This window comes from Zootoca vivipara, chromosome 8 (assembly GCF_965207765.1).
Source record: "Zootoca vivipara chromosome 8, rZooViv2.hap1.1, whole genome shotgun sequence".
In the NCBI taxonomy this organism is placed as follows: Eukaryota; Metazoa; Chordata; class Lepidosauria; order Squamata; family Lacertidae; genus Zootoca; species Zootoca vivipara.
Genome location: NC_142591.1, coordinates 33,081,392 through 33,184,886, shown reverse-complemented (window position 1 = coordinate 33,184,886; position 103,495 = coordinate 33,081,392). Strand labels below are relative to the sequence as shown.

At 40.7% G+C, this 103,495-nt stretch overlaps 1 protein-coding gene and 1 long non-coding RNA gene across 4 annotated transcripts; both read left to right on the top strand.

The window, feature by feature from the left end:
* The first annotated feature begins 33,880 nt into the window (after positions 1–33,880).
* On the top strand, positions 33,881–37,698 carry LOC148684803 (uncharacterized). Its single transcript, XR_015951689.1, has 2 exons — positions 33,881–33,984; positions 36,513–37,698. It is a non-coding gene; the product is annotated as an uncharacterized LOC148684803 (long non-coding RNA).
* A 17,620-nt stretch (positions 37,699–55,318) lies between these two features.
* Positions 55,319–100,969, top strand: ZNF236 (zinc finger protein 236). 3 transcript variants are annotated; one of them, XM_035125257.3, is made up of 33 exons: positions 55,319–55,589; positions 59,159–59,301; positions 60,398–60,562; positions 60,831–61,009; positions 62,418–62,542; positions 65,655–65,827; positions 67,452–67,598; positions 69,506–69,577; positions 70,341–70,505; positions 71,480–71,693; positions 73,113–73,385; positions 74,635–74,838; positions 76,028–76,172; positions 77,128–77,388; positions 78,033–78,283; positions 78,744–78,845; positions 82,037–82,188; positions 82,606–82,706; positions 83,016–83,167; positions 83,758–83,970; positions 84,112–84,382; positions 85,155–85,258; positions 88,386–88,751; positions 89,376–89,521; positions 89,885–90,128; positions 90,919–91,098; positions 91,717–91,875; positions 93,533–93,711; positions 94,112–94,243; positions 95,355–95,552; positions 96,753–96,882; positions 97,778–97,954; positions 99,351–100,969. In XM_035125257.3, the coding sequence occupies exons 2-33, from the start codon at positions 59,275–59,277 to the stop codon at positions 99,473–99,475; spliced, it is 5,532 nt and encodes a 1,843-aa protein (XP_034981148.1). In that variant the 5' UTR covers positions 55,319–55,589; positions 59,159–59,274; the 3' UTR covers positions 99,476–100,969. The 3 variants fall into 3 exon arrangements, with proteins under 3 accessions (XP_034981148.1, XP_034981147.1, XP_034981149.1); XM_035125256.3 differs by having other exon boundaries at positions 55,324–55,470; XM_035125258.3 differs by lacking the exon at positions 55,319–55,589 and adding an exon at positions 56,974–57,101.
* Positions 100,970–103,495: the final 2,526 nt, after the last annotated feature.

The following is a 103,495-nucleotide window of genomic DNA, read 5'->3' as shown; positions in this document are numbered from 1 at the left end:
ACGTGAAACATTTTCAAAGGCTGGGAAACAAACTGTAATTTCACCTATGGCACATGTGTGTTCCATGAAGCATATCTAGAACATGCAGTTGTTTTAGTTTCCATGCTATGTAACAGGATGTTAGTTAATACTGAAAAAATTAATCCCCTCCCCCGCCCCGAGTAAGAATTTGAATATAGACATAAGTGCAACTAAACAAGATTATCCAGGGCCTTTGAAGCACAATACTTACTGCTAAGTAAGTATGCATAAGATTGCAGCTGCAACTTTGCAGAGACCAAATATAAATATATACCAATGGGAAAGAAAATATACAAAAATTACATTTATACAAAAATTGGACATTTTCTGAAGGAAATGTCCAATTTTTGTATAAATGTAATTTTTGTATAAATGTAATTTTTGTATAAATGTAATTTTTGTATATTTTCTTTCCCATTGGTATATATTTATTATTACTTTATTTCACTGTTCCCCATTCTGGGACTGAAAGACTCCACTCAAAATACTTAGAAATGGATAAAAATAGCACCTGCAGTTTACAGCTATAAAACACAGACAACATCACTGTCACATGCAAAGTTTAATTGCCACAAGAAGGGTGGTTTTGATACAAACTACACATGCAAATTCCAGTCCGTTTGTGCATAAAGCTGGCTAAAAGTCTGCTCAAAAAGTAATGTTCACAGCTGTCAGCAAGATGAATTTTACTCCGCTACAAAGAAGCCTCTTACTCAACACTGTCTGTGCCGCAAAAATCTGAACATTCTTTTGTAGTTATGAGGTGCCAGAACTATTCTAAAGCGAGCATAAGGGCAATCCCTTCATTTTTGTCCAGCATCGATTTACATACTGATGTTCCATGCGACTACAAGCTCTAGGGTCAAGCTGTTGTGCCTTGTCAAGCATAAATCCAGCCAATGTGAAACAATGCCTTTTTTTCCATTGGGGGAAAAAATATGAAGTACGTTTTAAACCTTGTTAGATTTCCAGCCTGTTATGCAACTCTTGCTTTTGGCAACAAGATAGTATTTCAGGAGTTTATAAAGAGCCTTATATCCTGATAGTGCTTCCATTAGATGGGATGTCTTACTGCCTTAAAGAGAATTTGCAGAAGAAGGGGACTCTGGCATGCTGTTATTATTGAGATGGGGCTAAATTTTGCCTGATAGCAGAAAAAAAATCAAGTGAATGTAGACATAATGAATATTTCATTTCCCTTGCAAATGCTTCACTGGTTAAATTGTCTCTCTCACACCTTTCCTTTCTGGCCAAGTTGATGGTTATTTTAACAAAGTTCCTGAAGGATGCTTTAACATAACTTTAATATACGGTAAGGAGTTTTCCTGTAACTTCTTTCTCCTTTCTTCTTTCAGTTTTTAAAAACTGTTCAGTTGTGATTCACTTTATTTGTATATTATATATTTTATTTATTTGCAAATATTTCTCTCCTCCAAAGATTAAAAAATTCAAGGTGGTGATCATAATAAAAACAACAATAACATTACACTAATAAAAAGAAATAGTGAAAAGAAATGAATGAATTATCCCTCAGGAAAGCCTGAGAAGGCAAAAGTAGGCACCTAAATGCCAATTCAGTAGGTGCCTGCCTGTTACTACCGTAGGAGTGCTTCCCAAGGGCAGGTGCCATAGCACTAAAAGTCCTGTTTTGTTTTGTTTTTATAGATAAAAAGTGAACCATGACCCTGCAGCACAGCTGAGAAGTGTCTCTCCTGAGGAACACAGCACCAAGGCTGGGGTATATAAGGTAATGCAGTCCTGAAGATAATTACAGGCAATGTCCTGTAATTTGTGCAGGGGTTACATTCCCGAATCCTGTGTGTGTCGGCGGAGTGCACATAAGCCAGCTGTGCCCCGTTCCTTTCTGAATGCAACTTTCTGAGGGGCATGTGCCAAGGGTCAGCAGAGATCCAGGGGGCTGCATTCAGCTCTCAAGTCTGAGGTCCCCTATCACTGTGCTAGGAGATGGTTAAAATTTAAGTGCATTATAAAATGTGGGGCACAGAGACAGAGAGAAACACGAGGGCATTTTTCTCTGCATTCAGTTAAACATAAAACCAAAAGACTATTTCATGATGGGAATTCCACTGGTGGCCTTGCATTCAAAAGTGCTTTTGATCCACTGGATGCCTCTGCTAACAGAAGGGGAGGGGAGATGTTTCTCCAATTCCACTTTTCCCTGCAGTCCCTGTGCCACCTTTCCATGCTGTTCTGAGTATTCTGCAACACTCTGGAGCTGATTTTCTGGAAGAGCTAATATACAAATATATAAATGTCTGCCCTGTCTTCATGTTAGCAGAGGTGTCCACTGGATCAAAAACCGTTCCGTGTTGAATCTACCCAATAATCCAAGAGTACTATTATACAATAGGGAAAAAAATGAATGGTTGTAGAATAAATATTGCTTTATAAAAATCATTACATATGGAAGTTTTTAAAAAAAGTTTCTGTAGAAGTCAAACATGCTTACCCATACGCGCTTTTAGATACTATATCATGGATTCACAGTGGGTAGAAAACCTATGAAACCTGTTCTTAATTTCAGCCTCAGCTGAAAGAATCTCAGCAGCAGCTGGTTTCAAAACAATTCCGATAGAATGCCACATATGTGGTCCATCACACCCTTAGTAATAAGAATGAAGCCGCCAAACAGAATGATTTTTAAAGAGAGACAAATTGAATAAAGAGTTCTACACTGAAACATATCCTAACTTTCTCATGGCACATTTTGGCCAACTGTTTATTTTCCTTTCACATCGACGGTTAACTGTTGAACTCTAATATACTAATTGCTTGGCAGCCTGAGATTGGCCCACGGATGCACTTTACGCAAGGTTCACTGTACAAAAAGAGAGAAATAAATGCTTGTTGCGATGTTTTAGCAATGTCAAGAGTGAGCTTAAAAACAGGGCCTTCCTCTAGCACAATTTATTTGCTGCGCAAGGTTGGAATAATTCTGCACACCGTCCTTTGAAGTTGCCTTATACCGAGCCTGGTGTTGGCCCAACATTGCCTACTCAAGTGCTTCTGCACTCTACATTGAAAGTACCGGTAGTATCATGCCACTGTGTGGCCATGGGCCTTTGAGCTACAGTTCCCAGAGTTCCCCGGGAAGAGGGAAAGATTGTTAAACCACTTTGGGAACTGTAGCTCTGTGAGGAGTATAGAGGCCTCCCAACAGTGCTCAGCTCTCTTAAACTCTCACATTTAATCCCTGAAAGTCCTTCACCAGAAGAAGGAATCCACTATCTTCAGTAAGTTTCATCCTCACCTTGCTCAAATTCTATCCACTGCAAGTTTTGTTCATTGACGTTCCTGGTTTGATACGTTCTAGTCTCAGCTCTAAATAACTGTTAGGCTCTTTATTTAGTGTGTGTGATTTGAAAATAGCCTAGCCTGTTGGTTGGCTTCCTGTCATTTAATATATAACCCATTTGCATCCGGTAGGTTGTTTGCATTCATGGCCAGGGGTTACTACAGCTCTGTGTGTGATTTAGCCAAGGTTCCAGCCCTTAATGCAGATTCCGCAACTATTTGGATAAGGATAGCGCACAACTGTATCTTCCCCATTGGGCACAATGTTGGCACATCGTTCCCAGAGCATAGGCCGTCAAGGTGGATTTCTTTGCTGTGTGCGTGTTATTTAACTTTCTGAGATTACTTGGATTAAGATTTAGAGGAAGTATGCTGAATACTGAGTATGTATGTATACTGAGGAAGTATGCTGAGTTTGACCAAACTGCGGGAGGCAGTGGAAGACAGGAGTGCCTGGTGTGCTATGGTCCATGGGGTTACGAAGAGTCGGACACGACTAAACGACTAAACAACAACAACAACAACATGCTGAATACATTTGCATTATAAATTAGTTGTCATCCCTAGCAATCTCAGTCCATGAATATGTGCATATTTATAGTCGGAAACTGAAACATTTGAAAATCATCCACTTACTCCTTTTGCTTTAAAGTTTAATGATTAAATAGATTGCCGGTTTCCTCTATCAATATTCCTTACACCATCCATGTTTTATAGACATTCCCAGGAAGCTGGAAGCTATTGAAAAGGAGCTGAAACAAATAACTTGTATGATAGTCTGTCAAATATTTGGATCGAGACACTATTATTGTAAATACAGCTCATGATCCCACCCAACAGTAGTGTTCATTTACGTTTAAAAGCCAACGTGGGTTATTATGGGCTGCAAAATTTGAGAACAGTTTGCTGCTTTCCCCCTGTTAAAACTCCAAAACTAATAAACCTTGAGCATTCTGTAACAAGCAAAGTACTCATATCAACAAAGGCCTTACTTAGAGGCTGCAGGACCTTAAGAAACTTGTGGTGAGAACTCGAAGATATTTTAGTCATATGCCACATATACAGAAGCTAAACATGCTCTTTGGTTTCTCTCTCTCCTAAATTTACAATTTAATCCCCTTTTCTTTCTTTACAGTATGCCTTTCAAACCTGTACAGAAAAGGTGTATTATACTGTGAGTAACTCCACGGGGCAGCTGGCTATTAAAGCACAAACGTTTTCCCAAAGGGCGGGGGTAGCCCCTGAGAACTTCCTAAGTAACCTCGTAAGTCTATAGAAAGTCAGTGATTAACCTGCCTTTCGCTCATGATATCCTTAAGTGTGCTTAAGGACAGTGTGATGGTTGATATGACTATTGGGAGCAACAGAGGAAGCTGCAACATTCTGGATAGCAAATGGAAGTGGAATAATGAGATATAAGTGGGAGGGGAAAGCACTGGATGCTTTTGCTGTTATGGATTGTTATTCTTCATTGTGGATTTTTTTGTTTTGTTTTGTTGGGGGGAACCATACACATATAGGCAGTCGCCAAATAAAATGTTTTTGCAACTTGTGATGTGATTTCCATGCACAATGTCTCTCACACACACAAGGCAACAATGGCTTCTTCATTTCAGTGAAGACTTGCTAAAGAAAAAGAGGGTTGTGCATAATGAAATGACCTTTGCTTCAGCTGCTGTCCAAAGCAATCTTCTCCTAGATTAAGATGGACAACTATCACTTGGCAAAGTCAGAGTATACAAAGTGTTTTCTCCTTTAGCCCCCTGAATTGAAAGGCATAACCATATATTGATTCAGGAGGCTCCAGGAAAAATTAACCAGGATATCTTAATACGTAAAAACTCAGGTCCAATATATACATTACTGCCATCTCCCACTCCTGACTCCGACACAGACACACCTTGCAGTCAAGGTTCCAAGGTACAGCCTTAAAGTGGAAATTATGTGGTTCTCCTGGAATGCTTGATTATTTCCAGGCCAACATTAATATTTCAATTGGGGTGTGTGTGTGTGTGTGTGTGTGTGTGTGTGTGTGTGTGTGCTATTGCCATGAGAGTAAACTACACAGCACAAGTGACCTGCATGATTGCAGCTATGAAGTGATGCGCCAACCATACAGAACCATGTTGCTCTGTTCATATCAGGAGTTGGGAATTTGTGGTCCTTCAAATGTTGCTGGACTAGTCACTAGACTAGAGCATCCTTAAACCTTGACCATTGGCCAGGCTATTTGAAGTTGATAGGAGATGGAGTCCAATAACATCTGGAGGGTTGCCCAGTCCTGCCTCCCTGATTTGGCTGATACCAAAGAAGAGTGACTAGAGCAATGGGCTTGGGGAAAGGAAGGTCCAGGAGAATGAAAGGTTCAGTGCCTCTTCCCACATCCTTTCCCCCCAAAAAACTGAAATAAGACCAATCTACTCCTTTGTATGTAAACAGGGAATTTGTGAAAAAATGTCTACCACTATTGTGTCTAGTTTGGCCCACAGATCTAAGACAGACATATTCCAGAATTCACAATACAATGTTCAGTATTCAGAGGTGGTTTTAGGGTAGCGCGACCAGTGAGGTTGCAGTGGAGTGCCACCCTGCAGGGGGCGCCGTAGTAATGGTCCAGAATGGAGCACAGGGACAGGGGGTGCCAAATTTTACCATCGCACAGGGCAATGCTGAAATTTGAGAACTCAGAGTCGGCCACTGAAGTACTGATAGTAGGTTGCTGATCCTGCTTAGACATGGTAACGACTTGGTAACCTCTTTGTAATGAGCAAGGACACCATTTTCATATGACAGCAACCCAGTGAGTGATGGCTAAGGAATCTGAATGAACTATTTAGCATGGATTTCAAAGGGCTGCATTCAGAGAGACTTAGGCACACATTTCCATCTTAAGAAGTGTGCATGCACACGAAAGCTCATACCAAAATATAAACTTAGTTGGTCTTTAAGGTGCTACTGAAGGAATTTTTTTTATTTTGCTTCGACTCAGACCAACACGGCTACCTACCTGTAACTATTTCCATCTTAAGTTAGTCATGACTCAATCTTCATATGAGTTTGAGTGTGAGTTTTCTAACCCAGAGTTGTATCCAATGCCAGTCCTAATCAGAATAATAATAATAATAATAATAATAATAATAATAATAATAATATATTATTTATACCCCACCCATCTGGCCGGGTTCCCCCAGCCACTCTGGGCGGCTTCCCACAAAACATTAAAATACAGGAATCCATCAAACATTAAAAGCTTCCCTAAACAGGGCTGCCTTAAGATGCCTTCTAAAGGTCTGGTAATTGTTGTTCTCTTTGACCTCTGGTGGGAGGGCATTCCACAGGGTGGGCGCCACTACCGAGAAGGCCCTCTGCCTGGTTCCCTGTAACTTGGCTTCTCGTAGCGAGGGAACCGCCAGAAGGCCCTCGGCGCTAGATCTCAGTGTCCGGGCAGAACGATGGGGGAGGAGACGCTCCTTCAGGTATACTGGACCAAGGCCATTTAGGGCTTTAAAGGTAAGCACCAACACTTTGAATTGTGCTCGGAAACGTACTGGGAGCCAATGAAGGTCTTTCAGGACCGGTGTTATGTGGTCTCGGCAGCCACTCCCAGTCACCAGTCTAGCTGCCACATTCTGGATTAATTGCAGTTTCCGGGTCACCTTCAAAGGTAGCCCCACGTAGAGCGCATTACAGTAGTCCAAACGGGAGATAACCAGAGCATGCACTACTCTGGTGAGACAGTCCGCGGGCAGGTAGGGTCTCAGCCTGCGTAGCAGATGGAGCTGATAGACAGCTGCCCTGGACACAGAATTGACCTGCGCCTCCATGGACAGCTGTGAGTCCAAAATGACTCCCAGGCTGCGCACCTGGTCCTTCAGGGGCACAGTTACCCCATTCAGGACCAGGGAGTCCTCCACGCCTGCCCACCTCCTATCCCCCAAGAACAGAGTAGACCTATTGAAATGAATGGACATAAGTTAGTCAGGTTCATTAATATCAATGGGTCTAGTCACACACAAACAGCTTTACTGTGGCCAATAGACCCCAAATACACAGTGCAGCGATGGTCAATGGTCTACTCTGAATAGGACTACCATGGAATAAATCCCTAGCCTGGATCCAACAGGATTGGTTGCTGCTGCTGCTATTAATAGTTGTTGTTTAGTGATTTGTTATGAGGAGGTACGTTTCTCTTTGAAGCAATCCAACCCACCCACCCACCCCCCAATTTCATGTATTTGATTTTGTTGTAAGCTGCCCTGTGGCTTAGGCAAATGGTGCTATACAAATAAACAAAATAGATAATCAAACCAGTGCAATATATTTTCACATCTGGGCGGTTCAATCCTATGGACCAGTTTGCACTACACAGCAATGCACCCTTTCAAATTAGAGTATGTGATCCTACACCTGAGGAACAGCATAGGGTAATATCCTTGTGTTCTGCTTCCCAAGAAATGCCTGTTTTCCCCCTTCTTAAAAGAAATGGTGGAGACCAAACATGCACACAGGGTGCAATTCAAAGGGTCAGCAGAGGCCCTGTTCCTGCCTTCTCAGTCCTGAGAGGAATGCTCTCAACGAAAGCAAGTAATGCAATATTGCTTCTCATTTTAAGCAAATATGTAGCCGTTTTAGGATCTAACCTCCATTTGAGATGTAGAAAGAGCTGTCTCCGTGCCTGCTACAGTAATTGGAGCTTGTAACTAGTCAGATAACTGATCTTTTGCCTTTCCTGTTGCATTCCTTGCTTTCTGCTACCAGGGAAACACTTTTTCCAGACATGGATGAGCAGTCTGCTTAATGGGCCGTCGGGTTCTTTTAAATATAAGACCACAACAAGAGCCCTAATGGATCTAAAGGCCTATCTAGTCCAGCATCTTCAGTCCCACCCTGGTCAATCAAATGCCTACAGGAAGCCCACACACAGGGCGGGAGCACAATAGCAGTATCCCAGGCAAACATTTTGAGGTGGTGAAGCAGGGCTGGTGCAGTGTGTAGCCTTGGGAGAAATTTGACAGAAAGGGTCATGAACCTGAAGTAAGGTTTCCTTCTTCAGGGAACGAGGTTGAGGACTGTGAACCAAAAGGGGTCCTGTCCCAGGAGCATTCCCACCAGACAATCCTGTAGGCCCAAGGATGTCCACAAAATCGGAAGACTCCACTGCAAAAGACTCAGAGAAACCACAGCCCCCACCCCACCCCTACTCTGTCACAGTAAGATGCAACTGAAACAGAATAGGCCCCTTTAATGGAAGGAACATCTTCCAGTGCGGGCGGGGATTGCGTTTGGGAGTCAGTTGTTGTTGGTGTTAATACTTTATATGCCAACCATCTGATTGGGTTGCCCCAGCCACTGTGGGCAGCTTCCAACAAATTATAAAACCACAGTAAAATGTCAAACATCAAAAGCTTCCCTATACAGGGTTGCCTATACAGTGGTGCCTTGCAAGACGAATTTAATTCATTCCGCAAGCCAATTCGCTTTGCGAAAAATTCGTCTTGTGAATCGCAGTTTCCCATAGGAATGCATTGAAATTTAATTAATGCGTTCCTATGGGCAAAAAAAGAAATTTCAATGCATTCCTATGGGAAACTGCGATTCGCAAGACGATTTTTTTGCAAAACGAATTGGCTTGCGGAACGAATTAAATTTCTTTTTTTTTGCCCATAGGAACGCATTAATTAAATTTAAATGCATTCCTATGGGAAACCGCGATTTGCAAGGTGAATTTTTTGCAAAACGAATTCGTCTTGCGCGTCACCATCAGATGCATCTTGCGAAAAATTCGTCTTGCAGGGCACTCGTCTTGCGAGGTACCACTGTATAGGACTCTGTCTCTGTTCATTTGTTGCTGAAGCAATGCCGGGGCTCTGCATTGCTAGAGCCTGAGTTTGGCCACAGAGTAGGACAGTGAGGCCTGGGGAGCAGAATTTGGCCCCTGGAGCTGAGGCTCCTCACCCCACCGACACCCTTGCTCACCGACCAATATGAAGTAATGAGCATTAAGGCCCCAATTCTAAGATGGAGGGATAGGACAACCAAAAGAAGTTCATCTGCCTGATCCAGTCCTTTGCCAGGCTCCAGCTCGAGGGGCATTGTGCTCTTCCATCCTTCCCCAGATGTTGGTTCATTATCATCTGATTTTACTCTGATTGGAAATGGTATAGTTTTCTCCCCGGTTGGGGCGTATGCGCTGGGGGACTGATGTGGCCTAGGACATTTCCTTCCCCCACTGCAGACTGCCCTATCCTGACCAGGGCTGGATTTAGGTTTGATGAGGCCCTAAACTACTGAAGGTAATGGGGCCCAGCTGTCCTTTGTCAACAATAAATTGTTGCTGCTTTTTGTGTTGAATATATGCTATATGGTAATTTATCGACCTAATAGGTATCTAAAGCCATTTGCACATAACAAAATATGGATTTTATCAAAGTAATTTGTTTTTTTATCTTATCTTTTGGAAATGTACATCCAGTGTTTTTTTTCCCTTTAATTTTTTTGGGGGGCCCCACTCCTAAACTATAGCTTGTTTAGCTTATACACTGATCCTGACACTGGAGCTCTGATGTTAGAAGTGAAGTAGCCCAAGAAGTTTCCCTGGCAGCAGGGAATCCAATATAAAATCTGCCTCTTTGAAATCAGAGCTTTTTCTCCGGTGCCATCAGAAAAGAAGAGCCAACGCTTCCTATGGCCCTGGGCCATTCTTCAAGGAACAACGGGACTGCATGTCCAAAGAGCTGAAATTTTAAGGGGAAACTGTTTGGAAAATTTCAACAACACCCCACAAAACGCGCCATTCCCCCCCCCCCCGTTTTGTTGCCCATGAACAGTCATGGAGGATTTTTGGAGGCCATTTTCACTCAGCTCTAAATTGTTTACCCCAGATTAACCCATTTACCTGAGAGTAAGCCCTATTAGACTTACTTCTGAGTAGACATGGTTAGGATTGCAGTTTGAATGCTTTAAAACAACTCCAAGCCATAACGGTTCTGTGCATGAAGGTGCCAGCTTTCAAACCCATGAGCGTCCATATATTTTACAGCCCCACCATAGATTAAATACTTCCATAAACCCATATCAGTGTTGCAGCAGCTTGTAAGGGTAAAATGGATGTATTTATTTTTAGATGAAAAGCTTTTCAAATAGGAATTTAAAAATCGTTCAGATTAAGGAGATCCCTTAATGGTGACTGAGCCTGACAATTGCTTCATTTTTTAATTTTGTTTTCCTTTATTTTCAGCCTCCCCAATTTGTTACTGCTGAGATATTAAAACCCCAAAGACTACATTAGCAACGGAAATGGTGATAAGACTTCCCTGTGTAGCATGACTAGTGCTTGCCACTATGTAAAAGTTTTTCTTTAGCAGCATAGTAAAACAGTTAATAAACAGTAAATCTGATGTTAATCACTTGGGCTTGTTTAATTAAGGAGTGACCTTGTGGTTACTAATTATTTCTGAAAGCGACTTTCCTCATAAAAGTGAGTGTTTAATCAGAGACTATATATTTGTGATCAACAGTAGTAAGCTAGGTCTTTTGCCTCATTCCTCTGTTGTCCTTGTAATTTAAATATCCTGTTGTGTAAGTATAAAGACAGGAAGTGAGTTATACAAAACCTTACAATAACAGTATTAAGTTTCCAGTAAGCAGATGTGCTCCACTTGGTTTCTGGGTTTTTTCCCCCCCTTCCAGAGGTAGTATACATTTTCCAAATGCTACCAGGGATATTTTTCTTTTCTTTGTTAGGATTTTTTTTGTCTTAAAAAAAAGAGAAAAATCTTCCACTATCTGAAACACACAAATAGTTTCCAGATAATGACAAATTACATTGTCCCTTAATGCCAGGCTTTAATTATTTAGCTTCATGCTTTATTTGTTCCATGAAACCAAAAACTCCCTTTCAAGCAGACAAGAGGCTGGGTGGCAAAAAAAATTCTTTTACCTATACAGCCTTTCATTGGCCAAAGCTGTTTTTATGCAAATCCACACCACTGGCAGAACAGAGTTGGCAAAGATATTCTAAAAATTTCATGCATATCACAGTTGGTTTTCCTGACGCAACTGCAACTGAATAATTTCCATCAACTGCGATTGCAACCTGCTCTTCTGCACAGGGTAAAAAAGAAAAGAAAAAAAGTTATGCTTCTTTGAGAGCCAGAGGAACAAACGCTGATGTGTATCAACTTTATGCTGTTTATAATCTTCAAACATTTTGGCCTTTGAAGCATTTCTTCTCTTTCTCTTCTTTTGTTGCTGTGGCTGCAGTAGTGACATTCAGATATATTTTTAATGCACCAAAACACTTTCACAATTATAATGGGCACTTATGATTGCAAAGTATACACAATCCATTCCCTGCCATTGAGGCCAGTAACAAAAGTAGAGCACTATTTGTGAACCTATTTTCCTCTAATAAGATTATGGGTACGATTATCCTGTTCCCACTGTTCAGCCAAACCCAGCCAGTTTTGTCTGTGAATGCACAGAGGGGGTGTGGGTAATTGCACATACAATGACTAAATCCTTGCTTCACTGATATAAATGAAGTTTTGTCACTGATTTCAGCACAGCCAGAGTTTTGCTATCTTTCCACTCAGCTGCCCGCATACCGTAATGATAGTGAAACAAGAACAGGAAACAAATATCAGGCAGGAGGCATTCAAAACCAGCATAAGGTTGTTTTTTTCCACTGGCACCACACCGGTGTAAAAGGTCATAGTGCTTTTCAAGGGATGGAGCTGAATCTGATGCAAGTTATAATGCAATAGCTTGCATTATTTGTGCTGTGACTTCACCCACTGCTAATCCAGCATTACTTAGAGTAACAGCTAAGCACAGGAGAGAGGACAATTACATCACCAGCCTCCTGCCGTCAGTCACCCTTTGCTGCCTGAGTGACTCTGGGTACAAATAGCAAGAGGAGAGAAAACATATGAAATAAACTTGCAGTGATTTCATGCTCTTTATTGCAGCTTATAAAACAGGGATTGAATTCCCCCCCCCCAAAACCTCAGGCTTTTATATACATTATTTACACAATGAGTCCCGTCTGATTGGCTGATTCTGCTTCCCTCCTGGAGCCTGATTGGTCTTCTCCTGCAGGCCAATCAGTTGTTGCATTCTACACTCCTCCCTGCCTATTGTTCTAGGACCCAATAGGCATAACATACATATAACACAACGACAACAACAACAACAACAAACAACAACAACAATCTTTATTACGGTCCATAGACCTATCAATTCGTTACAAAGCGATTCCCAATAAGGACATCCTGCTTTCAGGTTTCAGAAGCATTTTGTTCAAACTTAGAGTTGGGATCATTGATTCTTGCAACCAATAACATAACAACTTATAAGTGCGCAGCAATGCAATTTATTAGTCCCAGTGCCTTTCAGCAAACACCTTTGTTGGGACACAAAATACTCTGTATTAAGTCCAAAGTGATATGCTCAAATTATACATACATATTTAAACCACACAACTAATGATGCACAAGTGACCTTTTGGTGCATGGTTAACCATGAATAAGACGCATCACCAGATGGGTGGCTGGCCATTCTTTTCCTTGGATGCAAATCCTTTTGACTTTAACCAAACAAATGCATCTAGAACCAAAGTCTTGGATGTATTTCAGACCTCAGCTAACATTCAGCATAAATCCAGGACCTGTATTTTGATTTATGTGTCTTTTAATGTGACATTACTAGATGCCAGCTTTAAAGTCTAATGAGCTTAGATAAAAGTCAGTAGGATGTCCTGTTGCATATATATATATATATATATATATATATATATATATATATATATATATAATATCCCACCAGTTTATTGCAGGTTTTTTTTTAAAAAAAAGCTGTGGTTGAGTTGCATTTATTTTGCTTGCTGACTTCCCTCAAAGGGAAGTTATAAAACAGTCACCTCTCCCATTGATTTGCCCTGGAGTATCTTGAAAACATAATTCTGATCACAATATTTCAGCACTTTCTCAGCTCAATACATGTGCAGCCAAAACACATCAAGGAGGGAAGGGGGGAATCAATGGAAGTGTTAAGTTTTAAAACACATTTTCTTCCATCTTTACATCTTCTTAATTGCATCCTCTCCCCGCCCCCACTCCCTGCACGTCTTCTATGAGTTACATTTCCTGTTTTGCTGGAATCTGTCCCACATTTCACATCCCTCACCTTTAATTTAGCTGCAAATTGATTCAGTATCACATTTAACAGCCTTTGGGGTTTGCTGTACAAACTGTCCTGCTGCCTATTCATAGAACCTTATAATGGGACTAAGCTCCAGTTTATCCATGGAACTGTCAGGCTCTCGGGGAAATAATAGCTGTTGACAATTGTAGAGTTAAAATACAGGATTAATTATCAGCTTTTAATGTGCAAATAAGGCATTCAGCATTCTTCTTACCCACTTATTTAACACAAATTCAATGCTCAAACAGGTAGTCTGAGTTGATTCTTCAGTCAAAAACAGCTTGAGTGAGCCAGAAGATTTAAACAATCCCAGATCTTGAATTTTACACACACACACACACACACACACACACACACACACACAGAGAGAGAGAGAGAGAGAGAGAGAGAGAGAGAGAGAGAGAGAGACCCTCTCTTTGTATGCAGCTTGCAGTATGCTGCTTCTCACCCAGTCTCTTGTCTTCGTTTAGCAAATACCAGGGGGATTTCCTGAATCAAGGCTGCATAATGCCAACCTGGTTATGTAGGCAAGGTCCAGATTATGGGCGCTTCTACATGGCAATTTATTTTGGATTTGGTAGTCCATATGCATGGGAAAAAATGCAGCATCCACACGAGGTCGTCCTCATCAAATGCCATCCCTTCTCCCCAGTATAATCTAGATTTATAATTTCCCTGGTGTTTTTTATTTGTTTGTTTGCCAGAGAGGAGGGGAGAGACTTATTTGATTCTTTGTGTGGAAGAGAGCCAGTGTGTTGTAGTGGTTAGAGTGTGAGGACTAAGACCTGGGAGACCAAGGTTCAAATCCTTTCTCAACTATGAAGCTCAATGGGTGGGTGACCTTGGGTTTGTTGCTCAGCCTACGCCACCTCACAGGATTGATGTGAGGAGAAAATTGAGGAGAGGGAGAATGGTGTATGCTACCTTGAGGTCCTGGGAGAAAAGATGGGATATAAATGTAAGAATAATAAATCCAGATTGGATGGGGGATTTAAATGAGATGCTATTGTGATGAGGTTGGTGTGTGAGATGCTGCACAGATTACAAAGAATATAAAGTTCTACCCCTTTGGGTCATTGTAATGGGCATTATTACAATGCTTTTATTCCTGAATACGGTCATTCCCCGTGCAAAAGAGTCCTTCTCTTAGCCATCGAAGAGGAACAGACTGGTAATTAGATGCTCAGTATAGCTTTACTATTAAATACAGAAATAAACACAGCAGAGAGTTTTCTTAAATGGCCTTCAACCCTACAAAACAAGCAGGATCCTATTTTTAATACAAGCGAAGCAAGGGCAATTTCTGTTGTAATATATAGCTCGGCTTTCATGTTTTTATTAAAAGTTTAATAATGGGCCTGCACCGATGTGCTTGAAAAATTATATGGTAATTTCCAATTGTAAAATTCCATTAAAAACTTGCTTATGTATACAGAATTACACCATTTGTTAAAGAAAGGTTATATACACTTATAATTGGAAAATATGTTTTAAGCTACAGTGTAGCAGGAAGCATTAGTCACTTTGTAATGATGGGTAACTCCTGGGAAGAGGGTGTTATGTGAAGATACTCTGAGTGATATGACATTACAACATATAGCGGGGGGGGGGGAGCGAGAGAGCTGAAACCAAAAGAGTAATTTGGAAGGCAGGCTGCTCTATGCATTCTCAATAATCTTCCATTTGTATCCTTGATTCTTGCATTTCTGAGGCTAAGAGACAAAATGTACATATGCAGCTGTTTGGTTGGGAATCAGATCCATCTACAGTAGTTCTGCCTTGCCTACACTGACTGACAGCATTTCTCAAGTGTTTGGTTGTTGTTGTTTTTAATCAATACTGGATTTCCTTACCTGGAAGTCTCAGGTGTTGAACTTGGGACCTTTTTACATTCAAAGCATACGCTTTTTCCACTGAGCTGCAGGCCTCTTCTATCAAAGAATGTTGAATGAGTGCAAATGATTCTCACACAGACCTAAAAGTACATACAACTAAAATCCCACTTTGACCCTCCCAAAACCACATAGATGCACCCCCAAACAGTATGGAAATCTTTGCTAAACCACCATGGGGCATGTGCAATGGTGCAATCCTACATGGAATCCTAAATTAATGATTGCGTCAACATTCTGGACTACTCTAACTTTCTTGATGAGGGGGGCTTTTAAATACTGCTCAGCAACGTTGACTACTTCACAACTTGCTCAGTAAAGACCAGACCTAGGACTCAGCTACATTTGTAAAGATAAAGTGCTTTAAAGTACAGTGGTACCTCGGTTTACGAACTTAATCTGCTCCAGAAGTCTGTTCTTAAACCAAAACTGTTCTTAAACTGGGGCATGCTTTCCCTAATGAGGCCTCCCGCCACCGGTGCCCTTCCACCATTCGGATTCTGTTCTTAGACTGAGAGAAAGTTCTCAAACCAACACACTATTTCCGGTTTTGCGGAGTTTGTAAACCAAATCCTTCTTAAACGGGGTTATTCTTAAACCAAGGTACCACTGTATATGCGTTGTAACACTGACACCAGATGGCTGTGGAGTGCCGTTTTTCTTCCCTGTATGAAGTTAACAATGTGTTGAACTGAATCGCTTCTTTGATGTGAATTGATCTGAATTTTGCAAGGCAGTGTGCCAGCCAAGGAATGTGTACTAAGATGCATATAATTTCATATATTGGTGAAAATAACATAGAAAAAATGCAGTATATTAAGGAACGTTGCTTTGCAAAAATGTTTCTGTTAGGCAAAATTGCACACAGAAATGCGTACATTAGGAGAATATTGCACTAAAATGCTGATGAATTTTCATGTAGACAACCACACACACACACACACAGAGAGAGAGAGAGAGAGAGAGAGAGAGAGAGAGAGAGAGAGTATATATTTATCACAAACTGATATGGATATGTGGAGAATTGAGCTGAAGACTGGAAAAAGAAAGAAGAGATGCTGAGTGAAACTGAAATGGGCAGATTTGCCTATCCCTACCTCCAGGTCAGCTTTGTGCAAGGAAAACAATATGAATTCTCAATAAATAGATAATCTAGAAGAGCCCAAGGGCAGTGCTTAAAAGAATCAGTATCGGCCAAGGGATGGGATCCATCAAAGGTCAGAGAAGTGAAAGCATCAGCCGCGATCACCTGTCGATTGCGTTTGACCAGTTGGACACCCCTGTTCTATAACAACCCAGCTATAGCAATGTGGAGGGAGCCTTAATAGACCTTTTACAAGTGAATCTGGCATTTTTATTTCCAAAATCTACACTGACAACTGAAGACATAATGCACAAGTCAGGTTATTGGTGCACCTGATGTAATACAGCTCAACATTGTGCATTAAAAAATTAAACCTCTCTGAGGCTGTTGTGGGGAACTAGGTCAGCTGGTATTTCATAATTCACCTTCTAGCTGATATTTAAAGCTGATGATCATCAGATCATGGGATAAGATAGAAAGCTGAGTGAAATTGTTTTTTATGAACTTCCCTTGCTGTACAAAGAAAAGGCATTGGCATTCTGTCATGGGCCATACAAATGGAAGCAGAAATCTCTGGTAAAACAGCAAGACCAAGCATGTTCTTTCTGCAGTCCAGTACCCCTGAATACTCTTAGCGAAACACTTAACATTATTATTTTAAAGGATTATGGAAATGTTACATCAATTTATGATTTTGAAAAACCATTATTCTTGAAAAAGCTATTGACTTTCCACTGATAATGCTCTTGCAACTGTTTGTAAAATAGTGTTTTTTTGCAGTCTCCCAAGGAATATAATCAGTGTGCTTTTTAACAATAATATAAACTATTTTGCTCTTTTAAAAAATGCAAATAAGCAAACTTTTTTGAAATCTCTTGATCTAATCTTCTTTGCTCCAAGAATTAATAAGTTGAGTGGGACATTTATTTCATTTCATGAACCTGGAGGGGAAAATTGTGTTTTTTAAGTGAGTAGGTTCTTGATTTCATTTCTAGAACTCTAAAAGGAATGGTATGTGATGTTTATTATTATTATTATTATTATTATTATTATTATTATTATTAAGAACATATCCCTTCTTCCGATGTATGTTGTCCTATTCCTGAAGGGTCAGGTGGTATGAATTGCACACAGGACAATATGCAGAGTGTTTTCAAGCTAAAAGAACCCAACAGTGATTCATTGCTTGTGCTGGCTCTTTGATTGTTTGATGTCCCATTTCTTCATTAACAATACAACAGTTACCAAAAGTTCAGGGCAGGGTGATTGTCCTTAAAGTGCTAAATCAACCCTATTTTCTTTAGCAGGGACTGGAGCACTACCGGTATATGAGCTGAACAAAATATCTTTTTCTTCTTCTGTAACATTGACATCATTAGGTAGATAGTATCTCCTAATATACCAACTCACATTTTTTCCTGTTTGTACTTGAATTGGAAGGGGGGGGAGCATAGCTGCCAAGTTATCCCTTTTTTTCAGGGATTTTCCATTATGCTGAATAGGCTTCCTCGTGAGAAAAGGGAAAACTTGGCAGCTATGGGGGGTAGAGGGATGTAATCCTGTATACAATTAGGCTGCTTATTGATTTCAATGAGATTTAGGCAATCTAACAATAGGGTGATAGTCAAAAGCTATAGTGAGATGCGCAAACGTCTTAAATATTCCATGCTGGGACTGTATCTTTAAGATTATTTGTGTAGCTGTACTTCAGTCTTTTAACATTTTTTTGCTGGTCTAGGTTGCCATTTACCACAGCAATTGAAAAACAGGATGATGTAAATTTAGAAAGCCGGTGATATATCAAAGCTGCTTCATTCTTCTGGCTGCTTTATCTGTAGAATATAAGAGACGTTTTCATGGATAGATCAGCAAGGCTAAAAAGAAGTCTTAGACTTTAACATCGCTGCTTCACAACAATACGTAGAAGCAAGCAGTAGGCTTTCTCCTACAGCAGTTTTCCAGAACCAGTCCTACCATTGGACAAAGTGATGCAGCTGTATCCAAGGCCAACCCAATCCATTATGGCACCTGAGGCGGACCCCAAAATGGCACCCTCCCTGCCAGGGAAGATGTACATCAAGAACAAGAAGAGTGGAAAGACTGACATTGGGATCTGCTGCTCTGATGGATCCTGTCACCTTGCCTCATAAGTGGGCCAGCCCTCTTATAGGACCCCTGTGAAAACTGGTCCTTCATGCTAGCCTGCTACCCTCTGATGCAGCAGAACAACGGTTGCCAATATGGCACTCACAGCCACCAATGTGCCTGGCAGCACCTCCTATGATGCCTGTGAAAGGTCTTGTTAAGTATTCCCTCAAAAATCCACAAAACACAAGGGACGATTTGTTCCTCCTGCTCAGTTCCTGTTTGCACTTCCTCTGCCTCTCCTACTTGCTTCTCTCTGTGAGTAAGTGCAGTGTTGCTGATGTAGGTGCATCTCCCCCCATTGTTTATGAGTGCTTTTGGCAGTCCTCTCTATCTCTGCTCTTTTAATGTGGCAGCCATTTTGGATTATGCCTTACCTCCACGGCAGCCATTTTGTAACTGGCACCTCTGACACTTTCTCTAAATTCCAAATGCCCCACTAGCCCCAGATGCTTGGTGACCCTTGCAGCAGAGGGTGCTGCCCCGTTGCCAAACAACCTGCCTTCTGTTCATATAAATACTGTAGCAAGATGTTATATTGTCCTTCACTTCAGGCAGCAAAATTTCCTGGGCTTGCCTTGTTTTACAGCGGTGGAGGAAGCTGTTCGGGCACCTGGGGCGGTGTGCCCAGGGGCGGGGTGAGCCATAGGGCTGCCTGCACCCACCGCACCCCCTTCTCCGCCCCTGCTTGTTTATAGATCAGTCCTAAAAAGTGGCATTGCTGCAGTTAAGTGCCAACTGAGAAATAATACTGCTGTAATCCTCTTTTACTTCTGCTGTTACAAGTTGCTACCTTTGAAAATATACGCATTGAACTAGGAATCATATTGAACAGGGGTCAGCAAACTTTTTCAGCAGCAGGCCAGTCCACTGTCCCTCAGACCTTGTGGGGGGCCGGACTATATTTTCGGGGGTTGGGGTGGGGGGTGAATGAATTCCTATGCCCCACAAAAACCCAGAGATGCATTTTAAATAAAAGGACACATTCTACTCATGTAAAAACACGCTGATTCCTGGACCGTCCGTGGGCCATATTTAGAAGGCGATTGGGCTGGATCCAGTCCCCGGGCCTTAGTTTGCCTACCCATGATATTAAGCATAGACCTGTTCTGCACAGAGGACTTAACATTTTAAAAAAATGTTAGCCCATGTTATTTATGTGAAACTTTCTTATCCTAACTCTTTGGGGCAGAAAAATGACTCTAGCCTTAATTTAAATGGTAGCAGGATTAGACCAAACTCAGGCAATTGGACTTTTTTTAAAAAAAAATTGTCAAAAGCTCTGATAACTCCCTTGCACATATAAGATATGGTGCCAGGCATGGTTGGGCTTTGGGAGGAGATCAAAAGACCAAAGAAGTGTTGAGAAATTTTCATTTAGAAGGCAAACTGCTTCTGCCATCCCTGATTTGGTAGTGATTACCTGTTCCTCCCTCTAACCTTAATGATAGCTTCAAGGTTATAATTCAATACGCAAGGAAACAATGATTATATCCTGCAACTACATGACGGTGTATGATTTAGCTGTGGGAAAACATTACAGGATTAACTTTGAGTGAAAGAAAGGATTGAGTCCCGTGTGTCTTCTGCAAGCAGCCCCACTGAATGAAGTGACTAATGCAGTGTGCAAACCACATGTAGATCATTAGGAGGGTGCAGTAGTGTAGGGACTTGTCTACCATAGCTGCCAAGTTATCCCTTTTTTAAAGGGATTTTCCCTTATGCTGAATAGGCTTCCTCGCGAGAAAAGGGAAAACTTGGCAGCTATGTTGTCTACACCTTTTAGTTGAGCAGGGGTCAATGCTTAGTTGTAGATGATTTCATGCACAGCTGATCAGCAAGTCTCCACTGAAAATGCCTGGGAATTTGTGTAAGCACTGTAGGAAACTGTCTTTCGAAATTAGTCCGCTTTTAAGAGAGGCACATTTCCCCGCTGCATCTCACATGGATACTAAAAATCACAACATGTGGATGGAAACCTTGCATTAACCTTTAGCTCCCTAATCAGTTGTGTGGGTTTTTCCATCTCTCCTCCCCAGCCTTGCCTCTCCCCCTCTCTCTTTTGTGTGTTTTCCAACTGATATATAAATCTAGATTGAACAAACTACCCATCTGGTTTGTGCCAACACCTGCACATCTCCCTCGCCCCACCACCCTTCTTTATGGCTGTTTGTGCAGTTGCTCAGACAGCGCCATGAGCAAGGCTGAGCGAGTGTGTGTCGTAATTCTGTGATTACACTGCGCAAGCAGGGAATGTAGCATTGGAGGCAAGTCAGCTTCCAGAGTATCTCTTTGCTTTTTAAAAAACAATAACAGAAAATGAAAATCTCCCATTCGTGAGACGAGAAGGGGCATTTCAAGAGAGGACCTCTAATTGGCTTCTACAGGTGAAGCCAATACATGGAGAGGAAGGGAGACTGTGCCTGCTGGCTGCACCCCCAAAAATTTGTGCACTCCATTTTCCAAGCGTGGAACAGGTAGACTGCAAAATGTTAAGGAGCATGCGTCTGCTCTTCCCATGTGAATGCATGGAGAGGGTCATTTAGACACTTGGCATGTGCAGCCAAGAAGCCAGAAGGAATATTTTATTAAATTAGCAAATAAGCAGACATGTAATGAAGCAGTAACTGCAACAAGGAGATCCATGGCTTTGCACAGCCTGAATATATAAGGCTGGCCAGCTTGTCTCAAGACGAGGATTGGATTGGCATGTTTAGGGGAGCTTTACATTTACAGCTTCCTTGGCGCAGTGTTCCCAGGTCACAGCTTGGGTATGTATGATCCCCGCTGTGCCTCTTCTTATTGACTTCAGCAGTATTTGACCTTGTAAAACAGAGGTCGTCACCTCCAAACATTCCTTGTTGAGGCTTGATTATAAGGTTAAAGTTCAAGGCAGATTAACCGAGAGATTCAATTCAGATTTATCAGCCTTTCAAGTAAATTATAACAATTCAATAATAAATCAGTACAGATTCATGAAATATATTTAGGGGTTTTCCTATGATTTAATGAGCAGCAGGAAACCATTCCTAGTCCTTTGGGTTGTTGCATTGTGCTGGTAACTGACTTGGCTGGGATCTTCTGACGTGTTAAGGAAGTGTGGGGGCACCTCCTCTTTCAACAAAACAAAACACAAGGAAAGAGAAGAGATCTTGTTTGAACAAACTCCCCCATGAAAATGCAAGCTTTGACGCAGGCCGCCATCTCATTTTTTCACTATCTTCTTTATAAACTATACCTTACTTCCATTCGTGCCCATCATTCTGCATCATAGAAGGAGATGAGTTTAGTGGAGATTTAATATATATATATATATATATATATATATATATATATATATATATATATATAAACCACTTCATTTGGTTTAACATGGCTATTTTAGGTCCTGTTTTAAAACCAAGAATGCCCATAAATATAAATGCAATTATTCTAGTTTTAAACTATACTTATCTCAAGGGGCCCAAAATCCACAAAGCAGCATCTCCAAATTTTAAATTTCTTATGTATGCCAGGAGGTGCCGTTTTTTTCAATGTAATGCTTTTTGGACCTCTTGAGTTCCTGTAGTTTCTTTCTTCTTTCTTTCTTTCTTTCTTTCTTTCTTTCTTTCTTTCTTTCTTTCGCTCTTTCGCTCTTTCTGTTATGTAGCAATAAAGGGCAGTTGTTGAGAGGCCGGCTCCTGCCTGATTTGACTTCCTCCTACTTGAACACAACAAAATAAGTAGCAGCCTTGTAGCTTGCATTGTGTGTGGGGATTCTAAGAAACCAATAAATAAATCAATAAAATCAGTGCCGCTTTGAAATCGGAGGTTTAAAATCAGTATTGGTTTGAAAAGTTCACTCTGCCATCTTGAGTTAAAGATGGCATTCAATTGTATTCAGACATAGACAAAAGCCTGCTCTCCTTGATCTCATGCAAAATATGGTTATGATATCTTAAGAGGCATCCAAAAGCAAAGCAACCAGGCAACTCTCCAAAATATATAGCTGATTCAGCTGTTTTAACTTCACTTGTCGTTTCAGTTGCTCAGAACTGTGGGAAATGAAAGGGCGTTAATCTACTCCCATTCTCATATAGGCAGCTCAGCCCTGACCATGTGGCCTCTTTTAAATGAAATATCTTCCCATTGTCTCTTTCTGAAAAAAACTTCAGTCATCACAACTACTGCCACTCTGACTGTTTATGTTCTATTTCTTTTACAGTATTCTCCATTTACAATATAACACACATTTAAGCAAGAAAAGGGAAATATAAAGCAGGATGGAGTAGATAGATACAAGAAATAGAAAATAAAACAGGAGACCAATGAGAGCGCCACACATCAATGGGGGGGGGAGAGACTTTTGCGTGGTCATGCGCAGCCCCCTGATCCCAGAGGCGACTCCCTGGTAGTTTGGGGCTGGCACCGCCTTCCCAGGTAGGATGCCAGGGGTCTCCGCCTACCCAAGCCTAGCGTCCAATCCTGCCTGGGGAGGTGTTGCCAAGGGATGGCCAGGTAAGGGGAGGGACTGTCCGGCTCACACAATAGAATTTGAATCTTACCTCCAAGCACCAGTTGCTTGCCACCTGATCCATATTTCAATTAAATGTACTGTTCCTTTTGAAGTTAATAAGGATAATTTAATACAGCCTTCCCCAACCTGGTGCTCTCCAGATGTTTTGTTTGTGATTTCATGGGAAGTAATTTCATGGGAGTGTTTGTTTAAAGGTGGACGAGGGCAGACGTAAAATCTAAGTTTTACTGTGCTTGGAGCAGTCACCCTTGATCAAATTCTGCTATGAGAGAGTAAGAATCTCTCTTCCAAACACCGCTCTCTCCAACATAGACTTGCCAGGAGTGCTGAATTGGCCCCAGTGGTGTGTTTGCACCATGTTGAATTTGCTGCTTCCTCTCCCTTCTCCCTCTGTACAATTAAGCTGCAATTGTAATGCAAATAAAATGAATTCTAATCCAATGATCAAGCCTTTTGCACTGGGATAAAAAGCAAAAAGTGAGGGGAAGTATTGGGTAAGTTAGGTCCTGGAAGTTCATAGAAGGAAAGGTTTCTGCTCCCTTTCTTCTCTCTGCAGCAACCCCACCCACCGCCCAACCTGCTGTGAATGGTCAGGGGATCTCCTGGACAATATTTGGCAGGATGCAGAGGCTACTAGAGCAGGCAAACCAGCTTGAACTAGGCAGAGATTCATCCAATTTTTGGTGATCCTCCTATCCCCGAAAGCTCCTTCCACACCATCTCATTTTGGTCAGGAGAGCCCCCGATCCCCTAGGGTTGTGCCAGGAGAGGAGGCAACAAGGAATGTTCTTTCCATGAAATTCCTTACTTTAAACTGATCTTAATATTCAAGTCAAACCTTCTATGTCCTAGCAGAAAGCATCGAACATGCCTTCCTTCCTGAGTAAGAGGCTTAATCTAGGACGACACATACTATCGATAGTACTTATGGTTTGTTTGTTTTATTTTGAAAAATCTATTTGTATTTAAAACCTGCTACTTCTTCCTTTTACTCCAGCATCTTCATAAACTTCCCCCTTTCTTCAAACTTAATGCAATCAAACATCTAATTAATTAATCTAACTATTTGAATGATTAAATATGGTAGCCCTGCTAGTGCGGACTGCAGCTGGCATACTGGGTCACAATTTCCAAAGTTGGATTTAGCCAAACTCAAACTATAGTCATTATAATTGTAATGGTGTTTTTAACAAACACTTCTTAGTTTCAAAGAGTTGCCTAGATATTTTCCCGACCTTTTGAATCATTTCACTAAAAGACGGTTTATAATTTTATAACTTTTTTATTTGTACAGTTTTATTTTGTGATGGGTTGTTCAGCTTAAAAAAAAAAAGCTTTATTGCATTGATCCAGAAAGGAGGAAGCTATTTTTTTCCCTGCTGAATACATTGCTCTAGTACTCAAATAATATGGCAATTAATTTCCTCTTAAATTTGAGTGTGTGTGTGTGTGTGTGTGTGTGTGTGCTTTAAGGAAGCGAAACACCAAACATTGTTCATCAATCCAGCTTTGGTTTTTTGTTCATATGTTGGATCTTGTCTAATGGTTCTTTCAAAAACTAGAGCAGATTGAAAGAACTATGTAAAACACAGGAGGGCGAAAAACACACAACAACTTGATCTAACAACTTGAAACACTGCTTAGTATTCAAGAAACTTTCCCTAGCCTAGAAACCAGGCTTGGTATCATATTGCAAAAAGGCCGTGCGGCTTCATTGCACTCCCTCGGTGTAACATATTTACTTTTGTTTCTGTGTAGCAGCAATTGTATTATATCCTTCCTGCAGGACACCAAAGAAAAACAGAGGGTTAAGTATAAAAGGAGGGAGAGAGGCAGGAGGAGAGGGTGGGGGAAGCAATGAGGAGAAGCAAGAGGGAAGATGATATTTGCTGGAGAAGGAGTGGTGTGCAAGAATGAGATTAGAAAGACGATGGAATGGGAGAAGAATAACAATTTCGGGGGAAACAAATGCAGACCTGGTGTGCGTGGGGAAGTGGAATATAAGTGCAACTTTGCTTGCTTTGCCAATGTTGCAGATTGGGAGAACATGTAATAAAAGCTGACCAGAGGATAGGAGGAGGTAACTGAGAGCACCTTTTGATCAGCCAGCAGCTCCCAAACACCTCTTTGAAAAAGAAGACTTTTCCCAGTGCAGCCGTTAAAACAAGGAAGCAGCAGGCATGACCTGTGCTCGCATGCTGGAATACGGTACATTGGTGAAAGCAATCTGGAGATGTGCTGAACAGTTGACCTCCAGGCGAATTGGCTGTTAATTTCATTCATGTCAAAAAGGCTGTTCTCTCTCCCTCTCTCTCCACTGCAGCACCACATGTCTAATGATTTTCTCCCATTGCAATGCATCAGCTCGTCTAAGTCAACTACCCTGTGACAATCTGCATGTAGTAGCGACGGGGAACCTGTGGCCCTTCAGACATCACCAACCCAAGAGGTTTTGCTGCTTAAGGCAAAGCAGCAGATTTCCCCTCCCTGTTTTGCATACAGAAGCTGAACGGATTGGCAGCTGAATTTGATTTTGACACTGGCAACTGGGCAGCATTCCACAGGGGGAAGCAGAGCAGGCCATATGGAACCCTCAGCTTGGTTGTCAAGCAGAAGGGAATGGCTGGTGGCTCAGGAGGAACGGCCGGGATGGCATCTGCTGCCTGATGCAGTTGTATCACATTGCCAAATGATAGGGCTGGCCCTGCATTCAGATGTTCATAGAATTGTAGAGCTGGAAGGGATCCATCTAGTTCACCCACTACAATGCAGGGATCTAAACTAAAGCATCCACAACAGATGTTGGGCTAAAGTTACCATCGTAGTTCACCATTGGCCATGCTAGGTGGGGTTGATGGGAACTGGAATCCAGTAACATATGGAAGTCACCAGATTCTCCATCCCTGATCTGTAGGTTAAGAAGGTGCCTGCCCACACCCATAGCTGCCAAGTTTCCCGCTGAAAAATGCGGGGTCAGCAGTGGTGCGGCACCGGAAGTCGCTTCTACGCGACCCATGTATGGGCACCGGAAATCGGGCGGCGCCGGCACCGGAAGTCACTTCTACGCATGTCCAGACATGCGTAGAAGCAACTTTCGGTGCCATTCTATCCGATTTTCAGTGCCTAGGCATGGGCGGAGCTGCACCGGAAGTCGCTTCTACACATGTCCGGACATGCGTAGAAGCGACTTCTGGTGCCGCGCTACCCATGTCTGGGCACCGGAAATCGCCAGGACCCAAAATGGAGCCTCCCTGGCAGGTAGGAAATCCGGGGGATTTACGTGATTTTTCCCAATCCGGGCTGCTAGCAGGAAACGGTTTAAAATACAGGGGTTTCCCGCGAAAAACGGGAGACTTGGCAGCTATGCCCAGCACCTCGCTTTGCCTATATTTTCATGAATAAGGTAAAACAGCATTTGGTGCCTCCATGAGGGATATTCAGGATGCCTTTTTCTGATCCTGTTCACACGTTTTTTTCTATATATTGGCCATACCTTCTCCTATAAAGAAGATATCCCATTGCATTGCATAAAGTAAGGATGGGCGACCAGTGGCTCTCTAGATCTGATGGACCATGAAATCCCTGACCATTGGCTATGCTGGGCGCAGATGGGAGTTGTGGCCCAATGATACCAGTTCCAACCCTAGTATAATTGCCAAAAAGGTTAATTAGAATAAGCCACTTTCCCAGGGCTCATTCAAGGGACACCTTACCCCTGAATGCGAGGAATTCATGGCAGGAAATTCAGGCATTTTTCTCATTGGGATTTCTCTCAACCCAGCCTGGTAAGGCAGCATTGTGGACTTAACAGTCATCTTGAATCCAGGAAAGGATTCTTGTCTACTATGAGGGCCAGCAGGGATCCTTGTAAGATACAGGATTAGAAAGCTGAGATCAAAAATGGTTTTAAAAAGCACCTGACTCATATGGGAGTGACGCAAAGGGAAGACAGATGAAAAGCAAAGTAGAAAGAAGACATATAATTCTATCAAAATGAAATGGTAATTAATTTGGTTTTTATGCTGAAGCATTACCTTCCAATTGTGCCAGAACTGAATAAATTCTTGTGAAGTAAATTGGCAAGCCTCAACTTGTTGCTAGTATGCCAGTCTCGAAGCACCTCTATAAATGCTGTGCACATGCACATGACGGGTGCTTCAATCCTGAGAGGTTTTGGTGATGCAACATTCTCAATTCTTCCACAATCTGTATAATAGATGTATCCACTGTGTATAAGCTGCAGTCTTCAGTTATGGATAAATAATAATAACAACAACAACAACAACAACAACAACAACAACAATTTATTATTTATACCCCGCCCATCTGGCTGGGTTTCCCCAGCCACTCTGGGCGGCTTACAACAGAAAAATGAAATAAAACAATCTATTAAACATTAAAAGCCTCCCTAAACAGGGCTGCCTTCAGATGTCTTCTAAAAATCTGGTAGCTGTTTATTAAATGCTGGGCAGAATCCGCAAGAGTAACCTGGCCTGAAAGAAAAGTGTGTTTGCATGTAATGGGTCATTTGTGTGTGGGTGACTATACAAAATGCAGCAGTCAAGGGGAGGGATCATAAATGAAAGGAGGAGGTTGTTGAGCTTTATTCTTGGACTTTTGTTGAACCTCAAAAGCAATGGCACAGGTGAGAGATGTGTTATTCAGTTCATACTTTTTAGAGAATGCAGACACCCCTTATTGGCTCCCATGAATATTGCTGGAGCCTATTACAACTCACAAACATAGAGCCCTCCCATACTCCTGGGCATTTCTTTCTTCTCTTTGTGTGCACATGCATTATTACTTAGAGTTGCATTTAGAAGCCTACACAGATCCTCAGAATGGGGAATTTGACAGCAGTTAATGCAGAAGCATGTTTTATTCAAGCTTCACACTCGTACTCTATCAACATGAAGATTGTTCAATGCATCCCCATATTTTGAGGATATAATAACTATCTGCTGAGTAGCTAAGAGTGTGTGAATATCTTTCCTCCTTTGCTGACCTCTGCTTATGTTCTTCCCATGCACACATTGCTATCGTATGAGATTTGAATGAGTAATGCTTGAAAAATCCTTTTTTTGGTAGGGACTAGTAATGTTCGGATATGAACTGAGAAACTGAGTGTAAAGAAAACTGTCCAAAAACCTGAATTTGCTTCTGGCTCTCAAAGAGGTAATATTATTTTGAAGATGTATATGCTCAAATGTTTCCTGGCAATGATTCTGGACTACTGTATTTATATGTATTACAGGGAGGAATGCTTGGAAGCAGCCAAAAATTGAACTAATCGGTTTATTTGGGAAAACTCCAAAGAACTTTCCCCTCCCAAAGGGACTGACTGTTGAATATCTTTCAGAAGAGCATCTTTAAGTTGAATCAACACTATACCTAACATTCATTGCTAGGACCTTTTATCCTTGAATATGGGTTGGAGAGCTAAAGGGTGGAATTTGGTTAGGTAATTTGTTAGGCAAACTATCACTATGAAACATGGTCAAGTACGCTAGCAAATGTACTGGAGGCAATGTTGTAAACAGATTCGGGTTTTCCCCAATAATGGACACTGTAGGTATCTCACCAGATTTCCACCAAATTCAGAGCTGCACTGCCCCAGACGCGGAGTAATGGGGCCCAACAGAGATTCTTAACAAAAGGTACTGATATGAAGCGAGAACCTTTATGGAAGCATGGGGTCTTGATACAAATCGGAGGGAGAAAAGACATGGTCCGTTTTAGTTGCTACCTTCACATTGTAGCCGGCATCATGACAACATCACAATATTCCAGCAGACAAGCTGGGTGATAGTTTGCTATTTGATGGGGCACTGGGCAGCACAGTTAGGGGAACCACCCACCCACGAAATATCTCGTGAGTGCATTCCTGATTACTGCCGTCAGCAAAGGAATTTGCTTTATATCCTTCAGGCGGTACTTAAAATCCCCAAACCAGGATTCCAAAAGATAACTGTAAACTTTTACGTTATAAATGTTTACCCCACTAGGAAAATGTAAGTAGGCTGGAGAAACTTAAGCTCTGTCAGATGACACGTTAAAATGCCAAGAGAGGCCAGCAGCAAGAAGGGAAAAGGCTTCGCTTCGGTCCTGCTGATTCAGATCTCAGGCAGCCACAGAAGCTGAGCTGCAGCACTCACTGCTGACAGGTAAAGACAGCTCAGCTCATCTAACAAAGATGACACCCCTACAACACTTTTTAAAATGCTCTTACAAGAGTAACTTGCATTTGTTTGCTACTTGAAATAATAACTACAGTGGTACCTCGGGTTACGAACTTAATTCATTCTGGAGAAGCGCTCTTAACCTGAAACCGTTCTTAACCTGAGGTACCACTTTAGTTAATGGGGCCTCTTGCTGCCGCCATGCCGCCGGTGCACGATTTCTGTTCTCATCCTGAGGTAAAGTTCTTAACGCGAGGTACTATTTCTGGCTTAGCGGAGTCTGTAACCCGAAGTGTTTGTAACCCAAGGAACCACCGTATTATTATTTCCCCCCTTCCCATCAAAAGGACATAGGGGATAGGCTTAAACACTTTATGATGTGTGTTATATTTACAGACAACCAAATAAATTATTATGATTTATGGACTACTTGAAATGAGGCTGCATTTTAAATTTTAATATTGTATTTTAATCTGTATTTTAGTTAATTGTTTTCTTTTCTTTTATGTCTTATTGTAATTTTTTTGGTGTTAGCCGCCCTGAGCCCGGTTTTGACTGGGGAGGGCGGGGTATAAATAAAAATTTATTTATTATTTTATTACTACAGTATTTTTATTCTCTATTTGAAGTGTTCTGACTGTGAGTGCCATTCATTTCTTAGCAAAAATATTGAACTAAATGGCATAGCTGCCAAGTTTTCCCTTTTCTCGTGAGGAAGCCTATTCAGCATAAGGGAATTTCCCTTTAAAAAAGGGAGAACTTGGCAGCTATGCTAAATGGACCAATGACCTGACTCTGTATAAGGCACCTTCTTACATTCCTGTTACTGGGGTGGGGTGCAGATCAAGCAGGCTAACCCCCTGGCCTCCATTCTCCTGCCATTTTTTCCTCAACTGACAAGCCAAGGTCCCACAGGTCTTCTTATGTTATTCTTATGTTCATACATCATATTTGGTCCCCCCCTTCAATTTTCATTTAATTTACAAACTAATAATAATAATAATAATAATAATAATAATAATAATAATTATTTGTACCCCGCCCATCTGGCTGAGTTTCCCCAGCCACTCTGGGCGGCTTCCAACAAAAATTTAAAACACATTAAAATGTCACACATTAAAAACTTCCCTGAACAGGGCTGCCTTCAGATGTCTTCTAAATGTAAGGTAGTTATTTATCTCTTTGACATCTGATGGGAGGGCGTTCCACAGGGCGGGTGCCACTACCAAGAAGGCCCTCTGCCTGGTTCCCTATAGTTTTGCTTCTCGCAGTGAGGGAACCACCAGAAGGCCTTCGGCGCTGGACCTCAGTGTCTGGGCAGAACGATGGGGGAGAAGACGCTCCTTCAGGTATACTGGGACGAGGCCGTTCAGGGCTTTAAAGGTCAACACCAGCACTTTGAATTGTGCTCGGAAACAGAAATACATTTCTGTTCACATGAGGAGTCCTCCGAGTTTGTAGAAAGCATTCCCTAAGTCGATCCCATTTCACTTCCAAATGGAAAGTTGTGAAAACACCAAGTTCAGTGTTAGTTAGAATAAATGGCAACCTTTGGGAAGTGAGAGATGCCCAAAGGATTTTAGCATATTTGTGATGGGGCAGCACCCAAATAAAAGGTAGCAGCAAAGACAGGAATTCCTTTCTTTGGCTGTTAGTGTAAACATGGAAGTTCCATCTCTAGACAAAGGGGATGACATCACCCTAAAATTTATCTCCAGGAGCCATAAATATTCCACAACTCTTGGAAGTCCCCAAGTCCTTGTCAATGGATTTTTAGGGTTTTCTATCTCTTTTGAATTATAAGCTTACATTTTTCTGCATATCCAGGGGATCCCCCAAGTAGGTAGAAGCTAGTACCCAATTTTTGGGTGGGCCTGTTTTGCTTCCCAGTGGAAAGGCACTCAGCCACCCAAGTTCGCTATTAGAGGAAATGATTAATAGTATATATGAGATCTTCATTAACTGTCTCTGCGTGTTGGCACAAGTCATTGGGACAAGATCTCTTCCTGAATTGCCACGCTGTGTTTTCAAGTATGGTTGTGGTGTCCATGACAACCAAATAACTCACCAAAAAAATGCCTTTTTTTTAAAAAAAGAAGATCTTCCCAGACAAGTACGCCATGAAATCACAAATGCAAAACAGATGCTAGGCCATCTTCACTGAAGATTGCAATCTGCAAACGCATAGGAGTTTGTGCCCTTGATTTAGTGGTTTAAAATGCAGCAAAGCTGTTTATATTCACTGTCAAAATATTTGCACTGCATATGCTCACAGTCCCTGTGGTGGAAATGTATTCCCCCCCCCAACTCCCCGCCAACTAGCATGGCAGAACAAGCACCAAACAAAGACGCATGGCTCCTGTCAAGTGCTGGCACAGGGTAGTTTTGCCTCTGCTAAGACATTTTTTAATGAATCATCAAAGTATACTGCTTGTCCCCTTTACCCTGAATAAGCTTCCTGAGCAATTACACTGTATGCATGCTTTCTAACTGCCTGCAACCAGAAAACCAGATGCACAGTCCATCTTGGGTTTGCTGATTTATGGTGCTGATTAATCCCTGCTAAGGGCTGGCACAAACCAATTAAAGGGGCTTGGGTAAATTAATTCATCAGTGCATTAACATTACAATCATTATAGCATCACAATGTTTAATGAAGGTATATCAGTCAACAAAGTATTGATATTTGGGTGGGTGTGGAAAAAAAATGATCTCCTACATATATTCATTCATAGGAGTCTGGAATCAGGGGGAACGGCAAGGTACATTGGGTACCAAACTATTTAGGGTGAAGAAAACCAGCTATGATCCAATGATTTACTTTATGGGAAGCAAATTTTCTCTGAAATAGTGGGCAGGAGTCTTTTGGGGGGGCATCAGGGTCGGCCCTACGGCAAGGCTGGGTGGCGCAGAGTGCCAGGGTGCAGGCCGCCAGGGGTGCGCCGCGCTGCTGCACCTGCGACAGCTGTGCTGCACCCGCCAGACAGCTGCGCTGGGAAACGGGGCGGGGGGGGGCGCCGGAGGGATCTTCACACCACGGTGCCAGGGCACCAGATATGCTTAAGACGGCCTTGCTCTCTGCTTAACATCTACCTCCTCAAATGTGCTGTCCTGTTCTCCTCTGCTTGGATGTAAGGCCCACTGAGTTCAGTGGAACTTCTAGGAATAAAAAACTGCAGCATCTATGGTTATTAGGCATGCTATCCAGATGGAGGCAGTGTATCTCTGCATATGAGCTCCTGAGTTACACACAGTGAGATGGCTTTTGTATCTGGCTGGCTGGTGTTGGAATGTTCACCTGATTCAGCAGGCAGGTTTCTAAGAGCAGCTGATCAGATGCCTCTTAGACGTTTGCAAGCAGATCTTGAAAGAATTTGCCATTTCCTGCTGCTCATTACCAGCATCTGGTGATGAAAGCTGCACTGATCCTTATATCCTGTTTTTATATATCAAGGGCTAATCAGCGTTGGTAAATCTGTGCTTCCTACACTGAGTGTGAAGAAGTTCTTTTTGTCTGTCATCGGTCTACTGTGAATCAATTTCTGCTCAGATGTTCCTGAGCATTGCGTGGACAGGCGGAGCCCCCCCCCCAAACCCCAGGTGACCCCTGAGGGGAATAATGACTCAAGACAACGTGCTATGGGATTAAAATTGGCCACAACTTTATTAAGTTTCAGATGTAGGGAGACCTTGGCTCAGACATTAGGCGTTTATCCTTCCCAGTCCCCAGTCCGGGATCTGTGAGACTTTGCGGTTATCCAGAATGTGTGGGGATTGGGCTGGCTCTGGAGAACATATGTTCAAGCAGAGAGCCCACCCCCCATTTTGCCACTGTTGGACCTTCTGTTGTGTGGGCAGGACAGTCCCTCCCCTTACCTGGCCAATCCCCTAGCAACGCCTCCCAAGGTGGGATTGGACAATTGGCTGAGGTAGGCGGAGACCTCCAGGTATCCAGCCTGGGGAGGATGAGGCCAGCCCGAACTACCAGGAGTCGCATTGGGATCCGGGGGGCTGTGCGCAACCATGCAAAAGGCGCCCCCCCTATTTGATGTAGGGAGCGGTCATTGTTAAATGGATCTCCATTATAGATTTGCGTAGTCATACTTGTTACTTTATTTTCAATTGCTAATTTACTAATTTCAAAACCCAAAGCCACTTCTGCCAGTAATTTGAGGATTTCCATTCACTTTACCGGGAGATAAATTTGAGTTCAGGTCCTGCTCCTCTATGTCACCACCATGGATCATGACATATATATGCTGAGAAGGAATTAAAAACTTGTCATTGAAATAATGTATGTCAAGAAAACCTTAATTCCAGAAGGAGAAGGAGAAGAAATGCTTCATCTATCCACACACCAAACTTCTCAGGTTGAAGATCCATTAGTACACCTCAGGAGCTGAATCTCAGTCTTACTGTCCTTTGGTTATGGTAGTGAATCCATTTTATTAGCTATTTTTAAGTTCTCCTAAAAGTGAATTGCCACCTACTGTATATTGCTCATTTTGTGATGTATTATCTTGACAGGACATCAGATTTAACTTGATTTAATAAGAAGAGCAAAAAGAACCATGGGGGCAGCTCAAAGGAATGCATTTGGTGTGATTCCTGCAGAAGCCAAAGAAATATGTGAGTTTCCATGGCAATGACAATACTTTTTTTTGAGGGGTGGGGCATTAACAGAAAATGAGGTGTTCAAGTAAGCTCCTCCACATAATCAGCATGCAAGTTACTTATGGCCTCAGCTTTTTTTAAAAAAATATTATTTTAAAAAATAATAATTAATGAACACATTTTTATGTGTAAATCCACTGCAACCTTCCTTAGGAGTTATGCTCTCAAGCTCCAGAACGGGAGCCAGAGTTTTGTTTCAGCTCTGTAGTAAGGAAAATATTATAGCAAGTCAGGGAAAAATATAAACTGTTGAAGAAAAGTGTTTTGTTGTTTCTGTGGGATTTTCATGGAACTTTTTAATGTGGCATGATGAGCTTGAGCAAATGTCATGGAACTGCAGCCATGCTGTTTATTGGCTCTGAATACATTACAAATAAGCAGAGAAATGATTCAAAAAGAAAATCACAGCAGCACCTAGCCACAAAACTGTATGACATTATCAGCACTGACCAGTGCTTTCCCCCCTTAAAAATGTTTAGGGGTACTCTCATTTCCCTACTCATATTGAAATACTGCCCCCCATGAGTCCAAACTTAGATTCACAAAATGTTTAGGGGTATGTGTACCCCCAGCAAACAAAAAACACTGGCAATGACACTCAAGAGGGAAACTGGCCCCACATTACAATGTGGGTGGGGATTTGACCAATATACTAAATCTAACTTTGAGCTACTATTGTGGAGCTTTTCAAACTGCATATAACTGAGGCACTTTTGGGGTGGCAGGAATGCTATGTAGAAAGACAAGTCGCTTCTGATATACCAGGGTGGGGAACTGGATCCAGCCAAAATGCTGAACCCTGCATTCCCCATCTGTTGGTGGGCCCTTTCATCAGGGCCAGTCTGTCATCTGAAGTTGCTGTGTTGGACAATTCATTTTTCTTTGCAGCATAGCAAACCCCAGTACAAAGGAAAACCCAAGCCCAGGCAGAGTTTAGAGCTACCACCAATTAGCTAAAAAAATTCCTTCAGTAGCACCTTAAAGACCAACTAAGTTTTTATTTTGGTATGAGCTTTCGTGTGCATGCACACTTCTTCAGATACCAATTAGCTGATAGCTGTTGACTTCAAGCTCCGCTTTCCAGGGGGCAGCTGCACTACTGAATTCCCCCATGGGGAACTCTACAGCGCAGTTTCAGGGAGTTTGGAGTCAGTGCCTATCAGCCGACCTCAAGCTCTGTTTTCTGCTGGGATCAGTTGCAAAGCCCATCCCAACTGACTTGCTCTCAACTGCCAGTCAGCTGATTGGTGGAGACAGCAACCTCCCTTGCCAATGCCCAATAGAGCACATTTCAAGGCTCCTGGTTGTGCATTGGCAGCCACATCCCCTCACCTGACATTACAGACGATATCAGGTGTGAGGCAGGTGATTGCGGCCTGAGAAAAATGGCCTTGTGGTCTAAAGTGGGACCCATGTCAGTCCTCATTAGGTCAATGGCCTGGAAGTTCTCCATGCCTCTAAGCTGTGACATAGCGTTTAGCCTGGCACCACTCTGACAACTTGAATAAATTTAGTTTTCACATGAAATGCTGTCTGATACCTTTATGAATGGTGGTTTTATGAGTTCAAGTCAGTAGAACAAGCAACAGTTGCCAACAAAGTAGCATTTTGTATAAGTCTAGCAGTTTTAATACCAAAGGACAGAGAAGCGCCTATAGAGCCGTTCTCTCCCTGGTAGAATCAGCTGGGTGTGTTGTCGTATTCTCATTTCCTTTTTGCAACCAAAGGCAATTTCTGCTGGAGTGAAAAATACCTAGATTTTTCTTTCTCTCTGCCTGCAGCTATATTTCACCTACTCATGTCAAAGTAATGCACATGAAAGCAAGCTCTTGAAAACAATGGCTTGGAAAAGAAGAGAGATTTTTAAGGCAACACTGTGCTAATCGTAGCTCTCAAGTAGGAATTTAGGACTCGCCGCATCTTTAAGTGTGCATAAAAATTCTCCAAGTCGGTTCTACAAAGGGAAATTCTCCGTGGAGGAATTTGGCACTCTTGCTGTCGAAAACTTTGCTCACGGTTGCACAGTCACGGAACAGAATGCTGAAGTTGTATATTTTGGACCCTTTGAAAGAAAACTGCTTTGAACCAATTGTGTTAATAGAAATTTTGGAACGTAAAGGGTCAGTGGGACTTGAAGTGAATTTTTTTAATAATACCTACATCTATTTCTAGACTGCTAGCATTCCCTACCACGCAATTCTTTGGAAGGCAAGCTTTCCAGAAGTGCTTGCATTGCCTTGATTTCTTTTTGTTTACGTGCTGTTCCTTGAGTTCCTACAGTTCAAAAGTACAATACAGCAGTTCCAAAGTCTTCTGGTTGTTTTCTTTCCATATGAGTTCTAGTGAATCCCAAACCTCCTAGGCTCAAACTCCAACTTTTCACAAGCTTCAGAAGTCCAAGGGTTCCTGGGATTGTGCTTGCAAAGGCTCGTGGGATTACTAGGTGCTTTTTTCACCTTTTTTTTTTTTTTTTGCTTCTTTAGGGCAAAAGAAATTCAGTGGAGACACAGGAGACTGAACTTGGAACCTTCTGCGTGCCCTTCCACTGATCTATGGCACTTCCCCCCAACGTATAATTTCCATACAAATGTGTAATATATTATTAGATTTGAGTGCTTCACGATCATTTGAGTGGGATTGTGTTTCAAATATTTCCTGGAAGATAAACAGCAGAAAACTTATACTGTGCAATATCAAAATAAACTATGCTAAAGTAAGAGAGTGACCCAAACTAAGTGGGAAGGACTCTCCTCCCTTCCATAGGGGAGGGATTGCGCGCAGGGCCTGCCTCCTGCGTCTGCAGGGGGGCATGATTGGCCCCCTGCACCAGGCCCTCCCTGCCGCATCATACCCCTCTGCCAGCCAATAGGGCTCATGGGGGGGGGTGGATTCCAGCCCCGTTTAAATGACTGCTGTGGCGGGAGATTTTTCTCTTTGCATTCCTGCCCTCATCGGATCAAGAAGGACTTTATCAAGAAGGACTTAGATGAACTTTTGCTCCTATTTCCTGACTCAACTTTGTGCTGGTCCTATCTCCTAGTGGGGCAGTCATTCCACAGTGGCTGTTGACAAAACCAGGAAACTCCTTAACCGTGTGGTGGCTTGCAAGCTATGTTTTCAAAATGGCCTCGTGTTTGAGCATGCTGACATCAGGTTCAATGACATTGCTCTGTTTCGTAAGGATGGCGTCCACCTCTCTGATCTCATTCATCTTTCCGATTAAGGAAATGATATATGGTTGGCTGATATCACCAAGAGCATTAGGGATTGGTTGCAGCTGTGAGGGTATTAGCGGTGAGACACTTTGGGCTTGGGTGGCGGTTAGGCATTGGATTATTCAATATGTGATGTATCTGTGTTGTGTGTTGGAGGTCAGGTTAAGACCATCACCTACCTCCTAGGGGTATCCCGTTAAGGGGATCCGGTGGTCATGGATCCCGTCCGATGCCCTACTTGGGTTAGGGCCATGGCACGACCCCCGGTGACGTCAGGGGAAGCTTCCAGTTATATTTGCATCAACAAGCTCCTCCCACTGTTCGTTAACCTTTAAGTGTCTCCACACCGGGAGGGTGGAGTCACGTGTTGCGTTCCCGTCCAATGCCTAAGCCAATACCACTCACACGCTTTAACCAATAAAGTTGTGGCCTTTAGTTACCTATTAATCTAAAATCACGTGTCCTTGTGTCTTATTTACTCCACACGGGTGATGGGTCATCGACGTGCAATTTTAATTATGGAGAGAGAGAAAAGGTCTGTCAGCTGTGACACAATGCATGACAGATAAGATCCCCTACCACCCTTAACAAGACGACAAATTAATTCATTATTTCTGCCCCATACAAAGATTTGAGCTTGGGACCAGGAAAGCAAACGTTTCTTCTCAAGATTCCACCAACCATTTCTGAAAACGAGGCTGACCCACCCATTGGGCAAATGGGGCATTTGTCCTGTTAAGAAAAGAATGCGTCCCAGGGCATGATCTCAGGGCACATTAGGCAGGCACCTTGCTGAAGCAAGGGCTGTCTCAGTCTTGTTAAATGCTGTCCTGGGCCAAGGCAGGAGATGACTTGGGAACCCATGCATAAAGCAGTGTCACATTATTTGCTTCAAGAAATATAAAATGCTGAGTTAGCATGTAAAATCAGGATATTTTGGTTTCTAATCTTCTGGCAATAGGTAATGAAGAACGGTAAGCATCAGACTGAGTATGCATAAGGAATGCTTCTTGGTGTGGGCACCTGCATTGCTAGGGTGGGGACGCAAACCAGGGGCTCATGTGGCCCTGGACTGGCCCTGTTTAAAAGTCCTAAGTAAAGCAACATCTTTCTGCATGCACTCAAATAATTCTTTTCTCTCTCTATTTCTGCACACACTCTCTCTTTGGCGATCACTCATAGCTGAGTAATCACACGCACACACACACAAACACACACACACACACACACACACACTAGCCCAAAGGAAAAGTGAAAATTTGTGTATGCAGAAGACAACCTTCTCTGTTAAATGATTTTTTTAAAAAAGTTACAAATATATAACCCAGCTTATATTATTAGTGCATGGCTTCACAGCAATAAAATATGGTTATGCTTTTGTTGGGGGGGGGGGGATGTAGATACATTTTCTATCTGGCTGAGGGTGGGAGGGCAGGCTTTCAGCTCAGCACAGTGATTTAAGAACGCTGCTGAGATGTTTAAATGTCAGTATTTATAATGTAAAAGCCACCAGCCCTCCTAGCACCACTGTATTATAAATTAATGAAATGGTGCACGCCTCACTCATTTTTAAGGGGGGGGGTTTGAGAATACCCCTTCCTGTTATTTGTCCTATTGATATTTTGCTGTCTAGAACCCTGGATTTCATGCTGATACAAGCAGTTCATTCCAGAAGCAAGGTTTCATCAAGTAACCCTTTAATGAATAGCCCTAAAGCAGCAGAGCATCCCATTTGTGTTTACTTGTTAGCCAAGCTGGCATTGCTAAATGCACCCTGCACTGAGCTATGCTGCTATATTTCAGTCACTTCCACTCTGTGGGAAAATGGATGAACTTGTGAAAGATAAGGAGGGAGGGAGAGAAGCTCCAGGAAGCTGATGGTTAAGACAGTGAACGGTGAAGCAATCTGCTTTAAAAACTGTGAACAGGATCTTCTCTTAATACTTCCAGACACAACTTCAGGAGCCAGAAAAAAGCACCTCCACATGTAAGAGAAAATTCCTTTGAAATATAGATGTTGTTTCCCAATAAGAAAGGAACACAAGAAAGAGCTGTTGTGTTTTTAAGGCCAATGTTCACTCTTCGTTTTCTTTGTGCTGAAGATTGTGGCTATGACTACAAATAGAAGAAGAAGAAGAAGAAGAAGAAGAAGAAGAAGAAGAAGAAGAAGAAGAAGAAGAAGAAGAAGAAGGAGAGGAGGAGGAGGAGGAGGAGGAGGAGGAGGAGGAGGAGGAGGAGGAGGAGGAGTTTGGACTTGATATCCCGCCTTTCACTCCCCTTAAGGAGTCTCAAAGCGGCTAACAATCTCCTTTCCCTTCCTCCCCCACAACAAAAGAGCGGGGAAGCGAACCCGGTTCACCAGATTACGAGTCCACCGCTTTTAACCACTACACCACACTGTCCCTTTGGGAGGTAACCCCGATGCTTTCTCATTTGAGAGAGACCATCTAGCCAAGAGCCCTAAATGACTTGGCCTCTGATCCTCTGCCTGGTCAACTTCCATCTAGCCTGGAAGGGCAGGGGAGGGCCCTAAACTGACAGGAAAACAATTTCAAGTGGGGTCAGAGAGGAGCATCTTCCCAAGCCCTCACCAGGGTGGGATGCTGGGTGTCTGTGCAGACCCTCCAAGCATCCCTATTTTCCAGGGACAGCGCTGGATTTACATTTTGTCACTTGCGGAGAACATTTCTGTACACTGTCATGACATTTACTTCTGAGTTGGCAGTTTAAGAATAACCTAAGTATAAAATGAATAAAGAAGAGGCCAGTGCTGGTGATTGTCCAGGCATTCATTGACTCCCCCGCCCCTTTCCCTTTCATACACAGTGTCCTGCTGCTGTTATTACCTGCTACTGCCACGATCTGATACATTTCGTATGTCCACTCGGGAATTTGATCTGACTGGAGCGAACGTGAGCGCAGAGCAGTCGTCTTCAGCCGTTACCTGGGGTTTTGTTTTGTTTTTTGGACTTGTGCTTGGTGGGTCTGTTGTGGTCTCCACGCTGTCCTTTACAACGGCCTCCTTCGCACTCATTGTATTGAACATAATGGAACAAAGGAAGGCTGAGAGTTCAGACTGGGAAGCATGCTGTCAAGAGGCTCTAGGATTTATTTAGCAGTCTCCTTTGAGTGGTTATATTGCATCTGCCAAGTGGTGGCCCGAAGGCTAAACTGAAATGAACTGTGACTAAGAGCTGGTGACATTGCCCATTCCCTTCTGTGTGCAGATTCATAGATTCTACATGCAATTTGTAGCCAGGTACCCCCCCCCCCCGGGAAAGTCTTTCCAGATTCCAGAGCTGAGCTCAGAACTTGTATAGTAGGAGAGAAATACATTTTGTTTTAATGGCACTTGAGATGCGGTCCTGGGATATACCTGTGCTCAGACACCATATTTTTGTTTGATGCCCTACAAGTTCGCCTCAAGGGAAACAGTAACACACCTTTAGTAGGTAGCTGTGTTTGTGTGCTCATATGTATCCTTACAGTGCAGAACTTGCTCTGTTTTCTTATTTCCTTTTTCAAATTTACCTGAAAAGTTTTCTAACTGCTTTTAGGGATCCACGGTTCATTCTTCATTTAAAAATAATGTTAAAAGTTTGGCTAGCTTCATGAAATGGCCGTATTACCAAGCAACTAGTGAGTGGTTAGGGGCTTAATATACAATGTTTTGAACCTCCCTGTTATCTTCAGATGAAGGGAGCTACACAAATTTAATAATAAAAAATAAAAATACCCAGTGATCATATACTGGGTATACATGTATATGTAATGGTTCCAGAGGACCTGAGTGTGATCAACACTGAGGCTCCATCTGCACGATACTGCTTTAAATGTATCGTACCAATTTAAACCGTCATGGTTTCCCACTAAGAATCCGGGGAAGTGTAGTTTGTTAAGGGTGCTGAGAGTTATTAGAAGACTCCTATTCCCATCAGAGCAGCAGTTTCCAGAGTGGTTTAACAGCCAGTCCCTCTTCCCAGGGATCCCTGTGTGTTGCCTTTTGGAAAACAGCCTTGACAAGTGCATTTCTCTTCGCACCCACTTTTACATTGCCTAGGGGTCAATGTGGCCATCAGCCTGAGAAAAAGCTAGCTTTCCCTGCTATAAACCATGGGTAATCTGAGTCATTCTCCCCTTAAACCTACTGTTTTTTAGGTGGTTGTACCGGATGAAGTAATAATTAATAACCAATCTCTACAAAACAGCAGGTGAGGTTTTCTTAATGGAGAATGCCACAGTGAATTGCTGTCAACTGTTTCAGATCTTGCTGTGTGTTTTTATATTCCTGTGGTACTTTTTTTTTCAAAGTATTTAAGAAAATACTTTGAAGCCTTCTTCCTGTTGCATCATTACTCTCTGCTTGCCAAGGCTACAGAGCACTGCCTGGCTTATACCTAAAGAGAGCACAGAAATTGGGAAAAGCCATCCTAATAGAGAGTCGACACAATTAGAACAAGATTTGGACTATTTCCCTTCCCTTCCCCATGGTAGCAGTTATAGTGAGTGTAGAACAGAAATGCTTGCAATAAAAACAACTCCTTTTTCTTTTCTTTTTTGAAAACTCAGCAGAAACACATGGTTAAACTACAAAATGCTAAGCTTTATCCCTTGGGAGTAACTTGGTCATCTGTATTATCCTGTCACTGAACTCTCTCCCACCCATCAGATATTTGGCAGAATGTGTTGTAAAGTAATAACATCTATCAGTTAATTGTATACGCCAATCATCTGGACTGAATCTTCCTTATGTTCAAATATTCCTTATTGGATAGCCATTGATTTGTTCAACACTGCTAATAAACTAGTTAACTGAAACGTTCAGACAGTTTACATATAGACTAAGGTTGTATGAAGACAGGAAAACAAATTGTGCAAAACAGATTTTGAAATGCAAAGTTAAACCATTTAGGTTGGTACATGAAAAAAAAACACCTCTGAAAAACTTTTAACTACTTTATGACAACCATGTTTTATTTGTTGCCTCATAGTCCATAGGCTCAACCAAAGACCCACAGTTTTCAAAGCATAATTTTAGTGAATGGATAAAAAAATAGTGAAGCATATCTGAGCTAAAAAATAAAAAATCTAAACTTGATACTGTATACCATAGTTATTTTTCCTAATAGTTGAAAATGAAAATAACCCCATTGCCATTCCGTTTTTCTGTTGTTTGTCCATTCTTGCTGATAATCATTAATGTAAAATATTCTGACACCTGAAGATTTATATTAAAAAAGAAAAGTTTTCTTTTCAATGGTGAATTTGCATATTTCCTTCAAACTTTTACCCTTGTGGAAGTTACAAGACATCTCTGGAATGGAAATTTTTCTAGAATTTGGTTGCCATCTCCTGGAAGGCAAAGAAATTGCATGTTCTTTAGATAATAAATTGGCTCGCAAGTTCTTTTCCTGTATGAAGTTAAAAAAAAAAAGTCTAGGCAGTTAGACTTCTGTTTATGGTCAAGGACAGTTTTGAAAGATTTAAGTTGCATTAAATATTTTTAATAGGTTTTACTATAACAAAACTGTCATGGTTTTCTGTTTTTTCAACATTTGAGAAGAAAATAAGTATGCTACGGTAATTTTATTTGTTAAGAGCTCACATAAAGAGTTTCAGGGCAAAGCATCCTGATAAGAATCTGGCCTGTGAAGCCAAAAACGTTCCCCGTCCTTGCTATACTTTGACTCAAATGTAACTTCCATTGAGTTTAATGGAGCTTATTCATAGGGACAGACAAATTTGACAATTTGAGTTTCTCTCAGATTTAGCGTTGCCATATTCACCAAAAGGAAAATCAGGACAAAGATTGTTTAGCTATTTAAAGGAACATCTCTCCCCAAAAAGTAGTTTGGGGGCTTCTTTTGGATTTTTAAAGCATTTAAAAAACAAAAACAAAACCATATGTCCGGGTTTCCCAAACATCGTGCAGATTCAGCAAAAATCCACGCGGACGCCATTTTTGCAGCCTGATTCCCAGATATCTCCAGGAAAACACAGACGTATGGCAGCCTTAGTCGGTTTCTCATTTTCCCATTCTCAATATTACTTCACTACACACACACACACACACACACACACACACACACACAGTTGGAGGACTGCATTGCAAAATTTGGAGAGATGCAAATTTTGAAGGATAACCAAAGCCATAGAAAGCGAAGTCTGTGATCTTATACCCACTTGCCTTCAGATTTAGTATAAATGGTGGGGCAGAATTCAGTCTGATTCACATTTTAATGTGAACCTACCTAATTTTCAACTGTGCAGTATATATTACAGCATCGCATTGTAGCACTCTAGTGGTGCAGTTATTTTGTGCTACGGGCCTTATACAAATAAGAAGGCCATCTAAAAGAGACTTTAATACACTGTGGACTTTCTGCCCACCCTGAGCTACAATGATGATGCTTTTCTTCAGGAACATATAGCCATGCCTGGCACATAAACCAAACTCACACTGTTCTATCAACAAGGCAATATTCTCCATGGCATTCTGGATGTTGCCTGCTCAAAGTGGAAGCACTTGGTGCTCACAGAATGCTAAACCAATAAATTGTCTATATTTGGAGAATGGCAAAGAGAACAACAGCAAACCGAAAGTACTTTACAATTTGCTTTTGAATTAAAATATTCCTACGAGTCCTCTAAATGTGTAACTGCATTGTAAACAGACAGGACTCAGAAGTTATGTGGTTCAGTTGAAATCCTATAATAAGTTGTTTGTACAAAGAGGACTTATGGGGCTGAAATGGGGCTGTCTATGGGGCTGAAATCATGCAACTGTTCAATTTCAGACTCGCCCATACTGCATTTTTCTTACATATTAATACACTCATTTTAATTAGCTCTCGTCCCCCTGTGAGCAGAGCTGGCTGAGAAACTTCCTTCAGCAAGGCAGCTACTGGGAAATTCTTGTGTTTGTGCAGAAAGACTTTGACACAAGGACTTTGCATGTGTTCCTGAGCATATTTACCTGGAGATGGATCCTACAAATATTCAGTGGGATTTTCTTTTGAGCAAGGAAACTCAAAATCAAACAGCCCAGCCGTCTGGATCAGCCACAGCTACATCAATGCCATCAACAGCAGGCTTTCTCAACCTTGGCCCTCCAGATGCTTTTGGCCTACAGCTCCCATGATCCCTAGCTAGCAGGACCAGTGGTCAGGGATGATGGGAACTGTAGTCTCAAAACATCTGGAGGGCCGAGGTTGAGGAAGCCTGATCAACAGTGTGTCACTGCAGCAAAAGCAAAACCCAGTCCTCAAAATCAAGGAAGAGTCATCTTGTGGGATTCTTCGGCTCTTAGATTCAGGACAAGTCCACAAAACATTGCACAAGGGGTTCAGAACGCATCTGTCTGTAATCTCATTGGCACAACAGCTCTAGCATATTAAGATATAGGCAGGAGACAGGGGTGATTCCTACAACAGCTGTTGGGATGGGATGAGGAGAACTTTATGGCAGTTGACAGTCAGGGAAGTGCCAACTCAGAAGACCTTTGGAGCTAAGGACTGTTGGTAGACACCAATAAAATTCCCTCTAAGCCCAAAATAGCTCACTTGTCCTGCTCTGTTTAATACTTGCCATTGCCAAACAGACAACCAGGTAGGGGCCAGGGGAAAGAGAAGAGGACTCAAAGGCTGTGTTCATAGCATCCATTTCATTTCACCTCACCTTTTTGGTCTCACTTTGTATAGAAAAAGTTGGAACTATGTACCTACGAGCTGCACTTACAAAAAAAAACATTACACAAGCTAGGTGGAATAGGATACAAAATAAATTAAAAGGGAGGGGGAAAGAGGATATTGTCAAAAATAAGGGAAGAACCAAGTGACGGAAAAGCACGGGATATTGGCTAAAAAGAAAGATGGCGCACGGTGGCACTTACACAACTTGCTTCTTTTAAGAAAACAATGGAGGTTATTACAACACTTCATGGCAGGTGATATTATGAGGAAATATAATGAAAGGCTTGAAATAAAGGCAAATTATGCACAGAATACTCTTCACTGGGGGGGGGGGAGCCTCTGAAATTATCCTTAATCAATAGTGGTGTTTGGTTTGCTCAGTAGTAAACATACTTGAGAGGGGATGACCTGATTAAAAGCAATATTTAAAATGGAAAATAAAATAAAACCGGCAATGGAAAACAAAATCGACAATGTAGTGTATAATTGAATTGATTTCATAAATCAATCCATTTTTAGGCTAACCCTTTGTGAAAATCTAAAACAACATCATTAAGAGCACCAACAAGCAAACCTCATACCCTTTGTTAAGTAGGATATCTTCTTCTTTTTCTTCTTTGGGGATCACTCGTAGCCGAGTAAGATTGTCTTCCATAAACACGGTTTTAACAATGGGTCCGTAAGTGACTGTGGAGGCCAATTCTGGATCCACACATCCTTCCACAGTGGGGACATTGGTTTCCAGGCGGGAGTTGATCACGGTGTGGATTTGCCAAGTGTGCCTTCCTCTTAGCCCGTTTCTCCCTTGCGTCCTGAGATCGAGTTTCTTCAAAGCCCATGACACCTTTGTCCAACTGGAGCGCTCGCAGGCCAGTGTTTCCCAGTTGTCAGTGTTTATACTATATTTTTTAAGATTTGCCTTGAGACAGTCTTTAAACCTCTTTTGTTGACCATCAGCATTACGCTTTCCATTTTAAAGTTCAGAATAGAATAGTTGCTTTGGAAGACGATCATCAGGCATCCACACAACTTGACCAGTCCAACGAAGTTGATGTTGAAGAATCATTGCTTCAACACTGGTGATCTTTGCTTCTTCCAGTACACTGATATTAGTTCGCCTGTCTTCCCAAGTAATGTGTAAAAATTTTCAGAGACACTGTTGATAGAATCTTTCGAGCAGTTGGAGATGGCGTTTATAAGTGGTCCATGATGGAAAGCTCTTCAATCTGAGCAGGCAGAAAGCAAAAGTAGGATATATCCAGCAGTCTGCTATTGCTTGTTTGCAGGTAAATATTCTGGTATTATTCAAAGAATATGTCCTTTGTAATTTATAAAAGTAATAAAGTTCACTTCTGTAGAGTTTTTGGAGATAAAGATTTTAGAGACTGGCTCAAGTTTGAGTTTTTGATGAGTTGGAAAAACACCAGGAGCAAATTGCTTACTTGGAGTATTGTCAGAGTCACCTGGGTACTTCAGAACTTGCTGTCATCAATCTGCATCATGTTCTCTAAGGTGTAGGATTTTCTGATAGGGAACATGTCTTTTTTGCTAATAAAAGCCAAAACCCACCAGGGATTCTACAGCTTACATTTCGAACTACATCTGCAGGAAAAAGGTTTGTAAGTAAAAGTAATAAGTGAAGGTTACTGGACTCAGGACTGAAACAATTTACCTCAAGGATACACATACATACTCCCCCTTTTGGGACATGGCACATTCCTTAAGTATTATAAACTATTGGATATTTACTTTTGAATGGTTGCAAGGCTCCAGTTTCTCCCGTTGTTGATCTATGGATTAGGTCGGAGTTCAGAAACATTTAAGATGCTATTACTAAATTATGGCTGTAAGAATCCACACGCAAGGGGTTTCTAAGCTAGTTTTTCTTCTTCATACTTCCATTCATTTTCTAGATAATGACAGGAGAAAGGGGAATGCAGAGGACAAGCCACCTAGGAGTAAATATGTATATTTCTGTATCAGAATCCCACTATGTTTCAAAACACTTGAATCAGAACCTAGTGAATTTAGGATACGGATTATGGGAGTTGCAGTCAAACAACATACGAACAGCAATCCACTCACTGTACATACTAGAGCTATCTATCTGCCAGCCTCCTCAGATGTAAATATTAAGAAAGGCATGCTCACATCGGAAAAAGGCTTCATTACCAATTACAATGGTACCTTGGGTCTCAAACTTAATCCATTCCGGAAATCCATTCCAAGCCAAAGCGTTCCAAAACCAAGACACGCTTTCCCATAGAAAGTAATGCAAAATGGATTAATCCATTCCAGACTTTTAAAAACAACTCCTAAAACAGCAATTTAACATGATTTTACTATCTAACGAGACCATTAAATGAAAGCAATAAACAATGTTCTGCAGTCACACAATCAATCAATAGCTGAACTGGGTTCCACACAGCCACAAAAACAAAACAAAAAAGAGCTGCAGAAACAAAAACGCAAAATAAATAGCGAAACCAGACAGACCTCAAAACGGAAGTGTGGCACTCAAATTGGAAGCATAACACTCAAAACGGAGCACGTTCAGCTTCTGAAAATTGTTCGCACTTACTTCCGGGTTTGGGTTCCATGTTGTTTGAGTGCCAAGGCGTTTGAGAACCAAGGTGCCACTGTACCGCATTTTCAATCTGCTTTTCGTTGCTAGGACCAGGCTTCCGCCATTATGGTGCAAAGCAGTTACCTTATGAAGCAGAATTCTGCTCTTTCTGTTAGGAAGATATATCATAGCATCATAGAATTGTAGAGTTGGAAAGGACCCCAAGGGGTCCAACCCCTTGCAATGCAGGAATCTCAGCTTAAGCATCCATGACAGGATGGCTATCCAACCTCTGCTTAAAAACCCCAAGGAAGGGGAGTCCACAACCTCCCGAGGGAGACTGTTCCACTGTTGAACAGCTCTTACTGGGAGAAAGTTTTCCCTGATGTTTAGCCAGAATCCCCTTCTTGTGACTTGAAGTCATTGGTTTGAGTCCTACGCTCCAGAGCAGGAGGCTGCACCCAGCTAACTGACAGAGCAGGATGAAGGATAAGGGTCTCTGTATCATGAGGAAAGCCATAATATTCACATTCAGTACTGTATCAGAATCCCACTATGTTTCAAAACACTTGAATCAGAACCTAGTGAACTTAGGATACGGGTTATGGGAGTTGCAGTCAAACAACATACGAACGGCACTCCATTGGCAGCCACAGATATGGAGTGAGGCAGCAGGTGTTGTGTTTGTCCATCTGATATTTTGGGGATCCATCCCCCAGCTGGTTTCTTTCCCTCTCCTTTTTTGGGTCAGCAGAAGAAGAACCTGGAAGATGACATCAGCTACACTGACGATTATATGCTTATTATTCTGAGGAAATTGCTTCCATTGCCATAGCAGTCTGTAATTACATTTGCGTGAGCTTTGAAATGAGCTATTCCTCTTTAGGCCCCTGGCTGATAACAGGTTATTGATGACATTGCTGGCTTCATGCATGTATGCTTTGGTCTCTAGCTGTCAGATGAGGTTCCCAAGAATGGGATGTTTTGGTGGTCTCCCACACACTCCAGGTTTAGTCAGTCTCTAACTAGGAAAGAGCCTTTAGTGTAGTGAGCCCTGTCTTGTGGAATTCTCTGCCAGAGAGGAAGTGCAGCAGAAATCAGCCCTGCTTTCTTTAAGACATCTTTCACCAACTTACAGGCCTTTGGAACATGGTAAAAATTCAAAAACAAATCAATTTTTGTGGTAGTATACAGTTTTCATGTTGTAAATAAACTTGTTCTACTGTTCTGAAAGTGCAGCTTATGAATATTCTGAATAAATAAAATACATGAATAAATAAATATGGAAACTGCTGGTTTGAATTAGTCTGTTTCAAAAGTGCTTTGAGTATCTCTATCACAAGGAATTAATTTTGGGTCCTGTTACAAACAGCCTGGCTGTAAAGTGACAGACACCAATATTCCTGATAACCAAGGCAATCTGAATTGTGTTTCCTGAAAGATTCCACCCAATTTACATTTACTAGAAATGGAGGCTTGACCCAGAGGTGCACCAGGATCCATAACAGTGATAAAATCTTGTAAGAACATAAGACAAGCCCTGCTAGATTGAACCAAATCTGGTCTAGTCTAGCATTCTGTCTATGGGAAGCCCACAAACAGATCATGAGCGCAATAGCACTCTCCCACTAGTATTTTCCAGAAACTGGTATTGCCATATTAATAGCCACAGGTAGCCTTTTCCTCCATCCATGTGTCTAATCTCCTTTTAAATCTCCTTTATTTTTAATATTCATGAATTAGGTTTATATACTACTGCCCTTCATCAAAAGATCTCAGGGCTGTTCACAAGATAAAGTGAGCCAAGTTTGCATGCTCTATTCCGAACTTTAAAATGGAATGCTGGTGGTCAACAAAAGAGGTTCAAAGACTCTCGGAAGGCAAATCTTAAAAAAGTAGTATAAACACAGACAACTGGGAAACACTGGCCTGCGAGTGCTCCAATTGGAGAACAGCCTTTAGCAAAGGTGTCATAGGTTTTGAAGACACTCAAACTCAGGACAAAAGGGAGAAGTGTGCTAAGAGGAAGGCACGTTTGGCAAATTTTCACCATGACCAACTCCTGCCCAAAAACCTATGTCCCCACTGTGGAAGGACATGTGGATCTAGAATTGGCCTCCAAAATCGCTTGCGGACTCACTGTTAAAACCGTGTTTTTGGAAGACAATCTTACTTGGTTATGAGTGAGAAGAAGAAGAAGAGGAGGAGGAGGAGGAGGAGGAGGAGGAGGAGGAGGACACCAGAAAATTCCACATTCTGATGTCTCATTTTAGATGAGCTACATGAACAAAATTGCAGGAGGTAACTATTTCTATTTTTTTAAACACACTGGCTGAATCTGCAGTGGGGAACAGGCTGGATGAAAGCTAATTAACTGAACCTCAATCCAAGCAAAAGGGTGTCCAAGAAGATAGTGTTCATCCCTTCCTAGATGTAGATGTACTAGATGCAGATGAGGCTCTCAGAGTAGGCCTGCTATTAGATCTGTTATTGTCTTTGGACATCCAGCTGGCATCCCTGGCCTGAAACAGTCTTTCACCAATTTGGTCAGTGTCCTACCTATTGCCTCTCCTTAATAAAGAAATATAGATAGCCTTCCCACAGTTATCCATGGTCTGGTAACTTTGAGGTTAGGTTACTACATGGCTTGAGGTTAGGTACTGTGGCTACGGCTACGATTGATACAGATCAGAACAGAATGTGCTGAGGATCACATTTATTTTTGCTCATTCATAAATGTCTGCAATAACAATTAAGAATGGCGTGTTGATGTGCTCTGGGAGTTCTCCAGCGCTTAGCCTATTTACAGCTTTAGACAACTTGGATAGACTGTACATGGAAGTTTCCTGATTTGTTAACATCACCATTTGGCTAAAGAGGGACACTTAGGAGAATCGTGCCTTGAAAATTCCACTGTGCCTTGTCTCAGTCAATACAGTATTGTAAAGGGTGCAATAATGTACAAAGTGACAACATGGAAGTGGTAGGTCGAGCATGTCTAGGCATATGGCTGGAGTTCAGCACCAAGGAGAATGTGAAGGTGGGCTCTCTAGTCCCCTATAATACCTGGGAGAAACTCACCGTCATAATGCAGGCTAGCATTGGGCTGAAAGGTGGCACTGTGGAAACATACAACTGGAGGCAACTGACATGGGGAGTAGGAAGAAGCACAGTACTTCCAGAAGCCAAGCAGCTGCACAAGAGTTCTTATAAGGCATGGGTCTGGCTGATAAATGGCCATGTGCTTTGAGTGGAACCATCATTTTCAAGACCTTTGTCACAAGCCTGGCAAATCTGGAACTATACTTGATGATCTGATAAAGTTAACAGTCTTTACTTGGCCTGGATCATTTTTTAAAAAAATAAAAAACACATTAAAAAACATCAGGAAAATGTGTTGTAAAGCTCATAATGGGCTTTGCTGAAGAATCGAACTCTACAGCACCATCTGGTGTCGCAGCATTTAATTTTTATTTTACTAATGTAGCTGAGTCCCAGGGCTCATGTGCAACTATTTGCCTGTTTTATAGTTTTGTTTTTCATGTTTAAATTTTTGTTTGCTGTTATAATTGTTTTATATACACTATAAAATGAAATAATAAAAAGCTTTTTCTTAAAAAAAAGAAATCAGTGCCTCCGAACCATGTGCTTTCCCCTCAGTAACAATATTCTGCCTCACATAAGGAGGTTTCAAAAGTATGATTTTAAGGGAAGTTGGAGTTGTTGGTAATGTTTTCAAAAGTGAATACTGCACGAACCCATAAAAATAAAAGTTTTCTTACTGGTAACTCAGAGCCTTCATTGCCTTTGCAAAGAAAATAAAAAATCCACAGAAGAGGAAATCATGAAAAGAAACCTTTGAGATAATATATGAAGAATACAATGAAAAAGCTCTTTATTATCATGGAGGAAGGTAAACACCTAGTACAAAGAGCAGTATGTATGAAAATGGGAAGCCCTATTGTTTATTCAGAGGTATGAAAAGAAATAGGTCAGTTAGTTTGTTTCCATGGTGACTATTATTGAAATAAGACAAACTGACATCAAAGCTGATTTATTTTACTACTTGTTACCTTCTCTTAAAATCATTTTTATCCGAGATCTCAACTGGATATAAAAACACTCTTTGGAAGAGCTTTAACAAGATGATTTTGTCATTGTTTATTAACGGGGAGAACGTACGGTGTAGAATATCCCATCAAAACAGCTCAGTTTTATGGAGCAATAATAATCCCAGCCTACTCCAAAATTGTCAATACTGCACAAAAGTCAAAGCCCTGAATGCTTCCTTTGTTTACTTGTAGATTAAGGGCACAATTTTGGATCAGCTGATGTCACATGCATTTGTTTATTTTAATAAAACAAGAATTGCATTCTATGATTGTGGAGTTATTCATTCTGACCATTAAACACTAGATCCCATTGATGAGAGGGGAAAATCTTAATCCCATATTACACTAATGATCTGAATATTAGCTTACACTGCACTTAACAAAAAAGAAAAAACCACTTTCAAGGCAGCAAACCCCAAAAAGAACTGTTCTATTTTTCTACTGGTTTTTCCGTCATAGAAAATTTTGGTGTCAATATGTACACAACTTTTTTCCCCTGTAAGTATGCATATTTCTATAGACACACTGGCAGATCAAACCTGCAGTGAGTTAAACTGGCTGAGTAGCTGTAGGATTTTTATTTTTTAACACAATTTAAATATGCCTTAATCATCTACAACCTGTAAGCAGAATATAAAATGTAAAAAAAAAGTCTAGCAGAGCTCATTTTAATTTCTCCGATGCCCTCAATGTAGTGTTGCTCTGGAGTGCATTGTAAGGTTTTAAGACATGCAGTTCTTAAAGATTTCAATTAATGTTCTGCATTTTAATGAAGTTGTACACTGCCCTGGGAGGATGTTCTAGAAATACAATAAATAAATATGAAAAATTTAAATGGTGGCTATATCCAGAATTTTTAAACTATTACTTTCAATTATAACATCTCTTTTAGCTACACAACAATTATTACAGGACCATTAAACAAAATTGACAGTTGAAAACTCTGAACTTGCCTACAATTTACTGTACAAATTTTTACAGGCAAGACCCCCCACAAACATACTCCTGCAGTTTCTCCTCAATCTGGCTTAGTTTATGGTTTGAAACTACCGGAAGGTTGCTTCTATTCCCCACTTTCCGAGTAGGTTTTTTACTGAGCTGCCTGTTATGTTCATTGTCTAGCAGCATGCAGGGGGGGGGGGAATTAAAGGTTTTAAAACTTCTTTAATACTTTTGAATGTTGCAGTTGCTGTGCATTCATGCTGTATATTTGTGCTCTTGAGAATCTATAAATAACTCCAGCAGTGTTTCCTCTGAGATCATTTTGCCCTGCTGAGCTCCAAGGTCTTTTTCTATTCATCGGTTGCTCCGTCTATGCACTTGTGGCTGATGACATCAGCAGAGTCCCATTAAGTGAATTACAGCCTTGTATTCTCTCTAGAGAACATCCCTAATGCTGTGCCCTAAGTTTCCCCGAGTTCAATGGACTAACATAAGACACGGGTTGCTGCATATGTTCTCTCAAGTTTGTGCTGTGGTTGGTTTGCCTCCTTACACCTTGTATTCCTGTTCTTTTTAGGTAAGCTAATAATGGAGAAGGTTGTGGTGGGGCAACAGCAGGCATTTTTGGAATATAATCATTATCTATACCCATCTGAGCCTGGGAATGAACTGGACTTGGTTACTCTTGTGGATGAGTTTTATCCAGAACTGGATAAAGAGAGTGCAACTTTGCTCCTCCTTTCTTAATCTCTTTGTGGCTTTTGATACTATCTGGCCACGGTCTCCTCCTGGACCATCTTCGTGGTTATTTAGGGTCGCAGTGTTACAGTGGTTCTTGCCCTACCTAAGGGGCTGAGTCCAGACAACTGTGTTGTCAGTTGTCTTTAGCAGACATGCTGATGGTTCTAAAACCACTTTATTTGTTTCTCCAATTGATCCCAACACCATTCTCCAGTCTTTAACCACTCTCTTGCCCACAAAGCCAAGAAACGCCTGTGTTCCTGGCATACCCAACACTTTGCTTGCTGTATTTTCCCATGAAGTGAGGTACCACTGTTCACTCTCCTGTTGCATGGCTACCGCCTTTCCAATGCCGCTGAAACTGTAGCTGAATGAGCATAATAGTGGTAAGAATATTGTAATAAAGATGAATTCAGTGGGAGGCACATGAATCAGAACTGAAGCCTGTTGCTCAAACTGCAGGCCTAGTTAAATGGGTCTAAATCAGTAGCCACCAACAGTGCAACCCTAACCACGTCTGCTCAAAGCAAGTCCTGCTAAATTCAATGGGACTTACTCCTATATTGGAATGTACGGGTGTCAGGGGAGGAGTTGTACCTCTGGTGGGGGACACGTCATGGTCCTTCTGGAGTAGTTTGCCCCCCTTTAGTCCCCACCCCCTACTCAGCTCTCACCTGTGGCTCCTAGAAGCTGTCAGCATGCAACAGTGGCCACATCCAAGGTATGGCTTTGACTAGCGGGCTAAACCAAGTGAGGGTAGCTGATGGGTCTCAAACCCTCAGCGAGTTAGGGACTTACCCTGCATGCAAAGACAGGCTCCAGCAGAATTAGCGGACAAGACAAATAGTGGGTCCAGTTTCTGTACATGTTGTATAATGAAGTGAGGGGCAGATGGTGCTTGCCAGCCTGGTAAGGTAGCCCTTCTAGGAGAAGGAAAACTTTGATTCTAAACCTCTACAGGTTTGTGGGACATAAGGTTAAGGAGCAAACCCTCCACGAATTTAGTGTGGTCACTAAATGCCTTTTCTGGCAAAGCTGGTGCCAAACATATTGCTCTGCTTTCCTTTGGCCCACATCAGCAGAGGTAAGGTAAAGGACCCCTGGACAGTTAAGTTCAGTCAAAGGTGACTATGGGGGTGCAGACCTCATCTCGCTTTCAAACCAAGGGAGCCGGCGTTTGTCCGCAGACAGCTTTCCAGGTCATGTGGCCAGCATGACTAAACTCCTTCTGGCGCAACAGAAAACCGTGACAAAAACCAGAGCGCACATGCTGCAGTGATACATATATATTTACTTGCATTGGCATGCTTTCAAACTGCTAGGTTGGCAACAGGAGCTCACCCTGTCATGGTGATTTGAACCAACGACCTTCTGATCAGCAAGCCGGAGAGGCTCAGTGGTTCAAACCACAGCGCCACCTGCATCCAATCAGCAAATGGGGTCTGTTGTCTGGGCAGCCCAGGACCTCCATTACAGTGCTCCCAGGCTTGCTTCCCAGGAGGTCGCTTTGGTGCTGCTAATGCAGCAGTTTGATTTCACCGCTTGGCTCCATTGTCTCTCGATGGATGCCTTACTGAGTATGTTTAAAGTCTGCAGCACAAAGCCTGTTCGGTTATTCAGAATTCAAAAAGGGAAAGTTTCCCATCTGAATATGATTCCTTCTAGTTCACTGGGATTAGTACTGCTGCCTGCCTCTGCACTGGGGCCACAAGATCTCCGTACCCACCTCATCGCCAACACACGTTACAGTAACTTAAACTGCCACCCTTCTTCGTGTTGCCGACCGCATGCTATTTATTGAGGGCAAGACGCATGCGCTTATTTCTCCACCGCCGCCTCCCGAGTCGCGCGTGCGCGCTAGCACCAGCCCTCTTTCACATCCGTGTTTTCCTGCCCCTCGCTCGCCTGTATGTGATCGCGCGCGGCCGCTTCATAGGCGCGTTCTGGCTTTTCACCCCCTCCCTCCCTCCCTCCCCTCCCCTCAAGAGTTCGAACCGCCCAACCGCCTCTCCTTCCGCCATCATTGCGTGAGGGGTGTGCGCGCGCGCGCACGCGCGCGCGACGGACCAAGGCACAGGGGAGGGGGGAGGGAAAGGGGGAGGGGGCAATCATGCCGCGGGGGCGGCCTCCAAAACCCGGCGGTAGAGAAAACACCAAAGCAGCCACCGAGTCAGGTAAAAAATAAAAAAATAAAACAGGAGGAGGCGCGGACGGGCTCAGCAAAAGAAAAAAGCAAGAGCAAAACAAAACGTCTCCGGGCGCCGGGCTGAATCCCTCACATCGCTCGCGCAGGGTGAGAAAGGCACCGCGAAACAATCCGCCGGGCCTCGCATATAGTCCCCGGATATGGAGGAAGGCGAAGGAGGAAGGCCGGGCCTATTGTGCGAGGGACTTAGTGTGCGGCCGGCCCTGTGCGGAATGATACCGAGCTAACTCCGCGCAGCCGGAGGCGGAGGAGCGCATGTTGCTACCGCCGCGCGCGCTTATAAATCTATATATAGAGGGAGGGAAGGCGAGATTCTGTCAGAACGGGCGAGGGAAGGGAAGCGGGAGAAGAGTGGGACGGGGAGCAAGGAGGAGGAGGGCGGCGTCGGCGGTGTTGGGCGTCGGGCGGCGTCGTCTCCTCTTCTCCCCGTTTGAGGCGCCCTTTCGAAGGCTATCGCTGGCGCGGGGGAAATGGGGGGTTCCCATAGCGGAGTGGTTTTTCATCCTGGGGCGAGCGATGCGCTCTCGAGGCGTCCGTGTGAAGGGCCGTGCTTTCCCGCAGCCTCGAGAGGAATGCGGGCGGCGCCACCTTTGCGGGCGCTCTGCTGCAGCAGCGGCGGCGGTTCCTCTCTCTGGAGCCTTGCTAGAGCAACACCCTGCCTTCACCCTCCGGTGCTCGGCGACCATGTCGGAAGGCAGGAAGGCTGTGTGTAGTAGTGGTGCGGGGTCTGCTTTGTGTTCTTCCCAGAGCCCCGAGACCCACCAAGGTGCAAAAAGGACAGGCTCTGAAAATGGGAGAATTCTGAGCCAGGGATTACCAGAACTCGGATGAAGTCTTAACTCTCACACAAACCACTCCCTTCCTGGATTCCCTAAATTGACTTCATTTCAACAGCGTAGGTAGAGAGGGAAATCCATTTCGTCCATGCAGTTCCTAGACAATTGGGGGTCAAATCCTTGCTGACTGCCCACCTCTGCTTTCAAATCCGTGGAACTTTTTGAGGCCCTCTTTGTACTCCAGTCCTGAGCGGCCCTATCCAAAAAAGCAAGATTAGGGCATCATAGGGGACCGTTGCTCTTCTATTCCAGGTGTAGATGGTTTAGGGTTTTTTGTACAGTACTTCCAGAGCAGAGGAGTGGGTACTGTTGATGTTGTGCTTTGGGGCCCAGCCACAGCGATGTCCTGTTTTACTTATCCTATGGAAGTACCAGAGATGATGAACCAGGCTGGTGAACCTGTGGCCCTCCTGATGTTGTTGGACCACAACTCCCATCCATTGTGGCAGCATGGCTAATGGTCAGAGATAATGGGAGTTGTACTGCAGAACATCTGGAGAGCCACAGATTCACCAGCCTTTGCCTATCCATCCTTTGTCCTGAACTTGGTGGAACTTTTTTCTGAGTAGGCATGATTAGGATTACATTGAAGTATTACATTTAGGTAGACTTTGGATATAAAAGACAGGGAAACTAAATAAAATATTTTCTTGCATCTATTTTCCTCCCCACCCCTGCATCTCAAGCATAATTGGCTTTTGTTCTGCCCATCTTGCCCCAGTTCTCAAACCAGTAAAAAAACAACAAACACACTACTTGAAAGGTAAATACCAAAAACCTCACCCATTACATGGCTTGCTGGGCACAATCCCAGCTGGTGAAACAACAGAAAGTGGTGGCAGCAATTTTCTCAGATTTTGTGTTGTTTCCTGCTTCAACCCATTGTTCTAAATCGGGTCTCCAAACTTACCCGGCTTTGGGCCTGCAGCGCCGATTGTGCAGAGAGCGGGGGAGTGCGCACCCATAGGCGTGCACACACACTATTTCCAGCGCACTTCCTGGTCGCAGGATCACCGGAAATAGCTTGTGCACATCTGCAAGGGCCTCCTGCGACCCGGAAGTGTGCCGGAAATGATGCTTGCGCATGTGTGCAAGCTATTTCCGGCGCTCCTGCGACCCAGAAGTGGGCAGCCACACCACGCCACACCGGTAAGAGCAGGCGGCAGCGGGGGGCACTGCGGGGCGGATAAATGAGCCCTTTGTGCCGCATCCAGCCCGCAAGGCGTAGTCTGGGGATTGCTGTTCTAAATGCCTGATGTGAAAGTTGGAGGAGCCCAAATCCAACTGGAGAAATAGCAGTTGGTGATGGTTTAGTTAGTATAGGCATGTCCAACTCCCAAGAGACTGATCTACTCCCAGTATTAAAAAAACTGGCAGTGATCTACCCATTGTCATTGGAGGGAGGAGGAGCGTGGGTGGATTGCCCAGAGTTGTTGCGTTTTTTTTGGGGGGGGGGGAGGATTGCACAGAGTTGTTGAGCTTTCCCCCACACAACTTTTTGTACACAATAAGAATCCCGCAATCTACAAGTATCAGCTGTGGATCTACCACTAGATAGCGATTTACTGGTTGGACATCCCTGGTAGTAGTTGTATACCCACATCTGTCTACTGCTGCTCTAAATTGTTCACTTTCTTCCACATTCAGTATTTGACACCTTCCACAGGTGGGTCCCCAAAAGAATCATGTTGTGAAGGGACCAAGAATAAACAAACCAATGGGCTTATGAGATCGGAGATCGGGGTTCAAGTCCCCACTAGCCATGAAGCTCACTGGGTGACCTTGGGCCAGTTACTGTCTCTCAGCTTAACCTTCCTCAGGGTTGTTCTTAGGATAAAATGGGGATGGGGGAACCATGTAGATTGAGCTCCTTTGAGAAAAAAGGTGGGCTAGAGATACAAAGAATGAATTTATATTAGTACCTAGCAGCTCTGCTCTTCTGTACTTCAAGGGAGACTGCAAAGTTGGTTACACTTCCTTTGGCGGGAAGGCTCCAACCACAAAACAAGTCAGTATCTTGTTTCAAAAGCTATGTGAAAGAAGCCTATATTCACATTTTACTTACTGTACTGTCTTGGGAGGCAGTTACAGTTTCCTTTTTGAGTATCTTACCCTATTTTAAGAATTAGTATTGGTTACAAAACACAGGATGGACAAAGTGTAATATGTACAGGTGCTGAAGTAAACAAAGTGAACAATGCATTTTTTAAAAATCAGAACTAAGTTAATATCTGTGGGTACAATCTTGACACCACAACTTAGCCCATTGATTTCACTGGGTTTTTGTATGCCTAATTCCACAAAGGATCACACCGTTAAGAATCCCTCAACACAATAAAACATAATAAACATGCAGATAGTTCTACAAATTTAGCTTATTTTTAATAGTATTGTAGTTAGCATTCTGTTGTGTATTTGGGGTTTTGAGAACGGGATACAAGTGCAGAGTTGAAAGTACACCATTCTATTTAGATTGTTCACTGCGTCTGCAGTCGTTTATTATATTTTATATAACTTCTGAAATCACTGTGATTATACAAGAATAAATAAGAGGATTGCAACCTATGTAACCTGAAAAGTTTGTTACAAGTTAAAGGGGAAAGTGTAAAGGTTAGCTTGCATTTTTAATATATGCTGTTGAGAGCTTTAGGCAATGAAAGAATTTATTTTCAAATTATGCATATTTTTTACAATAACAAAACTAGAAAAAAAAACATACAAAACTTTGCAACTGGTAAAGAACATTTTTGAGCAGCTGTAAGATAAGCAATCAGATCAAGTAGCATAGTTTCATTTTAAAAAAGTTTGTTTGTTTTGTAGATGGTGTTCTAACACTGAATACAGAGAACAATAATTATACCCAGCAAGTACCAAACATCCGTAAGTGTGAGATCTGCTTTCTGTCTTTTTCGAAAGACACACAATTCCAGCGCCATATGAGGGATCATGAGCAAAATGACAAGGTGAGTATCTCAATAAATCTGAGTAGCTCTTGTGACAAAATGACTGATGTGGAATAGGTGCACAAATCTCCATTTAATTTCCTCATGAATCAAATTCCAGGGTTCTTTGTAAACCTAATTTTGAGGAAGCTTAATAACATGGAGCTTTCCTACCTCTTGGCATATGCATATCCAGGAAGATATAAGACATATCACATTTTGAAAGACACGAGGGCCTTCTGACGGTTCCCTCGTTGCGAGAAGCCAAATTGCAGGGAACCAGGCAGAGGGCCTTCTCGGTGGTGGCGCCTGCCCTGTGGAACGCCCTCCCATCAGATGTCAAAGAGAAAAACAGCTACCAGATTTTTAGAAGACATCTGAAGGCAGACCTGTTTAGGGAGGCTTTTAATGTTTAATTATTTTATTCCATTTTTCTGTTGTAAGCCGCCCAGAGTGGGTGGGGAAACTCAGCCAGATGGGTGGGGTATAAATAAATTATTATTATTATTATTATTATTATTATTACTATTACTATTACTATTACTACTGAATATATAAATCTATTAATAATCTATGAAACAACAATATAAAAATTGAAGCTTTATCAAAATTCCATCCTGTTTTGTAATGCCACTGTTTTAGGCAATGCAAAATATCTTAATATATTTAAAATTCTATTGCACAAATTAAAAATCTAGGATCATAATAAGGGAAGATGTAAAGGAACAGTCATTTTCCAGTGAAATGTTTCAGGTTTGTTTTCCTCTCTTAAAGCTGAAATGTGTAAAGCTCAGTTATCACTCCAAAAGTGCATGATCTGGAGAAGGTTTTAAGGTGTGTTGACATAAAGATGGTTTTATAAAGACAGGAAATAAATGCTTTAATAAGGTGTGGAAAAGGAAAGGAAGGCCATTGCAGAGATTTGAAGTTTTACTGTTTTGGCAATTGGCACAAATTCATTTGGCCTTCGTTACTTACTTAAGGAGTTTATATACTAAACCAGTGGTGTTTTCGTGGTGGTTTACAATCATAATGATGTGACATCTGTCTTTTATATTTTCTCATCTTTGGAATTATGAAGCTTAAATATTGCCTTGATTTTGTTTTCCACAAACAGCCTCATCGATGTGACCAGTGTCCGATGTCGTTTAATGTTGAGTTCAACCTTACACTGCATAAATGTACCCACAATGGAGAAGATCCTACTTGTCCTGTGTGCAACAAAAAATTCTCCAGAGTGGCTAGTCTTAAAGCTCATATTATGCTTCATGAAAAGGAAGAGGTGACTATTATCTTCATTTTGGAAGCACATACAGAATACAAAGATGTAGAGGGGAGTAGGGAACTTTTTTTGGTTGCAAATGGTGTCATGCTTAATAAATTCCACCCAGGATTTTTTGACGTATGTGTGACCCTGATCTCAGATTGTTATAGTCAATTTTTCTACCAGCAGAGGATTGAAAATGCTTTAAGTGCGGAAATGTTATTTTAAATTAACGTATTTTTATGCTGTTTTAGAAAAGAATCAAACCAGTTTACTATCTTTACAGAATCTTATATGTTCAGAGTGTGGAGATGAGTTTACTTTGCAGAGCCAGCTGGCCCTACACATGGAAGAACACCGTCAAGAATTGTCTGGAAGCAAAACCCATATCTGTAAAACCTGTAAGAAAGAGGTTGAAACGTCTTCCCAACTAAAGGAGCACATGAAAACTCATTACAAAATAAGGTGAGAATACCTAAGTATTTAAATGTGTTTGTAAGTAGGTTGAAAGCTCAGTAACTTCTCAGGAAACTCTAGGATGAACACCCATAAGCAAAGTTAGACCAACCAGATTTCACACTGATATCTTAACTCGGGTAGCTATTACCATGAAACATCATCCTTATGCCTAGGTGAAGTCCCATGAGAACCACAACAGTTAGTAAAGCTGACAGGGTTTTGTTATGCATACTTCCTTAGTTAATTCAAGTGACCTTTTGTATTGTTGCTTAAACTCTGCTAAACATGTCAGGAATATTTTATTTCAAGCAGATAATTCAGGCCTTTTGATCAGCAAGAATACTGTGGAGGAAGATAAATGAGCAAAAGTAAAATTTATGTAGGAAAGCAGAAAATCAATTCAGTAACAGGGAGCTGTTTATAACTAATACTCTTGATTTAATTTTAGATGTTAAGCCACTTAGTGCTGCCCACTCAATCCCACTTGTGGAAATTCTGTACATACATTTCTGCTGTGCCTAAGATGTAGGATTATGAAAGAGTGTGTGTGTGTGTACTTTTGAAACAAGAAGTACACATTTGCATTTTTTATACTGTGCACATGACCACACATAATCCATGTGTGAGATGGCAAGCACCCATCTTAAGTTTTTATAAGCACTTGTATTCATGGTATTTGTTTACCATACAGTATTTCATAAAATTTATACACCTCTTGATTGTAAAAAACCTCAAAGCAGTTTATAAAAGATAAAATAGTAAAACCAAAAAAAAATAGCACCAAACTTTTAAAACATAGAAAAGTTAAAATCCTAAAACAGATTAAAATAACCTCAGCTTTCTAAGCATGTGGGTGGACTTGCCTAAACAAGAATGTGTTTAGCTGTCACTGAAAAAAGTACAGTGAAAGGCGCCTGCATGATCTCAATAGGCAAGGAGTTCCAACGTTTAGGCGCTGCCACTCGTAATGATCAATGCGGAACAGGTATTATGTGGCTTCTGTAACAGTGCCAATGCTGCCAGTCAGAGGTGGTTGATGGGCACATGTGGGGTAAGGCAATCTCATAGGTAAATCGTTCCCAAGTTGTTTAATTTAAAAGTTCACGGCTTCATTAATCAGGAGATAGCTGCAGTGTGTTTGACAGTAATCAAGTGCCTACTGGGTTTCTTTTGTTGTCTGTGTTTGAAACGGATTCAGCATGGAAAGTTTGTAATGAAGCCATAATTATGGTTTGCCCTGTATTGTTACCAGTAAAGCATCTACTATACTGTATACCTGACCTTCATTTCTAATTCCAATTCTCTGTAGAACCAGAATTAGTTGGGATAATGATGGTAATCTGTTTACCTTTCAAATGAGGTGATAACATTGCAATTGAATTCACCATAATATTTAACTGCTTAATGTCTACAGGGTATCAAACAGCAGGTCATACAACAGAAATATTGACAGAAGTGGGTTTACATATTCATGTCCACACTGTGGAAAGACTTTCCAGAAACCAAGTCAGTTAACACGGCATGTTCGAATACACACAGGTAAGGTGAATAAATCTACAGAGATATGTATTTGAAAATGTGTATAGACTTCAGATAGCCTAATGAACACACACTGCTTTCTTTTGCTTCCCTATATAAACTTTTTAGTTAAATAGGAGAATTGAATTCCTTACAACTATTGATGCTATTTCACAAAAGATCTCCAGCTGAGTTGGGAGGTTCAGAACACAGCTCAAGCTATGCCAACTTAACTCCCTCATCTTCGGCTCAGCTGGGATCCAGGGGACTGAGCCCTAGCCGGGCAGATCTTAAGCTGGTGTAAGCCCTAAAAAAGGGACCTGAATTATGCTGGATGTTAAGCAGGTTCAGCTCAGTCACAGGACTTGGCAACCTGGTGTAAGTTTAAAAGGGTGGTTTAACTCGAACACTACTTTGAAGGCTTGCTTTCTCGCTACCAGGCGTAAGCTGGCTCAATTGTCCGGTGGATCATTACACTAGTTTAACTTACACTGGCTTGTTTTATGACAGCTTTTGTGTATAGGATGGCTCCCTCAGTGTGAAATGGGATTTAGGAGCATAAATTGCTATACTGTATGGATATACAAATTGTATGAATGGGGTCTGCTTGTAGTAGGTGCCAGTTTTCATTGAAGTTTTCTTTGGAAAGGGAGCAATGCACAAAATATTAGATGTTTAAGGTTCAGTGTTGTCCTGTGCTGTGTGTATCACCTGTACAACCTGAGCCATGTGAACTGACTCAAGTACATCAATTTGCTTGTGTCAAGTTTTACTGAAATTAACCTTGCAGTTTCCCACTCACGTTATTGAATGGAACAATGAACAGCTGTTTCCAGGTGAACAGCTTGCTCCTGCCTCTTCAAGTTTTGTTGACCTTTTAACTTAAATTTTCATCCTCTTTCCCTTGGCGTTTATTCGCTCAAGCTGGCTTCTGATGCACATTGGCAGGCAAGCTAATGCAATCATTTTAGACCGTATGGCATGTATATATTGAAATTCTGTGCAGATAAGCTTTAATTAGTATTCTGATACTTGGTATGGCTCCAACTATCAAACATTTTGCCCATTAATGTGTATTAAATAATTTTAATGAAAGTAAATTTAATTCTCAGACATATGGAATAATAGTTTCACAAGGATCCCCTTGTTATATATGAAATGTAGAAAATGGCCACAAGAGGTCAGCCTTGGCCCTAATTTAAGAATTAACTATTTCAGTCCCTCCACTACCACCCCATGAAATATATTTGATTTTCAGGACTTACGTGTATATTGAGGAGTTAGATGTTTAAATCAATGTAAGAGAGATGCAAGCTCCTACAGCTCACTCTAGATTGGTTTGAAAATGACCCCACATATTTTGTTGGTTATGGCTTTTCAAAGCAGTCCCTATGCAAATAGTTAGCAATAGTCTTCTCTATCAATTAGCAGAGGAGCTAATTGAAAAGGTTCTCCTAGGAAAGTTGCTTCTGGGAGATAAAAATCTACATCCTGCAAGGCACTCTAGGGGTCATTGAGTGCCCTGTGAGGTATAAGGGTTTGTCCCCCAGCCCAACTTTGAAGAAGGGCAGTTCTTTAAGGGTGGAATAGGTTTGGTAGGCTTTAGCTCAGATTTTAATCTTCAAATCTTGTTTCTGGAGCTGAACCTAGAGAACTTTGGTGCTATCTCTAATTCAACACTTGTTATCATTCCATAAACTGAAAGGTTTTCTTGTTAAGTCTCTGTTGTACATTGAATCATTGTGCTTAAATATGGTTTGTTTATAGCTGGGGTTCCCAGTTTTTTTTTGGATACAGGAGCACCTTTGGTAATCTGAGAAACTTTCCTGGGCACCACTATAAAACAAGTTTGTGCCTAGGCACAAAATAGCTGCTGGGGTGTCCTGTCTTGTCACACAGGACAAATAACTTCACAAGTAACAATGCAAAAGAGACGTTTCGTTTGGTTCTCAAATCTCATACTGCATATTTGCCTCCACAAAGCACAAGAAAGTACAGAACCTGAGAGAAACGCATCTGCCCCCAAAAGTCACAAAAAACAGGCAGAACCCTCCCAGCCCCAAAGCATTAAAAAGCCCCAGCGCACCCAAATGACAAATAGGCAAGATCCCCGTTGTCTACCCTAAAAGTCACAAACAGGGAAAACTTGCTGATCCATGCCAAAGTCCACACTAACAGGAAAAAATGCCTCTCAAAAAGCTACAAACTAATATCATCCTTTAAGAAACAAGCAAAACATCTCCTCAAAAGGCAAAAACCACATTCACCTCCCCAAATCATCCCTGTTCACCAAAAAAACAAGCACCAAACAGGCAGAACATTCCTCCCATTCGCCAAACTCATAAAGTAGCAACGAGGTCATTCCAGCTGCCCTGCTCTCTTCCTTTATTTGCTGAGAGGAATGTCTCGGGGACCAAATGGAGCCTTGATATATGCTCAGTTTGTTTATTTGCCTTGGAGAGTTCCATTTTTAGTCATTTAAGTACTTGGTAAAATTATGGAAATGTAATCAAGTATTTCTTAGTTGTGGTTTAATAGAAGCATGAGCCTCTCATTTACTCGGTTCTCCACAGGATTGTGAGTTATGTGATTAACCCTTCCCATCCTCATGATCTTGTTACAGCCCTGCTCCATACAAAGTCCAGCTACAGCCAGTCTGTGTGCATTGAGTAATGGAGCTTCATGCTGTACTGGAGTGTATGGAGGACCTCCCATTGCTACTTCAAGTCCACCTTTACAGTAGTATGGTGTGTGCATATGCAGGTTCTGAAAGCTGATATAAGTGTGTTTTGGAAGTCTCCAGGACTGTTCATGCAGAAAAAGTTGGTGGGACCATACTCTAAATAAGAACTTTTTATTGTTGGGCTAATAAGTATACAAAGCAATATGATACTTATTTATGTATAGTTGAGAAGGATGATCAAACAGAAAATTACAATGTTTAGGGGGATATTTTATCTATGAATGTTTGCTAGAGGGAAAAAAAATACGATTTCCCAGTAGAATATTGTAATCATTGCTCTGTTTTACTATACTGTACTGTTTTACGCCAAATGCATTTAGAAATTGTTACCAATGAAAACTCATATTTCTGTTTTATGTGTGTGTATAAATAAAATTTTATTTTTGATAGGTGAAAGGCCATTTAAATGTAGTGAATGTGGAAAAGCATTTAATCAGAAGGGGGCATTGCAAACCCATATGATTAAACACACCGGTGAAAAACCCCATGCCTGTGCCTTTTGTCCTGCAGCCTTTTCTCAGAAAGGCAATCTTCAATCACATATTCAGAGAGTTCATTCAGAGGTAAATAGCACAGCTCATTTCTGTTATTGGCAACACACTTTAAATGGCAACAGGTCCTGAATTAACATCTTCATCTATATTCAATGCCTGCAATTTCTGAAGCATTCACTATATGGTCTAATACTAGATGGAAGAAAAACATTTGGTTTCTTTTGTTTTTGATGCATCTATAGATTTTCATGGAATTGTAGTAGATAATTTTCAGTCAGGTTTTTGACTTCTTTCATGAGAAGTTTTTGCTTTCTGGGGAAGGGAGGAAATGTTTTCCCCTTTACATTGTTTTTACACCTTCCCCTTCCCCCCTTTTGCTCCTTCAGTGCAGCCACTAACAGCCATCATTACTTGCCCCCTTGTCTGTTAGATTCCATATTGTCTTCACAGTCACCCTATTTTCATCAACCTCTTCCAGTTCTTCCAACTGTAACCAGACAGGAGAGGAGAAGGACTTGCTCTGTCTGATTGCTGAGCAGCCTACTGGGGGTATTGTCATTATAGAAACATTGGTGGATGATAATAGTGAAGTAGCAGTGAAAAAACATCTGTGAAATGTCACTGGTAATAGTGCTTGATATCAGCTGTAGCAGAAAAATTTAAATAGCTCCTTCTGGAGCACATAAAAGCAGTTGTTCACTAAACTAATACTCCCCTGATGAAGAGCTATTTTAGGGCAAAAGTAGAGATGCTAGCAATGTTTTCCATTCTTGGCCTGGATATAAGCTTCTGAAGTTTGTAGTTTTTGTCTCAAAGAAGAGCTGAGCATTGCAAGGTTCCAAAATCATTCTCCTTACACTAATAACCAAGTTAGAAAGAATTCCTAACTTACATAGTCACACCTGAACCCTTCTCCCCTTTGAAATTTAAACAATACTTGACTGTCCGGGGTAGCAGTGTTGGAGCACTCTAGAGCAGGAGTGAGAAAGTGGAAGATCCAACCTGTTCCCTCTCTCCCTCTCCCATGAAGTAGGTTTCCTGTGGTCCTTCAAAATGTGGTTCTGGCTTCAAAGTTGTATTGGCTTTGAAAAGAAGCTGAGCTGTTTCCAGTTGTGGCAATTAAGTAATTCAGCTTACTTTCTGAGCCACTCTGACACAAGCTGGATGGAAGTCTCTCATCACTATTTAAACTTAATAGGTTTTATAGAATGTCGAGTCATCTTTTTTGTCCTATTTTGCTTTGAGCTGCCACCCTCTTTGTGCTACACTTCCCTGCTCCTACCTCCCAGGTGGCTCCATCTCCAATCTGACACTTTTCTGCTTATATTTTATGATCCCCCCCCCCAATTTTAATCACAGCATTTGTATGAGGTACTAATTAATTTACTTAATTTCAGCTATCAGACAAGCAAGCCCATTGACATTGTTATTCATGGTTCAATGAGTTTTCCATTTTGGGGGTGGAAGATTGTGTTCATTTGGTGAGTGGGAATAATTATGACATGCACAGTGCTTAATAATATGTCTGGGCTTTTTCAGATCTTTAATGCCTTGAGTTCATCTGTAATGCAAATTCTACTGCTCTGTTAGCTGGGGAATAAAACAGGTCTAAAGAGATACTGGCTATAGTTTGTTGTAGTTGTAATTGCAAAGTTTTAAGACTGAGCATTCCTCTCTTCTTTTGTTCCTAAAGGTGAAGAATGGCCCTACATATAACTGTACAGAATGTAGTTGTATTTTCAAAAGTTTAGGCAGCTTAAATACTCATATCAGCAAGATGCATATGAGTAGCACACAGAATACAACGAGTTCTACTACAGAAACATCTCACTTGACAACGGTAACCTTTACATTCTCATCTCTTTTGGTAAAGGGAAGCGGGCTCCCAATGTCTTTGCTCTTTGAGATAAATATAATGTTTGTGTATGTGTGAGATATGTCATCACACTTGCTTCTAGTGAGGCAAAATCCAGCAAGAATTCTTTCCTTTAGGTCTTCTGAAATTAATGGTTTCGCAACACCACAGTTCTCTTGGGCAATGTCTATTCATTTCAATGAGGCGTGCCTGCAGAATTGCCTAGTGAACTGTGCCATTGCTTTGATTTTTCTTTTTTTTAAACAGGCAAGTGATAGATTCTTGACAAGTAATTCATTAATTCATTGCCTGGTGTCCATGTATTGGGGATGTGCACTTTCGATCATTTAATATTGCCTTGTAAAGCTTGCTTCCCCTTCCTCTAGATTCATCTGTGTATAGAAGATCCAGTACCTTAAGTGGTCTGCTTTGTGCATCTGATGAAGTAGGCTCTTGACTGTGAAAGCTCACAGTGTTAGCCTTTAGGGAGCTGCAGGAGTCGTTGTCATTTTGATACAACAGATTTAACACAGTTGCTCTTTTAAAACAACTTCAATAATATTTTTTTTTTAAGGACTGGTTTGACTTTCAGGTATTGCTGTTTTTCATTATTGGAGAAATGTTGGTTTTGTTTGGACTTCACCCTCAACCATATTTAAAATTAAACTATGGTTTAAACATGAACAAGTTGCATACTGGAGCATGCTGTTCAGTTGTCACCCCTGTGGTCCTCTACTCCTCCTTTTGTGTGCCAAGGAAAGAACAGACTGGAGGTTGGCTTCATGATGTACAAACATAGCACTTGTGGCTTGTTTCTTGCAAACAAACTAAGTGGTAAGCCCCAAACAAACTGATTTCTGCTTGTGGTTTGGTTTGGTGAGAAGCAAACCATGAGCATTGTTTCTCATATAACACAAAGCCAGACGGTGGTTTGTTTCCCCTACCTTCCGGTGCGCTAAAGGAAGGAACAGTGGAGGAGTGCAGTGGGGACTTTTGAGTACCATACATCATAGCTGCTTGTTCATGTTAAATCATAGCTGTGATTCATTACAGTGCTCAGACTATTGTGTTAAAGTCACACATTGCCTTTCCCTTTAATATTCATGCCAGATGCAGAATATTTCTTCCTTTCTAGCTAAAATGCACTTAGGGAGAAATCCTGTGCACTAAAAGCTGGCCCCCCAAACCAAGCCAGTGCAAAGTTACACCAGATCCAAACCCTATTCAGCAGCGAGGGTACTGCTTTGGCTGTACTGAAGCCTGGCAGTGGGAAATCAATCCTTTAAACTAGTGTTCTATGCTGGTTTGCCAGGTCACGTGGCTGATCTTAATGGGCTTAGGATGCAGCCTAACCCTTCTCTCTGGTCCTGCCCCTGCCACACCCCTTTTAGGGCCTGGTTGAGTCTGAGATCTGCTGCATCTTAAGCTGGTCATTGTGGATATTGCCATAAACTGTCCCCTTAAGGAAACAAATTTAAAGAAAAAAACCATTGTGAATTCAAAAATTTAACAAAACCAATTTAATGCAGTAATGTCCTTGTGGCTAAAATAAAAGGAAACAGCTAAGTGTATACTTTAATTTGATTAGCCATTATCTTCCTTGAGTTTTAATAGATTAGTTACCAGCAGTTGCCCTCCAGTAATCAGGTATACCCTAAAGAGGAAAATCAGGGTTTTGTATCTTAATTGCTAGAAAAATAATACAGTTGAAGTAGCTGTGTAAATTAAAAAATGTGATCTAAGAATATGCTTTTCCGTATAATTGAATACTTTTTTTAAAAAAAAAAAGCATTATGCTGCTTTGCCTGATCTTAATTGGCAGTGGCAGTACAATATTTAAGATTTGCATATTTTATTTTTGTACAGTTAATGCTTCTATTCTTCTTTCATAGGATTCTGTGGCTCAGCCTCTGACTTTAGCAACAGTTAATTTGCTACAGCCTGTTGATAATAAATGGAAGAATGTGAGTATTGTAATTCTTAGCTTAATTGTGTTGCATTGATATGGTAAAATATATCTTGCAAAAAATTTCCACATCTTCGGATTGTGCTACAGTGTTTATTACATCTCCGTAAAACAGTTCAAAGATGTTGCAAGCTACTTCAGAGACTTTAAAGAACTTTATGCTGTGCGCTTCCACCTTAGGACCCTATTTTAATCCTTTGTAAGGGTAATTTTTGTGCAGCTTGCAAGAATGGAGGATGCTCATTCAGTGGGGAAAGAATATCATGATCCTGTTGCCAGGGTTCGCAGAGAGTGCACTTGCATGGTGCATGTAAGTAAGTAAGTAAGAAAGTAAATGGTTGAGCCTCCATAGCGTGATTTTCAGACAACAAGGTTATCTGTACAGTCTTAATTTGACTTCTTTCATTAACACAAGTTCCAGCCAGATCAGTATCATGTAAAGCTTCAGTCCTCTTATGGGCATTCTACCAACTTTTATTTATTCATTTATAACTAAACCTTTTCTGGCTGATAACAGTTTGTTGGAGTATTTTACTTGGTTGTTGTATGATCCACACTGGTTTTTCATTTGTTTCTGAATGCTATTCATGAATGACACTTTTGAAATACTTGCTCTTAATATAGGGATCACTGTACAATACATAAGTAGGCCAGTCCTGTAAAAAACAACAACAAACATTTACATTCCAAATGTTTTGTATTGTTTAATTCCTTTACAAATTACATTTGTATATTTAAGATGACATTTCTTTTGTCAACAGACAGAAAATCCAGCAACTTCAGTGGCAGGACATCAAGGTCAGCAGTCTGTAACTGACGTCATTCAGCAACTGCTTGAGTTGTCAGAGCCAGTGGAAAATAATCAGTCTCAGCAACCTGGTCAGCAACTCAGTATGTCTGTGGGAATAAACAGAGACATTTTGCAGGTAGGGTAAAAAACTATTTTGGAACCTTACCTACCCTTTCCTAAAATTTAGTAAGCTGGGCGGGGTGGAGGAAACAACTGTCTTCCCTATACAGTGTCAGATCACCTCTAACTTCACCCTGCTAGATTGTGCTGGGAGCTGAGAACAGTCACATGTGGAGAAAAGAGTACTAGATACATTAGGCTATGGTGAGTGGTCCATGACTGCTTTCATTCTCACCCTAACACAGAAATAAGGAGTGGATGGTCCTCCAGTTGTTAGATTTCAGCTCCCATCAGTTCCAGCCAGCATGGTCAATGACCTGGTAATGGGAATCGTAGATCTACAACATCTGAAAGGCTTCCTATCTCTGCCCTAGTGTTTGCTGTGTTTGATTCCCAGTAGTTGAGGTAAACATAGAAAATTACTGCTTGCTGCAAGACTCCTCTGTCCCTAGTGTTGCACATTCTTGAGGGAATGGCAATAGCAACTGCTAAGTACTTCTTCCAGTGAGCTTCATTCCTCGGTGTCCAGAGCTGTTTTAATACTGCTTAGTCTCAGCTTTAATTAAAAAAAGAAAAAGATAAATGTAGGAATTTTGTTTTTTTAAAATAGTGGCATTTTTTGACAATTTTTCTTTTTAAAAAGCAGTGCTAAGTAAACCTGGTAAAGCTGTAGCTGTTTGCAAACTGAGAATGTTCCAGTCTAGTTTGACAAAATTCTATTGGGTAATGGATTGAAATTGTTAGGAGTTCTGCTCTGATTTTCTGAAAGAAAAGGTGCTGCATTTGTTAGATTCTAAATATTGCTTCTAATATAACAAGTGACTGTTGACTTCAGATTTTTCCCACAAGTAAAAAAAAAAAGTTATCTGAAGACTTCAAAATAGTCAAAATATAATTCTTTGTATAGTTGATTTATTGCATTCTTTCCAAAACCTTTGGTCAAGTATTTATGAATCATGCGCTCAGTTTAATTCATTATGTTTGTCTTAGCAAGCCTTGGAAAACAGTGGGCTGTCTTCAATCCCAGTCTCAACAAATGCAGACTGCAGTGAAAACAAGACTCCTTCAAGTCAGGATGAAAATGCAGAAGTTCAGAATCAAGTCAACACTAGCAATCCAGAACCAATTAAAGAGCAAGAAAATCCAGATAAAGTAGAGAAAAAGGAAAAAAGAGTTCTGAAGAAAAAATCCCAGTTTTTACCTGGTAATAATGAAATTGTTCACTGTACAATACCATTTTTTATTGTTTATCACATCCATTTTTCCTTCTTGTCGCCATCCAGTAGAACAGATACTGGGTCCTTTCAGTTCACTAGGAGTCAGGTTCTTTGAAGAAGATTTGGCTGGGGATTGGACTAGGATGCAATTTCTGCTTCCTCATTGGAGCCAGTCCCTTGTGCTCTTGGAGAATCGGGTAGAAGATTAGATGGGTGAAAATATGAGGGGTGTAGTTTACCAGTCTTGTAAACCTAGTCCCCTTCTCCTAGAAGTCCTAGAAGTCCAGGAGTTGATCACTTTCTGGGTTCTTGATCTTGCCAGTCTGTACCAGGGACTAACTCCTCATAACCAGACAGGACTAATTCCAGTATTCCCAAGACTTGGGCACCCTAACTTTCTGGCTAAAAAGATTCCAATCTCCTTTCCATGAGAAGGTTAGCTAATTCTTGCACTGTGCAGAGCAAATAACTCTTAATGTGCTCTTCACATTGAAGGGAATGGATGATATGCAGGCAGATAGGTTAAGCAGACAGGATATTTAAGATAACGAGTGCATAATACCCTAGTTTTAGCAACGAGAGAGTCTACAATCACATTTATCACAATCCTTTTCCTTGTGGTGCTGTAACCTCAGTTCCCGTGTTCTAGTTTTTCTTGAAGATGGGCTCAAGCGAGGCCTTAAGCCTGACATTCTCCTTGACAACTGACAGACTATTTTTAGCTGGTGAGGTCCAGTAGGTCTCATGTCCTACTTCTTAGGGCTGCCACACATCTCCCCATTGTAAACCAAACATCTCTTAGAGGTGTTTACTTTTAAACTCTTAGTCAAGACTGTATTCTTTGTAGTTATTAACTCACAGGCTAGACCTCTGGCCAGACCTTTTCTTAGTTCCTAAAACCAATTCCCATTTCCATCTTACGCTCTAAAACTAAGCATATTAATGGACCTGTGCAGGACACATGCCCTTCAGTCGATTCCCCTCCCTGATTGCCACTTTTGAGGAGAGGTATGACGTCTTAAACTATCTTACCCCTGAAAAAACAGTGCTACCCGAATATTTTACTCTTTCCAAGTATCAATTAATACATTTTTCCAATAGAATTTATTTAGGGCAGTTTATCAGTTTAAATAAAACCTCACTGTATAATCTAATTCCATTTATTTCCCCTTGCTTGTTTTATTGTAATCTAATATGATTAAAACTAGTTTATTGTACTTACAATTTTGTTTAAATCTGAGAAGAGCCATGACTAAAGGGAAATGGAAGATGCCTTCACTTTGTTTACCATAATTTAATATTGAGTCTCCTTTTCAAATTCTGACTTCTCTTTCTGAGATTGTTGTATTAATAGTATTTTAAGTAGTAAAAAAGGTACTTCTCTGATCTCTAAAATTATATTTCAGGTACCATACGTGAGGAAAACGGAATTCGATGGCATATTTGTCCGTATTGTTCTAAAGAATTTAAGAAGCCCAGTGATCTAGTGAGACACATCCGCATTCACACGCATGAAAAGCCATTCAAATGTCCGCAATGTTTCCGGGCCTTTGCTGTGAAGAGCACCCTCACAGCACACATTAAAACACATACCGGCATTAAGGCTTTTAAGTGCCAGTACTGTATGAAGAGCTTTTCTACCTCAGGAAGTTTAAAAGTGCATATTCGCTTACATACAGGTAGGCAGTCACATTTATCTTTTCCTAATATTGATAGAACTTCATTAGGAATAGGAAAGTCTTACTGAAAGTTGCTTATGTGCCTTTTACATGCAGGGCATTTTATCTGATTCATTTGCAATAATCTGAAAAGATTTCCTCCCCAGTATTTTTCTTACAGTTTTAATCAGTAATATGAAAAACTTCAAATGTTTTTGACTTCCAAGTTTGAAATCTTGCCAAGTTCTCACTTTAGCAAAGAATGTAAAAAATTTTTTTTAAAAAATGTCATAAGCTTCAACTGCATGTCTATTTTAACCAAAGCAGGGTGAGGCAGTGAAATTGTATTGACTCAACCCACATTGCCTTCATGCACTGTTCATAATATTTTACAGAAGAGTTGCCATGTTAATCTTTTGCAGAAAGCACAACAGAACAACAGAACTTTGTTTTTGCTTATCCTCTAATTCACTAGTCCTTAAGAAGCCATAAAACTCTTCACTGATTTTGGCTGTATTATGTAACAGATGCTCAAGTGATTTCCACCTTAAGTTTCACATGTATTAGCCCAATAATGCATGGTCCTTAAATGACAAAATTGGGACTATAGATGGACTTTATATTGCATGTTATATATGGATAACATGTGGTGGAAAGACAGATGGATGGATGAAATTTTGGTGTTCCACCACAGATTGGTTATACTTACTTTTGTCAGTGTTTGACTGGGGCAGTAGTTGACTTTAAGATATGATTTGAGGAAGCATTCTATAGCATGTGCAAATATTATTTATTAATGTAAAAGTTTGATTATATTCTAGAGAATGAGATTCACACAGGGAATATGCTACATGTACGTAACCTCTGGATTTGGAACTGTAGGTTTTAATTGGATGCATATCTAAATGTGGATATTGCCAGTGCTGTACTATGTTGGTTTTGGATGTGTACAGTATTGCCATCCACGGTCAGATGTAACTCGTCACATCTAGCTATGTTTAGGTAGAGCTGGATTGGGTAGTAAATGTTTTGGATCATGGAAGAGGAGCAGGAAGAAGTGTGCAAGTCCAAATCTTGCATATGAACTCGGTGTCCTACACTGGTAGGACATCTATATCGCACAGACTTTAGCCATTTCATATTTCACATGCTGAATTATGTATAGAGGCTGTAAAGGGGAAAGTTTCTAGATGAGGTCAAGAAATACATTTACCTGTATTACCATTTAGCTGTAGAATATTAAACACATAATATGCTATTCTTCTTTTAGGTATTAGACCTTTTGCTTGCCCACACTGTGATAAAAAGTTCCGAACTTCTGGTCACAGAAAGACACACATTGCCTCTCATTTTAAACACACGGAACTAAGGAAGATGCGGCATCAGCGTAAACCTGCAAAGTTTCGTACAGGAAAAACGAGTGTTCCAGTGCCTGATATCCCTTTGCAAGAACCTATACTCATCACAGATTTAGGTAAAGTGTGCACAGTATGATTTGCTTGTATAAAGTCTTAATATTTTGTTTTAGAATAAAACTAAAAACCAGGATTCCCAATTGACCAAAGAGATGCCTGAGGAAAAGGCTTGTTAATTGCGTTTTGATGGTCATTACTGTGAAAGCTGTTATGTAATTAGGCATGTAGCTTACTTTGTAGTCCTCTGAGCCATTGATTCAGTTAAAAAGACATTTTGGATAGAGTACAGTGTCTGCTGCAGTAATGCAGTTATCATGACTTGCAGCATTACACTGATAACACAAGCTCAGTATGTGGTGCACAAGTTAAATTCATGGAACAAATCAGATTTGTATGCCTGCAATTGTGTGAAAAGCTGAAAGATGATAAGTAGTGGTTTTTAAATTTTCATGCAGGGAAGATATACAAGCAAAGAAATATTCCATATTTTCAGCATAATTGTTCTCAGCCTGTTGGTCGCCTGAGATTTTAAACAGCATAGTGTAAATAACTACTGGGACTTTGCAAAATTAAGCTGATACCTTCTGATAGCTAGTTTGTTCATTAAAAAATGGAAAACATTTCCTTAGGTAGACACACAGGAATATATTTAAGGCTTTAAAGAGAGTTTTAAGTTTTTATCATTCACATAAAGTAACAGTAGTGTCTTTTTTCTCCATATGAAGAGGAAGGAAGGGTATAATTACAATAATTACATTTTAATTATAATTACATTTCATTTAGGAGCAAGAATATGGCTCTATTTGGACAATCCGGATCTTGGCTTAATATGCTGAGATAGGTACAAAGGTCAGGCACCTGCATGCAACTATGTTACTCCTCCTTATAAACAAGTAATAAAGCCAGGAAGCCTCAGTTAACCAGAGCTTCTCATTGCATTCAGACTGGGAATTATGGTTAATTACTTCTAAGCAATTAACCAGAACACAAAGCCATGATTTAAAGTTGGCTTCAGTATACTGGCTGTTTTGGAAGCCCTTAACCATAGGAAGTGTGGTTTCTGACATGCTTCAGCATTCATGTGAAGAGCAAAGCAGTTGTGGGTGGCTGAGGTTTGTGCATATCTCAGTTTCTTAAGCTTAAAAGCATGACAATCTGAAAACAGCCGCTGTTAGGTGTTGTTACAATCGTTTTAGTATTTGAAACTGTCTCAGTTTGATGAATCTTTTTCTTTCCTTCTCTATACAGGTCTTATCCAGCCAATCCCAAGAAATAGCCAGTTCTTCCAAAATTACTTCAATAATAATTTTGTGAATGAAGCGGATAGGCCATATAAATGTTATTACTGTCATAGAGCATATAAAAAGTCTTGCCATCTTAAACAGCATATACGGTAAATTCCAGAGCAAAGATGTGGGTGGTTGAGAGAATGTTCTAAAAATTAAAGAACAGAAATAGTTCCTTCTCTGTATTCTCACCTCTGTCCTGCACTACTATACAGTACTGCAAATATACTTACTGTTTCACCTTCATTCCAAAGTCATAGAACATTAAGGTTTAGAAAGCACAAAATACAGAGCTGCAGGAGTGTGTAATTTTTTTTCTTTGTGATATTAAGAGGGAATCGTCACTTCCCTGTGGCCTAAATAGTGCTGACTTTGTACTGTGAATAGTGAGCTGCCCTATATACCCAAATTAGATAAATATATTAAAATAACTAGATGGTATAATAATGTAATTTATTGCATCATATAAGTACAGCATCATGTTTATAACTTGGGTTAGGTAACAACAAATTCTAGAAATAATTATAGCTGTAGAATAAACAATTACTTTTTGGTTTATACATTAAAAAAACACAGTTATTATTATGTAACTTAGTATGACTGTATACTAATAACAAACTCATTCTCCAAGTGCCTATTTGTATGTGGCTATATTGGCACCATCTACACACATTAGGAACATACTAGTAGGATTGGGGGAACCCAGAGCTTTACAGAAGCATGTACACATGCACACACCCTTCAAAAAAAAAGGGGGGAAAGAAAAAACATCAAAACAGTTAAGTGAGGACCAAACATGTTCAGTGGGCACAAAATGCTGGCTGATGGTTTGTGGGGGAAGGTGGGGGTGGGTGGGTTGGAATGATTTGGAACTTGGAACAGCAGAATTTCATTGCAGGTCCTACTGTGAACGTATAATAAAACACTTACAAATCAGTTTTGCTGATTTGGGAACAATTACACGAGTGCCCCTCTTCCACATGCTCATTAATAATCTTGAAGTTAAACATTTGCTCTTCCTTCCGTCACACTTTGGCATTTATTTATTTTTTATTTTTTAAGATCACATACTGGTGAGAAACCATTCAAATGTTCTCAGTGTGGAAGAGGCTTTGTGTCTGCTGGAGTATTGAAAGCACATATCCGAACACACACAGGATTAAAAGCTTTCAAGTGTCTAATATGCAACGGGGCTTTCACAACTGGCGGGAGTCTAAGGAGGCATATGGGCATCCATAATGACCTTCGACCATATATGTGCCCATATTGTCAGAAAACGTTCAAAACCTCATTAAACTGCAAAAAACACATGAAAACTCACAGGTACGTGCATTTTAACTATATACTTTCTACGAGCACTTGTATTGCTACTGTCTGCTTGGGTAGCCAACATTTTTAGTTTGGGAATTTTAAGGGATCTTCTCAATGTGCCAATAATGAATTCATAGCCAACTTCTAAATGAGTGATTAGGGCTGGTATGGTGTCAGCATTTGGCTTGGCCATGCAAGGGTCAGGGCCCTTATTCATTGGTACTACTTTTAAAAAGCATGTTCAAGGCCTATCACTGGGTAGGGAAGCACTAGACTGAACAACTGCAGCATCTCCCTTTGTCCATTGTTTGGTCCTGTCTCCAGTCTAGTGTTGTTTTGCAATCTCTTATTGGGGCACAGGGGACCCTTGACAGATGTATTTTTTGGGGGGGTGGAGTAGGAAAATGTAGCTATGTTGAATCTGGGACTTCTCCATGTAGTGTAGGGCCCATTTCAGTGTTCAGCTAACAGTGTCAATGCCACCAGTTGTCCTTGCAGCTCACTGTTTGGACAGCAACATGGTGCCCATTTTGTTGCAGGTGAGTAGAATGGAAATTTGCTATGATTGAAGGAAGATAGGAAGGTGGTCAAATACAAAGTTATTTTGTTATCCTGAGGTTTTTTAGATATTTAGATCTGTCATCTTCCTCTTTCAGGTATGAGCTTGCACAACAGCTGCAACAGCACCAGCAAGCTGCTTCAATTGATGATACAACAGTAGATCAGCAGAGCATTCATGTTTCTACTCAGATGCAAGTTGAGATTGAAAGTGAAGAGCTGCAGCAAACGGAAGCTGTAACAACGGATCAAGAAACTATTTTAGATTTGGACCAGCAGCAGGTTGTGGACTCGGAGGAAACTGAACTGAGGCCACAGTTGACTGATCAACCACTTGGTCAAGAGGAAGGTAAATGTAGTAGAAAAGATTGGTAAAAAAGTCAGTTTAAAGGGAAATTTGTTTAGCAGCTATCCTTGAATGTTGTGATTAGGCTTAATTAACCTGATTTTTTTTCTGAGTCCACTGTGCAAAGCTGCAGCAGTAACTAAGTGGTGATATGAAAGGTCTTATTAAGGCATCACTTATTGGGGACGAATCTCAACTCAGTATGAGTTTCAGGCTTTCTGTGAACCTTCCTTTCATTGCAGTAAGAAAGTCACATTAGACCCATGCTGCAGCTCGTTTGTTGAACATGATCGGTGTTAGAAACAGAAGTGAAAGCTAGAAGCTAACGACACCTTAAACCTAGATTATGGGTGCTACAACAGAGTGCCTAGGCGTGCTTTTTTATAACAAGAATACAAAGCTGAAAATGAATGAACTGCAGTAAAATCTTATGTTCATTTTTCACATTTCATTTCATTTTCAGATAGATTTGTGACATCCCAACATGCACTGCAAGAAAATATGAATCAGTTTGAACAGCAGACTATAGCACAGCAATCATTTGATCAGCAAGCATTATCACAAGGTTGGTAAATGTCTAAATAATACTTTTCAAAGTGACCATTGAGTATGTTTTTGCAATGTTTGAAAGTTTCAACAGTATTCAGCTGCACAGTGACTGCAATTCCAGAACGTCATCACATCTACAGAAAAAGGTTGGGGCTAGTGAAACCGATTGAGTGGAGTTTCAGAGCCAATTTAATTTGTGAAACTACAGGTTCAATTATTTTCTTTTAGGAAATTTTTCTTTTTTATCATAAAGTATTCATCTCATAGAAATGTAAGGTATTAAGTCATGCTAGACAAAGCATGGTTTAAAATGTATTGTACAAGATTTCTATTTTACTTGGAATGCTCTCTACAGATTTCCTATTCTTTGAAGGTTATTTGATGTTCCTGGAGCCGTTCAGAAATTTTAAATCTCAGGTAGGTATATATAGAAACATATGTTTAACTTGATGGACCCTCTCTCTTTATCTACATATGTGCTTCATTCTTCTTAGTTGTTTTTTTTACTAGTAAGATAGGGAAATGAAAATCTGATATTATACTTGCATTGTCCTTCCATGATGATAGTCCCCCTGCTGTCAGGGAGAAGGAGGGTCTTGGGGAAGGAGAACATCACTCTGAGGAAAAGGGAAACAACTCCTTAGAAAGGGACTCATTCTTTAGGGGATGAGCATCTACCCTCTTGTGCTGAGGATATTTCGGGGGGTGGGGTGGTGGAGGGATCCTGGTGGTGGGCAATTTGATCGTTAGGAACATATACCTATCCCCTAGATTGCCTGGTAGATAGTTCTGAAATGGAGTCAGTGGTTGTGATGCATGGTGGCTTCTTTCAAAAAATGGAAGTCTTGTCTAAATAAAGAGAACAAAAAGGAATATAAACTTTGGCAAAAGAAGAGCAAGGGTAAAGGTAAAGGTATGCTTTAAAAAAGAATTTGAGGAGCACCTTGCTAAAAACATTAAGACCAACATCAAGTACAGTAGTTATTTAAAATCAATTTTAACGTTTTCTCCTACTGATTTCTCTGTCTTGTGATTCCGGATGTCAGATTTATGTCCATTTATCCTTTGGCGTAAGGTTTGGCCTGTTTGTCCAATATAGACAGCTGAAGGGCACTGCTGGCATTTGATGGCATACACTATGTTAGAAGATTAGAAGATGAGCCATTAAGTAGGCCTGAGATGGTATGTTTGATGTTGTTGGGGCCGGTAATGGTATTACCCGGGTGTATGTGGCAGCAAAGTTGGGATCTGGGTTTATTGCAGGCTCTGGTGCCAGTTTCCATGTTAAGTTTGGTTGCTGTATTATTGTGGGTGAGGAGGAGTTGAAGATTGGGTGGGTGTCTGTAGGTGATGAAAGGTCTTCCTCCCAGAGCTTCAGACAGAGAAACCAGTAGGAGAACATTTTAGTCTCCCAGGACATTCAATACAAGACCTCAAAGTGGCTGTCTTATTACAAAAGAATTTCGGAAATAGACTTGAAAGAGAAGTTGCTGAATTACAACTTATCACTAAACTGAAAACCATGGAGAGACCTGGTCTGAACAGCAAGATTGGATTCTTATCCCATTACACAGGCTAAAACGATTCTTGGTCCTCTACATACTGTTCCTTTAAAAATCTCTTGCTTTTTCTTTTTCTTGTGGGACCAACTGTCATTAACAGTCACTAACAGACTTACCATACCCATAAGCCAATCACCCATTCCCCCCCCCTCACTATATATAAGGGTCTGGTGACTTCTGTTTCAGAGTATTTGAAGAAGTGTGCATGTGCACGAAAGCTTATACCTAAAACTATTCAGTTGGTCTCTAAGGTGCTACATTATAATTTTTAAATTCTTTTGGAAGGATTCTTTTAAAGTAAGTAAGTAATTTTTTATTTATACCCCGCCCTCCCCGGCCAAGACTGGGCTCAGGGCAGCTAACATCAAATATCAAATACATTAAAACACAAACAAACAAGTGGTAAAAATTAGAATCAGGATAAAATTACATGATTGCCCATGAATTCCAACCATAGGGGTTGGGAATTTCTTAGATCGTATAACTTTTTTGAAGACTTGATTCTTTTTAAGGGAGTTTTTTGGTTTTTAAGAAAAATCGGTTTTAACTATCTTTTTAAAGAACTGTTTTAATTTATTTTGACTACGGCACACCAACACGGCTACCTACATGAATGTAGTTCTTAAATACATTTCAACAAATGGCTACATTGGTTGTGGAACTCATTTCTTCCCATGAAAGAAGGGAAGCAGTGGGTTCAGTTAAACTTGCTGTTTTTTTTCAATGTGAAGTGCTGGTATAACATAAATTTTTATGAGAGGAGCAAATAACTTCATGTTGAAGAGGCACAAATAAGAATTAGTTTGGGATAATGTTTATGTTGTTATTGTTTGTACCGAATCTTACATTTTTGTGAAACCAATGTAGATGAAGGAAGCTGGGTCAACACATGCACACATAACATTAAATTCAGAATCTGAATGGCTCTGAGCTAATTGAGACTTTTTAAGGAAACTTCAAATTGTGTTCTGTGGAGAACATAGTTGAAAAGAAGGCAAACTTGGGGGTAAATGTGCTTATTGCTGTGTCTGTTTATTGGATGCCAATAAAATTTCTTTTTTTGCTGTTTTCTTGTAGATGAAGAGGAAATTATTATTGTCTTTCCATAAGTTGCCATTGTTTTGTTCTTTATTAGCTATGGCTTGATCCTATTGAATATTCTATTGTCTCAGCAACACCTAGGATTAAGCTCTACAAATTCCATATCATTTTACTGCCACTATCATGAACTTTTACCAGCAAGACTCCAAATCCCTGACCTTCCATGGCAAGGAGGACAAAGATTTTAGGATCTATAATTTGCAAAGGCATTTTCAACCTATGATTTAAAAATCTATGGATCTATGATTAAAAATTGGCACAGGGTTTTCCTTACATCCCTTCTTGCTAGGTGAATCATACTGTTGAGATGTTATAGTTTGCAGAAAGTGGGTTGCTTGCATTGTAATGGATGACTGTGAGTTATGAATAATAATAATAATAATAATTGTTCTTTATTAAATTTGTATACCACCCTATACCCACAGTTCTCAGGGCGCTTCAGAGGATAAAATCACAAAATAAAAACACAAAATACATAATAATAAACAAAAACAACCCAATAACCTCATGCCTAATAAAGGCTTTCTCTTTTGTCTTTTGGTAGGTTTTACTGTTAATGATGGCTACAGTCAGCAAAATCAATTTCCAGCAGTACAGCAGCTTCAAGATTCAAGCACCCTTGAATCCCAAGCTCTTTCAACAAGCTACCACCAACCAAATCTACTTCAGGTTCCTGCACCAGATGCTATTAATGTAGTAAGTATTTACTTGAAAGGTTTGTAGTTTTTTTAAGCTTTGTGGAACTTCCATTCTTAGGTCAAATATTGCTACTTCAGAGAGAAGAGCTGTACCTCTTCACCAACTGAACATTTTTGCCTTCCCACAATGACCTGTAATGCCCAGGACATTTGTGGAAAATGGAAATAGTGACTGGACCTTTGAGACATCAGCTGTTCTATAGTCACCACCTGCAACAGCAAAATAGAGTTAAAAAGAAGACGAATGAAGAATCTGTCACCTTTGCTAAAGTCAAGCTTCCTTTAGGAGTAGGCCATTTTATTGCTACACAACTCTACTTGGTTAAATGTAGAGTTTAGCCATCCTTGTTACATGTTTAGGTGAGTTGATTTTAGTATTGTATTGACAACTGAAAAAATAATATTTGCTTCCCAGACCACCCGCCTGATTCAAGATCAGTCACAAGAACTTGAGCTGCATCCTCAACGCTCTCAGTTTCTGGAAGATAATGAAGATCAAAACAAGCGTTCTTACAGGTTTTTTGAACTTCACAATTGACCATTCTTATATAGCTGTAAAAAAATGAAAAGTCCACTCTCTTGCTGAACACAGTGGGACTTACTTACTTCTGAGTTAACATAGATTTGCAATGTAAATTGGTTTATGGGCTGAATATATATCACTGGGAAACATTTAAGTCGTAAATTCATGAACTACAATTCTGTATAATAATATCAGTTGTTGCTAGCAGTAAACCAGGAAACAATGATAACATTTCATATTTATTTACAGGCCATCATCAAATTTGACTTTTCATTTCATTCCAATAACTTCCATTTTTGTAGGTGTGAATATTGCAACAAGGGTTTCAAGAAATCCAGCCACTTGAAACAGCATGTACGTTCTCACACTGGAGAAAAGCCTTATAAATGCCAGTTGTGTGGACGAGGATTTGTTTCTTCTGGGGTTCTTAAATCTCACGAGAAGACACATACAGGTGATAAAGCAGTAGTAATATTTGGTTCTTTTGCAAGTCCTTTTAAGCCTTGTAATTCTCCTGTGTCCAAAAGAAGAGCATGACAGTGTAAGAATTTCCTTGCTGAATTAAACCAAAGTCATGTAGTCCGGCTTTCTGTTCTCAACAGTGGCTACTGAGCAGTCCAAAGCAAAGCATATAAGTCACTGCCATCTCCAGAATTCAAAGTATACTGCCTCTAATATGGAGATTCCATTCATTTGACATGGGTAATGGTTATTGGTATAACAGCCTTTTAAAATGGTCTTAATTAGAGCAATATGGTGTGGTGTTTAGAATGCTGGACTAAAAATTGGGAGAATCAGTTTCATTCTCCACTCAGCTATAAAGCTGATTCCATGATTTTGCGCCAGTCACTGTTTCTGCTCCTTGGAGGAAGAGTAGAATAAAAATGTCAAATAAATAAATGAATTAGTGACTATCAACACATTTCTGGTAACAAATTGAAATCAAGTCACTGCTATGTGCTTGGAATTGCACCTTAAATCTGACTCATTGTTGAACATTTTCTGTTAGATCACCAGAAAGCCTATTTGTCCTTTTTCCTTCAGGAGTCAAAGCATTCAGTTGCAGCATTTGCAATACGTCCTTTACTACTAATGGAAGCCTTACTAGACATATGGCAACTCACATGAGCATGAAACCATACAAGTGCCCATTTTGTGATGAAAGTTTCAGAACTACAGTTCACTGCAAAAAGCACATGAAAAAGCATCAAACTGTGTCTTCAACAGCAGCATCAGGTGGAGAAACAGCAGGAGGAGGTGAGGTTTTTTCCATATTCATGAATAATCACTTTGATATTTAAACAGTGTGATTGATGTTCAAGTAGGTTGTTTGCTTATTTTAATGGGCCTCTAAAAGTACTCTATAACATGTTATTGCTTCTCTATTGAAATATGCAGAAGATGATGATGAGACCTCTGAAAGAACATCTTCTAGAAAATCTAGACCTGGTGTTATCACTTTCACAGAGGAAGAAACAGCAGAACTTGCAAAAATCAGGCCACAAGAAAGCGCAACTGTTTCTGAAAAAGTTCTTGTCCAGTCTGCTGCAGAAAAGGACAGAATTAGTGAAATCAAAGACAAGCAAGCAGAAATGGAAGCTGAGCCAAAATATGCCAACTGTTGTACTTACTGTCCAAAAAGCTTTAAAAAACCTAGTGATTTAGTCAGGTAAGTAGACCTGCCACTCCAAAGCTAAAGAATACACACGAAGCACGTTATTTTTGCAGCTTAGTTTTAATCATTCTGGCCACAGTCTAAAGAATTCCACCATTTATTGCATGCCAAGTTGTTTATTAACTGATTTCTTAGTAGCAGCTGTTCATATCACATTGGATCCACTTCTGAAATGTGGAGGAGCTTCAAATGTAGCTTGCATTATGGCATGGGAGGCAACAGTTCAAATTAAAAGTGTCTGAAGTCCTACTCATAAGACTTCCGCAGTGCTGGTGCCCTGTTTCTGGAATGCCCTCCCTAAAGAGGTCCACCTGGTACCTGCTTTACAGTTTTTTTCAGCACAAGTTAATACATTTTAATTTGCTATCTTTCATTATGGTTGCTGATGTTAGTGTTTAATCATAATGGGTTTCAAATAGCTTATTATCTATATAGTTGTATATCACCCTGGTATCTGAAAAGATGAGGGGTGGTATAGGAATGTTTTAAATAAATTAAAGCGGTCCGGGATTGCAACAATTTTATGAAAAGTTTGTCAAATGAAAATCTGTGGCTTAGTAACTCTAGGTATAATTGGACTTGGAAAATGTTTCCAAACATATTTTTTCAACTTGCTTAGCAAACCACTTTTCAATGCGCCTCAATTTTTTTTAGGCTTAGATGTTTTAATTGCTTTGTAAACATTGGTGTTGGCCAGCAGCCATTTATAAACATATAGTATTAGCAATAAGCATATAGTAATTGAAGAACAACTATTTTTGACTAGGCATGTGCGTATCCATACGGGAGAAAAACCATATAAATGTGATGAATGCGGCAAGAGTTTTACCGTAAAGTCTACTCTGGATTGCCATGTGAAAACGCACACAGGTGAGCAAGGTGTTTTATAATTCCAACTCTCTATTGAAATGTGGCATTTGATAACGTTTCCTGGGAGTTCTTAAGGAAACAAACAGAGATGCTGGGGTTTAAGGAAAAAATGCAAAAAGCCATAGGAGCTATCTATAATCAACAAAAAGCCAGGTTAATACTCAATGGAAGAGTGACGGATAGCTTCTTGATAACAAAGGGCACGAGACAGGGGTGCCCACTATCGCCCCTGCTATTTATAATGGTACTAGAAGTACTATTAAACAACATCAGAAATGAAGAGATGGTAAAGGGTATAACGGTCGGAAGAAGGACATACAAGGTTCGTGCCTTCGCGGACAATATAATAATAACATCACAGGACCCTATCAAATGTATTCCGAAAGTATTAGAAATTATTAACGAATATGGGAAGGTAGCAGGTCTGAAAGTGAACTACAAGAAAACTATGTTATTAACTAAAAATCTGGACAAAAGAGAAAAGGAGGAATTACAACAACTAACAAGTCTAGAAATGAGAAAGAAAGTAAAATATCTGGGGATCTGGATTACAGCAAAGAGCCTAAACCTATATGAAAATAACTATAAAAAAGTGTGGAATGAGATAAAAAAAAGATATGGAGCAATGGAGTAAGTTACAACTATCATTATGGGGCAGAATATCAGTAATCAAAATGAATGTACTCCCTAGGCTAATGTACTTGTTTCAGGTATTACCAATACTGGGAGGAATGAAATGCTTCGTAGATTGGCGTAAGGATATAACAAAATTTATTTGAAGTGGTAAGAGACCCCGTATAAAATATAAATTACTCACTTTTAAAAAAGAAAGGGGGGGCTTCGCGCTACCTAACCTTGAGCTATATCACGCGGCAGCAGGTTTGGTATTGGTGAAAGAATGGATAACCCTGGAAAACCCAGAACTACTAGACTTGGAGGGAGTTGACAATCGTTTTGGATGGCACACTTATCTGTTACATGAGAAGGTTAAAGCTCACAGGGGTTTCTTAAATCATTTGATAAGAAAATTTTATATGCAATTTGGACAAAATATAAAGGAATTCTAGAAACAAAAATACCCCTGTGGGCTTCTCCAATAAATATGATAACAGTTAAAAAAATAAATATGGATGAGAAATTAGCCACCTACCATGATTTATTGGAAATCAACCAAAACGAAATTAATTTGAAACAATATGATGAAATTAAAGAACACCTTTCGGTCTGGCTCCAATACTTCGAAATAAAACAAAGATTTAATGAAGATAAAAAATTGGGTATTGCTAAAGAAAAATCTAAATTTGAAAAAATCCTAATGAATAAAGAGGGGAAATATATCTCACATATATATGATCTATTGCTTGAGTGGGACCTTATAGAAGAGCAAACCAAATCAGCAATGGTGAGATGGGCCCAAGACTTTGGGTATAACATCCTCATGGAACAATGGGAGAGGCTGTGGAGACAGGACTTGAAGTTTACCGCCTGTTACAATTTAAAAGAAAACATCTTAAAAATGATGTACAGGTGGTATCAAACACCAGATAGACTAGCCAAAATATATAAGAACCAATCAGATAAATGCTGGAGGTGTGGAACAGAAACAGGTACACAAATACATATGTGGTGGAAATGTTCCAAGATAAATGAGTTTTGGAGTGTGATCTATGAGGAACTTAAGAAAATGACAAAAACAACATTTAAAAAGAAACCAGAGGTTTTCTTGTTGAATATAATTCCTGAGAATGTTAAAAGCGCTAACAGAACGTTGATGATGTATGGAATAGTAGCGGCAAGAATTCTGTTAGCGAGAAATTGGAAAAGCAATAACATACCCAGCAAACTTGAGTGGCAATTATTAATGAAAGAATATGCACAGCTAGCAAAATTCACAGGAAGAATTAGAGGACAGACGAAACAAAAAATTAAAAAGGAATGGAGGATATTTTATGAATATTTAGAAACAAATTAAACAATTAAGCCAACCAGCAGATCGTACCTGAGCCCAAAATGGAATATCTGAAGGATAATGAAGTAAATAAATTAAGAATCGTGCCATGAAATAAAATGTAATTTGTGAGTTACAGAGAGGTAACTGGAAGTCAAATCTCATTTTTTCTTTTTTTTCTTTTTTTTCCTTTTCTTTTCGTTTATCTTATACCTTTTTCCTCTTTTTCATCTCTTTTTTTTCGGAACCCATCTGATACGAGGCATAGGTTTTTGTATGTTTGTATCTGTATATGTTGTGATTATTGCCTTTGTAATGTTGTTGTTCACTGTGATCTTTTAAATGGAAATTAATAAAAATCTATTTTAATACCATGAAATGTGGAGGTGGAAAAAAACACACCCAGGAACATCAAAACACTTGAATGTTTTAGGATGATAATCTGGCTGGGATGTTTGGGTTTTTAATGGAATATTACAGCAGTGGGTGGTGGTTGTTTTTAGTGTTGAAGGGTGCTTCCAGATTTAGGTTTATTGTGGAACAGGTGCTGCTAATGCATGTTAGCTTTTCTCACTGTCCACCTAATGTCATTGTCATCAAAATGACAGCCTGTACTTTAAAAAAATATTAATAAGATTTTTTTATTGTGGAAAATTCATTGAGGAAAAATAACCTATTATACATATGCAGCCATCACTAGTGTGGAACTGTCATTTCCCCTCCTCAGACAGTAATGTGCTTGCGTATTTTGAGCAGTTTGCCACACACTGAAGGCATGCTTCAATTTCAACAAGCCAGGTGGAGCTGTTTTCTTGAAATCACTGCATTTGTGGGAGATGACTTTGGATAGTGCAATCACAGTACATACTTAATTATTTTTATTTATTTATGTGGAGCTCTTATCAGCTAAATATCAGTCTTGTGCAAAACTTTTGTCTTAAACACTTAATACAGCTGTTCATATTTTAAACCGTAAGTTCAGGGACATCCTACGTTTAAATATATGTCCTTGTTTATTGTCTCACTTTCTGCATGGAAAGTGGATGGGGAACGGAAGACAGGAACATGTAGGCACACAATGTTTGGCAGTGGCTTCCTCTATACAGGCTCAACAGAATTGCAGTGGGTCATAGCTGTAAAGAGATCAGACTGACATCAGACTGTTTTCTTACTCTCTAGGTCAGAAACTCTTCAGTTGTCATGTCTGCAGCAATTCATTTTCTACAAAAGGTAGTCTGAAAGTGCATATGCGCTTACATACTGGAGCAAAACCCTTTAAATGCCCTCACTGTGACTTGAGGTTTCGAACTTCTGGACGGAGGAAGACCCACATACAGTGTCACTTTAAACCAGAGGCCAAGAAGGCCAGGAAACCTGCACCTCGCACTCCTGCTGAGGGATTACAGCCAGTAAATCTTCTGAATTCATCCTCAACAGATCCCAATGTTTTCATCATGAATAATTCTGTTCTGACAGGCCAGTTTGACCAAAATTTGCTTCCACAAGGTCTCGTTGGTCAGGCCATACTTCCTGCTTCAATGTCAGGTAAACACTGTCATTGTTCTGCTTGGGGTTTAAAGCCTGTTTCTGTTGGTATTATCTGAGAAAGAAGAAGTAGGACTCTCGTTCATGCTCTGAACAAGGCACAGCTTGGACGGGATTCACAGGGTTGGCTCACTCATTGCGCACCTCATTGGCTCACTCTGCTTGAACAGCCCTGGGGGTGGGGGGAGACCACGCTGAGGAGCTGTTGCATGTGCATTCCTCTTGCAGCCACACTACCTGCCACAATTCAGTGGCCCAGTAAGCCAAAGAGAAAGTTTGGCTTGGAAAAAGGTGAAGTGCCTGCAAACAGAGCCCCCATCCTTTGGCCAGCCTGCCCACCTAGCTGTGAAAGGGGAAGTGGAGAGGGGAAGGGAACCGGTTAAAGTTGCCCCCCACCTGATACTCCTCCTCCCCATCTACATTGGTTGCTTTTAGGATATGCCAGATAGAAGTAAGGGAAGGGCAGAGAGAACTAGAGGAGAAAGGCGGGGCAATTATCCTTGTTTACAAGCACTTCTTGTGGGCTGCTTATGAATGCGATATGATTATCTATAGAAGATGGAACTTGTTGCCATGGCTCCCTGAAAAAATAGATACAATAAATATTACTGTTTTCTTTTACAGCTGGAGGTGATTTAACTGTATCCTTGACGGATGGTAGTTTGGCAACACTTGAAGGAATACAGTTACAGCTGGCTGCTAACTTGGTTGGACCAAACGTTCAAATATCTGGAATAGATCCTACCAGCATTAACAACATTACATTACAAGTATGTTTATCCTGTATTATCTTTTATAAACAAATAAAGAATAAGTTCTGCACAGATAAATGCAAAGAGACTGCCTTTGGATATATATTGCTCATGCATATCCTGGCTGATTAAACCATTATTATTATTTTGGCTTAGCATTGTGTGCAAACGTGGTGATTATAAATAGAAAACGTCTTAATAATCTGTGCAAATTATCAACCTTTGGCAAAAACTAGATTTCATAACTCTTGCTACCATGGTTAGAGTTTTCTGAAAACTAGCTTACTTCAAAGATGGGGAAATACTTTCTCTGAGAAATTCTATAATATTTTGTGGAGAGGTGTCATCTATTTACATCTCCTATATTCATTTTCTTTTCAGATTGATCCCAGTCTTTTGCAGCAGACACTACAACAGGGTAATGTACTGACCCAGCAGCTAACTGGGGATCCCAGTTTGGCTACTCAGAACACCTCCCTCCAGACAGCAGATAGTTCAGTGCCAGCAAATGTGGTAATACAACCTTTGTCAAGCTTGTCCTTACAGCCCACTGTTACCTCTTCAGCAAATATGACGATAGGACCTATATCTGAGCAAGAAGCTGTTTTGACTACTAACGCTACTGGTAAGCATGATACAAACGGGCATACTTCCATTTTGAAGGGTTCTGTTGCTAAAAGCTCCCAGAATTATTCCATGTTTAAATTTACTTTGCTCATCTCTTCTGAAAGTTTGTTATATAAATATAAATATTAATTTCAATTTTTAAGAGCAAATATATTATTGCCCTTGGCAAATATTGATCAGACATGTATTTCTATCAATAAATATTTTTTTAAAAAAACAACAACATTAAATTAAACATGTTCCTGTTTGAGGAACATTTATGTATTTTTAATTCCTTAATTGTTTAAATTATTTAATATATGATGCATCATTATCCTGAATAAATAGGGTGATTGGGTTCTTTTTAAAGAGTTATTTGCATGTACAGTCATGCATAAAAGTGGCTGAGTGGGCTATTTGGAGAATTTTTTTTCCAAAGTTCTCCTAGCACCTGTCTGCTCACCCTGAAGCAGATGAGGTTGTATATAGGGGCAGAAGAGATTGACAACTACAGACAAAGGGGAGTGAGGATTTCTACCTATTCAGTTACTTCTAAACAAGTGCATGGGGCTACTTGCAAAGACATAAGTTACGATAATCTCCATCCAAGTTAGGAACACCGTCTCTTCTCAAGCATTGTGATTCCTCCTGGAATTGTTTATATTGCTTTTGTGAATAGTTGGGCCATGCCAGTTTAAGGCCTACTTCTGTGCCTTCTGCTTATCTTGGAACAAGCATCACAACAGTAAATATTAACAAATTGAAGTTTGGCTGCTGATTATTATTGTTTTTACCCTGTTTGTGTTTAGGTTCACAGGATCTTTCTCAGGTCATGACTTCACAGGGTATGGTTTCAAATTCAAATGGCCAGCATGAGATTACATTGACAATAAATAATTCAAGTCTGAGCCATGTTTTAGCTCATGCCTCTAGTACAACTACTTCAAACTCATCAGGAACCCCTCAAGAAATTACCCTTACCATATCAGGCAAGTATGCTATCCTCATTTTGTGTGTGTAAAGTCACTCTGTTTGTCTAATCATATATGCTTTTTACTTCACAAGCCGTGGTTCAAATATAGCCACACACTTTGGTGTAGTGGCATTTATTTTCCATAGCATATTAACTCTTCCTCTATCTGCTGTTTTAACTTCAGGTAGGTAGCCGTGTTGGTCTGATCGAAATAAATAAAAATAAATAAATAAATTGTCCAGTAGCACCTTAGAGACTATCTAAGTTTGTTCTGGGTACAGTATAAGCTTTCGTGTGCATGCATACTTATTCAGATATCTTCTTCAGATATTCAAAGCTTATACCCAGAACAAACTTATTTGGTCTCTAAGGTTCTACTGGACATTTTTTTTAAAAAAAAAATATTTATTTTGACTGCTGTTTTAACTGAACCTTTTAAAGATGTTTTTGATTTGCTGTAATATTAATTTAATATTTTATTTTAATTACCATTTGAGAGATTTCATGAGTTTATGTTCCCATAGCACTACAGCTATTATTTCCTGTAAAATTAGAATATTTTTGTATACTGTATTAAAAAATGCAGAAGCAAATACAAATCTTCATTGGCTTATAGATTCAATTTTGCATTTAGGCCAGGATCTTATTCAGCATAATTCCTCTGGAGGTAATGAACTGAATGGGAATCTACGACTGGCAACCCCAGCAATCAATAATCAGTCAGCAGGTGCTACATTAACAATAAGTAATGATCAACTCCTCTCTCAGAGCCCAGTGCTGAACAGTAGTTCAGGTAGGCTTTTAATAATTTTTCTCAAGTAAATCTTATTGTAGCATCTTAATATATTCTGGCTTAGCGGTTTCACTGAAGAAATTGAGAACTGGTTTCTCAAAAATGCCTGATTTCATTGAAGCCCAAGCCATACAAGTGCCTTCCCTTTTAGCTTCTTTTGTCAATTGCAGTGCATTCTTTTATTAGATTTTTCCATTAAAAAATGGCGTAAGCTACTTTTGTTATTTCACACTGTTATTAAAAATGCTGTTATTTCAGCCTGCCTGAGCAATTTCCACTTGTAAATTATTACAGGCGGCAACCATTTTAGGTACACCAATGTGCAGGTCCTTTTGGACCCGGAAGAGGGCGGGTCCAATGGGGGCATGGCACACTTACCGTGTTTCTCCTAAAATAAGACACGTCTTATATTTATTTTTCTTTTAAAAAAATACATCGCGGCTTATTTTCGGGGGATGTCTTATTGTTACGTATGGTACGGGGCTTTCTTGCACCGCCCGCTGAGCCTGCTGCTGGGTCCCAGGGCTTCATGCGGCACGGCTGTGGCTGCTGCCGGCTCCTGCCGGGTCCTGCAGCATCGCGCGCCGCCCGCTGCTGGGTCCTGGGGCTTCACGCAGCGCGGCGCAGCTGAGGCTGCTGCCGGCTGCTGCCGACTGCTGCCAGCTCCTGTGGCTTCGCGCGCCGCCCGCTGCCTGGTCCTGGGGCTTCGTGTGGCGCGGCTGAGGCTGCTGCTGCTGCTTGCTGGCTCCTGCGGCTTCGCGCGCCGCCCGCTGCCGGGTCCCTGGGCTTCACGCGGTGCGGCGTGGCATGGCTGGGGCTGCTGTCGGCTCCTGCCGGGTGCTGCGGCTTCGTGCGTCGCCCGCTGAGCCCGCTGCCGGGTCCCTGGGCTTCACGCGGCGCGGCTGGGACTGCTGCCGGCTCCTGCCGAGTCCTGCGGCTTCGCGCGCCGCGCCGCACCGCGTGAAGCCCAGGGACCCGGCAGCGGGCGGCGCGCGAAGCCGCAGGACCCGGCAGGAGCCGGCAGCAGCCCCAGCCGCGCCGCGCCGCGCCGCACCGCGTGAAGCCCAGGGACCCGGCAGGAGCCAGCAGCCTCAGCCGTGCCGCGCGAAGCCCCAGGACCCGCTGCTGGGTCCCTGGGCTTCACGCAGTGCAGCACGGCGCAGCTGGGGCTGCTGCCGGCTCCTGCCGGGTCCTGCGGCTTCGCGCGCCGCCCGCTGCCGGGTCCTGGGGCCCGTTCAGCCGGAGCTCCGCGTGTCGCTGTGCTGGGGCTCCCGCTGTGCTGGGGCTCGGCGCAGCGCGCGCTGCTGCATTTGCCGGCTCGCTCTGGGTCGTCCCGCTGGCTCCCCCAACACGTCTTATTTTGGGGGGATGTCTTACATTTTTTGGCCTTCAAAAGATCGTGCCATGGCTTATTTTAGAGGCACGTCTTATTTTAGGAGAAACACGGTACTACTGCTCCACCGATGTGCACGGCGTCTGGGAACGGAATCCCCACATGAAATGGTTGCTGCCTGTAGTGTGTACACGGAACATGTTATGAAAAGTGGACAGCCATGAGTATTTATAAAAGTATAGTGCTAGGCAGATTGGCACATTTCCCAACTAGTAAATTATGATAATTATGTGTAGAGTTTTAAAATATCATACCTTTTTACAGAGCTTAATGCATCAAGTGGGAATCTTCCTTCAACACCACCCATGTCTCAGCCAGCTCAGAATTTAGTAATGTCGTCACCAGGAGTAGGAGGAGATGGTAGTGTCACATTGACCCTAGCCGATACTCAAAGTATGCTATCTGCTGGTCTTGATGCGGTGACTCTTAACATCACATCGCAGGTTTGTGTCACGGTTCTATCCTATTCCTGATACCTGCTTATTAAGATCATAAAACTAGGGTAAAGGAAGCCTGAATGCAGCTTGACAAAGAAAATATTTGTACAGTACAAAGATTATGTTCCCTAATGTATAATGTCAATATAGTTACTTTTAAAATTTATTCTAATACTCCTATTGAACTTGTTTTGCCTGTGATTTTCAGTGCTTGTTGACTTGCGGCATTTCTGCTGTTGTTGCTACTATTGTAGACTCAGTGAGATAACAGTTTCGGGCAACAGCAGATTAAAAAATAGTTTCAAAGAAAAATCTGGTGTTACGACACATCAACAAATTCATGTTTATAGTCTTTGACTTCACATTTTCTTCTAAATGTAATTCATTCCACTTTTTCTTTTGGCAGGGACAACAGTTCCCTGCTTTACTGTCAGATTCTAATCTCTCTGGACAGAGCACTTCAAGCTCCCAGCAAGTGATACTAGTGAGTCATACCCCACATTCAATACCTACAAACCAGGATGAATTAGCATATCAGGTAAACTTTTTTTATGTATGTTGTTCCTTGAATAAAGACACAAAATAGGGTTACTATATATATTGTAGAATTTATGGAGGGGAAGGATTACGTTCTCATTTATCTTATCCTAATCAATTTAGTGTATTATGGAAGTTAAGAATGGAGGTTTAACATTTGGAGGTTTGACCTTTGCCTTTTCATGAATTTTGAAGTTGCTTCATATCAACCAAATCTTTCCTTTTGAACACTGAATATTAAATGTGAAATTAAGTGCACATTCTTATGTCTTTGGAAGTCTTAATTTTAAAGTTAGTCTAAGTCTTATAGGTATCTTTTTCTTCTTACATCCCTTTTTGTTTGCATTATATGCCAGTGGTAGGCACTCTGCTGTCATAGGCCTCGTGTGGCCATTGGCCTAAATTTATTTTGAGGGATGCAGCAGCCAATGGTATGGGACATCCCTCACCAGCTGAAGACAGGCAGGACCAAAGACTTGTGGGATATAGGTCAATTCCCTCAGTTTTTTTCCCTCCTGTCTGACGCAGCAGTGCGTCATGTAGGTAGCATAAAGAAAGAAAAGGGGCGAACAACTGTTCCTGATCACTTCTGGTATGCTGCCAAAAACAGATTAGTCCTAAAGGAGTAATTGACAGGAAAAGGCTGTCCCACTGTGCCCTGTACCATCATTCCTTGGAATTCTTCTAATTCTGATGGGGATTCACTTCCTTTATTTCCCTGCACCTTCTTTTTCTTCTTTGTCGTGATACCTTTCAGAGTCAACCTGAAAATTAATTTATTATGGTGATGGTTATTTGAAAATAGTAATTGGCTTGTGGATCTGATTGGGAGTGGGGCTCTAGCAGGAGCAAAACACACCCAGGGATTCATTTCTTCAGAATTTCACCACAACCAGACACTTGTGTGCTTTCCCCGAAGGGGTGAGCAGAATTGCTCCAGAACTTTATTTTACTAATAAGTTGGAATAAAAGTTGCATGAGATATTTCAATACCTATTCATTTGTAATGTGTTTTTCAAAGCGTCATTGCATCTGAAGAGTGATGTTTATCTCTTGAGTTTTAAGCGGTTTTATTTCTCGTAATGTGTGTATATTTTATGTAACTGTTGCAGGTGAATGAGATTTCGCCAAGTTTATCTAAAGGCATTCAAGCTGAAAAAGAGCCTCGTGTGCACCAGTGTTTTGAATGTAGTCAGACTTTTTCTTCAGCTGCCATGCTTATGCAGCACAGTAAAGAAGTTCATGGAAAAGAAAGAATCCATGTTTGTCATATTTGCAATAAAGCCTTCAAACGAGCAACACACCTTAAGGTACGAAATAAAACTCACAACTTATTATATTGAAAACCTCAAAGAGGTCTAACTAGGCAAAGAGGTCTTCCTTTGAAAATGGCGTTCTTATTTATTTTTATTGTGACCATATACCGCTTCACTGTGGGTATATTTTGGTGAAAACAAGTTTCCTATTGGGAAACTTTGATAAGAGTTAAAAGATTCTTTATAAACTTTCTTTCATGTAATAATAGGGATGCTTTCAAAATTATGTCTGGATATTGGGGTTCCAATAGTCTTACTGGAATTCCTCTGATGCATTAGAATTCTTCCATTTTTTGAAATCTGGGCTGTTTTTCAACCTTCTGCCTTCTGGCTAGTTAATGGGATCAGAGTGTGCTTTCCTGCATGTCTGTAGTCCAACTGGCTGTTGGAGCAGAGTGTTCTTTAGCTAGATAGCTTCTTAGAGCTACTCCTTCTCTGGCAAATGGATGGGGCCAGTTTGCTGCTCCAGCTGCTATGATATTCTTCCTGTGAGGCAGAGAGCACAAACTCCCAAATGCCCTTATCTTTAAAAAAATGCAGCTGGTTACCTCTGTCTTGATGGTTAAGAGGCTCACCTGGACCATCCTTTTTATGAAAACTTCTGTTTAACTGTTTTAGTGCTGTTCATTCTGCTTGTTTCTTTTTCCATTTAGCATTGCATATGTTTTTAATATGAATCACATTGTCTGCCACTATAGGATCAGGAAGCAAACTTAAAATCCAATCTTAATAGCATGCAAAATCTGTATTCTGGTTCTTTGCCGGTACAGAAGGAAAAATAAGCTTTGATTCTGATTTATAGGCATCGTTCAGACATAATGGAAAGCTGTTACATTTGATCAGCTACAGTATATCGGCTTCTGTGGGTGTGGGCTTCTTTACTGGGAAAGAATTCTGGAATTTGAAGAAATGCTGCTTTTGTTTTTAACATTCTGCTGAAACTGCGAAGTTGCAAATGGTTGTGCTTTGCCTTTTTCTTCTAATTTTAAAATTATTTTTAATTCAGTAAGGTCTTGTACTTGTTAAGGAATTTGTTATTTGCATTCTTTCTAAAATAGATTGAATTTGGCCATTGCTGACATGAGATTTTGTAGGTGTTGACAAAAGGATGTGTGAGCAACTTATCACCAGTTATTATTTTTCTTACCTAAACATGTTCTATGTATAAGATATTTCTTCTTTGTTTTGAATTAGGAGCATTTGCAGACTCATCAGGCAGGACCATCATTAAGTTCTCAAAAGCCAAGGGTATTTAAATGTGATACCTGTGAAAAAGCTTTTGCTAAGCCGAGCCAGCTGGAAAGGCATAGCCGCATTCATACAGGTAGGAAATTATCAGTACAAGTGGCTAGCCACAAGCTGTTCCGTTTAACAAATGGTTATGTAAATTGTATACAACTTAATCCAAAAGTTATTATCCTGCCCATCCTCACCATCGCATTAGCAGCTGAATCTGGGACGAGAGGTAGTGAGAGTGCCTGGGCTGTTTATTTGTTTATTTATTAAATTTCTATACCACCCTTCATCCAAGGATCACAGGATGGTTTACAATATAAAATTGCAAATATGCGTAACATAGTAGCAAGCAAGCAAACACACACACACACCGACCGAGAGAGAGAGAGAGTTTAAAAGGCCATAGATTGTTTAACTAGCCCAAGGCCTGGGATGTTTTTGTCTAGTGTGTAAAGATATGTAACAAAGGCGCCAGGTCAGCCACCCTGGGTGGCCCTCACTGTGGAAGTTGGAGGGCTTTTTAGAGTAATGCAGCAACTGAAACTTTAACATGTTTAACCTTATGCTTTATGCTATCTTTACACCACATGCTAACTGAGCATCTCTGTTAAAGAGTAAATTAGCAGTGTTTAAGCTATTTCGCTTCTCTGGGCCTTTTCTTAACCTGAGTGCACAGATCTCAGAGTCAGGCACTCTATTATTTCAGCCCAGTACATAGGAGCTAAATAGTGCCTTGTCTTGACTAGGTTTTAGTGAGAACGGTCCCTTAAATGGTGATCATAGCCAGTTCAAGTATCTGAAGAAGTGTGCATGCACACGAAAGCTCATACCAAAATAAAAACTTAGTTGGTCTTTAAGGTGCTACTGAAGGAATTTTTTTATTTTAGTTCAAGTAAAGTTAGTGTGTTTGTGAAGTTTAAGGTGTTTTATTCCACTTTGCATCACTTTGCAATTAATGTTCTAAAGTGTCTTGTTTATTAAAGGAGAACGACCGTTTCAATGCACGTTGTGTGAGAAGGCTTTTAACCAGAAGAGTGCTTTGCAAGTTCATATGAAAAAACACACAGGAGAAAGACCATACAAATGTGATTATTGTGCAATGGGATTTACCCAGAAAAGCAATATGAAACTTCATATGAAAAGAGCCCATGGCTATTCTGGTATGTAAAATTTGCCAAGTGAAAGTTTTATATCAAATACTGTGGTGCTTAAACCAGCCCTGGCATTTATGGTACTGTACAATATTCTCAAGTTTCAACATTACTCGTTTACTTGGACAGCATTGAGTGCTGGGAATATTTTACTTTTTCCTTCTTTTTAAATCTCAGTCCCTGCTCTCATTCTCCAGGCCAGGGCTGGAGAAAATGTCCTGTACTGCCATTTTTGTCAGCCCATGCCCCCTGTCACTCATTTAACCTTGTTGGACTTTGGGTGTAGGATACATATTGCTGTGGCAGGCCAGACAAAAGTGGATTCTCACCCTTGCTGCAGGCATTCAAAAGTACATAATGTATTGCATGGCTTATGTGTATGAATGTGTGGCTGTTTGTACTGAATAGTAACATTTTTCTTTCTTTCCTAAACTGTACAGATTTATAGTCTGCAATTATTCAGTTTATTTATTTCATAAAATTTATGTACTGCTTGATAGTAGGAAAACATCAAAGTGGTTGACAAAAATGATAAATCAATAAAATTTAAAATATCTGTTACAAAGCTTGATGCAACTTCATAGGTTCTTTTTTGCCTGACACAGTTTATTCTAAAGGAATAATTCTTTCTTAGATGCATGTAGGAGCCATATCGAAACAAGGAAGTTCTTAGTGATAATTATCTTGCTATTTCACTGTGCCATTCCTGAAGGCAATATAAACTGGTTTGAAGATCATGCTTAACCATAGTTCTGTGTGAAGTCAATGAGCCTTGAGCTCTTGCTTTCTCCCTTCCCTTTTTTCTTTTTTTCTGGCACTGTTTGTTGGATCAGACAAGACAGCAAGTTGCAGTTAAGCTAAACTGGAAGCGAAAAGCTGTTAAACACACGTGAGGGTGGAGGGCATGAGTCTGAGCCTCACTCTGGGTTCATTTACATTAAGCTGAACTTTTGCTTTCTATGAAGCATGTAATGGAATATATACACTAATTTTAGGTTGCTGTATAGGTGATAATTTCTTCCCATGATTCAGTGACTTCTTGCAGCAATAAATGCACTCCATTGCCCTCATGGACTGCCTCATTAATTCAAATGGACAGAATAGATTAAGCATTCATGTGCCTTAATGTGAATACATTTGCTCTGTCCATTGAAAGGAACAGTCAACCCGCAGATGAGCACTTCCTCCACAGCACTGTACCAACATGATTACATTGTTCAAAGGATGTAAACGGTACTCTTTAATAGGTAAATAGTTCATAAAGTGTGGCTGGATTTAGTTTGCTTTTCCACCAAAGAAATCTTACACGTTTCTTATTGGATGTTTAGTCAAGCAGCGCTTATATGTAACTCTTCTGTATTTGCACTAGATCTCTTAGCATTATTTCTCTTCCTTGTTACGATAGGCACAATACAAGAATCTACCAGTCATCAAGGACAGGAAGGCGAAGACATTAATCGTGCTCTGAATTTGGAAGAGGTTGTTCAAGAATCTTCAAATGAATGGCAGAACATAACCAATATTTTTTGATGACAACCAAGGTGAAAGCTCAAAATGCTTTCAGGACTAGAATTTTTATAAGGATAGTCACCTGTGGATTTTTACTATTAAAACTGAACATATTGAAAATAATAAGATAATATAACTTTTTAAATTTTACAAAACTACCAAAAGAATGATTGTCTTTTGTAAGCTTGTAGGATATCGAAGAAACACCAGATACACTTTGCTATCTTGACTACAATCAATGATCTCAGGTACATGGAGTTTGCTCATCTTTTGAATCCCATCATATGTGTATTCATGTAAAAAAACAAAAGACACACGCCCAGACCTTGGTATCAATGAAGGTTGATTAGAAGGTAGACAGCATGGAAGTTCTGGCAATCATGAGGATGTCCTGACTGTTTAAAATTAATTGGAAGAAAGAGTATCTCAAAGTTAGATGCATGCAGTAGAGAATTCATATTACAATATGGCATTAAATGTCTGGTATTGCTTTAGTTCATTAATTGGTATTACATTATGGTGCTGATGTTGCTGACATGTCAGAAAGTGATGGACCATATTCATTTTATTAAAGCTATTTTTAAAATTAATTTCTTAATTGTACATGTTTAGCTTCACATTCAGCAATAATTATTCAAAGAAAATGTAACTGATAATAGAATCCCCTTGAACTGAACAACAAATGCACATATTTTCTGTGTTAGGTCTTAATGCTCAGAAGTTTTAACTTGATAACTGAAAAACATAAGCCATAAATTAAAAATAATAGGGCATACTAAACTATGCCTTGTCGAGCAAACCAAGTGAGCTGTAGCACAAGTTGTATCAGCAAATGCAGATTGGTTTCTGACAGCCCCCAATTAATATAACCTTGATTTTGTTGCCATTTAATTAAAAATAAAAATAAAACTACCTAGGCTTTTCAGTAATGTTCTGAAAAGCCCCATTTACTTAGAAAAGGTAATATATCTAAAGAAACACTGGAATAAAGCATTTTCTGTTTTAAGACATTCCAAAGACAGAAGGATTTTGCTTAATTTTACTTTAAATTTTCGAATTTCTTTATATGTTATATATATGTGTGCGTATGTATATATACAGATAATTAAGCCTCTATGTGGCTGTTGAGTATATTTTGTAAATAACAAAAATCCCAGTTACAGGAAGTGCTCATAAAGTTTTCAACTTTAAGTGACCACTTCAAAATCAGTATTGATTCATTTTATTGTAATGTAGACATGTTATACCTTTCTGAAGAATAATTGCTTTTTATTTGCCCTCAGTTCCAGAAAGAACATATATGTACATATAATTTATACTTGTGTATTATACGACTAGTTCTTTCTATTTCCTGAATGGGAAAAATCACTGCTTTTTGATAGGACATCTCATTATTGTTTTGTTAACTATGGACATATGTATATAAGTGATATAGCTGGTGACTTGAAAATAACACTTTGTTATGTGGAAATATTTAAGTCAGACATATTTTAAATAATATTAATTTTTTCCAAACTTGGTTTTGTGTCTGATATGTTCTTCTTTTTCAGAAGTTTTGAATGGGTGTTCCTATTGATTTGATGGGGAGGAAATCTTAACTAGTGTGGCTGAACAAGAGAGCACTTGGTGTTGATTCTGTAGGCTTCTCATAGCTCAGATGAACCAGTATCACCACACCATCCTTAGTTGAAGTACAGTGGTACCTTGGTAGTCGAACCTAATCCATTCCAGGAGTCCATTTGAAAACCAAGGCGCGGCTTCTGATTGGCTGCAGGAGCTTCCTGGTCTCAATCGGAAGTCGTGTCAGACGTTCGGTTTCTGAAAAACGTTCACAAACTGGAACACTCACTTCCAGGTTTGGGAGTCGATTTGTTTGGGAGCCAAGCCATTCTACTACCAAGGTACCACTGTACCAGTGATATGTCCTTAGTGCCCCCCCTTCTGTTAAATCATGTCTTTCACAGTAGAATCTCTGTGTAAACATCAGTAATGTTATGTCTGTCATTCAGAATATTTTCAAATCATGTATCTATATCTTCCTACATTACATAAAAACGTGAGATCATCACACAGCCATGATATCAGAGTGTAGCCACCATTGGACAATTTTGGGGCCTCGTCACAATCCCAGGTTTGCATAAAGTTAGGCCGTTGGGGAGGGGAGCGAAAGAAGGCACATTTAGAGGTTTGATTAAAGCAGGGATGGAAGAACACAGAGGAGCTGTGAGGTTATGGGGGCCAATGAAGGAGTTGGGATATGGGGGGATGGATCCTTGAGTTGGGGGGCATAGCTGCCAAGTTTTCCCTTTTCTCGCGAGGAAGCCTATTCAGCATAATGGAAAATCCCTTAAAAAAAGGGACAACTTGGCAGCTATGTTGGGGGGATGGAGCTTTGAGTGAGGGGTGGGGTTTGGAAAGGGGAAACCGCAGCAGTGGAGAATGCACTTGTGCTCTAATCCTGCTTGCTGGTTTCCCCAAGGCAAGTTCAGCCACTGTGGGAGCAGGATGCTGGGCTAGAAGGGCTTTTCTTTTGTTTTCATGAGGAGGAGGTAGGTGAGCAGGGGCAATAGCCCCTGGTGGGTGTAACCAAGCTGTAATTGGGGCATGTATAACACTGCTAAGATTACTTCTCTTTAGAAAGGGTCACAGCTGGTGAATCGGGCTAACCCATTTCAAGGCACTTGTAGCCACTGAGATCATGTGTGCTTCCATCGACAGTGCCATGCCTAGGAGACCCCCCAGGCTGTCAATTTGGTATTTAATGGGAAGTGCAACCCCATCCACAGCCACTTACACTGACAAATCAGATTTGTGGAGTTTGCTACCCACAGTAGATTATCTAGATTAGGTTTCAACTTGTTTGCCTCATCTAACCCCAAAGTGGTTCCAAATATCTGTTTGGAGCTGGAATTAAAAATATGGAAAAGAATGACATACTGATGACACTTTAGTCCGAAAGGAACTTCCTGCAATGGTTTTTATATAAATGATAAATAGTATGTGACACAAGATGGCATCTTGAGACACCCCAAAGGCTATAGGATGGAATAGTAATCTCCCATCCTTTCTCTAGGATAAATACTTTACCAGGATGACCAAAGCCATTTTAGTTCTATGCCAAACTAGAAACTTGATTTGGAATGGATCCAAGTAAGCTATGTCTTACCAGAATTTACAGTTCACTACTTTCTTAGCTCAGTAGGAGGGAGGGATCCAGACATGGGTTTTGTCCACCACCTACCGAGGAAAGGTAGGATCCTGTGACCTAGATTTGAAGACTGGCCAGTAGTGCAGGCTCCACCCTAGTTCCTTTCCTGCCTTGCCCAGATCAGAGAAGCTTTCTTCTCTCACCATTCCAGCAAACTTTGAATACTCTTAGCTGAAGAGTACAAGATTCCTAAGGCCCTGGGAATATCTGTGTTCTGTTCCTCCTCTCTAAATTCAGAAGGCTTAACAGGTGAAACGGTTGCAGAGGATTGTGAAGTATGTATACAGCCATCTTGAAGCAAAAATTTTGCTGAAAACCAGGGAAAACAAATACCATTCATCCCCTTCATTTGTATAAAGGCCTAAATATTAGAAACGGGGTGGGATGGAGACACAATTGTCCCATTTTGATGCTACACAGCAGGGAAAGCAACCCTAGTTAATAATAAAAATAATTTTATTATTTATATTCTGCCCATCTGGCTGGGTTTCCCTAACCACTCTGGGCAGCTTACAGAATATATAAAAGCTGAGGCTGCTGAACAGCCTCTGCTGTGTTGGGGCCTGCATCCGGTAACCCAGCCATGAGCTCAATTTGTGCAACCTTAGAAGTACTTCAAGAGGCAATTGCATTTTGTAATCTCAGTTCAGATTCCCTTAGCAATTAAGTTTTCTTAATCAGTCACACCGAACACAATTTTGTCCATGAGCATATGAGTCTGTGCTCAAACTCATAATTCCTGGTGTTCTGCCTCAGTGCTGTAGCATATTTGCCGATCTGAGTTTCTGCTAAATGAAAATGCGGCCAGAAGTGACATCTCAAAAGCAACTTGC

Excerpts from the sequence above, each read along its gene's own strand:
- ZNF236 (XM_035125256.3), top strand. The coding sequence starts at position 55,407 with ATGCCGCGGGGGCGGCCTCCAAAACCCGGCGGTAGAGAAAACACCAAA. Across the intron at positions 91,099-91,716 it reads AATTACCCTTACCATATCAG|GCCAGGATCTTATTCAGCAT; the intron begins GCAAGTATGCTA and ends TTTTGCATTTAG. Across the intron at positions 94,244-95,354 it reads AGGATGAATTAGCATATCAG|GTGAATGAGATTTCGCCAAG; the intron begins GTAAACTTTTTT and ends TAACTGTTGCAG.